This window comes from Erpetoichthys calabaricus, chromosome 8, assembly GCF_900747795.2.
Source record: "Erpetoichthys calabaricus chromosome 8, fErpCal1.3, whole genome shotgun sequence".
Taxonomy (NCBI): Eukaryota; Metazoa; Chordata; class Cladistia; order Polypteriformes; family Polypteridae; genus Erpetoichthys; species Erpetoichthys calabaricus.
This window is the reverse complement of record NC_041401.2, coordinates 86,640,178-86,784,356: the sequence shown is the minus strand read 5'-3', so window position 1 is coordinate 86,784,356 and position 144,179 is coordinate 86,640,178. Positions and strand designations below refer to the sequence as shown.

Genomic DNA, 144,179 nt, shown 5'->3' with positions numbered 1-144,179 from the left:
CATGAACTAGCTAGTGCTGCGGCACCGTGTCCTCACATGTTTAATTATTAACAATACAGATTATTTAAATGAAGTTAAAGTTTTATCTGTATACTATAAGCAACATATTTTGCTGCATTTCATCTTAAAAATATTGTCATCATACATGCTTTATAAAATGGCGCAGGTTGTGCAATATTATAACTGTAGTGCAAGTTTACAGTGGGGTAATTGTACTTATAAGTACAGACAGTTCTACAAGGAGCACTTGATTGAGTGCGTTTATAGTTCTTGGGATGAAACGGTTTCTGAAACGCGAGGTCCGTACATGAAAGGCTTTGACGCGTTTTGCTGTGGCTGAGGCAGCGTGTGCTTGAAACTGTATAACGGTAATTCTCTTTCCGATCAGCTGCTGCTGTGATTACCCATTCAGATACAGCGATATAAATACTCCGAGTGGTGCAGTGAGTAATATGGAAAAAGATGATCCACTGTGGCAACCCTTAACGGGAGCAGCTGAAAGAAGAAGAAGAAGAAGAAGATGTGAGAGTAACAACGCTAAAGCAGTTATGGTATTTGGAATACTCTGGCTATTCCCTGGACCATTATATTTCTACAGGTCAATTACAATCAGATGCATTACACTAATAAACAATATGCAGTTAGTTTCAGTGTATTTATAAAGCCGTATCAGGAATGTGGATCTAAGAAAGAAAGGTTGACCACACAGCAACAGTAGCACTGCTTTGACGCTGGGTACCGCCAGTCTGCAAAACCGAGCGGAGAAATTGCGTACGCCAGGGTATGAGGTACCGTGGAAATGTGCGTGGCTTTACCCCAAGTTTAGGTTTTATACATCGATTTGAGCGTGATAATGTTCGTACGCAAGATTTCTATGCGTATGCACCGTTTATACAGGAGGCCCCAGGTCAGCGTCGGGAACATCTGACATACACCGGGTCTAGCTCCTGACTAAGACCACTCCTTGGCTGGATGTTGGTTGCCAGGATGTTGTGGGGGTGGCCCAGGTGCCTTCACAGAGTTTCTTCACAGTACTGCGGAGGGGGAAGGGAAAAGAGAGAATATTGTTAGCAGCAGAGCCCCCTCTCACCTAAATGTACTGCATACATCACTAGAATCCAGAAGGTGATCCTCAGACCTCCATGCACAACACTATCCATCCATTTTCCCACCCCAAGAGCATGGTCATAGGGTGATGGGGAGAATCACATTTCTTGCAATCAAAAGCTAGAAGGGTTCGTTCATCCATTCTAAATGCAACTGATGCAATTATATGGTCACAAGGGATTATAGCATATACAGTGCCTATAAAAAGTGTTCGTCCCCTTGAAAGTTTTCATATATGGTTATGCAACGTTGCATAACATTGGATTTTATTTGGTTTCTTTGACAATGATCAGCAGAAAATGACTCTCTAATGTTGAAGTGAGAAGAATTCTTTACAAGTTAGTCTAAATTAGGTTATCAATTTTTTCTGCATTTTGCATTTATTTATTAAGCATTCACCCCTTTAATATGACACCTAAATTACTGGTGCAGCCAATCATAAAAGTCACATAAGTAGCTAAATGGAGATAACGTCTGTCTGTACAAATTTAACCAAAAAGTATTTAAGAAAAAAAATTCAGTTTTTCAAATAAATATTCCCAACACTGGACTGGCAGGTCCAGTCCTCTTAAACCTCTTTACCTTATCCCAGAGATACCTTGTCCACTGCTAATCTCTCTCACACACATGCACACTCGGAGTTTACACATGTCTAGGGGTAATAGTGACTTCGATCGGCTGTTGGGTAGCATTTGTGGCAGCAGAGGAGTCGAGTACATTCTGTCAGCACATAAAATGCCTGAAGAAGTAAGATTTGTTGTGTTATAATAGTGACAGTTCTTCAGCAATGACTAGTAACAGCATTACCGATTATAGTTCTAGGGACAGTAAAGCATAAATAGTAAATGCTGACGCTATTTCCAAATGTGCGTGCATTTTAGCTGCAATTGTGAGTGAGCTAACACACAGGCACAGAACTTCATCCTGCACCTCACACTGAAACGAAATTTCAGGGTGCTCATATGGTCCAATGTACATTATAACAAGCTGTTGGCTTACGCTACACTTATTGTATATAATATCTTAAATGCTTAATGTTGAAATGTACTGATTAACAAAAGCTTTATATAAAAAGCCTAATGGACAGCAGATCTGGAGTTTAAACAAAAAACACACAACATACCTTACCGGTCATGCCACACAGTAGTGAGAATTCATCCATCCATCCATTTTCCAACCCGCTGAATCCGAACACAGGGTCATGGGGGTCTGCTGGAGCCAATCCCAGCCAACACAGGGCACAAGGCAGGAACCAATCCTGGGCAGGGTGCCAACCCACTGCAGGTAGTGAGAATTCCTTTTTAAAAATAAAATCCTTCTCTATACTTTATATACTTGAGCAGAATGTGTTTGTCAACAAACTATAAACTTCCTCTCTTAAAACAGGTAATTGATGGATCACACTCTCTATTGTTGAAATATTTATTTCAAAGAGGTTACCCTGCTCTGATGGCTATCAAGGAGAATTCTAAACTGCCATTAAATACTCGCTCTCTCATAATCTCACATTTGTTTTCTTCAATGGTGGTTTTTTCAGTTCTCCACAGACCTATCACATACTTGTTTGTAGTTCTTGTGTAGAACATATTCAAGTTTGGGAGAGTCCTAAGCTTTAAAATGACATACTGTATTACTTTTTTCCATGATTCTCTCAGAATGCCTACAGGGAGCCCAGAACAATGATTTAATCCCAGAGCCCCCTTTCCTCCTATGCATAACAGTGCTATCCAAGTTCTGTAGCAATAAGAAAGGTTTTAAGTAAAGACCTTACGTTCAGTCCAAAATTACTATAGAGCCATAATAATTAATGCTACTACCTAAACAAGCTGGAATGAGCAGCAGTCATATGACAATATGCTATAGAGGACCGTGCACCAAGAAAGTCCAGGAAGTTAAAGCTTCAAAACAGAAGTTCTCATTGCCATGTCCAGGGCTGTCTTAGCAGCATCATAGGCCCCTGGGCAAAGTATTGTGCTGAGGCCCCTGTTTTGATAGGCAAACAAACATTCATAGGGATCAGAAACATTGTGGTGCCCCATGCTCCTGAGGCCCCCGGCCAGTGCCCATGATGCCCGTCTGTTAAAATTTATGTCACTCCTATTTATGTCACTCCTTAAACTTTTGTTAAATGTCAGTTGTGACAGCACTGCAATAATGTTTAAGTTATATAGTTACAAAGATAACAGTTCTGTATTATTCTTATATCCAGATTTTTAATTGTGCAATTGTCTCAAGGTACCTCTGTAAGATATTTACTAGTATTGAATATTGTGCATATTCAATTTGGCAATACTTTGGTCTATTGTATTAAAAAAAAGTTTTTACATTCACTTGTGAATTTATTTTGGGGTGTGCATTTATTAGGGCGCACCATGGTGAAATGGGTAAACATTCATAGAAACACAAGTGGTTAATACCTTGTGTCTGTGGACATGCTGGTCGTTGTCTTTTTAAGACACTAATGTACCCAGCAGTATAAAATGACCAAGGAAAGGTCTGTAGCCAGCTGTACGGAGAGATTAGAGGCCAACTCCAGCAGGCCCGGCCTTAGGCATAGGCGAAGTAGGCGACCGCCTAGGGCCCCGGCGTCCGGGGGGCCCCGGATCGACTCCTTGGTCTAATTTTCACGCATTTCACAGAGCTTCCAGGGGGCCCCTGGACCCCCCTTTCGCCTAGGGCCCCATAATACCTAAGACCGGGCCTGACTCCAGTGTTTGTCTTCCAGTCAGGGAGGAACTATAAAGCCATCTGTCTGAAGAATTCACTTTATATTTACAAAAAAAAAACCCACAAATACTAGGGAGCTCTGCCCCTTGCTTGCCAACCCCCAGGGGTGGGGTAATAGGGGGGTGCTGCTCTGCCGCTCGTGTATGGGGAACTGGATGTACAATTTAAACAGATTGTAACAATTCCCATGAAAATAACATATGCATAAAATAGACCTAACTATTTTACATTACAGTGAGTAATTAACCATAGTAAAAAAATAGTAAAACTTAATTGAAAGAAAAAATTGTGTTTCATGTTGCATTAGAGGTATTTGTTGCGTTATACGTTTTTGTTCTGTTTGGCGTTGAAATTAACACGAAAATACACTTTTACTGTAATACTTAAGTAAAAATAATATTTGGAATTAACTTTTCGTCAATATCGCATAGAATTTTGATTCTGTGTTTGGACTTGCATCGTGACAACACAATGTATAACTGCCCATGAGTGAATATTGTTTCTTTCTCTCTGATAACTAAACCGACTTTTTCAAATGTTTGTCCCTGTGATTTGTTAATTGTCATAGCAAAAGCTATTCCAACGGGAAACTAAACGTTTTAATACAAATGGCATATCAAGATCTCCTTTGGTGTCTAATTTTGTCACCTGTTAAAATTTGAAATGTCAGAATTGTTTGATAGTTTTGGAATACAACTAATCTTGTCCTATTGTATAGCCCTTCACTCATACATAAATTACGAAATAACATTACGATACATTCTTCTTTCAATAGTAATTCGGCCGGTGGAAGACCGGACGGTGTTAACGGTTGTAGATATTCTACAGGATATTTTAAGTTGATGTTTTCATCTTCCACATAATCCCCTCCAACTGTTGTTTCAGCATAGTCTATTGATATGCATTTAACCAATTTGCTGTGTAACCGACAATTTTCACATTAATTCGTTTGACTTCATCATTTCTCGGTGCTAGGATACTCATTTCTTCTGTTGATAACCCTTTGGGATGAAATTCTTCAATAAGATTTGGACATAATAAGTCTTTTATTGTGAACTTAAGGTGAGGGAAACGTAAACATTTATAAGAGCTGAGAGTGCTGGAACTGTGTCTGACAAAAGCTTTCACACGAATGAGAGGGCCATGGGTGTGGGCCGTTAACTGTAAATGGTTGAGAGGAGTGTAGGATTTAAAAAAAAAAAAAAAAATCTCTTGGTAATAGTCTTGTCTCATCTCAAGATTTTTTTTTTATAATAGAGAGATATCGCACCAATTTATTTATTTGAATGGCTTTATTTTCAAATGACACTTAACTTTCTTTATATTTTTAAAATGCTTCCATACTTGAGGTATTCTGTTATCGGTTGCAAATTTATCTTTTACATGCATTGATGCTTGTCACGTTCTCTTTTGCTCGTTTTGATAATTTCATGTTTGAAGTGTATTAATTTTGTTGCTAAACAAGCTATTTTGATACAGTTGCATGAAATATACTTGAGTACTTTTTTCCGTTACACACAAGTTCATCTGTATCCCATTCAATTTTATACCTTTAAGAGCCATTTTCTTTTAATTGTACAATTTTTTTTAAGTAAACAAAGACGGTGCAACTTAAAGTCAATAGCTATTTTAATCAAATGCCGGACATTTGCTACAGTAGCATAAGGCTCCATATAGGGTTCGACAGTTTGTCAATCCTGACTCCAGACCAAAATGCTAAAATGTGGGCCGGTGTAAAATTGCATGTCTGATGAGAAAACTAAAAGTGTGAAACCAGCAATAGAAAATGAGTTTCCACTGGTGAGTGCAACAATCACAGTACCTTTTGTAATGTAAGGCACATTCGCACCAACCCACATAATATTCTTATGTTATCCATGGTCTAACACATTTAATTTACATACAATATATGTATTGCTGCCCAGGCTTTACAGAAAATCAAACAAAAATATGTTTTTGGAAGTGGTATTAAAAAAAAAAACAAAAAAAAACCCAACACACACTACACTATATACACTGTACAACAATACCTCTAAATTAAAATTGGCTGTTTCAATGTCCTGCAAGCCAAAAAGACACCTGCCCAGTTAAGTAAACGCTGAAAACTTGACTTTAAGGTGTGACAGACACCTTAAAACAAAAAAGTTTACAATCATTACACTTCAAGGTCTTTGGGGCTGGGCCTGAGGAGCGTGTCTCTCCGCGTTGAATCACAAATGTAATATAATAATCCAGTAATAATAATGACGACTTTCAAACTGGCATAGCCTAGGAGACAGATGTCGTAAAGTAATGTAAAGTTATGTTGCCACTTAAGGGCTAAATTAGAGGAATAAATGTTCATTATATTAGAATTTCAAATGCATATCTACATTTAGACTTGCAATGTTCATTACCCTGTTAATCTGTAATTTGTTTATAAAGTTAAGCATTCAAGATCTGAGAGGAGATGTGAGAGGAAGCAAGATTGGTATTGTTTTGATTTGGCCCCGCTATGTGCTAGCAGCTACAACAAGAACAACAACAACAACAACATTTATTTATATAGCACATTTTAATAGACAAGATGTAGCTCAAAGTGCTTTACAGGATGAAGGAAGATATATATATGGTTGAAATAGTTTACTGTCAAATAATGCAGAGTACGCGACACGTGTTTCGCCCTAATTCTGGGCTCATCAGGCGTACACACTCTACTGCACTCCCTCTCGGGAATCGAACCTCGGATGTTAGCGCTAGAGGCGAAGCCCCTAACGTTGCGCCACGGCGTGTGGTTTGTTTATTTGACAACATGTAGATCGGGGTAATTACATTCACAGCATTCGTAGTCTGAATCACAATCTGATTGTATGGGGGGTTACCTACCAGGTAACGCTTGTGGTGGTAGCCGACTTGCTGACCAACCACAAGCGTTACCTGGTAGGTAACCACCCATACAATCAGATTGTGATTCAGACTACTAATGCTGTGAAAAAAAAAATATATTATATATATATATATATATATAATAGGCAATACTAATTAACATAGAATAAAAAGTCCAAAAAAGGCTTCAGAGAATCCAATGCTTTTGAAACAAATCTGCCTCCATCCAGTCCTTTTTGTTTCTAAAAAGGAGTCCAGCCAGCTTAGAAAAGATACCTTGTTACAGTAATATTAAATGCTAAACATGGCAACACCATTGTACTGGTTTTAATGTATTGCTAAATAATACCACCTTTTATTTATCTAGTGCCTTGCCCATGCTAAAGTTTTAGTTCCAAGTAAAGCAGCTCTCAAATGGACTTATGTTAAAATTTGCACTAAACTCCCAAGTGTTGTACATCATCATCAATGTTGTGAGGATTATGTTCTTCTCATTCATTAGAACTGCATTTTTGCCATCGCGAATTATATTTAGCACAGCTCATATATTTGCCAAATTTGAATTTCAGTGTCCCTTCTGATTTGGCATAAGCAAACCAAGATGTGATGGTCATGGATATCCTCGTGTTCATGCATCATTGCATGCAGTTTCACTTTGTGTTTAATGCATTCTCCATGCAAAATGCTGGTCTATCAGGAACATGCATGCGCAGCCAACCACCCACGTAGTGATGTTACAAAGTTTGTGTTTACAGGTTTTCATTTTACCGGGGTGCTCTGCGATTTACGGTGGACAGTACATTTTGTGAAAATGAACCTAAAAATGTCACTGGTTTGTTGAATCTTCAGTCATTTTGTCATGCACACTATATGTTCGGTTACCAATAATCACCAATTCATTACTTAAGACCACTGCAAAAAGATTTTTAAAAGATAATTCGTTAAAGTAAATTTATTAATCCACTTTTCATGTTATACGTGGTCCCTTACTCATAAGCATATTTCCTGGGAGAAAAAAATGGGAAATTTTACCTCTGTCATACAAGCAATTGAAACTGTGTGAATCAATAAATGCCTTTAAAAGCCCTATCAGACAGTCTTCTACAGCATTTGAATATACTGTGCTCCTCCATCCCTTCCATCAGAGGAGACATTCATTACCACAGCACATCCATTCTGTAGAAATGTGTGCCCCCTGTGAGCTGCTCGCAAAGCAAACACTGAATAGCTAAAATTGCCTTTAAAGTCATTATTATTAATTTCTTGTTTAATGTGCCCCTCCACTAAATGGTACACTCTTTTCCACAGTTGAACCTTTGCATTAGAAATGTACTCCATCTTTATTTGCAAATATGTAAAATCGATTTTAAGATTGCAGATACTTTTCTACATCATTTCCTTCTCCACTATGCTACTCCATCTCATCCACTGGATGGTACACTCATTTCCACAGTTAAACCTTTCTCATACAAAAGGCGGTTTTGTTTGGAAAATTAACTCTATAGAGCTAACATTCAGCATTCATTATATCTTCTCCACTGTTGTCCTTTGTCCCGTTAACGGGTTCTTGTCAAAATATACAAATAATAGAGGGGGGTTACCAGGCCCGGTCTTAGGTATTATGGGGCCCTAGGCAAAAGGGGAGTCCAGGGGCCCCCTGAGGGGGGCGGAGCCCCCCAGGAAGCTCTGTGAAATGCATGAAAATTAGACCAAGGAGTCGATCCGGGGCCCCCCGGACTCCGGGGCCCTAGGCAGTCGCCTACTTCGCCTATGCCTAAGGCCGGGCCTGATTGGGACAAATAATGCTGTAGTATATTTAAGTATATATGACAATTGCTCACTCGGACAATTTGATTTGGGGGCCCCCAAGAAGGCGGGGGCCCTAAGCTATAGCTTGTGTAGCTTATACGTAAATCCTGCACTGGGGGTTACACCAACTAATCCATGCACAATAGGTTTTTCTTTCTCTCCCACACAAGAGACCCTATAGAGACTTTTTTTTTTTTTTTTAGCATGCCAGGAACAAATACTATAATTGGTAAAATCATACATGGGGATGTACAACGTAGGACGATATTTTGTGCAATATGAATTGCAAGTTGTAAGACTTTTCATAAAGATGTTTACCTTTAATTAAACCATGCAGCCTTAGACAGCGAAGTTATTTCAACTGTTGTTTTTTTCTGTGTCGTTGCCTTAATTTTTTGCCCCCAGTCCTGCTGACGATTAGTCATGCAGTTGTTCACTGCTACTAATATATATTTATTTTAAAAGTGCATGAAGAAAAGGGAGCTACAAATGTTGTATTCTTCTCTCAAAACAGCTACTTGCTTCCCTGGTTGCACATGTAGCGTATAGTTATTTCTTTACATGGTTTTGTGTTTTTTCTTAATTTGTATTTCACAAGTTCTGTTTTGAACATTTTTCATTATGATACTTGATGTCTTGGTGTTAAATTATTCCGTACGAAAATCGCTGCTAGAGATAGTATACGGCACTGTCCACTGGCGCCTCGGCTGGGTGCTGCACTTTCATGATAATAACTTGTGCTTAGTCCCTGACTTGACATGCTGCTAAGGTCCCCAACATCCTCTTAAGGACAGGTTTCTGGCAAACGGTAACCCATCGTGTTTAAGCAAAGCAGTGCTCCTCTTCATTAAATCCAATTGTCAAGGGGCTCTTTCACAAGGCAGAAAATTGCCCCACAAATGGCTGCCCGCCACTGCATAGAAGCTTCTACTCATTGTCACACGTCAAAGAGTCACATGATGAAAGAGAACCCAATACAAACAATAGGGACAGGTCACGCAACAAAATTAGAAGCTTCCATTATTACACACTGGCCGCATCAAATGCAAAAAAAAGGTACCTGTGATGAAATTGAAGCTCCTGCTACTGATCTTTGGCTACACCAATAGGAATTCCTGGATGGAGGATGATTTAAGGATGGCTGGCCCATACCCCTACAGGTGCCAGGAGATAAGGTGCTAATGGAGGTTGGTTGTCATTTTATATCTTCAGTGTATCCAGCACTATGAAAGGTTCCTGCACTGGTGAAAACACTGAAGACCCGATTGCAATTGAAAATGAATTGGCTAAGTTTAAAGAATTGGGTTGCAACATAACTCTTAAAGTTCACCTGTTGGATTTGCACATGGAATTTTTTTCTGAAAATTTCAGAGTGGTGAGTGAACAGCAGGGTGATAGAATCCATCAAGATATCAAGAACATGGAAAGAAGGTACCAAGGACTTTGGGATTGCGGTAGATGGCAGACTAATGCTGGATGATTCATTGGGATGCACCAGAAAATGTTTACTCACACCCTAATTGAAGCTTTGGATCAAGAAAACTAAGAATTAACAAAAACCATAGGGGTATTTTTCGCACGTGGATTACTTGTTTAGCCGGATGTAATTGTTGATGATTTGACCTGATCCTGGATCTGTCGGTTTTTCGAAACTCTTGCTGGATGTGTTGTCAAAGCGGCACATCCACATCGTCAAACCGTTTTATGTAAACAAGGATTACCTCACACACTTAATCAGTGTCCGTGCATGGGCATATAGAGAGGGTTTTGCGCGATCGGCAAGATCCTTTATTGCTCCCGGAGGAAATTCTTTTCGAAAGCTACCGCTTTAGCCGAGGGGGAATATTGTACCTCAAATTTATTAGGACCTTATATTCGAAGTCAAACTCGGCGAAGTCGGGCTCTCACAACCACACAGACAGTATGCATTGCTTTGAGGTTTTTTGCAAGCGGCACTTTTTTTATATACTATAGGCGATGCGGAAAATCTATCTAAAAGTGCCGTTTGCCAGGCAATTCGTAAAGTCTGTTTAGCTCTGAAATATTTCCTTCGGGTTTTCATAGTGTTTCCTGGACACCTGCGTGTGCAGACAATAAAAGAGGCATTTCATGCCATTGCAGGTAGGTAATACACAGGCAAAAACACCCACAGTTCCATGAAAAATCTCACAATCAGCCTAACATTCTCATTACCCAGGATTTCCAAATGTGATTGGGGCACATGGGACTGATCAGAGTGGAGTTTGATTTGGAAAATGTACCTCTCCTCCTTATAAATAATGAGACAGTGTCTTCATCAAATATTTGACCTTTGTCAATATCTTGTTGGTCAGACACAGGTTCTAGGGATATGACATTCCCTGCAACTGACCCAACAAAAAAGAGCTATATGGAACATACATATGGCACACATTGAGGACAAATATATGCAATGACCATCCTTTACCTGAAATGAAAATGACCACTGCATCCTGCTACTGGTTCTGAGGAGAAGCTTCCCCTGGAATGCCCTCAGAAACAGGGCGATGGGCGTTTTGCTGGAGAGGCAACTCTTCTGCAGGGGTTAGGTCTGGACCGCGTGGACCTCCACCTGTTTTTTGCTTGTCTGCCTTCTTATTAGCTTTAAAATTAATGTTCTTTACATTATATATGATTCTTTATGTCAACAATTCTTTAAATAGTTATATACCAATATTTACCAGTTTGAACTATATTCTTGTACTTCACTTTAACATGTTCCCGTGTTCTCCTTGTGCTCACGTTTGATCTGGAATTATGATATTAAATAATAATTAATCTGACACATAGGAAATGAAACGCTGCTTTCAGTAAGTAGGCTACAATGCACACGCTTTTAAATTTGTCGGCCACTTTTTGCCAGCCGTCTTTTCTGGTTTGGGCTGCTTTTGCAGTGTTACCCCTTGTGCATATTAAATCTTGAAATCCTTCGAGTAACTATCTCCCACACACACACACACAGCTTCTGTGGGAAAAAAAACAAATGCACCCGTTCTTTCGTCATTTTGTTACAGCCTATCAAAGACTTGCTGATCATGTTTTCTAGACTCAATATATATGGGCTTTTCACTCAGCGTGGGCGCGCGTATTCATCTCGGATGATTAGATCCAGCTAGACTAGACTAATCTACTACAGTTGAAAAACCGACTTATCCCGGAGGAGTTTCACCGGCATTAACTCATCCAAGATCAGGCATCTGATCTCGGATGATTTAAGCGACGTACGGAAAATACCCCCCAGAGAAACCAAGAAACCTGTATTGTTGTTTTCATTACATAGGTTTAAAATATTAGATTGACTAAATATTGACATGATGAATGTATTTAGAAGAATATTGTAAACATAAATATATTCTGTAGTTTTAACATTTACATTTTGTAGTTGATGTGATGAAAACATTCAAATTATTATATATATATTTGTGTGTTCATGAATGCAAAAAATTCACAGCTTATTAGGAGTTTAATTGTGCAGATCTGTGCTTTCTGTCATGTATTAAAATTCATGATTACCTGAATCCCTGCACAGCTGTCTACCAAGTGATGAACTTTGAGGTTTGCTTTTTTCTATCTGGGATGACCACTGTGAGGAAAGTATAGAAATTCCATGTAATGCACACCAACACAAATGCAAGCAGGTTCACCTGCATATACAAATGTTCTGCACTTGAAAGTTTGTGCATCATGCGGATGAACCCACCACATTTAAATCAGGATAGGTTTGTCTTCATCATTGCCTTTGTGTTTGTGTGTATTGCTTGAGACTTATTGCAAGGGATTGATCTTAACATTGCATTACACTCTGCACACAGGAGGTCATGATTGAAGACACGCTGAAGGCTCTCCAAAAACTGTCTATGCTGATGCTTTGCACTATTTATTCTATCAAAATGATAATCTTGTAAATAGTAATAAATCTTTCATTATTATTTCATAGAGTCTCCTATGTTGGGGGGGGGGGGAGGTGTCAGACTTTAAGGTTTGCTTTCACTCTTGCTGTACCAAGTGGCTAATTATTATGCATGCATAGGGCACAAGCCACCTTTTCTTACGTTGATGTGGAACTCTAACACTGACCTGCACATTTAGCTACAAGCTACAGTCTGGGGCGGTCCCATCAATGGTGGCTGTTACAACTTGGGAGGACATCACACTGGCCTTGCAAAGCATTTTGATGGGACGCTGGTATTTAAAAAAAAAAATTCCTAAACTGGCCAAATTATCGGTAAATAATTCAATGAACAAAGACAAATGCAGCAAATTTGCTGCAAATAACACTTTGGCGAAATTCGCTGATCAACACTATTAGGCAGAAGCCAACAAAACAGGCAGCCAAGAATACCAGCTACATGCTAACTGCCGAATTTAAATTGCTTATATTATCAAACTTGCAAGTGCTTAAAGATGCTTTGAGTGGGATCATCATTGTCATAGCTGTAAAACAGAAACCTGCAGGCATGAAGGAAGAGGCCTGGTGGGAACAAGATGTGGAGGGTGCTATGGCAAAGTAGTGGTTTGACAATTTCAGAATGTTGAGAGGGACATTTAAATAGGCAAAGTCTGACCCCAAGACTCATACAGGCTTGAAACACAACATTGCAGAAATAACAGGGCTATATTGGCAGGCTTTCTCCATTCCTTTTTCACACATCTCTTGGAAAAAAAAAATCAATTCTATTTTCTTTTGCATTCTATTTAAAACATAGGATTCTAAATGCTACTTTGATTTGATTCTTTAGGTTTTCTTCTTTCCCTTTTGTATATTAACATGAGGGAGATTTGATTAACCATTTGTAGTTGAAAGTACTAGGGTGTTGTACTGTATTAACCATTATGAATGCAGTGAGAAGTCTTGGCTGAAGAAGGGGCCCCAAGTTGCCTTGAAAGCTTGCATATTGTAATCTTTCTAGATAGCCAATAAAATGTGTCATTTTGCTTAACTTCTCACTAGCTGAAGAAAAAAACATATTAGTACTATTACTAATAATGATCTGATCTGTCTGTGGTCCCTGGCTGGTGCATTGAAGTTCTTAGATTTATTTCTTGGAATCAGTTTTTAAAAACATGCACACACATAGAAAAGGCATGACTCTAGAACTTTGTAACAGTCTCCTCAACTCCAATATTATGCTTTTAATACTGTTTATTCTTACCCAGTACTGATTTTCTTTCTTTCCTTTGAAAGCTGGGTGTGGAACTTATCAAGAAAGAAGGTTCTGCATGGTATGTATCCTGATTCAAACAATATTTCTGGGACCTTATTCCACACCTTTGGTGGTAGTTTAAACCCCACAACACATACTTGGTGTCTTGAGCACCTTTGCAGATGGATCTTTGGCAATTGGCACTTCAAATGATTTTCCTTTTAACCAAGCATTTCTCAACCCAGAATGAAAAAAATATGTTTGTTTTTGAGAGGAAGGGGCCCAAAGTGATTGCTTATGTACAGGGCCCAGACTCCTGTGATACACTCGTGTACATACGTTATAAATTACTCTGGTTTGGCGTTTTTTCTGCCTTCCTATAAGGTTATTTAAATTGCTGCTGTTATGTTTCTCTTCAAACTTTACTCTTGGATTATGCTTGTTTCTAAATGTCTTTGTGGTAAATGATTTAGTAGGAAAATTGCAACTTGAGATGCTTTTTTTTTAAGCAGCTTGTGTCCCTAAACAACAAGTTTCTGGCAAGTGATAACCCAAAGCACTTAAGGAAAGCAATGCTATTGTTCAATGATTAGGTGGTAAAGTTTCTGAAATCCAGTTATTTAAGAGCTCTTTAACAAGGCGAGATGAGTCTCAAACGGAAACGTCCATCCAAGCACAGTACTGACCCAGCCATCTTCCTCTACTGGGTGGGGTTTCCCACGACGGCATTGAAGTTTCCACTTGTTGTCTAGCGTCAAAACAGAATGTAACAAAAAGAGAAGCCTCAGTCAATGCACACCGGGCGCGTCACCCGCAAAAAAGATAGAAGAAATCTATGACCTTGCTAGTGCATTCAGAGATAACTGACCCATAAGTCTGCAGGTGCTAGGAGAGACGTTTGGAGCTAAGGACACCTTTCGTTGCGGGCTGTACCAGTACATCCTTCTCTTTTATGTCTTCAGTGAATGCAACAAGCGAGGAAAGGTTCCTGAGCAGGGAAGAGGAAAAAAAAAAAAAAAAAAAAGACACACCACTAAAGACCCGATTCTAGGGGGTGAGGTATGAAGACCAAGTTTCGATCGTTTCAGGTAACATGCCACAATGAATGTGCAAAATGATAATAAATAAAGGCCATAAAGTTAAAAGAGGGAGGAAGGAAGTTGAAGGTGCCTTCAAATGGCACAAAGCAACACAAGCGAAAAGCTCCGTCAGCACTGGCTGTCGCTTCAGGTCAGACGAAAAAGTTTGCCCCCCATAATTAATATGCTTATAAGTTTTTGACTAATGCGTTTTAAATGAGACTTTCTTCATGAAGGTTTCAGATTTGTATGTCAGTAGGTCCGTTGCTTACCCTTTGACTTTTTGTGCTACCTCTATTATAGAACATTTTAAGTCTGTTGAACTATTAGGGGTTCAATAGTAATAAGGAAGTACTGTATGGGTATAGGGGAGCTAGTAGGAAGTAGATTATAATGCTAATATGGTATAACGTGTACTCAGCAACGACCTTCGTAAAAAAATAACCTGTTAAAGTTTCTTTGCATCTGTGTCCGTCTTTCTCCTTTTTGGGAGTGTAATATTATTGCATAGATATAACATCTATTACGGCTGCTGTACACCGATGTCACTTACAGGGGGCGTATTCGCCTTTCATTTTCATTAAGGTTTTTGGTCTAAATACGTTGCGGCCGTGGTAGTTTCCACTAACTGGCTGCATTTTATATGTTCAGGTAACCCCATAAAATCAAATACAGGTGTGGGCAAAAATAGGTTTACAGACAAAAAAAAACAAACATGCAGGCTGTGATTACAATAGCATTACCTCAAAAGAATACCACAATGGAACAGTGCACTTGGGTACAATCTCGTAAGTGCTCAAATAACCTAAAACTGTGGTGCTCAACCTCGTGAGCAGCGTGTGGGTCTTCAAAAGCCAGTTGCGGCTCTCTCAAGTCAATCTATTAAAAAAAATAAATAAAAATAAACAAAAAACAATACTATCAGAATTTATTTCATGATCATTGGCGCACATCAATCTTTTACGCCCCACCTCCTCAACCGTGCTAGTAAAATTAGCACAAAGTACGTAAGAGACACAAATATGAATAGCGGAATATTGGGCATTTAAAGAGGACTGTGAACTCTAGTTATTCTTTGCTTGCCAAGCAGTGCGGGAGAATGGATCGGTCTCGGCCCAGTACATGGGGTGGACAGCTACGGACCGAAAAGCTGGCGAGACTCAAACAGAACCGAACTACTCAGAAAAAAAATGTTCCACACTATATCTAGCAAAGGGCGACAGAGGTATCCGACAAAATTGATATAGTTGGAGAATTGGTGAAGGACTGCATATTGCTTGCCCGTTCAACGCGGTTTCTCGATAAAGAAGACCAGGAACGATAGGAGAAAAAAAAACAAACAAAAAAAACATCCGTCAGATTCTACTGTGACTAGGAGAGCATAGTCAGTTTTTGCATTCCTTTTGAATGCTAAAAAGTTATTAAAGGATATTGTGCTTGTTTTCTAAATCTCAAAGATGTGCAGGTAAGGGTTGTTGGAGAACAAAGTGAAACTGTATTCATCAGCAATGTGCTGTTTTGTACTGTGAAAAATTATCAGCAATGTGGGGTCAGTTTCTTACCTGCTGTTATGGGCTGTGATGATCAGCAATGGGCTGTCCGTTTGGCGATTATGCACTTTGATCAGCACTTGGAAATCATTTAATAATGGTAATGTTGAAACACTGCCAGTAATGTTGAAATTTGCGATTGGAGTGATAATTATACTATTACATCATGGTTTACATTCCAAGCGTTTCAGGGTTTAATGGTTACAGGGAGAAAAGGGACTTTTTGGATTGCAGCTCTTGCAAAAATATTTGTCAATGTGGCTCCTGATAGGACAAGGTTGAGTACCACTGACCTAAAAGATGTGTTTGCCCACCCGTGTATATATATTAAAAAAAAAAAAAAAAAAAAAAGTCAAGGAGTTAAAACTTCTTATCTTAATATCCATCCATCCCAGTTAACGCAGGGCGCCAGCCCTCCGCAGCTATCCTAATAGAAAACGTAAAATACAATGAAAACAAAATTAACCTTAAACTTTACACGAGTCCTATGAACTGATCCTCGTCAACACCTACGGACACTGTGACCCTGAGCAAGTCACTTGATCTGCCTGTGCTCCAATTGGAAACCAAAAGAAACAAATAATAAAATGTAAGTCGCCTTGGAGAAAGCCGTCAATCAAATAATGTAAATAAAGTTTTTTGACAATTCAGCCAGCCATTCAATGCACGACAGAGGACTGTCTTTCTGTAAATGGCATTTTTATTTACTAACACTTCAAAAGATTAAATTCTCTTGTACAAAAAAGCGCGAGAGCGAGAGTAGTATCCCCTAATCATCCGTCACACACCCTTTACTGTAGATTTGACACGGATATCCGCAAATAAAGCAAAAATCTTTAACTTCCAAAGTAAGTTTTTTTTATCTCGATCTTTAGCTTAACTCTGTATAATAAAATTAACAAATACAAAAGCTGAAATTGTGAGGAAGTCGCAATTTTACAGTGGATCATAAAAATACAATGCCCACTACAGACAAGATTTTTAAAGTTGTAGAAAACCGTTTTCCCCACAATGTCCACAAACGAAGTGTATCAACATTTAAAAACCTCTAAAAGAGGGAATCAGATTTTCACATTTGATGGGGATCACGAAAAAAAAAAAACCCTCCAAAACACATTTTAAAGAGGTGTATTTGTCACAATATTTTGTTTTTTTATTCCAAAAATTAGGCAGGTAACCATTTAAAAGCACGCAAAAGTAGAATGTATGACAACGTTGAAAAGGGAATTGCATTTTTACATATTCGTGAAAATAAGATAGGGGTAAAAGATTAGCACAAAGTACTGTTAATTGATAAAGTTTAAAACCTACGTCTATTTCTTTACCATAAATATATGAAATTGTTGAGTCACTTAAAGTATAAACACATTTACACCTATATTCTTGATAAATCGTTACAACATTCCAAATAGCTTCAATTTCAAGGCTTATTTACTTTTAAACAATACGCTGGACAGTGTTTCTAAAAAAGGACAGCGCTATTAGCTTTATTTTAACAGTGACAGTCACAGAATCGATTAGATATGTATTTAAGTTATACTAAATGTATTTTAAATAACCAAAAGGACTTTATTTCCTGAAATACAAAACACCAACACTTCATAGTTGCATATCCAAACAAATGCATTATTCTGAACGCTAAAGCATAAAAACACAATTTGGAGGACCTCCTTCAGTTGTGTAAATGCGATTTCCCCACTAGCATTTTGGTTTAAAAAAAAAAACGCGATATAAAAAGTTAATATTTCACTAAACATTTGGTTTTTATTTATCATTCATTTTGAAAAATCTAATTATTTTAAAATTGATAAGAAATCCCGCCTTTGTATGCCTTATTGGTGCAGAAGACAAACATTGTGCAAAGTAAAATTCTAAAGTTTAACACGTAATAGGAAGAGGGGCACTTTTTTCAGTCCTAGTTCAACTGTGAAAATTCACTCATATTTAACTTTTGTATTTTGATTACTAATACATTTCATTTGAGTTAAGATATGGTCATAAAAAAAAATCCTTTAAATCTTAAAATCCAGAGATATGGACTTGCAAGCGTCACGACTTTGAGGATTTCAGATTCGACTAAAAAAAAAAAAAATAAAAAATAAAAACGTAACAGAGCGAAACCCTAAGTTAGTGACAGTGGAATGCCAGCCCGTTTAACTTTAGATTCCTGCTATCGATTGGGTGCTATTGAAATATATAGTTTGTGCCTGTCGCATGAAGGAGATTGAGAAAGAAAGGAGAAAAACGCCTCATAGTATCGTCAAAAATAGCCTCCAAACTAAAAAAGCGGGTTTTTGTTAAAAATAATGGCGACTTGCATGACCAACCCCAATAACATGGCACAGTGGCAACTCGTTAAAAAAAAAAAAAAGAAAATAGATTGAGTCCTAAAAAATATGCAATTAGCTGATAAGGGGAAAAGGTGCACGTGTTGGCTTTTGCCAGGTCGTGCGCGATTCTTCTTGTGCCAGGATGCGAGGAGTGGACCTGCGTTACACTGACATTAATCTGTTCAGATCTCAGTTTTCTCAAACGGATAACAAGATCACCAGGACTGTTATCTTCGTCGGTTAAAAGGATGGGAAACATCGAATATAGGATCTGCTTCTTAATTCTCCCTTCGGTGCTCAGTGAGTAAAAGGCTTTTTTACTAAAAATGCATAAAATGCCTTGGTTGGTTTATCGTTAGTCAGTTTTTCCTCGGTTAAATAACTTCCTTCATGCTGCATTTCCCCCGCCCCACACCGCTATCCTTGAAATTACGGATGACAAAAACAACACTCGTTAAAACCAGCAGAAATATGGCATATTATACTGTATGTCCATCCATCCATTATCCAACCCGCTATATCCTAACTACAGGGTCACGGGAGTCTACCAACACAGGGCGCAAGGCAGGAAACAAACACTGGACAGGGCGCCAGCCCACCGCAGGGTATATATTTATTATACTATTATACACACTATATAAATAATAGTGTGTATATATACACACGGATTTAAAATATTTCAATTAAAAGTTTGACAAATCAAAAAACACAAATGAAGTGTGGGGAGAGCAATGAGTGACGATAAAGGGAATTACAGTAACAAGTGGAAATTATACACTCACCCCATTTATTATCTTTGCATGTATTTCCATGATTTTTCCTTTATTTTTTATGTTGCATTTATGCACTGGTGTTTGCGATCCAATTGTATACTTGTTCATTATTTTTATAATTTCATTGTTTACGTTGTTTTTCTTGGTTATTTCTTTAAATATATGTATTGTCTTTAATATCCATTTTGTTGCATTACTTTTACTCTATTATTTTATAAGATTAATTTTTTTTTCTACTTTTTATAATTTCTTTTAAGTTAGTTTCAATCATTAACTCTAACCTTGGCACAGTAGTCCTGTGGTCTTGCAGCACTGGAAAGGATGACCAAGTCCCTGTTTCTCTGTGTGCATGCTTTTCCCACTATACTGCGATTTTTCCCCTCCACAGCCAAAGCACATGCAGGTTAAGAGATTTGCTGTTAAAGTTGAGATGTGTGCGTTTGTGTTCACCCTGTGATGGGCCGACAGCCAGTGGAGGTGTTGTTCCTGCTTTTCACCTAATTGGCGAGAGACTCTTCAACTGCTTCACAATCTTGCTCTGGAGAAGTAGGCTAAGAATAGACACTTTTGGGTTATTTATGCCATATTTAGAAATGTTGGAGCTCTTTTTTCAAAAAAAAAACAAAAAAAAAACTGTCCAATTATGGGGTAGTCAAAAATATATTTCTTCTTCTTTCAGCTTCTACATGGCAATATTTAAATTTCATTCAGAAAGAGTGCAGTGCTTGCATTGTTGTTGCATGTAGTAGTACTTTGAGAACTCTCATTACATGTTTATTTGCAACTACCTCCCCATCCATGTATTAATGTTAAGAAGTAATGTAGTAAATGTTTAAAAAGCAACTATTAAAGTAAAAAAAAACCAAAAAAAAAAAAACACTGACTTGTTTGGAAGTTGCAGTGTTGAAACTTGACTCTATAGATTATGAGGTAAGGGCACCATAAAAGTCTGGTCAGTCTCTCTCTCATATACAATTTGTGGCGATTTTAAAAGGACTCATACTGCATAGGGCCAAGTTCAAGCAAATTTTCTTAATCTAATAGTGTTCTGCTAGGTAGCCTACAAAACATTAGAAATCTTTCAAAGCACAAAAAGAACAAACTTTATATGCAAAGAACCCTACTCCAGATGAAAGGGTGCTTTGTCAAGGAATGGCTTTCAGAATCAGTAAAGAACCATCTACAGTAGTGCCATCAGAGAACCATTTTAAGCATAAAAGATGGCTTACTCTTACTTGTGAAAACGTGACCCCCTGACATTTTGGGAATACTCAGATTTTTTCAACTGTATTGCCCTTTTTTTGGTACAAACAAATACCCCTTGAAATAAAGTTTATGAAATAATGGCCTTTGCAAAAAGATGAAAAATTAACAATAAACATTTACTGAGAAGCATTAGTATTAAAGATAAACGTTTTTAGCACGAATATTGACCGATAATCAACTCCGTTGACACCCACTTCTCACTGCTGGTTACTAAAATGTGTTCCAGTCAGTTAGGAGTGGGGCGCTTTCAGCAGCAAGTTTAAAGCGTTTAAAAAGGGAACCAGACTCATAATACAGTATGCGAATGAGCAGACTGCCCACTTTTTTGCGTGTCATTTTAACATTTACGGAGTATTTAAGGACTATGATAGTTGCTACTTGTTTATTTTACTTTAAGCTGTAACCAGGGCAAGTGGGCAATTCGCTACGTCTCCGTTAAAATCTATACTAATAAAAGGCAAAGCCCTCACTGACTCACTCACTGACTGACTGACTCACTCATCACTAATTCTCCAACTTCCCGTGTAGGTGGAAGGCTGAAATTTGGCAGGCTCATTCCTTACAGCTTACTTACAAAAGTTAGGCAGGTTTCATTTCGAAATTCTACGCGTAATGGTCACAACTGGAACATATTTTTTGTCCATACATTGTAATGGAGGAGGCGGAGTCACGTATCGCGTCATCACGCCTCCTACGTAATCACGTGAACTAAAAACAAGGAAGAGATTTACAGCACGAGTCAAATGCGGGAACGAAGGTAAATGACGTTAATTTTTGACTGTCTTTTAATACTGTGTAAGCATACATATTAACACATGTGCAATTAAACGTGTGCATTTACGGGGTGATTTCTCAGGCTTAAAAGCTCGCCTTTTATCAAACGCGGGAACAAAGGTAAATCATGTTCTTCACTGTCTTTTAATACTGTGTAACCATACATATTAACACATGTGCAATTAAACGTGTGCATTTACGGGGTGATTTCTCAGGCTTAAAAGTTCGCCTTTTACTAAAAAGGTAAATGCAAAACTATTTTCAATCAGTTTAATGAAACGCTCCCGTTAAGGATTGCAATAACATATTCGCGAGATAAAAGAACGAAGTAGGGGGAAATGACGGAAGAGCCGCAAACAGCGAAGAGCAAAAAATTAATTAAACAATTGAGAAGGGAGCGAGTGAAGCATTCAAGCATGTTCATAAGGGAAACAAAGCACGGTGTAAAACGTAAGTTTAAATTAAGTTTATAGAAACGCTCCCGCTGCGGATTGCAATAACATATTCGCGAGATAAAAGTTTAATGAGAAGACACGAGGTATAAACGAACCACACGCCGTGGCGCAACGTTAGGGGCAACAGTTTCAACCATTCTATGATCTGCTTCTCGCAACTGAAAGACGGCACATGGCGGATGTTAGCCGACTTGCTGACCGCAACATTAGGGGCTTCAACTCTGGCGCTGACGCCACATCTCAGTGCCAACACTTTCCAGACTCTACTTAAAAGACACGCCCTCCTCACTGGACAGTTAAAAAGACCAATCAAACTAACGATGACATCAAGTATTACCCAATCAAAAGTAGGAAAGGAGGCATCTTCATAAAATGCGTGTGGGATGATTTGCATGAGACGCTGCTTTAAAAAAAATGATAAAAAAAATACGGGAGAAATCCCGTCCAGTATTGATTCAAAACGGGACGCGCAATTTCATTCTCAAATGCGGCACGATTCCGTATTTTAAAGGACGGGTGGCAACCCTACAGTGCCAGGTAACCACCCATACAATCAGATTGTGATTCAGACTAGGAATGCAATGAATGTAATTACCCCGATCTACATACAAGGCGAAAGTCTTGCAACATTCAAAGGTGATGGTTTGGGATAAGTACACCATACAACATAAAAGAGCTTATGAAGCCTTGAACCGAAAAAAGCAACATCTCAGAGATCGTAAAAAAAAAAATAGGAGGTAATGTCGTTTTACTCGCTGTAGATTTTAGTCAAACATTACCAGTTATTCCACGAGGGAGACCAGCAGATGAACTCAACGCGTGTTTAAAATCCATGCTTCTCCCACGCTCGGTTATATGTCGCGTGTTCTCGGGTAGGTACACCAAAAAATGTATACATTTAAGCATGTAATGGACAAACAAAAAATGAGGTATACCCGAGGGCACTGCAGTAGTACTTAATGTAACTTTACTTCTTAAATGTTAATGTTTTACTGTTTAATAATTTATACGCTTCTTATATGTTGTTCAAATTCTTTTATCAAAATACCACTGACAGCGCAATGCACGATAACATGGAGTGAATACACCATACGCATCCGCCCACGGCCGCCCTGGTGTGCGCAGATAGGAGTTGATTCTACAATAAAATAAAATAAACATAAAAAGAGTAATACAATCATCACCCATAAAGCGGATAGTAGACGTGACGTACTATATGTGTACCAGATTTCAAGTCAATAGGTGAAACGGTTTGCGAGCTACAGGTGATTTAAAATCCTGGACAGACACACAAATTGCCACGGTAGCAAATTACAGAAGAAGATTTTACTGTTTAATAATTTATATTTATATGAAATGTGCTTCTTATATATTACTTCATATTCTCATATGATAATGATGTTAATATTTATATTGATTTCTATGTTATTGAAACTGCATGTATGTGTGTATATATATATATATATATATATATATATATATATATATATATATACTAGCAAAATACCCGCGCTTCGCAGCAGAGAAGTAGTGTGTTAAAGAGGTTATGAAAAAAAAAGGAAACATTTTAAAAATAACGTAACATGATTGTCAATGTAATTGTGTTGTCATTGTTATAAGTGTTGCTGTCTTTTATATATATATATATATATATAATATATATAATATACACACACACAAACATTTATATACATATACATATATATACATATCTACATATACACATATCTACATATATATACACACATACATAAACACACACATAAGACTTATTGACTGAAACGGGCTTTCACGAAAACAGTTAGGGCTTTGCTACAGGATACACCCTCCACAAGTTAACCAAGTAAAAATAAAATATATATTTCTGTTTTATTTAAACCTTTTAAGTTCATATGCATAGCCCCATTTGGCTGTTTAATTTTTTTTTTCTTTCTTCAGTAATATTTAATCTCCTTAAAGAAAAAGAACATATCCATTTTACTTTTTTTGTATCTGTGTAGTAATATTTTAGTGTAAAAGAATAACCAGTATTTAAACCTTTTATGTTACATTATACATTTATTTTACACAATGTTGAAAAATTAATAAGAAAGCTACATATTTTGGCAGCTGCTGCTTTCATTTTCAATGAAATGAAAAAAGCTCTCCAAGAGAAAACGTCAATGAAGAAGAAACAGTTTGCACTATCTAAAAAGGAGAAACCCTCATTTATAAAGGTTTGCTGCAGATGACTTAACTGAAAATAAATGAATAGTTCCTATGTGTATAATACATATTTATCTATTTGACTTATGCCTTTATTCCACCAACTTACAACATCTGAAGTACAATTTGTTACATTACTTTTGTTTTTTGCAGCACAGGCAGGTGAAGTGACTTCCTCAGGGTCACACAGTGGTGTCAGTACCAGGATTTGAACTGACAAGCTCCGGGTTTGCTGAAATATTACTGAAGAAAGAAAAAAAACGAAAATGGGCAAATAGGGCTATGCATACAAATGTCCATCCATCCATTATCCAACCTGCCATATCCTAAATACAGGAGCCAATAAGTAGATATGTATATATACAGTATATATATATATATATATATATATATATATATATATATATATATATATATATATATATATATATATATATATATGTGAATGTATGTATGTATATATCTATGTCTATATATATATATATGTAGATATGTAAATTTGTATATGTATACTGTATATATGTTTATGTGGATGTGTATATACGTATGTATATATAGATATGTGTATATGTAGATATGTATATATATATGTTTATGTATATATATGTTTATGTGTGTGTGTGTGCATATTATATATATAAAAGACAGCAACACTCATAACAATGACAACACAATTACATTGACAATCATGTTACGTTATTTTTAAAATGTTTCCTTTTTTTTTCATAACCTCTTTCACACATTACTTCTCCGCTGCGAAGCGCGGGTATTTTGCTAGTTCTCAATATTGGGAAAGCGCTGCGAGTCGTGCTCGAGCAGGTACGTTTGAAAGCTCTACTACGCATGTGCTTGATTCACAAGCCAATTCAGTTTTCACCGGGAACTAAATTTTCACTACAGGGGCAAGGAAGCGCATTTATGTCTTATTTGCAAAGCCGATTAACCGGCATGAAACGAGGCTCAAGTAACCGGAAACTAAGCACGGTATACCTATTTAGTCTTACGTTTTTGCTTATGAGACAAGGTTGGCTTAGAATTAACTAGCAGTGCCTTTCCAAGTGAATGAAAAACCAAAATAAAAATTACTTTTAAATTGTTTCACTCTAACTGGCAGTAATACCCTATATTAATCAAGTTATGCACTAGTGACAATACTGCATACATGCAATTAATAATTTACAGTATGTGGGGGGGGGGGGGGGGGGGGGGGGGGGGGGGGGGGGAAACCACAACGTTAGATTGCCCTAGCACAAATATTAAATTAAACAATGCAGGGTTTGAACAACCCCACCAACAATAAACACAAAACAATCTTAAAGCCACGCCTAAAAGCGGCAGTTGACAAACTAGAAGTAAATTAGTATGTCAATGGCATAAAGAAATTCAAAAACGCTTTTAAAGAATTTACTAAATGAACAGGTAACAAACTTGCTTTTCCATTACCTGCTGATATTCTACTAGCTCTTGTTACCAATTAGTCTCTCCTAAAATCTAATATCGGGTACATGTGGGACTTTGCATCGGCACCCTGACAATACATTAATACCAAGGTCAAACTAGTATGAAATCAGCAATAGTAGTCCCCTGTACAACCTTGCTCCTCAGTGCTCTTGCTGGTAGGGAGATAGTGAGTTGACATCAGTGTAACCCATAGAATGGGTGGGAGGCTTCATTTCCAACTTCCACATTTCTTCAACTTCAAAAACATCCTACCGCTGAGAGGCAATCCAAAATCTGCAGTATTCAAAATCCTTACAGTATGGGATGTCTGGCATTTATCATTCAAGCATAGTATACATTTCACTATTTCCGAGATTTATCTACTGCCAAAGAGCTTACTATCTCATTTCAAGATACCTTTAACCACTTTAAAATCCAGGTTGAGTAGTGCTCAGTGGCTTATATTTTGACCCTGTACACTGAATCCACAAATAAACCAGATCACGTTCATCAAAATCCTCCTTTAAAATTCTTGTTTAGATATTTACTTAACAGATCTGCTGCACCCACCAATCTTGCTCTTCTCAACCACTAGCCCAGACATATGGCTTCATGGTCCATGATCCAGCATTCCACTGGTCCATGCTGGTTCCTTAACATAACCTAAAAGAAAATCTACAGGAAGATTAGGTTCTCTCCCCTACATCAAAAATAGGGATACATGTGTAAATTAATTGGAGTATCAGATGCAAACTACTTGTGGGAGGTACTGTCCAAATCCCCTTTTTCCTCATGAATGAAAGGAATACCAAAAGTAGTTGTTACTAGCTGTTGCAATTGTTAAGGAAACCTTGCTAATAGAAAGAAAACTCCACAATCAAGTCATATACTAGTGATAATATTGTCTAAAAGGACTATGAAAATATATATATGCGAAAGAAACTAAATGTTAAATTTCCCTATCACAATTAAGTTCAATGTACAGAGTTAAAATACTGCATAACATTACAGCAGTAGAAATACCAAGTAATGAGGATTAAAAACATTTAAAGGCTGAGACAAACAAAAGCAGCAATTGATAAACAATTGGTATGTCAACTGCAAAAAACACTTTTAAATGACCACTTTTTGCTGGTTTCATACTTGCCCTTAATTGTTACCAATTAGTCCTTCCTTAATCGAAGAGTTCCATCTCTTAGTTTTGTGATTGCATCAAAAGAAGTGTATTTGGACTACTAATACAACAGTCGCCACCATGCAAAAATAACCACTCCTCTACAGGCCAAGATATTCTCAAAGCTCTAGAAAGGCTGACAGGTCACCAGGCAAACAAATCACTTCAGGTGGCCTCATACCTAGAATTAGAAATGAAATAAAGGGAGGTGGCAAAATACAAGCAAGGTATACACGAGTGGGGAATAATCAACAATTTCTTCCAGCTTTCCTAGGTGTATTTGTCAGTGCATCCTGTGGCAGTGCAGAATTCAAGCCTCCCCACCCAACATAGCTAGGCCCCCATGAAAAAACAGAATTTACTCTAGAACCCCAATACAAAGTTCCCATAATTACAATTTTTAGGATGCTTTGGACATAAAGCTGTGGTATAAAGCACAAGTCAAGTCTGCATTCAGACAGGGCCTAAATTTCTTATCTTTGCCTAAAATCTTGACTGTTCAGGTAAACTTTGCAACTGATCCAATTCAGTCTATCCTGAACATACATTGGATACAAAAAAAATGAATAAAACAATTTGTCAGATGCAAACTAAAACATGATGGCTACTGTGCTACTTCACATTCTTCTGCCCATGATGATAAAGAAGGCAATCAAGAAATCAAGTGGTCACTAGATCATCTAATTAGAAATGGACTACTCCACCCCTAGTTTACGGGGGGAAGGGGACCTCACAAAAATCAAATTCTCCCAATTAAGTCTCAATTAAATTTTAGTATAGGTGTTCTGATTAGTTACTGGGCACAGTATAACATAGCCACAAAGACAATAATCTTTAAAAGAAAGCAGAGTTTAAACACTGAATATGAAATTAGCCAAGGTGTCTGATCCACCATGGTTATGAGAATCCTAACATCACATTACAAGCATAGGGTAGGATTGAAAGTGTTTAGGGAAATAACAAGAACAAAAAAAGCAAGACATAAAATCAATTAAGAAGTTTCTGAAAAAAAACAATTTATCAAGCAGGACAAGACTACTAAAAACAAATACTGTAAACACAATAGGACAAACAATTAAACAAAAACCATAAGTGGTTCTTTCTCTAAAAGGAAATAACCCGAGTACCACATATGGTATACATAGAAAAAATAAAAATAAAATAATGAATTCCAAACTTTAAAAAGTACAGCATCTCAAGACACTTTTAAAAAGAGTTCAAACAAACACTTTACCAAACATTTACTTGGTCCCTTCTTGCAAGGGGCAACAATTTGTCTGAGGGAAAATTAAGAAATTACATATCAACCAAAAAATAAATAATAAAACAAAATACCACCTACCAGATATTTAAAATGACACCAGACATACTCATCTTAATTCTTTTACCTACATCCCACCTGGCCTTAAATACTTACCACAGCACTACTTACCACACCCATGTGTTCTAGTCTCTCCAGGTTACACACTGATCGGAGCTGTTGGCTTTAAACTGAATTCTTTGATTGCGTGATTTTTTTTGTTGAACATACTTCTCTAAAAAAATCAGATATTTGTCAAGAATGAATGGAAAAATGGGAAATGAGCTGCAGTGTGAATGTAGCCACTCAGTTTCAAACATCAAATGCAATGTTGTACATGGCGGCTTAAAAAAATGGTGCAATTGCACAGAACAGCACAGCAGCATTCATGAAAAGGAATAACAATTGGAAACAGCAAATATGACAGTAAAAATTCAACAGGTTAAAGAGACCAAATCAGGAAACTTCACACTGAATGGTAACTAGTAATCCTAAAAATAACTGCAGTAAAAATACATGCAAAAACCCTGAACACAGTAAACCCAGAACTGTACTAACAGGATCCTTAGAAATCCTTGACAGTTTCCTACATTTAACACTTTTGTTCCATCAGTTCATAGAAAACACTAAATGGGTGTTCTTCTGTATTTCAGAACTCTCTGTTGATGTCAGAAACAAGTCTAATGTTTAGAGCAGGGGCGTTGTTAGGGTTTGCATTTTTCAGAAAAAAATGAATAGTCGTCGATCGTCTATCCAATATTTACAATGGGGGGATGACGGGGGTTTTAAATTTTGCATTTGTCTATTCAATATATAAAAGAGCCAAGATGTATGGGTCCCCCTACTGGGTTCTGGATTGCCATCATTGGGTGAAGAAGTTTGTCATGGTCAGTTACCTAAGCTATCCACAGTGCGGCGCAATATCTATCCCAGTTTGTAACTACACACGTTTAATGAGAGGAAACCCTCCTCTGCCCTTACATTTGCAGTCGTTAAACCCAGAAAGCGCCACCCCCAACACATACACATATGCACTCATTTCACCAAATGGGATCCCACTCTTACAATATATAATATCCAATATATAAAATCGAAGGACAAGGGGGAAAGAGGTGGGTGGTTCACCCTTGGGCTTTCACGCAACGACCAACAGTTTAAATAACTACGATAAGCAAAAAGATCACGGGCTTACTGCTATTATTCTTTCACATTTCTAAAAGAGAACGATCAGGGGCTTAAGCCTCCGATGCTCCCTCCTCCCAACACAACTGGGTTGGAGTCTAAATTACACCTGCACTGTGCCTGCCCAATTTGTTGCAGTTCAGAGGGAAACTGCTGTGGTATTATCATATAACAATGGAACATTTGGAAATCCCGGTGTTGAGCTTACTTGTATTCGAATACAGTACTAAATAAACATCTATATTTCTACATGGTTCCGGAGTTGTCAGGTTGCTTGGCCCATCATTACACATAAGCTCGTGTTCGTTTGCAATGGGAAGAGCCGGGCAAGGAGGACAAGCTGTTCTGTAACACTTGCTGCGATGCTGGATCTGGTACAGTAATCTGCTCCATTTATGGCACTGGCCAACTCTCTCTTCCAGTAATGCTTCAAGCATGGATGTCATTGTTGGTAGTTTAGCAATGGCCTGTTGTTCCAGTTGTTTGATATGGGATGTTTAATTGTTTATTGTGATGGATCTGCTTGTTGTCTACTTGTACTAGCTAACTTTTGCAGATTTTCTCAGATTCGCCCGTCTGTTGCTGTAACAGGACACACCAGTTTTCCACTGTTTCGTTTAGGCTTAAAATTGACCAAATATCTTTTTTTCTTCTTAATATATATATTATATATGTCTGTGTGTGACTTTGTGTAGGTCTGATAAGGAGTCTCTTTGGTTCTGGAAGCATTTGGGGACTCCCCCCCCCCCAATTTTCCCGGGCCAGGGTCCACATCTTCAAGATTTGTTAATACTGCTTTGAATCCCTTGATGTGAAAAACGTTCTGTGTAGTAATTCCATTAATGTGCTATTCTCTTTCTAGTGTTAAGTGTAAGATGAAGTCTGTACATATTTAAGCACAGACCTGTAAAAACATACTAAAACAGGATACGCTGTAAACAGTAATATGACAAACGTCTGGCCCAATTAGCCATAAATCGTGTTCATGGTTTACGCTGTCGATCATGAGGTATTGACGACTGCTTGCCAAGTGGAGTAAGGAGAAGCGAATCCTCTTCCTACGCCGGCCGCTCGCTGTCACTGCAGTCTCTGCCTTCAGTGCCTTTGCCTTTCGTGTTTCAGGACACACGCCTGGTATGCCTCCCTCGTCACGTGGTTCGCCTCTAGCGGATCTGTCGGTGGCGTCATCGCGTCGACGAAAGCGGATGAGAAAAAAACACAGCAAGAAGTAGGGGAAAAGCTGTTTGGCTTTACCTGCCTCTAGAAAATAGTGGGTTAAGAAGTGGAGAAGAGGGAAAAGTAGTCCAAAGTATACTATCCGGTAATCGAAGAAGCTGCGAATCTGTCTCTGGAGTGAGGTGCAGAGTCGGGCGGGTGGGACTGAGTGGAGCCCGAGAAGAAAAACAACATGGCGGCACTGGAGTTGGAGTGGGTCCCGGAGACGCTATACAACACTGCCATTTCTGCCGTTGTTGATAACTACAGCCGCTCCCGAAGGGAGATCCGTTCACTTCCAGAAAACATTCAGTTTGACGTCTACTACAAGGTGAGACAAGAGAGCGGATAATCGCTGCATCTCCTCTCGTACTACCGCAGCTGCGCATATAACTCATAATTTCAAATTGTAAAATAATTCATTACAGCCATTACAGGTCGCCAGGCTGTTGCGATACCATGCATATGTTCTTAGGTGGTTCACCTGATTTAAGCTTCTTCTACAGGCAGACGTCAGATTTCGACAATTTCGAATGTTGACAAGAGGTCCGGTTTGGGGGGTTTGTAGGGGTGTACTAGGGCACACCATGACGCAGCGGTCATCATATAACTAACTGCAGTTGTGTTTTTTACTTCACATACCTCAGCTCTTGCTTCTAGCCTTATATGACATCAGTCATTACCTTTCATGAAAGGGTTATATTATACAAGCATGAATTTTGCTTGTATTTTAAGACGGGGAAGGTCACGATGGTCCCGTCAACCTCTCAGTGCACACGATTGATTCAGAATGTCAAATTAATAATCGTAACCGTGATTCTCGAGTTTTTACTGGAGGATGTGCTGTATGATATCGTGGTATTAATACTTTAGGAGTGGAATTCTAATTCTTGGTTTTGTGGACTCTATGGGTGCTGGTGTGTGTTAGAAACAAATTAGAACCGAACCTCAGTGTTAATTGAGTTTCTCATTTAATTAGTTTGCTCCACCTGTGCCTAAATTGATAATTGTACAGATAATATTAATATGAGATCCAATCATCATTTTTTTTGGTTGCTTGCTTGCCCTAATAAAGCATTATGGGAAGCTTGAACCCACTCTGGCAGCATGGAGCACATGGCAGGAACCAACACATCCTTTCATCAATCTGCTGCAAGGCACATGCACTAACACATATACACATACAGATGCTGGAGCAGTTTAGAAGAGGAAAAAACTAAGCAAACACAAAGGCAAATGTCCCTTAAATAGTTATCTGGCAAGGATTTAAACCCAGTTTCTTGCACCTCTGTGATAGTTTTAGTAGACAGACATATGTTTTTAATGTAACCACATATGCATTTTTTCCCCTTCATCTTGACAAATGTAATTATATTTGAGACTTTCATAAATAATTAACTACTTAAGATTCTTAATAGACTGTTGAGATAAAATGGAAAATAATGCAGAAGTTGAAGATTCCCTCGAGTGAAATGCTATTGCCATCCAGCAAGGAGTATCTTGGAATTTCATCCATCTGTCCATCAAGTCCATCATTGAACCCACGTAATTGTGCCTAGGGTAGTCTTGGCCAGAGTCTATCCCAGAGTGCATTTTGCAGGAAGCAGCCATACATGGGGGTCTAGTCTGTCACTTACCAAACTCACACATATAGAAACAGTTGTGGAGAGCATTGTAAGGTCACCAATTACCTTTCATTGACATATGCTGTTCTTGGGCTGATATTTAAATCCAGGGCATATATAGCTGTTAAACAATAGTGCTGTTCACTGTGCTATCCATTTCTGAGCATCATAGCAGCTCTATTGTCAAATAAGGTTAAGTCATGTTTATTGTCATCTGTACATGGTACAATGAAATTTGTATTTGTATGTCTGTTTTTATCCACCCATCCATCCATTATCCAACCCGCTATATCCTAATTACAGGGTCACGGGGGTCTGCAGCTGACAAAAACCCAATACAAAAAATAAATACAGTATAAGGAGCATATTAAGTCTACAACATATATATGCAATTATATAAAAGTATGTATTTGCATATACAGTGGGGTAAAAAAGTATTTAGTCAGCCACCAATTGTGCAAGTTCTCCCACTTAAAAAGATGAGAGAGGCCTGTAATTTTCATCATAGGTATACCTCAACTATGAGAGACAAAATGAGAAAAAAAAATCCAGAAAATCACATTGTCTGATTTTTGAAGAATTTATTTGCAAATTATGGTGGAAAAAATGTATTTGGTCAATAACAAAAGTTCATCTCAATACTTTGTTATATACCCTTTGTTGGCAATGACAGAGGTCAAACGTTTTCTGTAAGTCTTCACAAGGTTTTCACACACTGTTGCTGGTATTTTGGCCCATTCCTCCATGCAGATCTTCTCTAGAGCAGTGATGTTTCGGGGCTGTCGCTGGGCAACACAGACTTTCAACTCCCTCCCAAGATTTTCTATGGGGTTGAGATCTGGAGACTGGCTAGGCCACTCCAGGACCTTGAAATGCTTCTTACGAAGCCACTCCTTCGTTACCCGGGCGGTGTGTTTGGGATCATTGTCATGCTGAAAGACCCAGCCACATTTCATCTTCAATGCCCTTGCTGAAAGAAGGAGGTTTTCACTCAAAATCTGGCGATACATGGCCCCATTCATTCTTTCCTTTACACGGATCAGTCATCCTGGTCCCTTTGCAGAAAAACAGCCCCAAAGCATGATGTTTCCACCCCCATGCTTTGCAGCAGGTATGGTGTTCTTTGGATGCAACTCAGCATTCTTTCTCCTCCAAACACGATGAGTAGAGTTATTACCAAAAAGTTCTATTTTGGTTTCATTCCTCTTCTGGATCATCCAAATGCTCTCTAGCAAACTTCAGACGGGTCTGCACATGTACTGGCTTAAGCAGGGGGATACATCTGGCACTGCAGGATTTGAGTCCCTGGCGGCGTAGTGTGTTACTGATGGTAGCCTTTGTTACTTTGGTCCCAGCTCTCTGCAGGTCATTCACTAGGTCCCCCCGTGTGGTTCTGAGATTTTTGCTCACCATTCTTGTGATCATTTTGAACCCACGGGGTGAGATCTTGCGTGGAGCCCCAGATCGAGGGAGATTATCAGTGGTCTTGTATGTCTTCCATTTTGTAATAATTGCTCCCACAGTTGATTTCTTCACACCAAGCTGCTTACCTATTGCAGATTCAGTCTTCCCAGCCTGGTGCAGGTCTACAATTTTGTTTCTGATGTCCTTTGACAGCTCTTTGGTCTTGGCCATAGTGGAGTTTGGAGTGTGACTGTTTGAGGTTGTGGACAGGTGTCTTTTATATTGATAACGAGTTCAAACAGGTGCCATTAATACAGGTAACAAGTGGAGGACAGAGGAGCCTCTTACAGAAGAGGTTACAGGTCTGTGAGAGCCAGAAATCTTGCTTGTTTGTAGCTGACCAAATACTTATTTTCCACCATAATTTGCAAATAAATTCTTTAAAAATTTTCTGGTTTTTTTTTTTCTCATTTTGTCTCTCATAGTTGAGGTATACCTATGATGAAAATTACAGGCCTCTCTCATCTTTTTAAGTGGGAGAACTTGCACAATTGGTGGCTGACTAAATACTTTTTACCCCACTGTATATATATTTTTTACATGCTGCTTTTTATGTTGCAGTATTTTAAATCTTATGCTTGACTATTCAGCAATCTTATGACTTGTGGGAAAAAATTATCTTTGAATCAATTGGTGTGAGTTCCAATGACCCTATACCATTTGCTAAAAAAAGTGGTGAGAAAAGTGACCATCCAGAGTGGCTGAAGTCTACAATTATCCTGTTTCTTTTTCCAAGTCAGTGAGTGTTGTATATCTCTTGAAGGGAACGGCTGGGTGCTAGTATTATTAGGAACAGCCTTCACCATCTTTTGCAATACTTTATGATCTTGAGCCATGCAGGTTCTATACCAAGATGTGATGCAACCAATGAGAACATATACCACTATGCACCTGTAGAAGTGTATAAGTTTATATAAAAATATGAGGTGTCCTCAGATGTCTGAAGAAGTAGAGGAACTGGTTTAGCTGCAATGTTTTATACACATCCTAGCACCATCCCCTTATGCTTCCTGACATCAATAACCAACCCCTTAGTTTTGCTGATATTAAGGGATAAGTTATTCTCCTTGCACCACTGAGTCAGCAGGTAGACCTGTTCGCTGTAAGCTGGCTCATCATTGTTGGTAATCTGGCCCGCTTCTTCATTATATTTAATAGTGGAGATGGAGCTGTGTCTGGCCTCATAGTCAGATCTGAACAAGGAGTACTTTAGGGGGCTTGGCGCACTACCATGCCAAGTTTTTGTATTGAGCGTCAGCCTGGATGATATGATTCTGCCAGTCCTTACATGCCGAGGTCTGTTGATTATGAAGTTCAAAATCGAATTGCAGAGGGTGAGACTTAAGTCTGCATTGAGGAGTTTGATGGTCAGCTTTAATAGTACAGCAATGTTAAATGTTGAGCTATAGTCTATAAATGGGATTCTAGCATAGCAATTTATATTTTTCACATGTGCCAGGATGTTAGGAGGTACAAGGTATAAAACATTTTATGTGGAAATAAGTTGATCATGATTATCTTGGAATGTTGTCGTTAATGTGTTCCAGCATCAGTCTCTCAATGCACTTCGGCATCATTGAGTGAGTGCTACTGCTATGTAGTTGTTCGGACAGTTCACCTTTGTTTTCTTTGGTTTAAGGATAATTTCTATCCTTTTTGAAACCGACAGGAGCAAAAGGTTCCCTCAGTCTTCTTAAAGATGTCACTGAAGACTTCAACTAATTGGTTGGTACAGCTCTTTAAAATCTGCCCTAAAATTCTGTCTGGGTCAGATGCCTTGTGGATGTTAACTTGAGTCCTCCTTATGTTATGCACAGAAACAAAAAAGGATGAATCGTGTGGTGCTGCATCAAATGGGGGCTTCTTGTTGTTTTGATCAAAAGGGGCATAGAAAACATAAACATAAACGTGATCAGTAAAGGAACATGCAAATAAGACTGAATTAGATTGTACTTTGTAGTCTGTAAATATGTCTAATCCTTGCCAAAGCTTGTCCATATTGTTACAGCTGCCAAATTCTGCCTCTGGTTTACTATAGTACTGACATTTAACCACTTTGATTGCTTTTCTCAGTTCACATCTGCATTTCTTGCATGTTTCCTTGTCTCTCTTTCAAAATGCATTGCTGTTTGCCGTCAGTAAATTCTAGATGTCAGTGGTGATCCACGTTTTCTAAACAGGAAATGTGTGGATTGTTTTCATAGGCACCCCTTTTTTAAAGAATACCTTTCATTAAATTCCTTCATTTCTGTGTACATAATACTCCCACAGAACCAATAATGAGTCTCTAAACATGTCCCAGTCTATGTAGGCAAAGCAGTCTTATGGTTTATCCTGTGGTTCTTTAGTACAGCACTGTACCCCTTTTATTGCCAGTTCCTCATTTTTGAGTCTGTGCTTATAAGCTTTAGCAGAAGTATTGATGGGAGATCAGACTATCCAAGGTGCGGGTGCTGTAGTGGCCACTAAGTGTCATTTATCAGGATTTGATCCAGAGTATTAGTATCCCTTTTAGGGTAAGTGATATCCTGATGATATTTCAATTAAAGATTCCTTAAGTGTTCTTTGTTAAAGTCCCCAGTAACAATAAATAATCCATCAGGATGTAAACACTTGTATTCTGAAGTAATGGTATAAGGATAGTTCAGCTCATTGTTTTTCTTGGCTTGTGAAGAAATATAAATGATGATAAAAAAGCTTAACCTTGATCAATAAGTATTCAATATCAGGAGAGCAATTTTTAGAGACAATTTAAAAATGTGTACACCTCACATTGTTCAAAACACTCACCTCCTTTTTCACTTTTACCCGATAGTTCAGAGTTACCCCCACAAAAGACAATAAAGACATCTGGGTGGTATCTCAGCAGTTAGACATGTTTCCAAAACACATGTCTCTCCATGTAACCAGTCTTACCTGTATGTCATGTAGTTTATTATCCAGTGACTGCATGTTGGCCAGAAAAATGCTGGGAAGTGGAGATTGGTTGCTGTGGTGTTTTGCTCTCACTTGGATGCCTCTCCTTCATCCCTGTTTCCTAGCTGTCTTTGTCCAGGTATTAGTTGATTCATGCCAGATGAGTTGTCTGGGAATAAATGGTGGCAGTGGCTTTATATTTTAGGCTAAATTTCAAATTCAAAATATTTGCTCTGATGATTAAAAGAGTTTGACAATCATTACCAATAGTCACTTTAAATAACTGCACAAACAACAAAAATAACAAAATTATATACAAGGAACACAAATATCTTCAAGGAGAAAAATGCCACTTTGTTACCCCTCTCCAACCCTATCAGTCATGTAGAAATTAATTGGTAAAGTAAATAATAAAGAAATTGGCATGAACAAATCTTCAGTACTCCACTCTGTTCTGTGTGTATGTTTTACGAAAATATGAAATGCAGTATTTGTATACTTCATAAACCAAAATGTGTTTTTTTTTCCTGTGTGAGTATATCTTCAAACTCCCCACTTTTTTGCAGTAAAAGTCACAGTACTCTTATGAACAGAATGTTTTGATATTTGGTTGATTACATGGCTCAGGTTCTGCTTGGAATTTTGAGAATTGTGCCTTTTTTAAAAACATGATGTTGTAATTTAAAGCAAGGAAGCTCTGCTGCACTTTCAAGACAACAAAGACATACTACCATTATTAGCAGTTTTATCGTATTTTCATTTTAGTTCAAAAATAATATTTGGTTTGTGCATGGATGTCAAAGGAGCATAATGTGGTAAATCAGCTGTGAGTTGCACCTGTTTTAACTTGTATGTTCTTGCAGCTAGGAAGTTATCAAATAAGGCTGAATGAGGAAATTGGAAAGAAATGGCTAATAAAACATGGTATACATAAAAGATAAAGAAATGAGAGTCTTTGCATTTCTTCCCTGAATCTAAAGACAAAAATATAGTTTTCCATCTGTTGATTTTCTAACCTCCTTATCTTTTTTTTTAAGGATGCAGGGAGCTAATGCGTCTCACAGTAACACTAGATGCATAGCAGAAACCAACATCGGATGGAGTGCCCATCCATCGCAGGACCCACTCACTCACACTCCCTCACTCACTCATTCAAGGCTAATTTAGAGGTATCATTTAGCATAATGTGCCTTTCTTTAGGATATCGCTGGAAAACGAGTGCCTAAAGGGAAGAGGCATTGATAGCTAACTTGTGGCAAAGAATAGACTCTGGTTTCATGTTAGCTGCTATGCCTTTACCTGTTTCAGTTCTACAATGGTGACTAAATAAGATGCTCTCTATTCTGTGATCATTTCAAAATACAATTTGTGAGCCAGTATTTGCAAATCCCTGCTTTGGTGAGACATTTATTGAGACATTTATTTGGCTCTGCTCATGATAATGCTAGGAAGCACACGGGAGTCCTGCTGGAATGATGCATTATGTAATGCATTAATGGCAATACTGAATCACAGAGAAGCACAGTTATTGTGGTTGCTAAAATTGTCTGCTTAAGTGCTAAAAATAATTTAACAAACCCTAAATTTTCGGAAGGCAGTATTGTGTCCATAAGATTTGTGTAAAAGCAAATGTGTCTTGGTTATTTTCAAGGTAAAAAAACATTGCAGAAGCAGTTGCAATTTTACTTTGGTAATGATTATAGCCCTTAGGTTATTAATTTTCCATTGAAATTTTAATTTTTTTGAGATGTACAAGCACCTATCTGTGCAAGCTACCACTGATTACAAAGATTACAGGCAGTGTGGTGTAGTGGTTAAGGCTATGGACTTCAAACCTTGAGGTTGTGAGTTCAGATCCCACTACTGACACTGTGTGACCATGAGCAAGTCACTTGACCTACCTGTGCTCCAATTGCAAAACCAAAAAAATGTAACCAACCATATCACAAGTATTGTAAGTTGCCTTGGATAAAAGGTGTTAGCCAAAAAGTAAATGTAATTATGACATAATGTATTAAAACTCTATTACTGGACCTTAATGTGTGTATAAGGTCAAATATGCTGAAATGACATGGCTGTCATAGATAGAGAGAGGAACATTTACAGCCTGTGTCTACTATTAATCTTGGGCCAACTGGTAATTTCAGGTGTACCTGTGCAAAATGTAAATTAATTTCTGTCAAAGACAAATGATGGTATTTTTCTTGATACATAATCACTTACTGATTCACAAACCTGTTATTTGTCCGTATTTAGTTTTCTAGCAAAAAATATTACTAAAACTTTACAGGTCAGTTTCTCACCCACATGTTTAGAGGAGTGACTTGCTTTAGAAGTGGTCAATCAAAAACATCCTTTGTACTTAAGCTGAATTGGTCTTCCTGTGAAAATTGGGTACCACAAAATTGTATATCAGATGTCTGAATGGCGTCATTTAGGGTGTTAAAAGAAACAATCCACACATTTTTTTTTATATTATTTTTGTACATATCCCTTGTAGTTTTTAGTCAGTCGAGAAAACTTTTCAGTCTTGTTTTCATGGAACATGGATATAACAAAGTTTCTCTTAGAATGGGACTTAATGGTAACTAATGCTGAACAACAACAAACAATATCAAAAACATCCATGAAAAAAATCTCCCCTGCGTTGAATAATCCACATGTCAGGTCATCTAGTCATATGCTCACAAATTGGAAAACGTACTGTATGTGTTTTCTGCTAAAATATTGTTCAGTAACTGCTGAAAATGAAAGTAGTTCACAAACAGCCAGCCTCTTCACATGAGGTCACACTTTTGAATTAAAAGCAGGACTCTTGACTAATGAATGAGGGAGAGGGGCATATGTCGTATGCAATAGGGCTGTCAAATTAGCCCTAAAATATGGTTCGAATATTCCAATTCAAAATAAGTAAATATTTGCTTATATTCAAATTTAGGTCAAAGATTCCGTTCATTATACATGGACACCAGCTGACTGCTACAAGACCCACATAACATTGTAATAAGTAATATTAATAATGTAGCAGAGTGCTCTGCCAGCACACGTGGCTCCTAAGGGTTTAAGCTCCTTTTCATGTCTTCTTTTATGGCTTGCTGTCCTGACAGGGATCACGAGGAATACAGGTCAGTTAATAAGACTGCAACAGGATGAGAATAGCGAGCAAATTAAAAGAGCAGTCAGGCTGAAGCCAGATTTGATTTATTTTTATTAAAGATGTTTTGCAAACTGCATCATATTGCAGCAATAAAATACAACCGCGTTTGGATAAGTGAACACCCCATTTCAACTGCATTTGTAAATGTGTTACCAGTCTCCTTACAGATCCCATAACACATTAATTAGCTCTCACTTTTGATCAGAAACAGAATCCATCAGTTAAGAAAAAAGATTTACTGATTGCTCGCCTCTTAGTATTTATTAAGTGCAAACTGAGCTGTATTGTTTTGGCAGACTGAATTTTTGGTATTGGTATATATGAGAAATTAAGGAATCCTGTCCTTACTTGATGGGTTAAAGTAGCTGAGATAGCATTATTACTACAACTTGCTATCTAGACTTATTACACCCTAGTCATTCTTTGTCAAATCAACCGATTTTCCAGAAATCCCACACACTTCGGTTTGAAAAAATTCTGAAAAAAATACCAGGTATACACATGTTATCCAGGTGACATCCTGTAAAATTGTTGTGGTATAAGATCAACACTTTACAAGATACAGTCAATTTTGTGAGGGGAGAGGGGTGTCAAATTTGATATGGCTTTGTTTTTCATCAGTTTCACAAGACATAGTCCCAAGAACTAAACCAACTAACAGGCTTGAATTTTACTGGTACCTTTATAAGTGTAGTATGTAACAAAATCAAAATGTTTGTTCCAGATGACAACATTTGGTAAGAGCAAACCTTCAAAAATGTGAAAAATATTTTGAGTCTTTGGCTTTGCCATGTTTAGTCCTTCAGAAAGCATACCTCTAACTAATACAGCCTGCTGAAAATTTTTCCATATTTAGATACCTGCATAGGGCTTTTCAAAAGTTTATAAACAAACAAGAACTGAATCAGGGTTTGACCAGCAAACTGCTCAAATGCGAAAAAATCATTTTGGGTCTAAGTTTCAGACCAGCTTAATTCACTGTGGGAATGTCAGGACATTTTAAAAATTATATTTCCTGTATCCAAATGGTCCATTTTTTCTCAAAAACAAGTCTTACTTTTCTTATGTGAATCCTTCCTTTTTATTTTCCATTCTAAACATGGGTTAATTTCACCATTTGTCAGTAATGATAATCATCAAGTTCTTCATCACTAACAAGGGTATAGGATTAATAGAAAAAAAATCACCAAAGGCACACTAAGCCCAACGCACAAGCAGAAGCTGCTTGATATATCATTAAATGCAATACTAGTTATAATGAAATGTAAACATCTTGATATTGCAGCAGCATAAATGTGACCCATTTTATTTCTATTTCAATTGAAGTGCAGTGTAGGGCATCTTTGTCTTTGAGATCAAGATGGTACTGCCTGGCGCTGACCATTGTAGGTGCAGTAAGCAGTGGAACAACACACTGTAATGGCACCCAACAAATACAAGGGGGCTTTGCCCCCTGCTCGCTTCGCTTGCCTACCCCCGGCGTTTTGAACCCGTGCCCGCTGGGCAGCCGTAGTTTCAGACGCGCATTGTAGGAGTTTGCGTTGTTTTGAATCCGTGCTTGCCCTGCTTCTGCGGTTTGAGACGCGCGTTGTAGGCGTATATCCGTCAGTCGAGCTCGTTCGGTTTGAACCCGTGCCTGCTTTGCCTCAGCAGTTTCAGACGGTGGGTCGCGTTCGGCGTTTTGTACGATCCCAAGCAGCACATTATTCCTAACTTCACTCCGAAGTAGTGCCACGCAGAATATGGCGGTGACGCCTGCGCCTTCACTACGCAGTAGTGCCACTCACAATATGGCGGCAACGCCTGCGCCTTCCGTATTATGTTGGGTTTTACCATGCTGTGTAAAACCGGGTCTGCCTCCGCTGTGTGGTGTGGACGTTTAACTGTTGTTTTTTCTGCTTTTATATTCTGTATCTCGCTGTGCATGTGTTTCGTGCCTAGGTTTTTTTGAAGCTGTTGCATTCCAGTTTTCATCATCTGTAACCTGCTGTCCATGTGTTTGGCCCCGTTCTTTAACCTCTTTATGACGTTTTACTTTGTTTCCTACTCTGTCTTTTATTTCTGACCTCGCTTTATCCTGCTTGCGACATGTCAGACGGTTCGTAGTCTCTGCCGTTTCGCTCTGGGGCGGGGGGGCTTTGTGTGGCGCCTGCGCACGTTCGTAATCTCTCCCGTTTCACTCTGGGGAGGGGGGCTTTGTGTGGCGCCTGCGCACTATGTCTCCTGCGTCCACGGGCAGGTCCCTGCGTCCATATCCGGTTTACCATTCTCGGTTAGTAATATGGATTGTCTCTAGGTTGCCAATGGAAAGACTGTGCAGGTTAGTTTGGATGCATGAACCCTATCAGAATGTCTGATTCCACTTCACTCTTGTCACAAATAACACCAATCCAACATTTTTCATCATACATGCACCCAACATAGCCTCCTATAGGACTCTGGTCTAATGTGAGGGACATATCTGATCCATCAGAAGTGTGATTGTGAAAGAGCTTGATCTCAGCTGCTGCTTCAGTGGTGAATATTTGGGCATTCAGTTGACTGTCTTCACCACACACCCGGCTGACTTTGAATTTGCCATCCTCAGTAGGGATGAAACAGTGGTATTCTCAAGTACCAAGTGCTCTTTTGGCCATTTAGAATCACGTTCTCTGTTCAGAAACATGAGATAGGACATTGTCATTTGATATGAATAAAAGTTTGACATTTTTGATAACTTACTGATTGAAAACACAATGTTTGCCATTATTGGTACATGGCACATTCAGCCTGTGTTTAGGATGGAAAATAAATATGAAAGATACGAAAAGTAGGGCTTGTGCTGTGGGAAAGAAGGGACAATGTAGAATAAATGAAAAGTATCTGAAAAATTATCTTCACATTCCCACATGCCATTAGGGTGCTCTGAAAATGAAAACCAAAATGATTTTTTGAATTTGAGAGGTCTGCTGTTCCAAACCCTGATACGGTTACTTTTCTGTTTATTGCTTTTTCAGGTAGCTTATATAGTTATCTGAATAGGGGAAAAAAAAAAAAAATTCTGTGTTGGTTACAACTATGTGTTTCTGAGGCCTAAATATAGCAAAGCCAAAAACTGAAATTGAATTTTGGTCAATTTTAAAGGGCTGCTTTGACCATGCAGGATCATCTGGACCAAATGTTTTAATTTCGTCACGTACTATACCAGTTAATATACAGTAGTAGCGTGCAAAGTCTGAGCATGCAACCATGGTTTAGTTCTTGAGCTCTATGGACTTGTGAATTTTGATGAAAAAATGAGGCAGGATAAAATCGACACCTCGGTATACTGGCTGAATCTTGGAAAGTATTGATCATACATAAAAAATATGTACAGGGTGTCTCCTGATTAATGTGGGTACACCTGCTAATTTTTCCAGAATTCTTTGAGTCTGAACTACATGGGCCATTGGTTGATTTGATATGCATTGACACACATCTTAAAATTGTACTTCTTGCATAATGGGGTCGGGCAGAAGTAAAACACTTAAGTGTTTTGTTTTTTTTATTATTTTTTTTAAATGTTATTGTCTACCAATTTCAACACACAAACTTTTACTATTGGTGTTAAGAATTTAAATTATTTTTGTCATTTTAAGTTATATTAGAGTATAGTAGTGCATACAGTATATGATCATAGCAATCTCATTGCATTGTTATTTTTACTTTTAAAAATGTTATGTATGTACTATTTATGTGTTCAATGATTACTATATTTTATTTTGGAAATGACAACAAATTACTTTAAAAAGGTTTCTCTGGTGGTGTTTTATGTTTTAGGTTATATTTTCACTGAAATTACAACCTTAGATGCATCTCTCTTTCAAGGAAAATCCTTTGTTAAATGTAGTCTAATTAGTATCAAGTTCTGGACAAATTTTATTTTTCTCATATGTATTGCATCACTACCTTTAGTAGTACTGTACCAATATAATTCTTCATCCAGTGAATAAAAAAGGCAGTTAATTTTAAAATTATTTGTCATAGTAATTTGCATTAAAATTGTGGGTAAAGTTACTTGACACAAGTAAATTTTATATTGAAATGTAAATTTTGATTTGATCACCTTTGGGACCATATTCATTTTAAAATAACTACTTTATGTACCAATACATTAGAAACTTTCATGGGAAGGACTTTTTATTTGTATTGTTAAAGTATATACAGTATTATATTTATTTTTTAACCACTAAGACTTGTAAGTATTTACACTAATGTTATAACAATAAAAAGACATCAATCTTCAGACCGCAGTGTAAATATTCGGTTGAGCAAAATAAGAAAATATTACTGTGATTGAAAACCCATAGTCCCAGTTGCTGACAGTGAGATATCTACAGGAAACTTTTTACACAATATGTCATTTGATTGCACCTGCTCATAATCTCCTATAAAAATACACCAGAATTTAAAGAATGAAGGTGGCATAATGAGTTGTAAATAACTGTTAGACTAATAATTTGGCAATACTGTGATGCAAATCCTTTTAAATGCAGTAGACATCCTTTATTTGAAAGTTGTGTTTCTTTTCAGCTTTATCAACAAGGACGACTTTGCCAACTTGGAGGCGAATTCTGTGAACTTGAAGTTTTTGCAAAAGTTCTTCGGGCTGCTGATAAAAGGTACTTTTTAAATTTGTTTTTATAGTATGACAGGGTTATATGCTTTGTAAAGAACAAGTTATATAAAGTTCCAATTGCAATTTAATCACTGTTCCTGATGTGATTTGGATTTTATGTTTTTTCTTTTTCTGGCTAAATTACTCATTTATATTTTCAATTCAAATAAGTTATGAAAATCATCTGACTTTTTATTTCAGTGGTTTGATGTAAATCTTAATTGAAAGATAGCATCATCAAGATATATCTATACCTAAAACCTTCACTTAATTAAGGAAGCCACATGTTCTTTAGCCCAAGTTTAGACTGGTGATAATTTCAAAATAGACTTGCCTAACTGCAAACATTTGGAAAACAACATTTATTTATAAAGCACATTTTCATACAAGAAGTGTAGATTAAAGTGCTTTATAAGAAATACAAGAGTTACAATTACAAAATAGATCAACGCCTAAATGAATTAAATACCATAAATGAAGAAACAATACATAATAAATGTTAAGAATAAATATAAAAAGAGGTGTCCCTAATAGAATTTAACAGGACAAAGGAGGAAATACTGTATGTGCAAAGCAGATAGTCCTGCTTAATTCTGAAGTAAAAGGTTTGATTAATGCATGAAGTATACTGTAAATAAAAAAAACACCAAAAATGGATATTTATTATTCGTATCAGCATTTGTTGTGTGGAATTTTAGTGTCCTGGTCGTATTTAGTGCATGTAATTTGTCCTTCTATTTTTTTGACCATTGCAGGGCACAGTGTCATGCACATCACAGGCCAGTTTTAAACTATTTGTCAATTTAACATGCACTGTTTTGGCAGTTGGTGGTAAACAAGTAAACCTCTTATGAAGATACAGAGAAAGCTTAAATTCTACACACTAAATGACTTGAATGATAAAAGTTGATTTGGAAAACTAAGTTCTTTGGTGTGTGTCTAATGGTTTTTGCTGATTTTTTTTTCATCCTCATAATGGTCTCCTCTGCTGGCATTCTTCAGTACTTACATTGATTGACAACAGCAATAGGTTCCAAATGAAAATAACTTGCCATGGTTAAAAGACCCTTTAGAATGATAATTATGCATAATTTGATGATGCAATAACACACACCAGCTACGCAGCAAGTTGTCCTGGTTCTTTTATGTATTTAAAATAGGGGACTGGGCACTGTAAGAAATGCTGCGATTCCTATAATATCCACTGTTTTTTTTTTCTATGTAAATACTCTCGATTTAATGCTGAAAGTCTACACTAAAAGCTCATATCCTTATTTTCATTTTAGTTGCGGTTAGCACTGGGCGATAGATATTTAAATGTTATTTTGATTATTTTGGCCCAAAATGTGATGTTCGATATTTCTTGATATGCCTTTAAAGCACTTTGAGGATTGAAGATCGGCACCATGCAGACATTGTATATATAGTTCAAAACCTAGTATAGTCCGTTGCAGTAATATGAGATATTAGGAAACAATTTTTCCCCTCCAAAATGTAATAATTTCATGAATAGTTGTGTCTGTTATCATCTGTGTCTGGCAGACAGCAAACATGGCAATCTTTCTGTTTAACTTTTTGTATATTATTAAAGACAAAGCTCTTGATTCATTACCATGATAATCACATAACATCATGCATGTATATATGCATATTATACATATTGTTTTATTATTTACATCAGTTGTAGTGGTTTCAAATTAAATATTTACATATATGTTTTTTTTCTCACCTGTAACTGTATGATATGTAGAGGTTATCTTTTATGTAAAATTTCACCAACATAGGAAGTACTGAATTTGTGGTCAGGTAACCCATATTTAGCTTCCATTGTTCATAACAGGTTCCTGACTTACCATTTTGCATATGGCAGAGGTTCAGAAAACTTTATAATCTGAGAACACAAATAAGAAAATCTTACCTTACTGAAACCCGGGAAGCGGATCATTATCATAATGATAGAAGAGCCATTCAAAGACAAATAACTGGCCAAAAAAGAGAAAAGTGGAGAGCAGATATATTTTTAATAAAACAATAATTATCTTTCAAAACAAGGGATAGATTATTGAGGTATATTACTGCCAGAATAAATAATTAGTTTAATGTTCAGTAAAGCTGAGAAAAATAATTTATTATATAACAGAAGCAACATCAGTACATGTTGATTTTTGAAAGGACTGTCTGAATGATCACTTAACCCAGTCACTTGATTCATGGCAGTGGATGAGGAATGAAGTACTTAAAAACAATTAATCGATACATTTGCCAATTCAATAAATTGATTTAGAAAAGTAGCTAAATTCTAAAAAATGTGTGCATTGTTTGTATTTTATATGATGATAGGATTAATCTTGACAAATAATTCAGTGAACGGTCCAGTTTAAAATCTTTAGTGCTACTGATGGACGAGTTCAGAATTTTCTACATCTTGTCTCAACCTTTGGGAAATTTTCTGCAGTTGTTATAGTTCCCAGTGGTACAGCAAAATGTTGTTTACACTGCCAGTTGGTTGAAATTTATCAAACCACTTTAAAATAATGTTATGCAAAGCAATTCTTCCTCACTGAGGCACATTAAACTAAATGCAAAATCTTTTTTTCACCTCAGCTACAGATTTGAACTAGATGTATGGCGTAATAACAAACATGCCATAAAACAGTTACCAACAGTCCATAGTCACTGAAACTGCTTTTAGTATATAATACTGTCAATGCACTATATATACCCCCACCCTATTTACTTGCCCTTCATAGCACACCGAAAATTGTCAGTCTTGCGCTACATCCGTTACTTTAATTTTTACATTTCTGACTAGCGCTGCAGTCCCTTCCCCTATGTCATTCTCTCTTCCCTTTCCTTATAACTCATGTAAGTTAGATTAACTGGTTACAAGAAGGGAGATGGTGTAATGGGGAGTATTTTTACTATTTTTGTGCCAAATAAATGAAAAATCCATGTGATGCATCAACGGCATTGTTTTGAATACTAATGATTAAATTGTATTGGATTCAATGAATTCAAAGATCACCAGGACCTTGTTTTAAAAAAATAGTAAAGCAAAATTAATGTGGTATAAGTTGAATATTCTTTATTGTAATTAGTTGCTTATTCAATAGATAAATAAAAAATGCAAACTCAAAATGAAAGTCAAATGACCAGTAATGCACTTTATCTTTTAACTGATACACAGCCATTAAATAATGGCCACAAAAAAAGACAAACTACAAAGACAGCTGTTTCTATTTAAGAGAGCGGACAGTACATGAAATGGATGGAAGGCATTAATGTTTTGTAAATTAACTAGAGGCAGTATAGTGTTGTTGTATATAATGATTGTGGTTCAACATTTCCTCCTTAAAATTCTTTAATCTTTAAAATTCACTTAATTTTAAAATGAAAAGTACCTGCAGGGTTTCCCCTAGAAACTTTGTACAGTAATCCCTCCTCCATCGCGGGGGTTGCGTTCCAGAGCCACCCGCGAAGTAGAAACCATATGTTTATATGGTTATTTTTATATTGTCATGCTTGGGTCACAGATTTGCGCAGAAACACAGGAGGTTGTAGAGAGACAGGAACGTTATTCAAACACTGCAAACAAACATTTGTCTCTTTTTCAAAAGTTTAAACTGTGCTCCATGACAAGACAGAGATGACAGTTCTGTCTCACAATTAAAAGAATGCAAACATATCTTCATCTTCAAAGGAGTGCGTGTCAGGAGCACAGGCTGTCAGAAACAGAGAGCAAAGCAAACAAATCAATAGGGCTGTTTGGCTTAAGTATGCTACCGCGGCACAAAGCTGTTGAAGGCGGCAGCTCACACCCCCTCCGTTAGGAGCAGAGAGAGAGAGAGAGAGATAGAGAGAGAGATAGAGAGAGAGAGAGAGAGAGACAGATAAATAAAAACAAAGAGTGAAAAATCAATACGTGCCCTTTGAGCTTTTAAGTATATGAAGCTCCGTGCAGCATGTCGCTTCACTAAGCAGCTGCACACAGAAGGTAGCAACGTGAAGATAATCTTTCAGCATTTTTAGACGAGCGTCCGTATCGTCTAGGTGTGCGAACAGCCCCCCTGCTCACACCCCCTACGTCAGGATCAGAGAAAGTCAGCGCAAGAGACACAGAGAAAAGTAAGTTGGGTAGCTTCTCAGCCATCTGCCAATAACGTCCCTTGTATGAAATCAACTGGGCAAACCAACTGAGGAAGCATGTACCAGAAATTAAAAGACCCATTGTCCTCAGAAATCCGCGAACCAGCAAAAAATCCGCGATATATATTTAAATATGCTTACATATAAAATCCGCGATAGAGTGAAGCCGCGAAAGGCGAAGCGCGATATAGCGAGGGATCACTGTATTTATAGGCAGCATTGATTACTGATTATGGCACCAATAAATAATATTAAAACAATATTAAAATATTTTATCTTGTGAAATGTGGGTCATAGACTTGCACAAGAGAGAAGGAGGTGAGTCCAGGCTTCCAAGAAAATCGCTTTATTGTTGTAAAGACAGGAACATTCTCAAAGCATTTATTCAAACGGGAGCTGTCGTTTAAGTGCACACAATGCACAAGAAAGAAGAGACAAAGTGAGCAAGACCAGGTCAGTGCCCAGTTCTAAATGATCCCCGCATCAACCATTGGGTGACAGACATGTTAAGCGGTGAGCTAGCAAACTTAAAATTGAAGCGGATAACCACCCCTGCCTGTTTTAACAGAGTTTCAGTGCACAACGCAATTGGAGTGTTGTTGAACGCCTGTTGGGGGGGTTTCAGGGTTGCCAGGATCTCACAATATATATTATGTAATAATACAGTTTTACTACAAAACATACAAAGTTTTCATTGAATTGCAATAGAAATATCTCCACAAAATAGGAGGCATAAAATTTTTTAATTGAGTAACATTTTCTGTTTTACTACGGGAAACAAATGGTAAAAACACTATTGTTTGGTTTGTAGTATAAATGAAATTAATGAGAATTGGGTACAAGGGAGGATTATGTTAATGCCTAAAGATAGTTTAAAATTTAGATGTGTTTTAGATGAAAGGCATGGGACATTTAAGGACTTGCATTTCTAAATTCTTGCCACTCTTCATTTGCCAGAGATCTAACTCTAAGTGAATTGTACTGTATGACTAATTACAAACCTGCTTCCAGGTTTTCAAACTGATGCAAAGCTGTATATTGTGAGTAGTGCAAGCGTAGGGTAACCTTGGTAGCCAGTCAGCAAGGAATGCTAGAACCAGTACAGGAGCACTGCGCAAAAGTAAATGTACAACTCTGTTACGATGTGAACTTGGTTGCCCTTTTGACAATTCATTTCAATTGAAAAAATCAGTTCAATTCGTTTTAAAATTAGATTGAACACTTCTTTTATCTCCCCTCTTGAAGGTTGTGTCTATGGATTACTGGGCATGTCAGATTTCTGGGCAGAATAATTATAAATTTAAAATTGTATGGGTAACACTGACTTGTATAGGAGCATTTCAAAATGATTTTAGTTTTTGTTTATGAAGTGTATACTAATCTTATTTGTCCAAAGAAGTTGTGTTTTGCTTCAATGTTTTATGTCCAAATAAATTGTTTTTGAAAGATGTTCATGCATAGGCATTAAGTTGTTAGTTTTTATACATACATTTTAAGGAAGTAAGCATAAACCTTTAGACGAAAATGTACTTAAGATCATGAAAAAGTCCATTCAGTCAGTTGTTTCTTTTGACTGGTATTGAAAATAAGTATTATATATGTCAAACATTTATTTATTTACAGTATGTCAAAGAGATGACCCTGCACTATGTGCAAATCATCCAATCAGCATATTCTGATGAGTACATTGAGTTAGAGGAGTAAGCAGCTATATGAAGCACATTTGAATTGGCAGAGTTTGCAAGGTGGCATGAGGTACAACTAAAATAATACAGTACTATATCATATTTCCATTCAAGTACACTCAAGATCTGAAGCACATTTCATTACCAGACTAATACAACACTATGAACTTACTGTTTCTACTGTATTGCTCATTTGGAATGTAAAGCTGGCCTCAATGGAGGTGGTGGGATAAAGTACCAAGGGTCCTTTAGTGATACTAAGAATAAAGAAGATAAAGTTCAATACTCCATAGATTTCCTGAAAAAATCTCCAAAGTAGCAAGAACGGTAAAATTATTAATCAAATTAAACACATTTAATGTAGTACAATATTATTGATATAATCCAAATGTTAAAATTCTTAATTCTTTGTTCATGTGAAATGTTATTCTAATTCATTTGAGTCATTGGAAAGTAAGTCAGTTGATGTTAATGATTTAGCAGAAAAGCATTAGAAGACATAAAGATAGATATGTCCTTACTGGTGGATAGACAGGCTGTCTTTTCTGGCTGCTGTTATTCCATTCTTCTTCACTTTCACCATCTGTTCCTCCTAGACCAATCAAGTTTTTGTAATTTAGCAAAGAAATAATCCTAGAATCTCATGGTGCTGTGCCTTATTCTACTCTTCTTTATTTTATCTCATCTCCAACTCTTCCTCCTGGACCAACCAAGTTTTTGTATATTAGGAGAATGTCATGTTCCTGTAGCTTATTCCATTTAATAGTTAAATATTTTATTGAAACAAAAAGTAAATTTAATAATTTGATTTATTTGTAGACATCTCCTTCATCACTGCTTCCAGGCTTTAATGGACCATGGAGTAAAAGTTGCATCAGTATTGGCAAATTCATTTAGCAGACGCTGCTCGTATATAGCGGAGTCAGATGCCCATGTAAAAGAAAAAGCCATCCAATTTGGATTTGTATTGGGTAAGGATTTTTTTTTCTTGAAAACTCAGCTGACTTTTCTTTATTCTTGTATGTGTTCATTACTATTTATTTAAAGACCTAAACATTTGTCTGTGAAATGATCATTTAGAAATCTGAAGATTTTCCAGACAATAGAATTTTTAGGCCTTTTTAAAAGTAAACTACAAATTTGTAGAGTAATTTCTGTTGTCAATTTGTCAGTTTGGCTGTATAGTAAGTTGTGTTGGGTTTGTTGTTGTATTTAATCATTTCGTTCTTTATACAAAGTGGATGTCCCTTCATATTATTATGTTGCATGTTTATGGTACTGTATCTTTAAAGGTATTTCTTTCAAGACCGATGCTTTCAAACCTGCTGCTAATGTCAGTAGGGAGCCATCGAAGTCGGCATAATAATTATACATTGTATTCTGTTTGAAAACCACTCTGGTAAGCGTTCCAGCACGTTGCAAATATACACACAAGCATTTTGGAATCACCAGTTAGCCTTACCAGCACATATTTGGGGATACTGAAAGATTCGAACACTGGATCTGTTCACTACCTTAAGTCTACCATAAAAATTTAAGATATTTAAATATAGCACATGTAAAACAGACCGATATTTGTTTGTATGCTTAGCAAGTACTTGTGGTATAGTATCTGTGTTTCTACTATTATATTTAAAATCAAGATAAAAAAATTTCAGTTAACTCCAAAATTGAAGTTCACTTCATTATTAAATGATTGGACTAGCTTTGATCTATTCAGTTTAAAACAATAAAAGTTGGAAAATTTCTGCATCTTATTTTTGTTTTGTTTCAGGGGGATTTCTTTCAGATGCAGGCTGGTACAGTGATGCCGAAAAAGTGTTTCTGTCTTGTTTACAACTTTGCACACTACATGATGAGGTGCTTCACTGGTATCGTGCTTTAGAATGTTGTGTAAGGTGGGATTTTTTTTATTATGAATCTGCTTGTTCACAAAACTAAAAAACTTGATTGCATACCTGTGTTTTAATCTGTATTTATTTTTGTTGTTACATTCCACAAAAAATTAGATTAGATTTGAATATTAATGGACATATTCTGCTATGATGCATGTTATCTTGTATTAAAATAAAACGAAATCATTTGGTAGGGCTTATACTTAGTATTTGATGAATACATGTTAGGGCTGAACTATTCAAGGGAAATATCTAAATTTGATTGTTCTGACAGATACTGTGATTGTGATTCAATTTGTGATATAATTTTTAAACTCAAGCTTCAGTTCAATATTAACTTTGTAATAGATTTAAAACATGATGGAGCATTACCACTAGGGGTGTGTGATATTGGCAGAAAATGATATCTCTATATTTTCTGGGACTTTGATAATGGTAATTAGATGATATTTTGCATCCTTTAAAAATGTGTTTTTGTATGTGTATTGATCTAGCTTGGCCTTGTTAATAGGATATTAATTTTAGCTTACTAATAAAATTAACGGAAATAACAGTTAAGGAAAACACGTATTATTTATTTAGTTAAAACTGAAGAAAAATAACATCAAAACATTTAAATGACCAAAGTATTACTGAGATCAAACAGTGCAAGTATGAGTAAACCATTTCAAAGTGGCCTATGGGATTTATACAAAAGACCAACAAAACTATTATAATGAGAACATTTTAAACAGACACTTACCTTAATGTAAACAAGATATGAATCCAAAGGGAATAAGATACCGTCTTTTTCCGAAATTAAGACATCCCCCGAAAATAAGCCCTATCGAGATTTTCGGAACTTTTTGTAATATAAGCCCTCCCCCGAAAATAAGCCCTAGTTAAAATAATGTGAAAAAAAGAATTCGTTAAAAAATGCTGTTGATTTATTAAGTATGTTTAGCTTCCCTAATACTCGTATTTCAGAGAAATGTTTGAAATAAAATATTCCGAGAAATTCATTGTTTACCTCTACAGTTCGTTTCAAATTAATTCTTGGAATTTATCTTAAAAATACAACATAAGGCAGCATGAATACATAAATATTGTGTCCGCTCTGCTCTGCTGTGTTGTACTGCGTCGCGCGTATCGCAGAGTATGGTCGAATGAGGTGGGGAGGGGGGCATGCATATGCGGAATGCGACGGAACGCGTCGTTGGCGCACACTATAAATAATTGTTCGTTAAGGCAGCAGTCTACATTGAGCGACAGTGCAGATACAGTGTTTGTTCATTTCAGTCTTGTAAGTCTGATTATTTCCTCATATGTAATTTTATTTTTTATAAAGTGAATAATTTTTAACCGCAGTTAAAATGAGTACAAAACGAAAGAGCTATTCCGTCGAGTACAAAAAGGGAATTGTGGAAGACTCCAGGGGTGTAAATCTTGATTTATGACGATGTTCCAGAAGAAGATGACATGACTGTAATTGAATCAATTTTAATTTCTGTATTCTGTGTAAAATAAATAAATATTGAATAAAAATATATAAATATACTTTTATTTTTGTCCTCCCCCGAAAATAAGCCCTAGTGCGTATTTTGGACCAAAAAAGAAAGTAAGACAGTGTCTTATTTTCGGAAAAAGACGGTACTAATCATAATTAAATTACAGGGCATAAACATTACAGTCCGGATAAACATAAACTGCTCTGCTATAAGGTGAATTGTGCAGCATACAAGCGAGAACAAAATCTTAACATACTGTACCTTTGTGTAAAAATCCAAAGTTCTGCCAAATACTACACTGGGAAAAAACTGTAGCATTTATAAACAACTTCTGTCATATATTGCACAAAGATAAAAAAAACAAACCTGTAACATTTTCAAACAGTTTACTAACTTCAAGGTCTGTCCAGTATTGCACAAAGATATCAGAAAAATAAAATTGCAAAATGCTACTGAGGAAATGTGAAGTTGTTTGACTGAAACAAGATTCAAGAGTTTTATTCATCACACATGCAGTTACACAGGTACAGCATACAGTGAAATGAAAAGCTGGTTCACTCTCAAGATTGTGCAAAACAAAAGCAATGCACAGTAAAAGAAATAATAAAATAAGAAAAGGGTAACAAATTAACTAAGTTAAATATAAATTAAACATCAGTGTCTCCACAGTTTATGGCTTCAGAGCAGCACAGTCACCTGTTACAACATTTCCTCTAGTGCTAAAAGCCCCCTCAGAGGGGCTGTTTGAGGCAGGGTTGCACAGATACATTTTTGCAAGTTTCTCCATTTTGGGGAAATGTACTTCTTGCGTTTTGCACTACTCAAGTGGAATTATATCACTGTCCGCCTCGGATTTCATCAAGTAGCAGTTGTTCTCTGTTTCAATGGCAGTGTGCAAAGACTTGCCTTCCCGTTTTTTTTTTAAATAGCTGCCAAAAGACTTTTTTTTTTCTTTCTTTTTTTCTTATTCACCCAACTGTGGTCGGATAAGATGTATACATCAGTTTGAATAGAACGGTTGAGATTTACAGGCAGACACAGCGTTTCCTTTCCACTTCATTATTGCTTTAACATTGTTGTCATTATTGTACATACTTTATACATGAGTCAGGGCGATTTGAAGCAGGGCAAGGAGGTGAGGATGTGAGTGAGTGTTTAAATAATGAAAGAAAAAAAGTGCTTTGGTATACTAGAGTACCCCCAGCCAAGACGGCTTACGCATATGCTTCTTGAGGAAATAATAATCTGTTCGAACAAATTATGTAATTCATTCAAACCGATTTTTTTTTTTTTTTGGCCTGACACTTAACGGGGCAACATATATCTGCTGACCGTGCACGCCTATGTGCTCGTGTTTTGCACACGCAGTAGTCTATCCTTTTTTGGTTACATGAGACATTGAATTAGGTGGACTCTCAAGGTGTGTTTTTGATTGCCAAATGAGTAACATACTTGATAACTTCAGCATGCATATTGGTAAAACAACAATTAAGATATTATCCCAGACAATACACATTGCACACCCCTAATTACCACATGAGATATCATCAATATATGAACTGCTTTATTTTCTAATTCAAGGATGACATATTTATTACATTTTTTTAATTGAAATAGAACAATCAAACAAAAGAACAATTATCACCAAAGCTGTGATTTATGGCTCAGGAACAACATCTAAATATTGCACAATTTGTAATCAATAGAACATTATTTATTCTCCAAAATTTAGCTTGCACATTAACAAACCACAGAATAATTATCAAAAAAGTGATCACTAAATATAATAGAAATAAAACCTGTTACACAAAATATCTAAATATTGCACATTCAATCAAAACATTTATCTTTTGAACTTTTTTCACATAGGCTGTCACTATAGGATATAGTAAATAATAACTAAAGTGTTAAAATTACTCCATATGACAGACGCCTTATATAATATTTGCTTTTCTGACATCATCTTCTCAACACTCATTGTGGTCCTTAAAGATTCTCACCAGCATGTCAACCTTTGCTGGTTTCAGACATGTTGACACGTGACTATATTTCCCCAAGCACTAAACAGACTCTTTGATGACAAACTCCAGTCGAGTGTTGTGTTTCTTCCTTTCTCCCAGCTCTGACTTGCCTGGATAAAGGAGCCCGGTCCCTTTTATTGAGGACCCAGGAGTACTTCCTGTGCCAGGGCTGCCGCCCAATGGAAGCACTTGTGGGTCACATGGAAGTCTCATAAATTGGGGATCACATCTCCCTACAGCAGCCCTTTGTGGCACCCATGATAGACCAGCAGGGCTGTGTTGCCATACTACTTCTCTCAGCATTCCCTGCTGGTTCCCAAATGAGTGTCGATACGGAGGGCTGCTGCCATCTCATGTCCTGGGGGAATAACGTATCCCCTGTGACGTCTTTTATATCTGATGGGCTGCCTGTCCATCTCTTCTGGGTCTGGCTCATTCCTCTCTCCTGGCTGGGATGCCTATCTGCCTGCTTAGAGCCTCCCATTCAGGCAAGGAACCATCCCTTCCTCTGGTCGGGATGCCCGTCCAACCCATGTGGCACTGACAGTTTGTACATGCTTTTTTTATACTTTACTATAATGGTAAAGGTCGCAAAAACAAACACCAACTTAAAAAAATGGTAACAGTACTCTGCAATTGTAAGAGTAATCAAAATCCCAAGCACCCTATAAAAGGGAAGCACTAACACCAACATCTTGCTTCCAGTCTAATATTAATAGCTAGATGCTTAAATTTAAACCACATACATTGTTTGGCGCGAAAGCACAGTCTTATCCCTCACCCCAGCGCGTGTGCCGTGTAAGGATTTAGGCATCTTTTAATAGATGCTTTTTTGGCTATCTGACCTGACAAGAATCAAGACGAATAATGGCCAGTCAGTTAGTCAGTTGGTTTATTATTTTGGAGGTAGCCACTACACAGTGGCCAATTTCAGTGTACAGTTTAATATCACAGCATTCAGAAAAAAAGCCATTCTGCACCTTTGGATGCATTCAGAAATGTGTGATCCAAATGGTATTGAGTCAGGGTCATATAATCAGTCTACTTTTTCTCCTTCAGTATATTCAGATGCAAAATTATATTTTTACATCACTAAAACTTATGGCAGATATGTCAACCAGACCAAATCTTAAGAAAAGCCTATGCATTTCTGTTGGTGATCACTAGTCAATATGAATTTCTAATTTTAAAAATAGTGAATTCTATTGCACTTTTTTACAAAGAACTGATATAAAAATAAATGAACAGCAGAGATGCTTACAGGATAATCAATGAAGCGCTAGTTAGAAGAGATGATTTGTAACGAGAGGTTAGTGCCACTTTGAGTAAGAGATCTGCTCTGTTGGTTTGAGCTTGTCTGTTGTTCAAACATCACTCAACCGAGTTAACCAAAGAACAGCATTAAGCCGATGCCTGCAAAATAATAATAAAACCAGTCCATAAACACATTGCAGGCTTTAGAATATTAATCGAATGCTACAGACTATATTAATAACACACTAGATATCAGAATAGTGCATCTCCAAGCCAGATAGCATGTATGTATATAGTAAAAGAGATGTACAGTAGATAGATAGATAGATAGATACTTTATTAATCCCAAGGGGAAATTCACATACTCCAGCAGCATATAAAATATATATATACACTAGGGGGCTTCGCCCCCTGCTCGCTTCGCTCATCAACCCCCCTGTTTGGTTTTCCGGATACACACTTTTAAGATTTTTTTTTCTTTGAATTGTTGCTATTTCATTGGTTTCACTTTTATTTCAGAACTTCTGTAAAAACAATATTTGTAATCTTGCGAGTCCCAATATGCTGAATCTTTTTAATGAGGTCAGGATAGGTTTCTCTGTTTGGAATTTCAGCACAGACAAAACGATCTACATCATAAGCAGTTAATATTTTTTTTTTTTACAAAGTAAAAAAAGTAAGTAGAGTTCTGCATTGGACTCCTGTCTGTAAAGTCATGCTATTTTCCCCTCACAGTTCCAAAAGTACGTGGGGTTACCAAGGTGATACCCCAGCTTTTGTCTAGGTTTTTGTACAAGGGCTAGACAGAACGTTTTTGACTCCTGGAGTAAATTTAGGTTTTTAAATAAGCAGACAGATAAATATATATACACATGAACAAAGTAACCAATAAATGCATGTGCGGTAAACTCCGTTTTTGAAATTCTCAAGATTCTTTATTTGTCACATGCATAGTTATACAGGACAACATGCAGTGAAATGCATCCTGATCCGCTTATCAAAAACTGTGCAAAGTTAGAAGAATATCAGTTAGATTAACAAAAAGTCATAGATTGAAAGATAACAGTATAGTAGAACATAATAAATAAGTAAAATTATGTGAATAAAGTAGAATTAAGTCTTAAGGTGCAATAGTGTAGTAATTATTGTTCAAAACCAAAGTTAGACTGGTGCCTAGTTAAATGAGGCAGTTTGTTTGTTTGCGCTACTGCGATCTTTACTTTTTTATATTTTCTAATTTTCCTACTTTCATATCCTTTAACTTTCTCCACATGTGTATAGCGGCAACTTTTTTTTTTTTTTTTTTTTTTGAGCCTTTCTAATTTCCCTGGTTTCATAGTCTCTAACCTGCTCTGCATGTGTTTAGCGCCAACGTTTGTAAATGTCTTTATGAAGTTCTACTTTGTCTTTTACTCACTGTCATTTAATTCTGAGCCGGATTGGATGTGCTTTTTTTTCAATTCCACTTGTTCCGGGCTGATAATTACTTTCCTTATTTTCTGAATTTGCACCTTGATTATTCTTTTTTGCTCTCTTTTCTGTCTAATGCATTTGAGTCTCTTTTCTCCGCGCTGCTTTCTTCTTCGCTTATATGTTGACATTTAATTTATAACGTACTGTCCTTATACACTTTATATGCGCTGAGACCCCTGGATCTGTGTGTGCTCAAATCCTTCACAAGACAGAATGTTTTGCTGCCTATGGTCCTATTTGATAGATTGTAAGTAGGGTGTGTCTTTGGTCTCGCGGGTAGATTGTAAGTAGGGTGTGTTCTTTGGTCTCGCGGGTCTTTAAAATGTCTTCCGAGAAAATCACGTATCGTAGACTTGCTTTTTGCTTTCCAGGACAGGAATTCTTTTTATAATAGATAGATGAGTATAGCAGCAGCTGCACAATACACACCCACACACAGCTAAGTATAGAAATAGATCAAAGTAAAATCTTTCCCCGTTTGGAGCTGCCTTGGTACAACTTGGTTATCATTTTCCATGCCCAGATCATCTACAGTGATCGAATTATTATATTATTCAGCATGACTCTCTTCAGCAACTTTGCTCATACCGTTTGGTACCTGAATTCTGTTGCCTAAATGAGGAACTTCTGTTGAAATATCAGGCAGATAGTTATGTTATTAAGAAATAGGGCTACATCCAGCGCTCACTCAGTTGCTCCTCGGATCCATTGGAAGGTCTTTGCAGTTGCTGCTCCACGGCTCTGGAATGCCCTACCAGAGAACTTGAGAACACAGCAGATTGTAGGCTGTTTTAAAAAACAGCTAAAGACTTTTTTTTATTTAGGAAAGCATATTAACAAGAATGCCACTCTTTATTGTTGTTTGATCTCTGTTTTCATCTTGTTTTGTCTTTGTTAAATATTTTTATGTAGCACTTTGAGATTTACTACTAATGTAAAGTGCCTTTTAAATAAAATTAATTATTATTATTATTATTATTGCCTTACATCTCGCTCGCCCCACTCTACACGCTTAGTCAGTGGGGCAAACCAGCCCCCAGAGTGCCTCAGCCTGCGCTTCCTCACAGAGCCCCAGCTCGTGCTGCCTTCTCCTTCCTGGTGTCTGGTTCGTCTCCCATGTCTGCCTTTTCCCTTCTGTAACCTCCTTCTGTTCTATCTTTCCTTTTTCCTTCCCCCTATCCTGCCGGCCCATAAAATACGTCTCCGTGGACTTGGCGCCTTAATCACACGTCTTAGGAAGCCAATGAAGCAAGTGAGAACGATCGGACCCGCAGGTGTGACTCGCTCCAATTACATCTTCAACTCCCCGTGGTCATGCAATCGCGCCCAAGGAGATGGACACAGCTAACTGGATTTAAAAACTGGCCATACTTTTTTTGAAGCTGCAGACCCACTATACCACAAATAGCATTATAAATGCAAGTTGCAGTTTTATTATTTATGTATATATTGTAGCTTAGCTTGAAGCAAGTTCCATATTAATGCAATTTGCAATATGATGGATCTTGGTAAAGATGTCATCACCAAGTTGCACTTGTTTTATTTTATTTTATTTTATTTTTATTTGGTGAATACTGTGTAATGTACCTGGGCTTTGAAGCCTTGAAGTAAAATATAACAGAACAAGTGCGCTTTTATTCAAAAATATAACTGCAGAAAAAAAAAGCCGCCTTAGTGTGCGACATCGATATTCATTTACTACGACGACCCCGTGGCACAACAATATCAGTTACTGACTGGGAATCAAAAGGTCACGAGTTCGATCCTGCTCGATTCCCTTTTGAGAAGTGAACTGCTCTTATTTTTACTATTTTAGAATAAAAAGATACATTTGATTTCAGTCTGTAACTGCCGGTGTAATTTATGATATTTGTAAAGGTTAGCTTTGTTTTTGTTTTTTTTTTTTATTCACTTTTCTCTCAGTCGCGTTCAGGATCCTTCCCTACCCCATCTGACACTGCTGTTTTTACATAAAGACGCGCTATAGCTCTGCAGTGTATCACGATATATACGACCGCTTGTTTTTTTTCCCCCAATCTTGCCAGACGCCACATGTTGCTGTATGCTGTTTCTTTTGTACTCCAGGACATGCAGAGGAAAGCATAGTAAACAGCAGTAACTTCAGTGCTATATGCAATCATCAGACACTCCCCATCTGACACTGCTGTTTTCACATAAAGACGCGCTATAGCTCACCCAAGGTGCCGCCTTCCTACATTTACGACGTGTACTTGTGTTGCAGTGTACACACCTCTCTGTGCTGTGGTTCCTATTACACTGAACAAGCACCTGTAATTTGCAGTTCTATTCATTATCTCAAAACAAATATATGTGACGTTTTGAAGAAATCATTTTATGACGCGAATAGTACCAATCAGAAAACATCGTCGAAGTAATGCAATATTATTTGAAAACTAACAGCGTCAGATTGGGTGTGATTTATACTGGCGCTGTTACTTAGAGTTGGATCAGAAGCTGAATAAGCTCCTGTTCTGACTCTAAGTAAAAAAGCATGAATTAATCAACAGAAATAACCGCGATTGACATTTTAAACTTAACGATTTACAGTGCATACCAATTTATAAATTTTATGTCCGTTTGAGACTACAAAGGAAAAAAAAAAAACACTTCCTTCCCAGCGGGGAATCGAACTCGGGTCTCTACGGCGTGGCAGGGCTGCCGTGTTCTGAATCAGCAAATCTCAGCGTTACGCCACGGAAAGTGTTGCTACAGCCTTGAACCTTTTGTGAAAGTGTTTGTTTGATGTTTGGCCATCAGGCTTCACACATTCTACAGTTTATGCCTATATTTTGTAACATTTATTACTAAAATATGAAAAAGTTTCTGTTTTAACAATGTGTTTACACAGATTACTGTAGAAATGGAACACACATGAAATGCGTGTGTTCCAAATAACGATCTATTATTTCCACTCTAAAACTCCAGTTCAGTCACTCCCAGATAATCAAACAAGGCATGAGCTGGGAAAACTTAGTGAACGTTTTGCAATAGTGGGGGATGGAATAGCCGGCTTTTTGCTGCTCGTCTTAATCGGCACATTTAGAAGACAAAAGAGAGGTGAGAACGGTTTTAAGGTGGGCTGGATCTACGAGTTTTTTCGTAGACTCTGGTAATTCTAGTGTTAAACCAATTCAGTGGGACAGTAATTCAAATTAAGGCCCTTCTCAAAATGTGATTGAAACAGCAGTTTTAAGGGGATGTGCAGATGATTCTTTCAGTACATTATAACTTTTCTTTCCATTTCAGAAGCTGCTACTTTGTCATTTCCAGTTTTATAATAACTAGAAAAATGGCACGGGGCAGATTTTAATAGTAGCAGGTGCAAACTTAAACAGGTGTTGCATCTTCCATGGCATTTCATATACCTTGTTTTGAGGATAGGAATCAACAGGTCACTGTCTGTTTCTGCCCCAAAATGACTTACATTTTTACTAGGAACTGCTGTCCTAAAAAGTACTACTTGATGCACAAAACCTTTTTCATGATTTCCATGTATTTTAGTTGTTTAGAATATTTCACTGATATATTGGTGTCCAAGGGATAAAGTATTGACATCTGTACATATCATACCACACCACCTGTGGGCCGTTTTTTTTTTTTTGTAGACTAGAATTAAAATTACTGCAAGCATAACATATCTTTAAAAGTTATTTATAGTTACATTTTTACATGGTGTTTACAATAGACTTTAAAAAGTGTAAAGAATTGGCACATTGCATGCTTGAATAATAAATGTGACTAAGTAGTGTTCGATTCATCCTGTTCCCCATAGGTTACTTCATGTACGTAATGGCAACTGTAAGTATCATTTAGGTGAAGAAACCTTTAAGCTTGCACAGTCCTACATGGAAAAACTTGCAAAACATGGACACCAAGCAAATAAGGCTGCCCTCTATGGAGAACTTTGTGCATTGCTGTTTGCTAAAAGCCACTATGATGAGGTATGTCCTTTTATGATGTTTTGCTTGTTTAAACTTTGGATCAATTCACAGTGTTAATACTGACACCAGATTTTTATTCTTAAAGTTGTTTTGATATGGCATAATGTTAGGTTATACCCACCTTATTCAAATCAGAGTCAAAGCAGCTGGCACCTGCCACAGCATCTAAGCCTGGTCAAGATGCCATTCTGCCACAGATCACAATCACATACATGCTTACACTTACCACACAATGGAAGACTTTTCCAGTGATTTTCAGTCATAGACTTCATTTATATAAACTTAGAGAGTCTGAGTGCCCAGTGACTCTGTCCAACTAATCCACTCCTTGTACTGACAAAGCCTTTAGGCATGTTTAATGTGCATGAGAATGGACAATCAATGCATGCTCATCAGGAAATGCAATGCATACATATAATGTAGTGACGAGGAATAAGCAATACAGATGTTTTACACCTCACAAACAGAACACAAGCTTATCTGTCTGATGGTCTCATGTTTTATGTACCATGAGAGAATGGAAAAATTAAGAAAAGGGTCACATTTGTGACTGAACTCACCGTACCTTATAACCATTCGTGCAGCACAGGCTGTCAGGCAGCATATTATTAGCCGTCAAAAAAAGGGTTGAGCACAAGTGTGCTGGATGGTTATTTGTGACGTGCCCAGTGATTTTTGGTCCTGTAAATTAACATAGACAAGTGATGAGATTACCACCTGCAGTTGGCAAGTCTGACATACCTAATGACTAGAAGTTGCGTAATGTGACAATAGCTGAAGAGGGAAGTATCCATATTACTAAACGAGAATGGTAAACCGGTTGGACTCAGGGACATGGGCCGTGGACGCAAAAGACGTAGTGCGCAGGCGCCACACAAAGCCCCCCTCCAAGCACCGGAAAATGAGAAATGATGCGCCACGCCCATAGCAACAGACCCATGCAACAAAGCGCCACGCGAAGGCCATACCACACGAAACAGGACACACACAAAAAAGAGGATTCAGACCCACGACACACAAAGCACCCCTCCACTAACAGAAATAAGAAATGAGGCAACGCGCCCCTAGCACACCAAAAACAAAGGAGTCAGACGCAAGCGCCACATAGCACACGAAACGGTACACACACAAAAGTGAGGATTCACACCCACGACACACAAAGCCCCCCTCCACTAACAGAAATAAAAAATGAGGCAACGAGCCCCTCAAAGAAAACGCACACCAACAAACGACGTCATACATAGACAACAAGAGACCGGACTACAATACATATACAGGCGCGACACCTGATGGGTAATAATACGAAGAAACCCTTCAAGCACCGGAAAATGAGAAATGATGCGCCGCGCCCATAGCAACAGACCCATGCAACAAAGCGCCAGACGAAGCCCATACCACACGAAACAGGACACACACAAAAAAGAGGATTCAGACCCACGACACACAAAGCCCCCCTCCACTAACAGAAATAAAAAATGAGGCAATGCGCCCCTCAAAAAAAACGCACGCAAAGGCTCCATATTAACAGTCAGTGCGATCCTCCTTATTACTTATCCATATTACTAACGATAATGAACAAACAAGTCATGAATTCACGATCACGGGTACAAAACGAAACGGCTCGAGTAACGGGACCATAAACACGAACCCGCATGAAAAAAACAATACACGTCGGCGCGTACAACGCGCTTCTGAAACCAAGGAAGAAAAAATGTCTCGGCTCCAAAAACGCATGTCACTCCTTATTCAAAATACCGGTCCCAATCACAGAAACATCGGTTTCCACTATGAAAATGAACAGTAACAATGCACGTGACATCCGTCTTGCAAAACTATTAATTATAGATGAATGTACAATGGCATCCAGTCACTTACTCAACACCATTGATAAACATCTACAAACGTTAATAAATAATAATATTCCCTTTGGAGGAAAGGTACTTTTATTAGGAGGAGATCTTAGACAGTGCTTACCTATTGCTCCACATGCAATGCGCTCAGCTATTGTTCAGTCCACCTTAAAATACGCGGACAATTGGCATTGCGTTGATGAATAATAATATTCCCTTTGGAGGAAAGGTACTTTTATTAGGAGGAGATTTTAGACAGGGCTTAGCTATTGCTCCACATGCCATGCGCTCAGCTATTGTTCAGTCCACCTTAAAATACGCGGACGACGTCATACATAAACAACAACGGACCGGACTACAATACATATACAGGCGCGACACCTGATTGGTAATAATACGAAGAAACGAACAATCCGCATATTAACAGTGAGTGCGATCCTCCTTATTACTTATCCATATTACTAACAATAAAGAACAAACAAGTCATGAATTCACGATCACGGGTACAGAACGAGACGGCTCGAGTAACGGGACCACAAACACGAACCCGCATCAAAAAAAACAATAAACGTCGGCGCCTACAACGCGCTTCTAAAACCGAGGAAGAAAAAATGTTACGCGGACAATTGGCATTGCTTTCAAAAGATACAGTTGGTACAAAACATGCGATGTCCAGATCCAGAATATAACAATTGGTTATTACAACTGGGACATGGGACACTCACCAATACAGATGGACTTCACCCAGATATTATTACAATTCCTCAAGCCTTTATCTGCGACGACTTAGTTACGGAGATATTTGGAACAGCAATCTCATTAGACCAAATACCTCTTTTAACACAACGGACTATATTATGTCCAAAAAATATTAATGTTGATCACATTAATAACCAGGTCATTGCATTACTTCCTGTAGAGGCACGGCTCTTTCTAAGCTCTGACAAAGTTGACTCTAATGACAACAATGACCATCTTAATTTCCCCTTACAATATTTGAACACTATTAACCCAGCCGGATTACCACAACACAATCTTAACCTTACAATCGGAACAATACTCATGCTATTAAGAAACCTTAACACTAAACAAGGTTTATGCAATGGTACACGTTTAGTCGTCAACACCATGACACACAATGTTATTGAAGCAAAACTTCTTACAGGATCACATGCTAACAATACTGTTCTGAGTCCTACAATTGACCTTACAAGTTCTGACCTTGAATTACCTTTTACACTTAAATGGCGACAGTTCCCCATTAAACCTGCATTTGCCATGACCATCAACAAATCACAAGGCCAAACCATGAACAAAGTTGGCATCTACCTCTCTGACCCCATTTTTGGACATGGACAACTTTATGTGCCCTTCTCACGAGTTCGACGTTCATCTGATGTTAAAGTTAAGGTTATAAATGATCCATGCCAAGAGAAACTCATTCAAGAACATGACACCATCTTTACTACTAATGTTGTGTACAAAGAAATTTTCCGATAAATCTTTACACTGTGCCTTGCAATTTATTCTTGGCTTCCTATATGCGTCATCTACACCTTCACACTATGCTATATCTCATACATACATCACGCTATTTATAATTACCCAACACCAGGGGTTGGCGAGTGAAGCGAGCAGGGGGCGGAGCCCCCTAGTTCTTGAAAAGAACTAGAAAATTCAATGGGCATCATTCCAAACAATGACATTAATGTAAATAAGTAGATTTTTAAAATGAACCTTGTAATTGCTTTTGTAATCTGGCCCATCTTCCAAAACTGATCACTGCCCTGTGGCAAGTTATTGTAGCATGTTAGCAGAGCAGGCAGGTGTTATTATCATTTATTTTAACGAATGAAAAAAACTAATATTGTAAATAAATAGGCGGATTGATTTGTGGGAAGTTCATGTTTTATGTAGATCTGTAATAAACAGTCTTCACCATGTAGGGCATTTCACAAACACTTTCAGGCTACATTAGTGTACACGTTTTGTGGAGATAAACATCTGAGTGTAATATTATACATCCAAGTGCCTTCCTGGGAGATTATGTCATTGCAAAATAACACTAAGTGAAGCAGTAGTACATAATGAGCTAAAGATATAAAAATAAAAGAAATTCATTACTAGAACTCTGTAGTAATTCTGCTTGAATGTTTTGCTTCCTAAACTGGTGGTTTTGTAAGGGGATTCTTCAAAAGTGAGCAATTGATTGTTGTATTTTTACCTGTGCTTCTAAGGAATAGGAGAATTTTAAAAAGCAAAGCAAGTTGTGTGATCTTGTGTTCTATTGAGCGCAGTGTAAACAGATGCATTTTTTGGAGAAGCTTGGTATCTTAATATTGAAGCACTGAAAATGCTTAGTAAGATTTCATCACAATACTGTTTTTTACTACTTCAAAAGTAAGCTGAACAACCAAATACAGGTACTATAATAGTTTTATACCTTTTTTCTGTGAAGGAATGATGGCCCTTAATAGTTATGCTGTGAGTGATACCTTAATGGCATAAATATTTTAATAGCTATATGATGCCATTGAAGAATACCTTTGAACAGGAGTTTTTTTTTACATTTTCTTAAACTGAAAACTATAATTTATGCTGAAAACTGTTTTTTTCCCCCTTGCTTGAAGGCTTATAAATGGTGCATCGAAGCAATGAAGGAGATCACAGTTGGTTTACCAGTGAAGGTGGTAGTGGATGTTTTAAGACAAGCATCAAAGGTAAAGTAAAGAATAACTCAAACATTCAGTATATCTCTGTAGTTAACTTTTATTTTAGTTATTGATTAATCTATTCAATTACCTTAACATTTTTTGAGCTGACAGACTTTGTGGCAAGTGTTTACATAATTATTTTCAGTTAAGGTTTTGGCTGTATTTAGAGCTTATGAAAATTAAAAGGAAATACCTTTCACAGAAGACAGAGTCTAATGGGTAGATGACGGAGATGACTTAAATGATAGTCTTTACAATTAGATACATCTAAATAGATTGTCATTCTGACTTTTTGAACCTAATGTCTTATGAATTGTTTTATGTCTAATGAAGTAATGCTGAAGAGTACAGACAACAGATCAAAGTTATCAAAAGTGACGTACAACATTTCAGAGTTACTTTACTACATTTGAGAGTTACATTTCTTTTGTTTTTCCAATTGGAACACAGGCAGGTGAAGTGACTTGCTCAGTGTCAATGGTGGGATTTGAACCCACAGCCTCAGGGTTTGACGTCCAAAGTCTTGACCAATGTGCCACACTGCCTGTTTAGTGATGAGTGATATATTTTTTTAAATTTAAATATTTAACACTACCTCAGCAAAATGTCTATTAAGTAAAATGGGTACAATGGTAAGTCTGTCTGTTTAAATCCATCCATCCATCCATTTTCCAACCCGCTGAATCCGAACACAGGGTCACGGGGGTCTGCTGGAGCCAATCCCAGCCAACACAGGGCACAAGGCAGGAACAAATCCCGGGCAGGGTGCCAACCCACCGCAGTCTGTTTAAATCACGTTATGCATTTAGAAACTTCTTTTCACCAGATATGCTAGCCCTTCTGTCCCTCTTGTTGCTTTTATTCATCAGACATTCTAGCCCTTACCTCTGTGTTTTTTGTTGCCTTTATTGGACATTCTAGACCTTGCATCTGGTTTTTTTTTTGTGTTTGTTGCTTTTTTATATATATATATGTATATATATATATATATATATATATACACACACAAGTAAATAAATAATAGACACACAGATGTTGTTTTATATGTCAGTGTGTGAGCATGAAATTGGAGGAATGTTAAATGACACTATTGACCATGAGTGTGTTTGCTGTAAATGCATAGTCAAAGATGGGCACTTGTGCCACAGTCACCAGTTAATAAAATTCATGTTTCATCACTATCTCCTCTTGCTCTAAAGATGTTTATATCTAAGAAAAAGATTTTATCATTTAGCATTTTATTTGATTTAACAAATAAGTTTTATGTACTGTATGATAATTTTCTTTGACGTATTTGTTTAGTATCTTTTAAGTTGTGTGTCATTTTGAAAGTATATTGTAACAGATTGAATTTACTTTCTGTTACATCTTGCTCTACTCCTGACAAGCAGTCTAACAGATTGAGTTAAAGAAAAACATTTAGTGGTGATATCGCTACATATAACAAGATCACATTGAGTGAACAGTACATCTATGTTTATTGGAGTGTATTGATTCATAGATTTTATGAAAGGGTTTATATCTTGTTGAATATGTTAGAGCAAAAAACATCTGTAGCAAAAATTGCTGTGCTTGCATGTACAATTACTTTCCTATTTAAAAGTGTAACAAACTAAATTTTTACAGTAAGCACCACTATGATATACTGTACTTATGAGTCATTTTTTTTTTGTATTATCTTAGACAGAGCAGTGACTAGAAGTATGAAATTTTATGGACAAATTAAAGAAATTTTTGCAATATTGTTTGCTACAATACATTTTAATGGCCTAATTTCCCAATTAAATACTTTTAAATTAAAAAAAGAAATTGGTTTCAATATTAGAAAATGGCAAATATACTGGCCCTGTCAATGACAACATAAAATTCCAATCTATTCGAGCAGTGTAAAACCATGTTCAGAATTGCTAAAGTGGCTTCAGTTTTTGTACATACAGTTTTATGTGCCATTTAAGATCAGTTTCAGAAATCAAGACATTAACTTGACATGTAAAAACAAAGAACTGTATCTAACTAAAGAGATAAATCACCTCTCCATTTGTTGCTTGCATTCCCCTGAAATCTCCATGTTTATATATATTCCATTTGACTTCCTGTTCATCAGATTGCATCACACCCACGTTTGTAGACTGATGTCAAACTTTGCCAATTGTAGGACATGCAGCAAAGGTTTATGACCAGTCAGAGGCTAGCATATCAACACTAAAGCCAGCCAGAAGCTGTACTGCTAACAATGCACTCAACCAGGGGATCATTTGCAATTTTCTAGAACCAATCTGAGCACTATACATTCAGTGTCAGTTTCAAGCTGTATTAAAAACTGGTTTTTGAAAGTGAGTTCTTGGTGGTGGTATGCGGTGTCTGTGCATAACATTTTGCTTTCTTACAATTGAAAAGAGAACATGTGGCAGTGATAGTGCTAAAGGTAATACATGAGGTTAAGAGGAGCAGTGCATTTTTATTTATAATGAAATGACGTTTTTGATTTTATTCAGAAATGCTTTTAATTTTTAATGGACTGCCATTTCATCTTTTTAATTCGGATTTAAACTGGTTATCAGTTTGTTTTATTCACTATATTCTGGTTTCTTTTCCAATAAAAATGCTAAAAAAGTCTTTTTTTTCTCTCTCGCTGTTTTTATGTTTGTATTGCGTAGTACTGTTCATAACTTGCATGAGTGGAAAACTGAAATTGTGCTGAATCTGAGCATATAAGGCAGTTTATGATAGAGTGAAATATCACTACAAAAATTCCAAGGTGTGCCTAGGTGGATTGTTGGATCTTAGGTCTCAAAGGGTTAGTTATCTGTTCCATTATTTTAGTGGTAATGTCTTTGTCTGTCTTGCTATTTATACTGTAAGGCTCAAAGTTAAGTGTTGCTGTTATTGAAAGCTGACCAAGAGTAGGTTTGCTTATCTCCGCGGCCTTTGCTCATGCAAATTCTTAATACTGTCTGTATTCTTTTAGGTGTAGAGTTCTCAAATGTTTATTAAAGTGGTTGATGATTTAGCTAATGATCGCTCCTAAGCGAGTTCTTTTTGCAGGTGCCACAGGGGTGCAATGGCTTTTTTTATGATGAGACCCCAGTATCTATAAGTTTTATTATAAAACTTGAGGTGCTATTTATTTTTTATTTATTTATATATATATATATATATATATATATATATATATATATATATATATATATACAGTAAATGTATAAAATATGCTTCACTTTTGAATACAATTTCATGTGGCAAACAAATATTACCAGGATTATGAAGTTATTAAAAAACTTGATTTGAAAAAAATTCAGAGCCTTTCCTTTAATTTGGCAATACTCAAGAGCTTTACAGTTAAAAAAAAAAAAAAAAGTAAAAATCCTGGTTTTGATCCTTGTTACATTGTATATCTTGAAATTGTCTGCACTAGGTCATTATGAGCTGGGGAATTTTTTGGGTACTATTTCTAGATTTCCTTCAACACCCTCACCAGTGCTCCAAGGTACATTAATGTTGGACCCACATGTTATACCACTATACACTTAGGGGAACTATTCACTGGTATATAAAATCTATTTTTAGTAAGCTTTCTTTAATCCAGCAATTTCCTCAGCACTCACTGTTTCTGCTAGTAACAATTGTGAAACTAACCCTTTTGAGTTAAATATAGGTTTGTTTTTTTTGTTTTTTTTTCCTAACATAAGTAGAAGCTGATTTGCAATAGTAAAATTATAAATAAAATCATGGCTTCAAATGCAGTAAGAATCTTTTGTGTTCCTTTTTCAGGCATGTGTAGTCAAACGTGAATTTAGAAAAGCAGAACAGTTAATTAAACATGCAGTCTATTTAGCAAGGTGAGTTACTGTACTTATTTAATCATACCTTTTCAGGACATTTTTCTCCTCTTTCACTGGCATATTGTTTTTGCATTTTATTTTCCAGGGAACATTTTGGAAATAAACACCCAAAATACTCGGATACACTCCTTGACTATGGTTTTTACTTGTTAAATGTGGACAATATATGTCAGTCTGTTGCAATTTATCAGGTCAGTGTTAAGATAATTTATCAATTGATATCTTTATTTCTGTGAAAACTATTACATTTGTTGCTAGTTGTGTGATTTCTCTCTCCTTGCAGACTGCATTGGATATTCGACAGTCAGTGTTTGGAGGAAAAAATATTCATGTAGCAACAGCCCATGAAGACCTGGCTTACTCATCATATGTTCACCAATACAGCTCTGGCAAATTTGACAATGCATTGTGAGCCTTCACTGTGCTTCTTTGTACTACTCAATGTCTGGTAATAGGCTGCTTGTGCATGTTAGTGTAGTTAATCTTGTTTATAATGAAAAATATTTTTATTTCCTTTGAGAAGTTTATACTTTACCCCAGTTTTATTGAAATTTTTACGTTTTAGCCAAGAATTTACTTTGCTTTTGCAATTAAAATATCTTACATTAGAAACTAGTAAGTAGCACTGTTTATGCCTTGGAAGACCAGTAAAAGATTTAATTTGTTTTTCTTTTCTCTAGATTTCATGCTGAACGTGCCATAGACATCATTACTCACATTCTGCCAGAGGATCATCTGCTGCTGGCCTCATCTAAGCGGGTCAAAGGTGTGGGTGGTCTAAAGGAACTCTAATTTAATTAACTTAGAGCATGTAGTTGGTGTGTTCCTTTTCAAGAGTAACACAAATGTCAGTCCTCCTCTGACATATAGCACTTCTACCCAGATCATGTTCCCTTTAAATTAATACATTTGAAATGGCATGAACAAAGTTGTCCATAACAATGAATTCCCTTTTCTGAGATTTTTTTTTGCCTAACCATCATTATATTAAGTCTTAAAGAAATATGTACTTGGAGATTGTCTAAAACAATATCCATAAACATGCTGACTTTTTTCTTTAACATTTATTTCTTAAGCTCTTATTCTTGAAGAAATAGCAATAGACTGCCACAACAAAGAAACTGAACAGAGGCTACTTCAAGAAGCACATGACTTACACCTGTCTTCTCTGCAACTAGCCAAAAAGGCTTTTGGAGAATTTAATGTCCAGACAGCAAAACACTATGGTAATCTTGGCAGACTTTATCAGTCTATGAGGAAATTTAAGGTGAGAGATTTTTGGTTTCCAACCACATTCTCTTTTTATAAATAAAAGTTTAATATATTTTAATAGTGGAATAGTATAGTATAATAATTTCAGACTAAGAAAATTCTTTCATGTGTAAATAAAAGCATGTGCATGAGAGATAGGACTGAACAATTAGAAAACAATGATTACGAAGTTTTGCCTTGATTAACTAAATTTTAAACACTAAATTGGTTGACTAAATTATGCTCTGTCCACATTGTTTTTATTTAAAAATGCAGGCATTTGTCTGCAGTTTTGTCTTTCATCCACACTACCCCTGGGTTTTTAACCCCCCAACAATGAATACTATGAAAAATGCTCTCCAGAGCTGTAAACGTCTGGAAATTTGTTTTGGTTTTTGTAAATGCCGAGCCATTATATGGCCCTTCCTTGATTTGATCCTGCTCATTATACCATTTCATTCCCATGTGCTGATTCTTTCCAAAGCCAGGGTTCCCACGTGTCCTGGAAAACCTGAAAATTTTGAGGGTTATTTTTCAGTCATTGAAATGACCTGGAAACTGATCGAAATGGCCAAATGTTCTGGAAATAATCTTTCTTGTCCTAGAATTTTATTTCTGTTTTCGCTTTTTAATTTTTCTGTTTGAAACAGCTTGCTGTTCGTAAGTCTAGATATGATGACAGCTGAGCTAGGTCGTGGCCTCTGCTGCGCAATGTCTCCACCTACTGAGACATGTATAGGCAATTATATTTGAGTTTTGACCCTCGTTGCGCTAGCTTGTCAGTAGCTGACAGGAGAACAACAGAACATCAGTTCATCACTTGAAATTTCTGCTGAGTGCCTGACTGTAAGTATGACCACAGTGCATATGGTGCAACTGACAGTTTTGTTACTTCATACCGTCTGATGTGGACCCAGGTCGCATATTAAACATGTCAAGTAAATTGGCGATGCTAATTTCTGTTAGCCTGTTAATGGCAATTCCCATTAGGTGTTAGCATAGTGCTAATTGTCTAATGACGGTAATCAGAATCAGAATACTTTATTGATCCCGGAGGAAATTGCTTAATCAATCTAAAATCATTTTGTAGGCCTACGTGGTCCTACTGTTAAGCAAATAAATTCAGTGAACCAAACCTAAAACAGCACAAACACGATAACAGTCTTAAAAAGAATTAGACTAAGAGCTACTGCTTTCATTTAAAACAAATAGGGCTTAGGCTACTTGAAGCCTACATCTAAATGCCTATTCTTGTGTGTTTGTGTAGGTTCGTGTGATATCCTTGCAGCCGAGCAATCGCCACACAATAAATATTACTTGACTTGTGCCGTTTATTTGCACAACTGAACACTCTTAACAGCTCCTGGCTCAACTTCTTATTCTAGCTTGCTTCCATTATTCCACAGAATGTTAGCTCCCTCTAGAGGAATTATATGGGTATGCTTTCACATTAAGTTTACCACAGTTAGCCTACAGAAAATCTGTACTGGATCAGTATTTCTATTTAGCCTACATTTTTGTACATTACTGTATTTAATGTTTTTGACACTAATAGGCAGTGTTGCAGGAAAAATAGTAGCCTATAATGGTTAATTTAGAGAATGTATTTCTAATTACAGAAGTGAGGGAAAGCAGAATCATGTCAAGGAGGTGTACGTTTAAGGAGGAATGGAAGATAAATCCTGAGTTCAGGGACTGGATAGGACATGTGACAGATAATGTACATCAGGCATACTGCAAGATATGCAAGAAAGCTTTTGATGTAGGCAACATGGGCATTTCTGCTGTTAAAAGCCATGCCAAAGGACAGGGACACAAGAAGTTCATGTCAAGTCAAGGCACAGGACCACGCATGACTGATTTCATCAATCAATCTCCCACCCCCCAAAATTCTGAAGCTAGCAGACAGGCAGCAGAATCAGAGAGTCAAGGAAGCAGCGAGGTCCAGCCATCAACTTCTGTAACTCCACCTCAAGCTACACCCACAATCGGAGCTCATTTTTCAAGTGAAGCTGTTTTAGAAGCAGAGATCCGCTGGGTGATTAAAGTGGCCCTTTCCAAATATTCTTTCAATTCCTGTTCAGATATGGGTTCGTTGTTTCACCTGATGTTTCCAGATAGTGAAATTGCCCAAAAATTCTCATGTGGTGCAACAAAAGCAGCGTATCTGATGTGTTTTGGCCTTGCACCATATTTCAGAGACAAGCTAGTGAAAGACATTAGACAGTCCAACTGCTATACCATTTCATTTGATGAATGCCTCAACAAAATAACATAGACCGAGCAGATGGATGTGCTTGTGCGGTACTGGAGTGATAATGGAAGAAAAGGTAGTTGTGCATTATCTGGACTCCCAGTTTCTAGGGCACACACAATCAGAGAAGCTTGTTGAGACCATTAAAGTTTCCCTCTCTCCACTTGATCCAAACAAGCTCCTGCAAATCTCGATGGATGGACCAAGTGTCAACAAAACATTTTTGAGATTATTTGAAGAAGACAGGTCTAAGGAGGCCCCAGATATTAGAAGCTTGATAAACCTAGGAACCTGTGGTCTTCATACAGTTCATGGAAGCTTCCAACAAGACGAGAAGGAAAGTGGATGGAAGATAGGTGACAAACTAAGAGCCCTTTGGCAGCTTTTTCATGACACACCAGCCAGACGGGATGACTTTATTGAAATTACCAAAACATCAACAGTCCCTCTAAAATTCTGTGCTCACAGGTGGGTGGAGGACTTGCCAGTGGCAGAGAGAGCACTTAAGATGTGGCCACATGTTGAAATATTTGTCAACAATTACAAGAAACTGCCAAAGAGTAAAATGCCAACGTCAACATCATACACTGTGGTCAGAGAGGCTGTTGGTGACCCCTTTTTGAGGCAAAATTACAGTTTTTTGCCTATGTGGCAAGGCAGCTGAAACCCTTTCTTGACACTTTCCAGACTGATGCCCCCATGATGCCATTTTTGGCAAAAGACCTTCAGGCCCTTCTGAAGAGTTTGATTTCATGCTTTATGAAGAGGGAGGTACTGGATAACATCAAAACACCTGTCCAAATGCTTAAAATTGATGTACTGGACAAAACACTCCATTTGCCACTGAAAGAGGTGGATCTTGGCTTTGCCACCAAACAAGCTCTTGAGAAAGCCTCAGAGAAGCTGCTTGAAAAACCGCTGCCGGGTCAACAATTCCGGAGAGAATGTGTAGCCTTCCTGTCTGCAACAGCAAAGAAACTGCTAGACAAATGCCCTTTGAATTATGCAGCAGTAAGGCACATGGCATGCCTAGATCCAGTAACTATGATCAGCGATGAAAGGCGTGCCATCTCCATGTTTGAGAAGCTCTTACAGCTGCTTCTTAACGCCAAATGGCATACAGCAGAGGACTGTGACCAAATCCTGAGTGAGTACAAGATGTTCCTCACTGAAATGGTGCAGCACCATAAGGAGGAATTTCAAGGGTATAGAAGTAGCTCCTGTCGGCTGGACACATTCATGGGAAGATTTGCTGGTGACAAAGCAGAGTACGCAATTCTATGGAAATCAATGAAAGACCTGTTCACATTGTCACATGGGCAAGCAGCGGTCGAAAGAGGGTACTCTGTGAATAAGGACATGCTGGTTACAAATCTGAATGGAAGGACTCTGATGTCTCTTCGCCTAATCCAAGATTCTTTGACTGGTGGCTCATTTGATGGAGTATTGCCAAAGCCCCTCTTGCAGCATTGCAGAAATGCCAGGATGCGATATGTCCAATACCTTGATGATGAAAAAAAGAAGAAAAAGGAAACTGAAAATGACAAGCAAAGAGAAGAGCTCCGCTCTGAAATCACAAAAGTGGCAGCAAAGAGACAGAAAATAATCACTAGCATTGAGGCAATGCAAGAAGAAGCAGATGCAATGGCAGAGAAGGCTGAGAGAAAACAGGACTTTACACTGCTCACAAAATCTAATGCCTATCGTAAAAGTGTTGCTGAAAAAAAGAAAGAGGTCATCGGTGTGGATGCAGTTTTATCAGACCTCAAGGAGCAACACCAGCATTGTTTCTAAACCTAGGCCTACACCAGATGCCTTTTTCATAGGTTACACTACAGTGACTTATAGATTGTTTTTTTTCCAACATACTGGAGTTCAGGCTCTTATCCTTTGTTCCTAGTATTCTTTCTAGTTTAACCAAGTTTTCAACTCAGGAATTGATGGCAAGGCTATCATGATTTAAAATGGATGTATTTTGCTTCTTTTCCCACAAAGATAAGTTCTTTATTATAATCTTTGTCGTTGACTTTGGATAGTTTTCCACAATCCAAGAGGCATTTATTTCTTTAAAAGAGTTTTGCAGTTTAAAACAGTGTGTAACAAAAAGAGGTCAAACAACTCCATTATACATCAGTGCATTAATTGGTGTTGCCTTTATGTAATTTAGCATATCGGTGACACTAAGTCCCTGCATAATCAAAGAGAAATTAAAATGGCGTTAAGCCTGCGACTAAAGTGTATGACTGTATGACCAGATCCTGTCATGAATTTCCGGAAAAAGCTCCTGGAAATGTCCTGGAAAATGATTCCTTAAAAAGAGTGGGAAGCACAGCAGAATCTGATTTTCACGGGGCTTCAGTTTTTCACCACATGGTCCTTTCATTAAGTTTGCCACCAATGTACGCATACCTAATGAAGGCGAAGGTCTATGTCGTATGTTTTTTCAGGCATTTCATTATGCACACGGATAGTTTTGTAAATAATGTGAAAGCTCCAGTGTGGACGAAGATTGTTTTTGTTTTAAAACTCTGTTATTATTTTGCACTTGTGGAGTCAGCACCAAATAACAATTATTTTAGAAGCAGGGTTACTTGTATGCTTAACACAAAGCAAACAAAAACCAACACATGTTCAAAGCAATAATGTCTTCATACCTTTTTGCTGGGGAGGGGAGGTGTAAATAAATTTGCTTTCTTGAATACGTTTTAGCTGTCGTGTTAAGTGTTTTGCTAATTGTTTCTCAACAGGAAGCTGAAGAAATGCATATCAAAGCAATCAAAATAAAAGAGCAACTTTTGGGCCAGGAAGATTATGAGGTAGCACTTTCTGTTGGACACCTTGCATCATTATACAATTATGATATGAACCAATATGAAGATGCAGAGAAACTATATCTGAGATCAATAGCAATAGGTGAGTGTACATGTTAGGGTGGGTGTTTGTCTTTAAAGAAGTATAGTAGGCTGTTTTATATTTCTTTAATAGTAGTAATATCCCTTCCCTGTTTGATAAGTGTTTATTTAAAATTTTTACTATGCTTTGAACCATAGCAACAGACAAGTCACAAAGAGGACTCTCTGCACTAATACCATATCGAATGGAGCAAAACTTTAATTTGTGCACGTGAAAGATAAAGTTACCATATTATGTGAAATCATCACCACTACATTTAAGTACAAATTTTCATCTTCTTCTGTCTCTTATTCAGGGTGCTTCCAGTGAAAGTGCATCTCTCTTTTCCATTGCTTTCTGATTTAGGCCAACTTCTCCTTGCACACTGTCTCCTGCTTATCTTTCACAACCACATATTTCCATCTGGTTTTTGGTATCCCTCTCCTTTCTTCCTGGCAACTACATATCCATCATTTAGTACACTGTTTACTTCTGCCTTCACAAGCGTTCAACCCAGCAGAGTCTTATCTTCATCATCTTCTGCCATATCCCCTTCCAGCTTTATAACCCCCACCCTATTGTACTTGTTTTCTATTTGATACAATTTGTTAACCCTGCCCATCCTTTTCAGTCATACATATAGTGGTTCTCTAAGTTTCTGCATTGTACAACATCCATCCATTTTCCAACTCGCTGAATTCGAACACAGGGTCACAGGGGTCTGCTGGAGCCAATCCCAGCCAACACAGGGCATAAGGCAGGAACCAATCCCGGGCAGGGTGCCAACCCACCGCAGGACACACACCAAGCACACACTAGGGCCAATTTAGAATCGCCAATCCACCTAACCTGCATGTCTTTGGACTGTGGGAGGAAACCGGAGCGCCCGGAGGAAACCCACGCAGACACAGGGAGAACATGCAAACTCCACGCAGGGAGGACCCGGGAAGTGAACCCAGGTCCCCAGGTCTCCCAACTGCGAGGCAGCAGTGCTACCCACTGCGCCACCGTGCTGCCCGCATTGTACAACATTGCCTATGTAATTACAATCATGTGCATTTTTCCTTTGATATTTAAAGCTATCATTTCCACAATGTTTTTCATTACACTTTCTCCATTTTTTCCAACCTGCTCTTCTTCTCCACCTTATTTCCTCCATGGTCCCACTATTCCTTAGAATCATTGAACCTACTTACCCGGAGGACTCAACTTTTATGTTGTGTATCCCCAGCTTCATTTTTCCATTCTTTCCCTCTCCACTCTAGTAGAGTTTTTGAACTGACTTTTTTCATCCCATGCCTTTCCACCATACTTGTGTCCCTCAGTTCCATTGAATAACTCAAATTCATCTGCAACAAGCATTGACCATGGAGGAACTGTCTTCTTGCTGATCTCACTGAATGTTAGGATAAATAATAATGGATTTAATGCCAACACTGATGTAGTCCCCCTCTCCCTTTAACCCTTTCACCTAATCCTGCTTCACAAATGATTACTGTACTCACTTCAGCATAAATATTTTGGTGACTTTTGTGTTACTGATGAAAAATGTGAAAACAGCTGCGTGGCACTTCCAAACTTCTGGGTGGGTAGGTAAGGGAGCAATGCAATTCAAAACTGCTGCATGACATGCTTAGAGGAAACACAGACCCTGCTATGCTGTTGTCGCTAGTTTTTTATTAACCACTGTCACTGCTAGACTTCATTGCTCACTGCTTTTTGCTTATTGTCTGTGTACAGTAACCTTTTAATCAAAACATCACGTTGTAGGTGGAGACTGTTGTTTGTTGATCTTTAGTATACAACTGTCCTTCACACAGGAAACAAATTTCTTTTCGTACAGCTGAAAGGATACTATGCAATATATCTTTTTAAAAATTTAGCCATTTAACATTCCATTTAAGAGAGATCAGTGAACAACAAGGGGTATTTAATCTTGTATTCTGTGGAGTCACGTATGCTGAAATCACATGGGTGTGCTATAAATACTTCCAATTATATGTTTTCAAAAGGAAGCAATTGGTTCCTGAAAGGCAGCATTCCATGTTACTCAGACCATACACAGTTCATACAAGAAGGAAACATAGCATATAGAGTGGATTCGGAAAGTATTCAGACCACTTCGCTTTCTGCACACTTAGTTGTGTGGTAGATTTCATTTTAAATGCACAAATTTGCCATTTTTGTCTATAAATTTGCATTTTTTAATTACAAAGTGAAAACATGTTTTCAGCAAGGTTGTTAAAAATCAAAAACTGAAATCTCATTTACATAAGTTTTCAGACCCTTGATTCAGTATTCTGTTGAAGCCACTTTGGCAGTAATTCCAGTTTTGAGTCTTCTTGTATTTGTCTCTGTAAGCTTTCCTTACATGGTTTGGGCCCAGTCTTCCTTTCAGATCCTCTCAAACTCCATTAGAGTGGAAGTGTAGTGTCTGGAAACTGACATCATCAGGTCTCCCCACACATGTTCTTTGAGTTTTAAGCCTGGGCTTCAGCAGGGTCACTCAAGTACAGTCAGAGACTTGTCCCAGAGCCACTCCAGTGATTTTTTTTTTGGCTGTATGGTTTGGGTCATCATGCTGAAAGGTGACCTGTCTCCCCAGTCTGAAGTCATGTAAAGTCTGGAGCAGATTTTCTTTAAGGACCTCTCTGTATTTGGCAGCATTTATTCTTCCCACAATTCTAACTAATATCCTTGTACCTGTCACTGAGAAGCACCACCATGCTTCATTATAGAGATGGTATTTTACAGATGATGCGCAATGCTTGGTCTTTGCCAGACATAGTGCTTGGAGTTCTGCCCAAAGAGTTCAATTTTTGTCTCATCAGTCCAAATAATCTTCTTCCTCATGCTCTTGGTGTTCATCAAACTCCAAGTGGGAATTAGCCACTCTACCAAAAACGCATGATTGCTGGAGGGCTCATGAAATGGTAGTAATTCTTATAGGTTCTCCCATCTCTTGATCTCCTCCCTGTCCAAGGCCTTTCTTGCCTGGTTCCTCAGTTTTTACATACGGTCAGCTTTATTAAGAGTCCTCATAGTTTCATGCATCTTCTTTTTCACAATTATTTAGGCCACAGTGCTTCTGGGAGCACTTATAGCTTAGAAAATGGTGTTATACTACTGCCCTGATCTGTGACTCTCCACATTTTTATTCTGAAGGTCTACAGAGAGGTCTTTGGATTTTTTGGCTTGGTTTTAGTTCTGACCTGCAGTATGAATTGTGGGGCTTTTTATGCACGGGTGTGTGCCTTTCTAGGCTATGTCCAATCGATTCATTTTGCCACAGGTGGACTCCTGTCAAGTTTTAGACAGAACTCGGAGATAATTAAACCAAACAGGATGCTCCTGACCACCATGTAGAATGCCATAGCAAAGGTCCACAAATGGACGAAGTCTAATGCTAGGAAGTACATTGTGAAAATGTTGTTCCACGTACAGTACCAACAGAAAGCCTAAATCACAATAAAATAACCACAAAAACAAAAAACAATTATGCCACAAATGTTTTACTTGGCTTGTATTAAAGAATCGTTCAGGGTATAATCTACATCAAGTTCTGCCAGGAGACCCATATCGAATATCATCAGGGTGAATGTTGCTGTAGCTTTTAGGATGCTTTCTCTCTGTTAGCTAAGGGTGTTCTCAGTTCTCCAGGTGTTGTAACGAGCATAGAAATGTACAAGGTAGAAAGTTATGGAGGGCAAGAATGCTAAAGTCCCACTGTGGTACAGGTCAGCAGTTGTGGTGCTTCAGGATGTCTAGGTTTTAGCAGTTGAGGGGTTTTCAAGTGCCAGGGCGTGGTAACACTTTTTAAAACATTTTTACTTTTTTTTTTTTTTTTTTTTTTGTTTCGGGCAGAGCCTAAGAAATACTGTCTCACTCTCTGGTACAGTATAATAATAAAACAAAAACAAATCATGTATAGTAAAATATAAACTTTAGCACAGTAAAATGAGTAAAAGAGTAGAATTTCATTAGCAGGTTAAAGTACCTCAAAGTACACTGTACAGTAACACACCAACTAGTGACTGAATTTCACTGCTGCCTACAGAAATAAGTGTACAGTGCACATACAGAATACTTGAAAATTATCAGTGTAGTACATTATAGAGTTTTACTATTGCACTGTAATCGGAGATTGACCAGAAATATCTTTCTTAACCAAATGTTTTGTTGTAGTGAAACCTGATGGGATATTACTTATTAGCATTTGCTGTTAAGCAAAACTGAAAATGTTACTTTTTGGTGTAGTAACAATAAACATTTTAATTTAGTTGGCCACCTTGAAGTAATGTTTTTGAATCATATACATGCCTGATGTTTTTTGTATTTTATAGGTAAGAAGTTGTTTGGAGAAGGATACAGTGGCTTGGAATATGACTACAGAGGCCTCATTAAACTGTATAATTCTGTTGGGAACTATGAAAAGGTTTATGAATACCACAATGTTTTGTCAAATTGGAACCGCCTGCGAGACCGTCAGTTTACTGTTGCAGATGCGTTAGAAGATGTAAACACCAGCATGCAGTCAACAGAAGAAGTGGTCCAGTCATTTCTCCTGTCTCAAAGTTGCCTGGAAGGACCAAGCTGCTAAAGTCAGAACTTGTTTAAACAGATTTGCCTCTTATAGCACAAGGGGGACATCTTATACTGTGAAATGCTAATCAGCAGCCCATTTCCCAGCAATCTGGGGAGGAGTTGACAAACAGAGATCCTGGACTGCCAGTTCACATATGGACTGAGCTTTCTTTGTAGATGGCAGCTCTCAGTGATGAATAATGAGCAAGTCTTTTTAACACCAGCAGCTTACTGTTGTAATCACACTCTACTTTCCTATTCATTATCAAAGGAAATGTGTTGTCTTAAAGGATTATTTAACCTATTTCAAGCAAATTTTAAACACAGATTTCATTTGGTCTGTTTTCTGTCCTCTATTTTCTGGGACCATGGCACTTTTAAAATAGTTAAGCAAAACAAAAAATACCAAAAGGGTATGATATACACAGGTTGAGTATGTCTATTTACAGAAGGAGTTTTACTTGAATTCATTGCACCATGGAAACATAAATATATATTGTGATCAACCAGAACAGTATAAAATATAATTGATTTCAAAAACCTACCAATGAAATGTCACCGTTACGTGACACCTTTTCTCCCCAGGATTGCTTTTTAGGAGTGTAGCAAAATAATATTGTATGTTTAAAAAAAAAAAAAAACTTGCTTAGCAATTGTGGACCAGTGTTTCGTGCACATGTTTTTGAAGTGGGGGGATATACAAGTATAAAACTGTACTCATTTCTTTTACAGGTGAACATTTAGAGTTCGTAAATTATCATTTGATTGGACAATGCTAAAGACAAACATCAATGCCAGATAGATGATCCCAGATGCTTTTAGTACCTTTTCATTAACGCCATTCCATACATTAGACACCGGTTAATTATTTTGATCACTTACTTGGTTCATTGATGCAAATTTAATACCAAAACTATTCTATACTCCTCCATTAACAAAATTGGATGTGTCTGTTGCTTAGTCCAGCTTTCAGAAAATATCTGGCTGAAAATCAATGTTAGGTGATAATGGTCTACTATTTTACTGTGGTGTTCCCACCAAAAACACATTTAATTTAACCATGCAGAATAGAAATGTGTACTACAGGGCAAACCGGAGTAATCTGTTAATTAATCTGCTAGGATAAAATGCAGATATTATCCAAAATAAGAAAGGCATGACTGAATGAACAGCGTTTTCTTTATCACCTCTTGAGATCTGTCAGTAACACTTGGAAAAAATTGCACCTATATAAAGGGAAGCTTTGAACACTAAGTTGTATCTTTCCTTACAGGAGACACACTTAAACACACTTAGACAACGGCACTCTAATATTTTAAACAATTTAGCTTTCAGTTAGTATGGAGACCAGCTGTTATTCTCATGTTTATTAGATCCCAGAGTCTGTCTTTATAGCAGAAGGAAAAACTGTAGTAGAGGAAGGGTATTGTGTGGTCCATTTCAAAGTTGAATACATCATTTATTGCAATAGAAGGGATTGCACTTGCTGGACTGAGAATGTTCTTTAGTTTATAACAAAGTGCCAAATCCAATATTGGAGGCGACGTAAATTGCCATTAATGTCCAATATATGTAACTATATCTTAAGAAACCTTAAGTGATAAAAGATGCCATGAAGTATTTGGACACTGCACTTAATGTTTTAGCAGGAGCAGCTCCAGCTGCCTACCAAAGGACTTCACTCATGTCTCATAAGACAACTTTTTGCTTGGTTCTATAAATCCTAGTAGTTATGAGTTAATAGTCATAATTTTCTTGACATAAAATAGCTGAATTGGAAAGGTTTGTTTACTAAGGTCTAATTTTAAAAAGTTTTTTGTTTTTTTAAATAATGGGAACGCACTGAATTCTTAACTACACAATCAAGTTTTTTGGTTTAAGACACTGGATATCAGTCCACAGTAGCAGGTAAATTATATTTATTCTTTTGTGACCAACATTAATGTGTATTGTTTGATAAAACAAGAGGCTGACAATTCTGCTGTGGAAACCTGTGTTCTCATGTATACCTACCTATTCATAAATGTCTTATGCTACAGTTAATCAGCTTTGCAGTATTTGGTTTTTACACCATTGTTCTGTAAATATGTATGTAATTAATACATATAGAAAACCTTTTATGACTAATAACCTACGTTTTGTGATGAAGTTTCCCTCTGATTTGAAATATTAAGTTTGATTTGCATTACACTAAAATTAACATGGTTTTACCGAGAATTCGTTTACAGCAGCACAGTTATGAATTTCCGTAAGACTTCATTATTTTAGTGCTGATTATATCAATATTGTGGTAAAGAAAAACAATAGCACAGCTGTTGCAAGAATATGCAACTGACTAAACATGTTTGGTGCATAGCTGGATTCCTGCAGCTTTTGGTTTCATTACTATAATCTCCCTATCATGTGATTTCTTTTGTTGTCAGCCAATTAGCTTCAACCTATAAATACTGTATTCTTAATATGGTTTACATACTACAGTTCTACATTTGATTAATTTATTGTTTATAATTAAACACCCAAACCCATTCAAAACATCAGCATTTAGGACAGTAAGATTTTTAATTACCAGTTCTTCCATTGAATAACTTAGATACATATAGCAAGATATGCTTGTATTAACCATTTATATTTAGCAGTCTTCTGTGTACATGTACTTCAGGTATGGATTCATGTAATATACAGTAGATACAGTAACTGTGACATCTGCTTTTATATCCATATGCACTTATTTGACTGACGTATTCCAAATTAGCCAGTTTTTTCATTTTTCAGTTAAACAGCCCCGAAGTTATGATGGCTTCTTGTCTTTACCAATTTGCATTTTTTCTGTTCTCAGTGATCTGAATATTCTCATGTTCTTCATATGTTGATTTCCAGCCCAATGTCTTATGTTTGACTCTGGGCTTATTAACAAATCCACAAGTTCTTAGTGAGGATTTAACTACGGTGTTTCTCTGTTCATAAAGTCTGTCATACTCCTAATGTAATATTTTAGGTAGAATTTATTATAGATTTTTTAAGTACAGTCATGTGGCGAGATATGGCTGGCCAAGTTAAGCTGATTCGTGCTTGATAGATGAGGGCCATAGGAAAGCATTAGGGGAGTAATGTTCTGGAAATTACAAAAAACAGTCACAGTAATAAATCTATCATTATAATTAATATTTTACAGGGTTTCATATACTTTCTGACTCCTGGAGAGCCCTTTTAAGGTTTGTGCTGATTGGTGCCACACCACATGGCTAATGTATTCAGCCCACATTGCCTTCCTTTATACTCTTTATGGTTCTGCGACCCAGTTTTGCCTTCAGTTCATGAACGACCCCCTAGCAGCGATTGGAACCCGGCCTCATGGTGGAACTAACCTCATCACGGGCCCCTCTTGGTGAAACAAGCTCACTGAGAAACAGGGAAACATTGCACAGTGCTGCTGATCAGTGTGGCGAGCCACTCGCAAAACCTGAGACGATTGGCAGCAACATGGGTTGCTTCCAAGTGGTTGAGAAACACTGGCTTAGGCGACTCACTCACATACCAGCAACTTACTGACAGCACCATTGGTTGAGAAACGCTCTCTTACATGAACCTATCATGTGGATGTCAAGATTGGTTTGTGCTACACCCTACCTGCAGTTAAAGTATGCACACACCAGGCCCAGAGCCCCAATTTGCAATGCCCTGTACAATTTGTAAGAAGGTGCAGGACTATTTTACCACATACCAGAACCAGTACCTAAAAAGAGAAAGGAAATACATTTATCCTGTGACATTCAAAATTTCTACAGTTAACATAGGGCTGTATGTGGCTTTATTTATTTTATTTATTTATTGGACCATCTTGATTAGATACTCTGTTTATGTGGTGGCACATCAGTAAATCAGCTTATCAGGCTCCACACCCTGTCACAAAGAGTGAGACTAAAGGTAGAACGTCATCTATGCCTGTCAGAGATGCAACTCTGTGGTCTACCAAGTGGGTACCCTACAAGTCTCTGAAGCACACTGAAATTTTATCGATAAAACCATGAATGTGGGGGTAGGAAAGATGCAGCGTTCATGTAGTCTTTCAACCACGTTAATCACATTTTCCTTAATGTACTGTAGATATTTCAGACTCCTTTCTCACTCTTTAAATACAGAGATAAATGGCATGAAGCACGCTTCTTGCCTGTTTTTGAAATTGGTGACCATTACTCCAGCCCGCTCATACGTATGTATAGTGCTTTCCTTTGATACTGAAATTGGCTTTTTTAACCAAGAAACAACAAAAAAGTAACCTTTGCTGCTTTGTTTTTTGGATTAATATCTTCCTCACCTGTGAATTTGCAGAAACATGAAATTAATTTTTACTGAATTTCTCGTGTTTGATGCTGACAAATTGCATCAATTAATTACAGCTAAAAAGGTAATTTTCATTGGTTCTTGTCATCCGATGCTGCTTCTTTCAGTATCCAGTGATAGTTGTCATCATTGATAAATTGAATTTACACTGATACTGCTTTTCCATGGCTGTCCTAGTCACAAATGAAACTACAGGACTTGGTATATCTGAACCGCATTATTAGCAACAGGGCCACTACTTTAAGATCACCACAGATATTCCAGTTATGTATATTTATAATATGAGAGGAAATCACCAAAATAGGTGAATACCATAAAACAGTCCATAATAGGAAAATTTAAAGGTGTTTTTTTATGATTAGTGTTCAGGAAGCAAAATCTTTGTTGATCAGTGTTATTGACACTTGAGTTTCTCTTTATATGATCATCTAGATATTAAGGACTTCTGTCACTTGTCACTCTTGTGTGTGTGTGCACTTGATGAATAAGCCTATATTTAAGCCAAGTATTTCACAAGTCAAGAATTACATGGAAAAAATAGAACCTTCCAACAGCCATGCTGAAGGCCAGGGGGGTATTTTTCGTACGTGGATTACTCGTTTAGCTGGATGTAATTGTTGACGATTTGGCCTTATCCTGGATCTGTTGGTTTTTCGAAACTCTTGCTGGATGCGTTGTCATAAAAACACATCCAACTCCTCAAACCTGCTTGGAGCAGGTTTGTTTGATGTAAACAAGGATTAGCTCACACACAATCAGTGTCCGTGCGTGGAATTCATTTAGTTATGGCTTCGCTGTTCATGAATGAGCGACCAATTGATCTCGGTACGCAAATTATAAGAAGAGAATTTCATATAGAAAGGGTTTTGTACGAACGGCAAGATCCTTTATTGCTCCCGGAGGAAATTCTTTTTGAAAGATACCGCTTTAGCCGAGGGGGAATATTGTAACACAAAAATTTATTAGGACCTTATATTCGAAGTCAAACTCTGCGAACTCGGGTTCTCACAACCACACAGACAGTATGCATTGCTTTGAGGTTTTTTGCAAGCGGCACTTTTTTTATATACTGTAGACGATGCGGAAAATCTAACTAAAAGTGCCGTTTGCCAAGCAATTCATAAAGTCTGTTTGGCTCTGAAATATTTCCTTCGGGTTTTCATTGTGTTTCCTGGACACCTGCGTGTACAGACAAAAGAGGCGTTTCATGCCATTGCAGGTAGGTAATACACAGGCAAAAACACCCACAGTTCCATAAAGAATCTCACAATCAGCCTAACATTCTCATTACTCAGGATTTCCAAATGTGATTGGGGCACATGGGACTGATCAGAGTGGAGTTTGATCAAACATTATTTGAAAAATGTACCTCTCCTCCTGATCAATAATCAGACACAGTGTCTTCATCAAATATTTGACCTTCGTCAGTATCTCCTTGGTCAGACACAAGTTCTAGGGATATGACATTCCCTGCAACTGACCCAGCAAAAAAAGAGGGCTATATGGAACCTACCTATGGCACACATCAATGACAAATACATGCAATGACCATCCTTTACCTGAAATGAAGTGACCACTGCATCCTGCCACTGGTTCCAAGGAGGAGCTTCCCCCTGGAATGCCCTCAGAAACGGCGATGGGCATTTTGCTGGAGAGCCAACTCTTCTGCAGGGGTTAGGTCTGGACCGCGTGGACCTCCACCTGTTTTTTGCTTGTCTGCCTTCTTATTAGCTCTAAAATTAATGTTCTTTACATTATATATGATTCTTTATGTCAACAATTCTTTAAAAAGTTATATACCAATACGAGCTGTATATACCCGGCGTTGCCCGGGGCAGAAGTAACCTAATCGGTCAAACACTTACATATATAAAAAAACCGAACCTAATCGGACAAACAGCTAATCTATATACATAAGCAAACCTAATTGGTCAAACAGTTACATAAATACAAAAGCAAACCTAATCGATCAAACAGCTTCATATATACAGAAGCGAACCTAATTGGTCAAACAGTTATGAATGTGCAGAATGATTTTACAAACATTATGCGTGTTAACAATCATTAAAAAGAAAAGATTGAGGAACTGTTCTTCTATATGTGATGAAGCCACTAATAAGACAGATTTTTTTCAGGACCCAGCTGTTTCATAAGTAAACTACTGCCACCCCAAAGTAATGCCTAATAGTGGTTTTTGGGGTAGCTGTGGAATAAAAAGGGTGTTTTTTAGTCAGTAAGAATCTGACACTACCCTTCAGTACGGGCTGAAGGGTGCCTATGTAAGGTTTTACATCCTTCCCGTATGGAAAAAAAAACATACTAAACTTTTTTTTCATCATTACACATAATCTCAGTCAAATGGAAGTACGCATTCTCAATTTATTTTTATGTAATTTTTACTTTTTCACAAAGCCATCCCATGCCAATTTGTATGAATAAACTTTTGCTAGAGAGTTAGCAAAAGTTTATTCATGCACATATTTTAATACGGATAATCTATCTCTAATCAAGGTTCTCATTTTCATTCTAATTTAAAATAATAATAGATACTCATTTTTTTCTTCTGTTTTAGAAAAACCAATCTATGCCACCTACGTCTTCGTCAAGTCAGCTTCATCCAGCTTCATCACATATAGAAGAAGAGTTCCTCAATCTTTTCTTTTTAATGATTGTTAACACGCATAATCTTTGTAAAATTATTCTGCACATGCATAACTGTTTGACCAATTAGGTTCGCTTCTGTATATATGAAGCTGTTTCATCGATTAGGTTTGCTTTTGTATTTATGTAACTGTTTGACCAATTAGGTTTGCTTATGTATATAGATTAGCTGTTTGTCCGATTAGGTTCGCTTCTGTATATATGAAGCTGTTTGTCCGATTAGGTTCGGTTTTTTTATATATGTAACTGTTTGACCGATTAGGTTTACTTTGGTATATATGTAAGTGTTTGACCGATTAGGTTACTTGTGCCCCGGGCAATGCCGGGTATATACAGCTCGTATTATATATATAATATACACACACACATAAACATTTATATACATATACATACATATCTACATATACACATGTACATATATATACACACACATACATAAACACACACATAAGACTTACTGAGTGAAACGGGCTTTCATTGACAATCATGTTACGTTATTTTTAAAATGTTTCCTTTTTTTTTTCATAACCTCTTTAACACACTCCTTCTCCGCTGCGAAGCGCGGGTATTTTGCTAGTATATATATATATATATATATATATATATATATATATATATATATATACATATACACACATACATGCAGTTTTAATAACACAGAAATCAATATAAACATTAACATCATTATCATATGAGAATATGAAGTAATATATAAGAAGCACATTTCATATAAATATAAATTATTAAACAGTAAAATCTTCTTCTGTAATTTGCTACCGTGGCAATTTGTGTGTCTGTCCAGGATTTTAAATGACCTGTAGCTCGGAAACCGTTGCACCTATACACTTGAAATGTGGTACACATATAGTACGTCACGTCTACTATCCGCTTTATGGGTGATGATTGTTTTAGTCTTTTTATCTTTATTTTATTTTATTGTACAATCAAGTCCTATCTGCGCACAGCAGGGCGGCCGTGGGCGGATGCGTATGGTGTATTCACTCCATGTTATCGTGCATTGCGCTGTCACTGGTATTTTGATAAAAGAATTTGAACAACATATAAGAAGCGTATAAATTATTAAACAGTAAAACATTAACATTTAAGAAGTAAAGTTACATTAAGTACTACTGCTGTGCCTTCGGGTATACCTCATTTTTTGTTTGCCCATTACATGCTTAAATGTATACATTTTTTGGTGCACCTACCGGAGAACACGCGACATATAACCGAGCGTGGGAGAACCATGGATTTTAAACACGCGTTGAGTTGATGTGCTGGTCTCCCTCGTGAAATAACTGGTAATGTTTGACTAAAATCTACAGCGAGTAAAACGACATTAGCTCCTATTTTTTTTTTTACGATCTCTGAGATGTTGCTTTTTTCGGTTCAAGGCTTCATAAGCTCTTTTATGTTGTATCGTGTACTTATCCCAAACCATCATCTTTGAATGTTGCAACACTTTCGCCTTGTATGTAGATCGGGGTAATTACATTCATTGCATTCCTAGTCTGAATCACAATCTGATTGTATGGGTGGTTACCTGGCACTGTAGGGTTGCCACCCGTCCTTTAAAATACGGAATCGTGCCGCGTTTGAGAATGAAATTGCGCGTCCCGTTTTGAATCAATACTGGACGGGATTTATCCCGTATTTTTTTTATCATTTTTTTTTTAAAGCAGCGTCTCATGCAAATCATCCCACACGCATTTTATGAAGATGCCTCCTTTCCTACTTTTGATTGGGTAATACTTGATGTCATCGTTAGTTTGATTGGTGTTTTTAACTGTCCAGTGAGTAGGGCGTGTCTTTCAACGGAATGAAAAAAAGGCCCACCCGACGACCCACCCATTCCATTTTTATATATATAGATTTACCAGTTTGAAGTATATTCTTGTACTTCACTTTAACCTGTTCCCCTTGTGCTCACGTTTGACCTGGAATTATGACATATTAAATATCAATCTGACACATAGGAAATGAAACGCTGCATTCAGTAAGTACAATGCACACTACTTAGCATTTAATTTGTCGGCCACTTTTTGCCAGCCGTCTTTTCTGGTTTGGGCTGCTTTTGCAGTGTTACCCCTTGTGCATATTAAATCTTGAAATTCTTCATGTCCTTCGAATAAAAGGTCTTGCTCCGCTTCTGTGAAAAAAAAAAAATGCGCCCGTTCTTTCATCATTTTGTTACAGCCCATCAAAGACTTGCTGATCATGTTTTCTAGACTCAATATATATGGGCTTTTCAATCAGCTCGGGCGCGCGCATTCATCTCAGATGCTTAGATCCAACTAGACTAATCTAAATCACAGCTGTGTTTGAAAAACCGACTTATCCCGGATGAGTTTCACCGGCATTAACTCATCCAGGATGAGGCATTTGATCTCGGATGATTTAAGCGACGTACGGAAAATACCCCCCTTGTCACAATTTATGATATAATAGAAATGAATCATTTTCTCTCTGTTCTACATGGCCAGGATAATTTTTAATCTCATGTTTCCATCATTACAAACTACATAGGGTAGGTAACATATACAAAAATATAATTTTTGGGTGAAGTATTCATTTAAACTTAAAACTGCAATAAACACAAAATCTTCTCCAAGTGCTTCAGCTATTCAGCAGAAAACGTTTGTGAGACCAGGACCAGACGATGTGAAAAGGCTTAATCAATTAACCTGTTTCCTACCATAGTGGGTAAAGTTGTTTATATTCTTCAGTGCAAATTTGCTAAAAATGACTCCACCTCAGTATGTTGTCGACCAGTATTTACTTTGGAAACTTGAGGGTGAAGTTCAGTTTTTTTGTTTATTTAATGTAATTACTGTAGTTTTTAATTCAGATTAAACTAAACCAGGATGAACTACTGGACACACTTAGCATCAGGGATTCCAAAGGAGACTGGCAGAGGGTGAAGGTGACAGAAGAGGATGCTCTTCATGGGAACCAAGCTCAGTCATGAACCCTGCTTGCCTTTGACAATTAGTCTTAACTACTCTTTTGAAGACTTCCTGAACTTCTAACTTCCCAAGCTCATAATAAAATATGTACAACTTTGTGCGGCCGTCAATGAAACAAGCACATGTTTTAAATCGGGAAACTGGAAAAATGTGCAAAGGTGTGAATTCTTTCACAGTCAAAACCCAATTTTTTTTTTTTTTTTTTTTAAACATAAAGTAAAAATGACAGAGTCATTGAACAAGCCAACAGCTGACTACCTGAATAACATTAACTTGCGTTTAGATTTTAATCAACATAACTAAAAATACACAACATAAACCATTTAAACGTTTAATATTGTAAACCTGTCAAGCAATTATGCAGATTCTCTGCAAATGTGGCACTGGAACAAAGTCTTGACTTCAGTGTCACCGTATTCCCTTGAACTTTAAAGTTCTGATGGGTAGGAACTACAGTACATTCTTGTTGGACATCAGTTATGTTGAGCACTATAATATGGTCAGAGATGTTACAAGCTTTATTTTGAAATATGCTTTTCCAGCTATTTGACGTTTGGTAAACTCAAAAATTGACTCTGTTGTCTGGAAATAAATCTGATGTACGCTGATGCTTTGTTATCTTGTAAGGAACTTGATATGTGTCCAAATGCACCAAATCTGCAAGAAAAAACAAAATGACAAATTTCAACTTAATAAAAGCAAAAGTAACCCTTATGTCATGATATTGTTAGCATAAAACTGTGTGGATCTGGCACACACTGACGTGTAATAGCCACCATTGCTATGCATTAGAACAATGTAGATGAGAACAGGCCATTCAACCCGACAAAGCTCACCAGTCCTATCCACTAATGTGATCCTAACGTCTTACCGTCTACCACACTACTTGGTAGCTTATTCCAAGTGTCTGTAGTTCTCTGTGTAAAGAAAAACTTCCTAATGTTTGTGCGACCTTTACCCTTAACAAGTTTCCAACTGACAGTCTTGATCCACTGTACTAATTCCCTTCATAATTTTGAAAACTTTAATCATGTCTCCTCTTAATCATAAAATGACTCGGCACTTGTAATCTACCCTCACAATTCTTCACCTTCTCATAAGGAGTGTGCTCTCCAGGCCCAGGGACTGCGCCCTAGCTCGGCTGTGGGTTGCTGTACCATTTCTTTACAGTTTTATGTTCATCTGTGCAGCTTTCTTCCTATTTTCCTAATACATGCTGCTCTCTGTAAATCTACTTTGAACCACTGTCAGCATGTGTGACTGGGTTTGCATGTGCCTTATGACAACATGGTGTTTCTCTTAAAGTTATCTTGTGCCTGCTTCTGCCTCAGCAGACTCCTGTTCACATGGACCATGAAGTGCATAAATAGGCTGGCAAAACAGGCGGACATAAGTGATTATTCCTCTTAGGATTTATAATAATAAGGCGGAGTGGTGGCTCTGAAGCTCAAGTTCTACACTGGTATCTTGAAGGGTAGCCAGTTCCGCTACTGTCAGAAGGGATCCTTCTCTGCTGGTTCCTTAAGCAAAGCCCTTAACGTGAAAATTGCACCAGGGCTACTGTACAATGGCTAAGGCTGCACCGTGTCATCCAAAGGTCATGCAAAAAGAAAATTTCCACTTGGGGATTAATACTGAATACCAAAAATATTCAGCAGGAATTAACTGAAACTAGCCAACCCGCGGCGTAGCACGCCGCATAATTATGTATTGATGGGTGATCACTTCCTGAACGACACAGTTGTCAGTACTTGTAGTCACAGTTGAGAAACAATGAACATGTGAAACATCCGTAATGTAATAAGCCACCAAGAAAAGTAAAATTGCAACAATGCTATCTACAAAAGTGAAAACAAATTCGAGCCCCGTGTATTTTCTAACTGCGTTGTGGGGCTGTAGTAGTGTTGCTGCTTTGCGGTAAGGTGACTCTGGAAGATTGTGTGTTCGCTTCCCGGTTCCTTCCTGTGTGGATAGTGCTTTGAATACTGAGAACACCGCTATATCAATGCAACGAAGTATTATTATTCCTATGTGTCCAGCGCGCGTCTGTCTGTCCGTGTGTGTGTGTCACACGCTCTCGCGCTGCACGTGGTCCTGTAGGCAAACGCCGCAAAAATAATATTGATAGCTGAACAGTTCCGGAAAGACACAGTTGTTTAAAAGGAGGGAAAAAAATGAACATTTGCAAAATCCGTTAACAGTGCTTTCAGTAAGTACAATGCACACGCGTTTAATTTCATTCAGCAATTCAGTTCCGAGACAAACATGCCTCTTCTTACCTGGTCCTCCCCCGTCCACCTTCGTTCTCTAAGCTTACACACCCCCTGGTCATGTGTCCGCTTGCAAGGGCAAGTCACGGAGATCCGCCCACCAACATTAAGACCATGGCGTAGTTGAGAAACACTTTTTAAATGTCTTTTAAGCACAGGGGAAACAATGTACATGTGAAACATCCGTAATGTAATAAGCACCAAGAAAAGTAACATGCTATGCTATGCACAGAAGTGAAAACAAATTCAAGCCCGGTGTATTTTCTAACTGCGTTGTGGGGCTGTAGTAGTGTTGCTGCTTTGCGGTAAGGAGACTGGAAGATTGTGTGTTTGCTTCCCGGTTCCTTCCTGTGTGGATAACGCTTTGAATACTGAGAATCAGTATCGGTATATCAGTGTAACGAAGTATTATTATTCCTGTGTCCAGCACGCTTTCTCTCCCGCGTGCGCTGGTGCCTGTATGTGTGTGTGTGTCACACGCTCTCGCTCTCTCTGTCGCTCACTCGCTGCACGTGGTCCTGCAGGCAAACGCCGCAAAAATAATATATCGATTGCTGAACACTTCCGGAAAGACACAGTTGTTTAAAAGGAGGGAAAAAAATGAACATTTGCAAAATCCGTAACGCTCCTTTCAGTAAGTATAATGCACACGCTTTTGTCAGCCAGTTTTTGCCAGCCGACCGTCGTCGCACGGTCATTCAGCGATTCAGTTCCGCTGAAGACATGCCTCTTCTTACCTGGTCCTCCCCCCTCCACCCTCGTTCTCTAAGCTTACGCAACCCCTGGTCATGTGCCCACTCCCAAGAGCAACTCACGGAGCCCCGGCCACCAACTTTAAGACCATTGGATGAAGCAGGTGAGACGCTAATGAAACAGAGGCACAGGGTTTATTGATTTTTAAAGACTGCTTCCTTCATTGTGTTTTGAGAGGGAAACATACAATTGTCCGTGACTTACAATTGGAGGACAGCCGACGCTAATGAAACAGAGGCACAGGGCGTATTGGTTTTTAAAGACTGCTTACTTCATTGTGTTTTAACCTCAGTTGTAAAGGATTGTTTTAAGGATCCCATGGGATACCCCTCGCAAACCCGTTTTACACGCTGCATATGGCGATTGACCTCCGTGAGAAACATGCGTCTATGAACAGTCAACGTGGCTCGGAGGTGCATGTGGCCTCTACGACAGACGAATATAAATGACGCCGTTTTTTCTGTGTCGTCGCGTCCGAGTTGGTGGGCGTGGCTCTGCGAGTTGTCGTCGCATCCAATGGTCTTAGAGTTGGTGGGCGTGGCTCCTTCCTGCGTGCGCCATGGGTGTCTTACTTGTCGGCGGCTTAGTGAACCCACGCCCATTCCGGCGTGCTTTCCATGGTTGGCTACTTGTCTTCTGGCTTAGTGAATTATATATATAGATATTCACTTGAGATGTTCTAAAGCACATGTAATGTCATTCCTGCTCTATTCACAGCTGTCTGTTACCTATTATTAAATTTCCTGTTTAGCAAGTCAAGTTACAGTAATTTTCTAGTGAAACTGTGCCACATGCCACCATGCATATGAACCAAGAGAAGAAAACTCTCCTCGCTGAAGGTGTTAATATTTTTTGAAACACTAAAATGAAGGAAGATCCGACTCAACATGTACAATCCAGCATGAACCCTCAATGGCCACATTTACTCTACTTTTGGATATCTAACATACAAGTATAGGTGATTTTTCCCTCCCACCTAAACAGTGCCCATGGAAATTCTCTTTGTACTGGAAGAAAGCCACATTTGTGAGCAGACCCCTCAAGTTGGACATAATTCCCACTGGCCCACATGCGCATGCTTAGATACGATTTTTAAAGATGAAATGTGTTTTTCCACAATACTGAACATCTAAATAAACACTGGGACTGTAATGAGAAGGCAAGTACTTCTATGGATGACTAGATGAGTGGGATTTGGAAAATCCAAATTGTTTCTTTAAGCAAGTATTTTCACTTTATCCACTGTTTCAATTATATTACAAATAAAATACTATCCTAGTTCAATAATAAAAAATTTTTTAAAAATTTGATAACTAAAAGCTTGGTATGTTCTTTTATGACTGGTTTAGTCCAATGTTACTGTAATGCTGTTGGAAAATTGTGCTTTTACCATATGCTAAATATGACTCATAATATTTTTAATTTCTGTACTTTTATTTTAGAATTATTTAGATAAAGACTCAAGTTGTGGGGTCAGAGCTCATGTGGGAAATGTTCTGTAACTGAAAGGGCAGTCAGGTACAAATGGCCTCATTAGCTCATTGATATTCATGAGGTAATTTTTCAAATTTGGGATTAGATAAAATTCTGGGTGTACGCCACAGACGGGCAAGAATTCTGGGAAAAATCAATATATAATTGTTAAAACAGTGTCATTGTTTATTAGAATGTATACGTTTGCGCTTAAAGAAAGTGACCACTGTGAGTGTGCTGGTAAGAATAAGTGAAGTGGAGGCTTAGGACTTTAAGATTAACATGTTTCATGTTAAATCAGTTCATGTTAAAGTAACTTACCATATATACTAGCGTATAAGTTGGGTCTTGAAACTCGAAAAATCAATCATAAAGTCAGACCCCGACTTATACGCCCGTTCAAAAATACAATTATTATTTTTTTTTTTACATTTTCTTGCGTCCTCCAATCTCGCATCAGTTTCTCAGACACATCAAATTTTGTTGCAGCAGTGCAGTTACCAATTTCTTTTGCCACTTCAACAGCTTAATTTAAAACCAGCTTCAGATTTTCTTCTGATCGAACGCTCCCTCATAGATAAGGGATGCTCTTATGTTAAAGGTGTATGAGAGTGTGAGATACAAAAAAACACAAATCAGTGCAAACGGCGCTTCAGAATAGTTTGGGTATTACCGTGTGGTCACATAGGCACAATACATAGAAAAAAAAGGCAGTGTGCTCAATGGTTACTCTCTCAGGTGGGTATAGCATATCATAATTTTTTTTTTTTTTTTTTGGATGTTCAAACTGTTCTTTATACAGCCTCCAGTTAATACAAAATGTGGCTGCAAGAATTACTACAAGAACAAGAAAATACGAACACAAAATCCTTCTTTTAACATATTAAGCATTAAATGGCCGAGGTCCAGCTTACTTGTCTGAACTTATCATGACTTACAAACCACAGCGCACATTAAGCAATAACAATGGGAGGTCGAGCTTTTAGTTACAGGGCCCCTAAACTGTGGAATGGTCTGCCTGCTACTATAAGAGATGCCCCTTCGGTCTCAGCTTTTAAATCCTGGCTGAAGACTCACTACTTCAGTTTAGCATATCCTGACTAGAGCTGCTGATTAACTGTACAGACTGCATCTCTGTTGTTAGTCATTAGCACTAAAACGTAAGTAACATGATAGTTATAATTGGATACTAACCCTCACCTAATCGGTTTCTCTTCTCGGTACTCAAATGTGGCACTTGGTGCCACGGCCCACCTGCCAAGTTGTTTTGCTTGCCTAAGGTAAAGTCATCCCTGATGGAGGATCACAGGAATCGTGAGAAAGAGGGGTCTTTTCATCGGATTGGCTGGCCCAACATTGTTTCAGCCGTGGAATGGCCAAATGGGGGAGGCAGCTTGATGGATGAGGTCTCCAGGAGTCTAAAAATTATCTAAATCTTATTATGTGATATCATCTACTGTTAAATTCTGCTCCGTACTTCTAAAAATTTTTTTAATTTTTTATTGAGGATTTGTTCTGTTCTGTGTATTGTATTGTATTGACCCCCTTCTTTTGACACCCACTGCACGCCCAACCTACCTGGAAAGGGGTCTCTCTTGAACTGCCTTTCCCAAGGTTTCTTCCATTTTTTTCCCTACTAGGTTTTTTTTGGGAGTTTTTCCTTATCTTCTTAGAGAGTCAAGGCTGGGGGGCTGTCAAGAGGCAGGGCCTGTTAAAGCCCATTGCGGCTCTTCCTGTGTGATTTTGGGCTATACAAAAATAAACTGTACAGTAATCCCTCGCTATATCGCGCTTCGCCTTTCGCGGCTTCACTCTATCGCGGATTTTATATGTAAGCATATTTAAATATATATCGTGGATTTTTTGCTGGTTCGCGGATTTCTGTGGACAATGGGTCTTTTAATTTCTGGTACATGCTTCCTCAGTTGGTTTGTCCAGTTGATTTCATACAAGGGACGCTACCCAACTTACTTTTCTCTCTCTCTCTCTCTCTTGCGCTGACTTTCTCTGATCCTGACGTAGGGGGATTGAGCAGGGGGGCTGTTCGCACACCTAGACGATACGGACGCTCGTCTAAAAATGCTGAAAGATTATCTTCACGTTGCTACCTTCTGTGCAGCTGCTTCGTGAAGCGACATGCTGCACGGTGCTTCGCATACTACTTAAAAGCCAAACAGCCCTATTGATTTGTTTGCTTTCTTCTCCGTTTCCTTTGAAGAGGAAGATATGTTTGCATTCTTTTAATTGTGAGACGGAACTGTCATCTCTGTCTTGTCATGGAGCACAGTTTAAACTTTTGAAAAAGAGACAAATGTTTGTTTGCAGTGTTTGAATAACGTTCCTGTCTGTCTACAACCTCCTGTGTTTCTGCGCAAATCTGTGACCCAAGCATGACAATATAAAAATAACCATATAAACATATGGTTTCTACTTTGCGGATTTTCTTATTTCGCGGGTGGCTCTGGAACGCAACCCCCGCGATGGAGGAGGGATTACTGTATTGCATTGTATTGTATAATCTCTAGGACCAGTAGCGTGAGTTTTCCACATTTGACTTATACAACTGACATTACAAAATACTGGAAATAATACGGTAAAATCAAGCCCCGACTTATCTGCGGGAGAACTTAAACACAAGTATATACGTTAATTAACAGTCAAATAGACCATGGAAACATATCAGTTGTCTGAAATTTCTGATTAATGCAATATCTTACATAAGGCAGTCAACAAATATCTATAAAATCACAAGATATTGAAATAAGCATTAGGAGAATAAGAGAAAGAGAAACAACTGCTGAAGAAGTCAACTTGGTCAGACTTTGTCACCTACAGACCGCCCCCCCACTACTAAGCAATGTGCCTGGTTTAAGAAAACAAAGACTGCAACAACCAAAGTCATAGTCACCTGATATGAACCCCGATTTGAATCATTCAGGTTATATGTTTTCATATCTAACATTTACACCTGGTCTCTCCTTCGAATAAACATAATTAATGATTGAAATAGTTTGAGTATCGCTTTGCTGAAGCTGTCCTGTTGTTTACTGACATTTAGCAATGGCAGATGATTGTTAATGAAACAAACTGCATCCATTTCAATTATAGATATGTTGTAGTAAAACTGTCTAGTAATAAACAGCACTAGATTTTCACATTCAGTTTCTCAAACTGCTTCTTACAATAAAAAGTAATGAAGCTTAGTCCTCTTTTCCTAATAGGCAAAATTTGGACCATATTTATTTAAAAATAACAAGACACACCTTCTTGTTTAGCCACACTCTGTGCCAAATGTGTAATACAACGCCACTTATGTCAGGTAAGTTGAGATTCGCTTAGGATATAAGGAGGGCAGCACTATATTTACATGAAAAACTGAAAAGCTTGTTGTCATATTTGCATTAAACAGCTATATGTTGTATGAAGCTTAACTTGCTTTTTAGTTTCTGTGGAGATTTAAAACTAAATATTTATACCTCAATGGCCAGGCACCATAGCCTGCCAGCAGAAAGAACAACAATTCCAACCCACTGCAGTATATGAGGTAGGTAAAGGGGGTCTGTCAACACTCCTGTGAAAAATGAATATAACCAAACAGGCAGCAGATGGAGTCCAGCAATCACAAACGCACCAAGAGTGGTTTTAAAACCTAAAGTGATAAAGAGTGAAAAAGGACTAATATTAGAATAAGAATACACTGATCAAAAGATGCATTATGGCACATACTCACAAGATTAAACAAACTATGTTAATTATATCATTGATGATTACTATATATAAACTAGACACAGAGCCCGTTTCGATAAAGTAAGATGAAATGGGCACGAGTTTGTGTCAGCAGTGTATGAAGAACTAATGATAAGTGACAAAGAAGTTGTTTTGTAATGATTGTAGTCCACTTTACTCATTACTGTACAGGCTTGTACTGTTAGTTGATGAATTTTCCAGGCCTATAGTATAATATTGAATGATGAATGTTCCAGTACAATATGGAATAGTAATAAGTATAAGCACCACAAACCTGATATAGGTGTATTGAATGAATGCGTAATTAGGCCTCGAGCTGTAGTTGAAATCGCCTTTCAGGCCTCTAGAGCTTTAATCGAAGTCGCCTTTCTCTTTGAATTTTTGCGGCCGTAAATCTACCACCTGCCGCGATGTTGGGGTTGGATGTCAGTCTCGTAAGGTTTTTCGTGCAGCTGCACAGAAGGCGACTGCGCATTCGGATTCGGGCGGACATGAGTAAGTGAGGAGGCAGGCAAATTATGTATTAAGATTAGAAAATAAAAGTGAATTGACAAAATTATCTTTCCAAAGAAAAAAATATCAGAATTCCAAACGCTGCTTGGCGAATCTTCAAAAGGCACTTGATTATGTGTTACGGTTTTACTTACAAGCAAGAACTTACTTCTAAAATCAAGTCACTTAAACATTGTGCTCCAGCTACAAAAAAATTGTATATAATTGTACTGTGTGCTTGTTATATAGAAATCATTTTAAACAAAAAATACTGGACAAATAAGTACATAAGAAATGATACCATTTGCCATAACTCTGTGCACCCACCAGGGGCTGCTCACAAATCTGCTCTTCCACTCGGCACCCATTGAGCTGTGGGTACAGACAAAGACACACCATTCTAAGGCTGAAATGAAACAGCCACCCTATAAAAAATAAAGAAAACATTATCAGAACACATATTGCTGATAAAATAAAAATCTTAACATGTCATTCTATGAATAGTAATGTTTGCAGATCAGTGCACATTACACTAAAAGTAACTTTACACATTAAAAATGTGTCACACAAAAACAAATGTATGAACAATACACACTACTAACCATTACTACACTTTTACTTTGTTTTATGCAAATATATGTATAGAGTACTGTGCAAACACCTTAGGCACTTGTGAAATAAATGCTGTAAACCAGGAATGCTTTTAAAAATAATGCCATGCATAGTTGTTAATAATCAATAAACCTCCTAGAAAGTGACGTGACCAGTAACAAAACAAACTAAATCAGCATTTGGGGTGACCACCCTTTGCCTTAAATACAGCAGCAATTCTCTTTGATTCACTTGCGTTCAGTTTCTGAAGTTACTCACGTTGTAGGTTGCTCCAAGCCTAATGGAGAACTTGCCACAGTTCCACTGTAGGCTTTGGCTGCCTTAACTTTGCTTCTTGTCTGTCCAAACAGTCCCAGTCTGGCTTAATATTGTTAAGATCAGAGCTCTGTGGAGGCTTACCATCTTTTAGAGGAGTTCCTGTTGCTCTTTTGACGCATATTTTAATGTTCTTGGCCCTGTATTTGGTGTCATTGACATGCTGCAGAATGGGACCAATAAGACACCTAACTTCAGATACTGCGTGATGGATAAGAATCTTCCTGTACTTCTCAATCATCAATTTTGATCAAAATGCCAATTTAATTTGTGGAAATGCAGTTTCTGTCACTTCTTCACTGCTAGCAGTGCTGGTCATCTTCCAACTGCAAAGGGAATTAAGTTTCTGTTGCCTGACCACTGCATTTCTAGTCCTCAGCCTTGCCTGACTGTTTTTGTCTTTGTTGATGCAGGATGATCATGTTAAGTTTTGCTATGGTTTAAGAACTCTAGTTGAAACCTGTACATGTACCACAACCTGACCTTTTTAGTATGCATGTCCCCTGTACAGGTTTATTCCCATTACATAGATGTTCCCGTTTCAGTTCTTCACTTTGGTTCAACCTACACATTATGTCGCTGAACATTATCATCTGTTTGTTATTTTTGGATAATCAAGCACTAGGTTATACGCCTACAAAGATTTCTCATTTTTCAACTTGAAAGTTGTCTATTACTATGTTAGTTTCTTTCTTTAAGGACATTAAAAAAAATCTTATTGTATCGTTTCACTTTTTGCAAAAGGAATGTTTGGAACTGTAAGATGTGTCTTTTTCTATTGACAATCCAATCCTAAAGACATAACATGACTGTGTAAGACAAATATGTTTGTCATCTGTCTAGGATGGTCCAAAATTATGGCAATTCCAAACATATGAATAAAGACATAAAACACCCACATTTTTTCAACTAAATTTTGATATAGGGACTTTTTTTTTTTTAACTTACAAAAAGTAGTAAACTAGTTCTGACACAAATGAATACATAGCAGCTGTGACTAACACTGAGGAATAGTACTGCAACACTACAGACTTTGTCACCATTTTGTGTTTTTGTGTGCATGTGTAGCTGTACATACCCAGCAGGATGCACAACTAAGCAGTAATCTCAATCACATGTAAGCCGCTAGACTGACAGGTGGCTTTTTAGCTAGAGCATTAGAACGCACTGCTTGTAATTCCCAGCATCCTAAGTTTGCATCCCAGCTGCGTCGCCTCAATGGGAATAGCTGCAGGGATGAGGTGGTGATACTCCACAATCTCTCAGGAACTACAACACACGTAGCCACACGATAAGTTCCGTCACAGGTAAGGAGCTGCCCGTTTAGCAGAGCAGATGAAGAACATGCAGTTTGTAATCCCCAAAATCCTAAGTACATGTCCCAGATAGGACTGAGCAATATGGCCTAAAAATAAAATCTTGGATTTTTTCACACCTACACTTAATTAACAATTTGAATTGATCTTTTTCTTTGTAAACTCTATAAACATTTATTATTCAAATAATTGTGGTTTTCTTTTTAACAATGAAAGCAAACAAAATGTTTAAGAGTATCACTCACATTATTTGTCTTTGTTTGTTTTTTTTTTGTAGTGGAAGTGGCTTTACAAGTGGAATTGTTCCCTAAATGTTGTTTGGTCCCTGCTTACTACTTGTAGTTGTTAGCATTGGTGTAGTTGTTAGGGTAAAGTTCAAAAGATAAATTTTCCCTATGGGGATCAATAAAGTGTAAACACAAGCAAGTTAACAAATCAGAATAAATAAATAACCTCCTAGAGAAAATAGATAGATAGATAGATAGATACTTTATTAATCCCAGGTCTTATATCCCCAAAATAAAACTATTCTAAACAAAACAAATAGGAAAATAATAATCTTGTGTGAGGTGCTTTTAGTGTCATTTAAAGGTTTAACAGTTTGTTTTTTTTTTTTGGCAAGGAATATAGACCTGTCTACTGCCTCTGACTTGAGGCATTCTCTGTGGCATGTTACAATGCTGCCCCTCACACTGAAGACCCTTTCTGATGGAGCACTTCTATCAGGGATTTAGAGATATTTATTGGCCAGATCACCAAGTTTTTGCAAGTCTGATTGGTGGTGCCTCCACCAATGAAGGTGATTGCCATCTGTGTCTGGAACAATGACACTGCATTTGTTATCTGCTTTTTAGTAGTTGTTGCAGGGCTGCCGCTAGGTTGTGCATTTTGCAGAGCTACATGTCTCTCCCACTTGGCTGCATGCCTCTGATGGAGATCCTGGAATAAGTTTGTTGTACTGCTACCTTTAGTTGCCACAGACTTTACAGTGGTTTACTCGACATCAGACTTTGCATAATCAAACCACTTCCAAATGACAGAGGAGACACTGCCAGTTTTAGACACAATCTCCTCACTTGTTTATGCATGTGCTGCCATCTTGCTACAGTGTTTGTGTGCGAGGGGGTGGAACAGTTTGACCAAGTGTTCTATCATTACCCAGGTTAAAGTGAATCTAGATTTTTATTTTTACACACTGCCCTAACTCAAAATTTCGAATAAATCAATAAAATCAATTTATCGTCAAACTGCTGCTGAAGAATGTGAATTTCCCATCGGGATTAATAAAGTATCTATCTATCTATCTATCTATCTATCTATCTATCTAGTCCCAGACCAGCCATATCAAAATTTGGTTAAGAAGAACAACAGGGATTAAACTTTTTCATAACTTGGGGGTCATCTGTATGTATACATACTTACAGTAATAGAGGACATGAACTCATAATTCTTTACCCAGTCAGGAGGCCCTTATAATGGAGGAGTCCCAGCTGAGAATGTGAGCATTCCCTTTTCTGGTGAGGATAACATTATACTGGAAGAGTGGAAGGAGACTGTTTCCCAGTGCCATGTGCTTCACCAGAATGCTGAGTGGGTGGCAGTAGCCCTCTGATGGATCTGCCATATGCACACCTGCAGGACTGCATGGTAGTTGTGGTCCCTGCTGGGTTTCTTAAGAGATAACAGGGAGAGCTTCAAGGAGAAGGCTTCCTTGCTTTAAGATGGCTCAATTTGACCTTCAGGTCAGTAAGTCAGTCAGTCATTGTCCAACCCGCTATATCCTAACCCAGGGTCACGGGGGTCTGCTGGAGCCAATCCCAGCCAACACAGAGCGCAAGGCAGCAACAAACCCTGGGCAGGGCACCACCCCACTGCAGTGACCTTTAAGTGCTTTATATATATTAAAAAAGAAACAAAACAAAAAAGTCTTTTGAACCCTGGACAGGTTGTAACTGCAGTTATGTCTGAGGGTTTTGGGTCTGAGAACGCCCCTAGTGGTCACAATACAAATATACATTCAAACAATGACACACACACAAATTTTTGTAATAAAATAATCAGTATTTTGTACCTGAAATAGTGCACTCCACAGCATTCCCCTTCCCAGATTATCAATAGCAACATCTAACCAGGCTCCGAATTCTGAAACCTGCCCAAGATAGCGGGCTGCATACCCATCCAAGCCTGTGAAAGGAGTGATGTTGAGTGTTTAGTTTTACCTAATTACTTTAAACATACATTTTTATAAAGTATTCATTTTGTTTTAATAAATTACTGTAATCCGATATATAAAACGCAATAAAACCCAGTGAAAATAAATGTAAAAATCAGTACATTAATAAAAACATTTCATGGAAGATGTATTTGCACAAGAACATTGAACTACAAAGCTTCAATTCATCCAAAACATGATATAGTCATTTACTTTTCACCTGCAAAAGCTACCAACTGGTAACTGAGGGGAGTCAATGAATACACAAAATGAGTACAATGAATATGATGCTTGATTTAAGACTTGATTCTGTGGCTTAGTTAAACTGTGGATAATTCAACAGACTTCAGAACTGTGAAGGTTACTATATACTCCTGAGCAAGTAACTCAACGTACCTGCGCTTTTAACAATTACGTGTATTTTAAATATAAATATTGTTGGATTGATTTCCATTTTCTTTCATTACTAAAGCATACTCTATATTGGTCCATATGAAACAAATTCTATTTACCATCAAGAATTACGAACCATAAGTAACAGGGCAGAAATATTTGGGGATAGCTGAGGAAGCCCCAAGAAGTCAGCAATAATATAATCCTGAAGTACCCTAGAGAAATAGAAAAGCAGAATGTTAGACAGGAAGTTAAAACAGAGAAAATCTGCCTTCTGCTATTGCTTTTAAAGTTATTTATTAATTTAAGTTTATTTATAAATAAAATGTACACCTTTTTAGTAGTGATATTAAATTTTAAAGCTTCATTAATTTATCTGCAGCAGACTGACACTTAACTAGGCAGTTCTTGTTAACACCTGGGGCGACAAACATGCTTCAGGGATAGAAATGCTTAGCCTGTCCAAAGTCAGGATTAAAGAGGAGGGTTTCCAGTCAGTCGAAACTGCACTGGTGTAAACGGAATCATTAGGCCCAGTCAGCCAACAAGAACATTCAAAACTTGTAGTGACTCAGAAAAATGCAAAAGAAAAGACACAAAGCAACTTGAAAACCTGCCAACAGATCCAGTCTCATGGATCCATGATGGTGAGGAGGAAACCAATATGATTCTAGCTCTGAAAATGTTGACATTGGACAAACAAAAGCCAATGGAACCACTCAAGGCTTACATCATATCTTGGGGAATTACATGGGAAATCATCAAATAACTCAGTAGAACCCACTCTACCAACCAAGCCACCAAGTTTAAGAAAGCAGACAGTGCCACAGCAAGCACAACCGTTAACTTATGGGAGAATGGGCCATATATTTTAAAGATCTACTCAATGTCCCAGAGACATGATCACTGGATACAACAGATGAACCAATCCTTCTAAGAGAGAATGACCTCAGCATTGAAATTGGTCCAATAACGTTAGAGGATCAAAGAAAGCAATCAGTAAACTTAAAAACAATATTGCACCTGGCACAGATTACTCAATAACAGCAGAAGCGCTCGAGTATGGAGGACAGTGGGTTGAAGAACAAGTGTGGTGCATATGCAATAAGGTGTACACAACTCATAAAGCACCAAAACAGTGTCTCACAAACATCATCGTACCATTACCACAGAAGGGAAACCACTCAATAATGAGCAACTGTAGGGGCATCACAATTAAATCAGTCGCATCAAAAACTTAAAATCACATGCTGCTAAACAGAATAAGAGAACCAGTCAATACCATTCTACAATAAAATCAGGCAGGCTTTAGAAAAGGTAGAAGTTGCCTCAAACAGATGCACTTTCGATGAGTCTCCTGATGATATGTAAGTGACCAACAACTACCACTATTCCCAAAATTCATTGACTTCAAGAAGTTGTTTGACTCCACAAATAGACAGCAAATGGTTGCCATCCTAAAACACTATGAAATACCAAAAACAGATAGTAGATGCAATCAAGGTTCTATACACCAGCTCTAAAAGTTAAGTACTCGTAGACGGAAACATGTCCCTGGAATTCGAGGTGACAACTGGTGTACTACAAGGCGATACCTTAGTACCATTTTTATTTACCATTATCATAGATTTTATCATGAGCAACACAATTAAACAACAAGCTGAAGAAGGCATAAATGGCTTCACAGGATATCCACGTCAATCATCTTGTCACACAGCAAAGAACATAAACGATCTGGGCTTTGTGAACGACATAGCTCTTTTTGAAGGAGATATCAATAAAGCAGAAAGGCACTTGAACATCACAGCACAGAATGCAATGGGGGTTAGTCTCCACACCAACACATCAAAAGCAGAAGGCATGACTAACCAGGAACCATGTGGTAGAAACAAAGTAGGAAACCAGAAAATCAAATGGGTAGATAACTTCAAATACCTGGGAGCTATGGTCAGATCAACAGAAAAGGATCTTAAAATTAGAAAAGCACAAGTGTGGGGAGCCTTCTGGAAACCGAAGAACATATGGAACTCCTCCTCCATACCAACCAAACAAAAAAAAAAACAACACTTTACAACTTCATGTTTGTCAATACTTTTATATGGATGTGAGAGCTTGGTTATCAACAAACAACAGCAACAAGAAATCAATCAATTCGCCATCAAATGCTATAACTACATGCTCTACATTGAAGCTATCAAAGCTAAGACCACATACAAAACACAGAAATCCTCAACCAAGTTAGGCAAGAATCACTCACTGATACCATACAAAAGCATCAACTAAGATTCACTGGTCATCGTTTAAGAAGAAACCCAATGAAATCTCTACGCTCCAACACATGGGAAATGAAAAAGAAAAGAAAAACTAAATAAGCAGGCTGATCAACAGAGTAGGAAATAAGAAAATTGGTAGAAGACAGATCTGGCAGGTCAAAATACTTGCTCGACGGCATACCCAAGCAGTAGCAGGTGAATGATGATGGACTGACACAGTAGCCTGGATTGATTTCTAATTTGCACACTAATATCCCAAGATTGTCTCTGCCTCCCCATGAAACTACACAGGATAAACAGGTGAATAAATGGATGAATTAAATTTTTATGTAAAAATAAGTAAAAAATATATGCAATTTACTATTGCATGAAATCCATACAAAGCTACTAGTGTGGCATGCACTTGGTGCAAAGAGGGGTGCAGTTATGTAATCACCTTACTCAGGAAGAGTGTGGTGTGGCGTTCTAATCTCCTAAAATGATGTAAATACAGAGACAACCAAACACCCGTTAACAACCAAGTTTAAGAAGCACATGCAGGAAAGTTTTAGAGCTCAGCAGTGTGATTGACTGGATGGTTTTCAAACATGGTGTTGTTCCTGGGGCATAACACACACTTTCATTTGGACAATTTCCATCCATCCATCCATCCTCTTCTGCTTATCTGAGGTCGGGTCGCAGGGGCAGCAGCTTGAGCAGAGATGCCCAGACTTCCCTCTCTCCAGCCACTTCTTCTAGCTCTTCCGGGAGAATCCCAAGGTGTTTCCAGGCCAGCCATGAGACATAGTCCCTCCAGCGTGTCCTGGGTTTTCCCCGGGGCCTCCTCCCGGTTGGACGTGCCCGGAACACCTCACCAGGGAGGCGTCCAGGAGGCATCCTGATCAGATGCCCGAGCCACCTCATCTGACTCCTCTCGATACGGAGGAGCAGCGGCTGTACTCTGAGCCCCTCCCGGATGACTGAGCTTCTCACCCTATCTTTAAGGGAAAGCCCAGACACCCTACGGAGGAAACTCATTTTAGCCGCTTGTATTCGCGATCTCGTTCTTTCGGTCACTACCCATAGCTCATGACCATAGGTGAGGGTAGGAACATAGATCGACTGGTAAATTGAGAGCTTTGCCTTACGGCTCAGGTCCTTTTTCACCACTGCACCGATCCGCCTGTTGATCTCCCATTCCATTCTTCCCTCACTCGTGAACAAGACCCTGAAATACTTGAACTCCTCCACTTGAGGCAGGATCTTGCTCCCAACCCTGAGAGGGCACTCCATCCTTTTCCAGCTGAGGACCATGGTCTCGGATTTGGAGGTGCGGATTCCCATCCCAGCCGCGTCACACTCAGCTGCGAACCGATCCAGAGACAGCTGAAGATCACGGCCTGATGAAGCAAACAGGACAACATCATCTGCAAAAAGCAGTGACCCAATCCTGAGTCCACCAAACCGGACCCCCTCAACACCCTGGCTGTGCCTAGAAATTCTGTCCATAAAAGTTATGAACAGAATCGGTGACAAAGGGAAGCCCTGGCGGAGTCCAACTGTCACTGAAAACGGGTTCGACTTACTGCCTGCAATGCAGACCAAGCTCTGACACCAGTTGTACAGGGACCAAACAGCCCTTATCAGGGGGTCCGGTACCCCATACTTCCGGAGCACCCCCCCACAGGATTCCCCGAGGGACACGGTCGAACGCCTTTTCCAATTCCACAAAACACATGTAGACTGGTTGGGCGAACTCCCATGCACCCTCCAGGACTCTGCTAAGGGTGTAGGGCTGGTCCACTGTTCCGCGACCAGGACGAAAACCACACTGTTCCTCCTGAATCCGAGGTTCGACTATCTGACAGACCCTCCTCTCCAGAACCCCCGAATAGATGACTTTTCCAGGGAGGCTATGGAGTGTGATCCCTCTGTAGTTGGAACACACCCTCCGGTCCCCCTTCTTAAAGATGATGTCCATGATGTCCATGCGATGTTGCAGAGACGTGTCAACCAAGACAGCCCTACAACATCCAGAGCCTTGAGGAACTCCGGGCGTATCTCATCCACCCCCGGGGCCCTGCCACCAAGGAGTTTTTTGACCACCTCGGTGACCTCAGTCCCAGAGATGGGGGAGCCCACCTCCGAGTCCCCAGGCTCTTCTTCCTCATTGGAAGGCATGTTAGTGGGATTGAGGAGGTCTTCGAAGTACTCCCCCCACCGACCCACAACGTCCCGAGTCGAGGTCAGCAGCGCACCATCCCCACCATATACAGTGTTGACACTGCACTGCTTCCCCCTCCTGAGATGTGGACGGTGGACCAGAATCTCCTCGAAGCCATCCAAAAGTCATTCTCCATGGCCTCCCCAAACTCCTCCCATGCCCGAGTTTTTGCCTCAGCAACCACTGAAGCCGCATTCCGCTTGGCCTGCCGGTACCTATTAGCTGCCTCCAGATTCTCACAGGACAAACGGGACCGGTAGGACTCCTTCCTCAGCTTGACAGCATCCCTCACCGCCGGTGTCCACGAACAGGTTTGGGGATTGCCGCCACAACAGGCACCAACCACCTTACAGCCACAGCTCCAGTCAGCCGTCTCAACAATAGAGGCACGGAACATGGCCCATTCGGACTCAATGTCCCCCACCTCCCTCGGGACGTGGTCGAAGTTCTGCCGGAGGTGGGAATTGAAGCTACTTTTGACAGGGGGCTCTGCCAGACGTTCCCAGCAGACCCTCACAACACGTTTGGGCCTACCAGGCCTAACCGGCATCCTCCCCCACCATCGAACCCAAACTCACCACCAGGTGGTGATCAGTTGACAGCTCCGCCCCTCTCTTCACCCAAGTGTCCAAGACATGTGGCCGCAAGTCCGACGACAGACCACAAATTCGATCATCGAACTTAGGCCTAGGGTGTCCTGGTGCCAAGTGCACATACGAACACCCCTATGCTTGAACATGGTGTTCGTTATGGACAATCCGTGACGAGCATAGAAGTCCAATAACAAAACACCACTCGGGTTCAGATCGGGGGGGCCATTCCTCCCAATCACACCCTTCCAGGTCTCAATGTCATTGCCCACATGAGCATTGAAGTCTCCCAGCAGTACGAGGGAGTCCCCAGAAGGTATGCCCTCTAGCACCCCCTCCAGGGACTCCAAAAAGGGTGGGTACTCCTAACTGCTGTTCGGTGCATACGCACAAACAACAGTTAGGATCCGTCCCCCTACCCGAAGGCGGAGGGAGGCTACCCTCTCATCCACTGGGGTAAACCCCAATGTACAGGCTCCAAGTCGGGTGGCAATAAGTATGCCCACACCCGCTCGGAGCCTCTCACCGGGGGCAACTCCAGAGTGGTAGACAGTCCAGCCCCTCTCAAGGAGATTGGTTCCAGAGTCCAAGCTGTGCGTCGAGGTGAGTCTGACTATATCTAGCCGGAACCTCTCAACCTTGCGCACTAGCTCAGGCTCCTTCCCCTTCAGAGAGGTGACATTCCACGTCCCAAGAGCCAGCTTCTGTAGCCGAGGATCGGACCACCAAGGTCCCCGCCTTCGGCCACCACCCAACTGACACTGCACCCGACCTCCTTGGCCCCTCCCATAGGTGGTGAGCCCATGGGAAGATGGACAATTTACTGCAGTATTAAATTATAACTTTGTATTTTTTTTTGCTGAATTGTCAAAAAAATTAGAGTTTCTGAAGAGAGTTTACATTGTTAATAAAATCAATGAAAGTATCCTTTAATCAAGTTTCTGAACTAATCTGAACTTCCTGGTGACAGCTCCCACTCAAGTGTGTTATTTTAGATTGTCACAAACTTATTACTGTATGACAGCAAATTACTAAGTGTAATGTTTACCATATACAGCAAACATTCATATACTAACAAAATGAAGGATGGCACAGTGAATAATAAGAATTAGAATCCCTTTTGTTCGCCAGCACTTAATATACAAAAATTTGACTTGGTAGATTTGGACCTGCTTATAACGGAACATAACATTACATACAAATAACATAAATAGCATAAATTATAAAGAAAAACTTCAAACAAAATTGCAGAATCGTACAATTATAAAGGAGATGTGCAAATGATGATGTGTAAAAGTGTGTGTGTGTATAGTGTGTATGCATGTGCACACACATACACAGACCATACACTGTAAACACACACACTTTCATAAAGTATATGGCAGAACGCCATGAATATACAAAGAAGATCGCTACTGACCCCCTGCCTTTTGGATTGGATGTGCGGATTAGCCTAGATGATATAGCTATCGATTTTTAGCGTATCATTTGTTATACTCTTAAATATGAACAAAGTTGGCAAAAATGTGCTGAAAGTGCCATGACAAATAATGAGGCTTCTGTGGATAATCTGTCCACGACCGCCCAGCTGTAGTTTTACAGGTCCGCGTGTTAGATTGTCAATACGAGGCCGCGAGAGAGAGTGGCGGACAACTTGTAAGATACGTAAAGTATGCAAATTTTCAGTATTACGTAAGTACAATTAGAACAAAGTAGAGCTCATTCAACTACTCCCGAAGATTTTAGTCTAAACATTCACATTTCTTACCGATTATATTTGGTACATACAGGAATACTTCCGACCTCATACTCACTCAAACCCAAACACACGCGATATTTAAGGGCGTTGCCACTGAGACGACCAATCCGCTAGGCGCCTGGCTGTATGACGTCACGCCTGTTTATAGTCAGTTTGTTGATGCTGAAGTGTTGATGGTGACGGCTTGAAAGTAAAAGCCGTCACAGTGACTGTTGTTGATAGACGCACATTAATTCTTATATTTATTAACAGTAACGACAAAAAAACGAAACTCTTTTGATTTCATCTGCTGAATTTTTTCTTCTAACTAATTTTATTTAGAAGTCCGTCATTGCCTTCAATTAGATGACAATTTGTTTCTCCGCTAGTGAGTCCCTGCTCTTGGCTTAAAACAGGAAAATTTTACAACTCTTCATTTCCTCCTTACCTTGAACTGGATAATGCAATTTTGAATATATTTGCGTTTTGAAAAAATCAGTAAAGCAGTGTGTGTTTTGCAGTATGGTCTGAATTAATGTAACTTTCTAAAACTCACTTCCTCCAGTTCAGGCTTGGGACAGTGGGATGCTGGAGTCTGTCCAGGCAGCAGTGCAGGAAACAGTTCTGGACATACTGCCATTGGATCGCAGGGCCTCTCCTACACGCACACAAACAGGGCCTGCATAAATTATTAATTTACCTTTGATGCTTTTTGGGACAGCAGAGAAAACCTGGAAAACCCAGGGGAAACTCCCTGCAGGCATGGGCAGACGGTGCAAATTCCACATAGATAACAATTGCAGGAGAAATTCAAATTTAGGATGCTAATCCATGAGGCTAACTAATGTGCCACATTGCTGTCCAGTCCAATATTGAATTGGTCCCCCAAATCCTAAAATTTTCATTTAGAAAGCCAGGTTATAGAAAGACTAAGGCATTACGGTGTACGCTAATGATTCCCAAGTTCAGTTGTTGGGGCCCACTGTGGTTTTTGTTACAGCCAGTTTTATATTCAGTTAGTCCCATGATTAGCTTCTTCTTCTTTACTTATTCTACATTCAGAAAACTGTTGTGAATTACAGTTATCAAAAAAATTGAAATGTTGTTTTTGCCATTGCTTTAAATGCATAACCTTCTATTTTTCAGTTTCCTACTAATTTGACTTTTTTCATAGTTTGCTCCCTTAATTTTATCCTAATGATAACAATTGATGAGAGGGGTGGACACCAGGCCAAATGGCACATCATGCTAAAGAGGCAGCATCTACTTGATTGTCATGATCACTAGTAAATAGCAGCTTAAATAATTTGAGCACATGATAAAGTGGAATAAAAATGATGATGATGATGAAAATCTTAAAATGCAAGACAAAAAGAGTAAATTATCTTGAGGATGGACAGTTGTAATTTCTGAACATCAAAACAAAGAAACTGGCAAATAACTTTTTGAATTAAGGTAGGAGTCCAATTAGAAGCAGAAGCTGTTTGGGGGCTAAAAACTGCAGCCATAGGGGTCCCCCCAGGACTAAACTTGAGAATGACAGCTATTGAGCCATGGCACCTTGTATTGCCAGGAAACCACAATAAGTAAAAAGAAATAGTTAGATTTCAATGTTTATTGCACAGTTTAAGATTAAACCTCTCAGTATATCTAGTACACTACAGAAATAGTGGCTATTGTTTTATCCTTACAGGTGGATTGAAGAAGCCCATACAGAAGAGTGGTAATATTTTTGGACTCATTAGCAACCCTGGTGAGTGTTAAGTCTGGTTGTTCACCACTGATATAATACATAAATTAATAAGGTGCTGCTTCAATTGAATCTTTGTATCATTTATATCATGTCTGCTTTTGTGGATTCAAGTTAAGGAATGTTGTTAAGTTGTAGATTTCTTGTTTAAAACAAGGAAAGTTATTAGAGAACTTCCAACTGGCATAGGAGACGTTAAGAACAGTCCTTACGGATGACACTGCAGTTGTGACCCGCTGGGCTGGCTACTTGGACCAGTTGTTTCAAGCTGATTCTCCACCTAGGACACTGGATATCTCTGTGTCCACAATTCTTGAAGCTGATCTACCAATTAGCTGTGAACCACCCAATCTCACTGAGGTTGCACAAGTGGTGAACCAACTGAAGGTAGGGAAGGCTGCAGGGATCTGTGGTATCCAGGGTGAACTTCTCCAGGCTGGTGGTAAGGCCGTCCTCCTGGCATTGCAAGCAATCTTTGCTTCCATTTGGCAGATGGGAATCATCCAAACTGACTGAAAAACAGGACTTGTTGTCCCTGTCTGGAAAGGGAAGGGTGATCGCCTGGATTGTGGCAACTACAGGGGAATAACGCTGCTCTTGGTGCCAGGTAAGGTCCTTGCTAGGGTCATCCTCAATACGATTTGTGATCACTTGCTCACCTACCAGTGACCAGAGCAGTCTGGTTTTATGCCCAAGAAGTCTACATTTGACTGCGTCCTGGCACTAAGGGTTCTAATGGAGTGCAAACGCAAATATCAGCAGAGTTTCTTTGCAGCCTTTGTCAATTTTTATAAAGCATTCGACTCAGTTGATTGAGCTGCCCTGTGGGACATCCTGAGAATTTGCAGGGTCCCCTCATGGTTGCTGGATATCATAACCAGCCTTTATTTACACTGGTACTAGAAGTGCTCTGCAGAGTGGAAGCAGAACCTCTGTGATTTTTCCCAGTTTATTCTGAGGTTTGTCAGGGTTGTGTTCTTGCTCCTACTCTGTTCAATGCAAGCATGGACTGGGTATTGGGCATGGTGGTGGGGTCCAGAGGCTATGGGGAATCTGTTGGTAAAGAAAGATTCACTGATCCTGACTTTGCTGACGATGCTGTGATCTTCACAGAGGCTCTGATCGGGGCGCTCGAGAGACTGAGCGAGGAGTCCAAGTGTTTGGACTTGTGACTGTCCTGGATAAAAACCAAGATCCAGGCCTTTAATGACCTCTTAGGCACAGCCATCAACAGTGTGTCTATCTGCGAAGAGAGTGTTGACCAGGTGTTATGTGGGCGACCCCTTGGCCTGGTCCAGCCACTCGGGTCCCCAACAATGAGGATATTACGAGCTGGATCACCCTCGGGGAAATGTGCCACATGGCTGTAGTGCTGTAACTGACGCTCCTTCACAATACAGGTAATGTGCCTCATTCGGGACTCCATGAGCAACCACTCATTCGACACAAAGTCAAACCAACGGTACCCAAGGAGTTTCCGGAGAGACACAGTACCAAAGGAGTCCAGTCTTCGTCTCAGGTCACTGGATAGCATCCATGTTTCACAACCATATAGCAAGACAGGATGCACCAGGACTTTAAAGACTTGGACCTTCATCCTTTTGCATAGATATCGGGACCACAACACAGCGACCTCATGACCCCCCATGCTCTCCCAATCCGTCTCAGTGACCTCATGACCCCCCATGCTCTTCCAATCCATCTACTGACTTCATAGGAAGAGTCACCAGAGACATGAATGTCACTGCCAAGGTAAGTAAACCTCTTGACATTCACTCTGTCACCAACACTTTAATAATGACTCATTCTAACCCTGCAGTTATATGTTGTGGCTTCAACCATGTGACTTTGGATGGAACTAAGGCAAATTGCATCAGTTTGTGTATTGTTCCACTCAAACAAATAACAAGCTGGACCTGCTCTATTCAAATGTTAAAAATGCTTTAATGTGTAAACTACTGGCTCCTTTGGGCAGATCTGACCTATTATTAGGCCAGCTACAAACCTGCTATTCGAGAGCAACCATTTATAACCACCATAGTGAAGAAGTGGAGCCTGGAGGCTGAAATGGCTCTGAATGACACATGGGGATGATATTGAGGGACTCGGTCACTGCATCACAGCTTAAATTAACTTTTGTGTCAACACTGTGGTATCCTCAAACACAGTATGTTGCTTTGTAAACAACAATTCCTTGATTACTAAGAAGCTAAAAGGTCTCTTGAATGAGAAAAAGAGAGCATTCAAATCCAGTGACAAAGAGGCTTTAAAGGATTCCTAACAAATGCTGAAGAAAAAGCTGAGTGAAGGAAAGGAAGTTTACAAAGCTAAAATTCACAACACACTCATTGAGAATAACATGGAAGATGTCTGGAAAGGATTGGCATAGTTACCGGACTCAAGCAATCCAGGGCTCAGGTGCTAGAAGGGGATGTGGAAAAAGCTAATGTCCTAAACCACTTTTTAAATAGATTTTCCCTCCTTCTGCCACCTTCTTCCAATGACCAGTCCCCCCCACACCATCCCTACTATATCAACAACTCCTACCACATCAACTGGAATGACCATCAGTATGGACCATCCATAACTGACGCACAAGTAAGAGACAACTGAGGAAGCTACATACAAGAAATACTGCAGGACCACATGGAGTCAGTCCTTGAGTTCTTAAGGCCTGTGCTGACCAACTTTGTGGTATACTTTGTCACTTGCTCAATCTGTCAATAAGGCTCCGGAAAGTGCTACTGCTTTGAAAAGCATCCTGCATTGTCCTGGTACCAAGAAAGAAAGCAGGCACCTCTTCACTTATTGACTACAGACAAATAAATAGTCCTGGGCTATGTGAGTCCTCTTGTGGTACATCACCTGGACCCACTGCAGTTTGCCTATTGGACAAAGATTGGAGTGGAGGATGTAATTATCTGTCTTTTCCACAAGGCTTATTCTCACCTGAAAAAAGCTGTCAGTACCACGAGGATTATGTTTTTTGACTTCTCCATTGCCTTCAATACAATCCAGCTATCCCTGTTATGGTGTAAACTCAAGAGATATGCAGATGGATGAGCCTATGGGGTCCTGAATCATGGACTATCTGTTGGGCAGATCACAGTTTGTGAGACTCAAGGACTGTGACTCTGATATGGGTGTGAGCAACAGTGGAGCATCACAAGGAACAGTCCTGTCTCCTTTTATCTTCACTTTGTAAACATCCAACTGTGAATATAATACCAGGTCATGTTGCATGCAGAAATTCTCAGATGATTCTGCACTTATGCAGTGTATTGATAAGGGAGATGAGAAAGACTATAGGAGCAGGCAGAAAAGTTTGTTTCTTGGTGCAGAAGTAGTTGTCTGCAACTTTACATCAGCAAAACCAAGGAACTGGTTATTGCCTTTCGCGGCACCAAACAGCCTCAATGTCTGGTCAGGGAGTGGATGTTGAGGTGGTCTATTCCTACAGATTCTCCCCCTGCTCGCTTCACTCGCCAACCCCCCCAGGCCACTTTGCGTCTCTGCCACCTGCATATGTGGATTTCACTTTCACCAAACAACAAATCTTTTAATTATCGTGGATACGCCTCTTCATTGGGAAGAAACACTATTTTTCCCTGATGGCAACACGAATTAGACAATCTACAAGTCTCCGACTTAAAGTTTAAATCCAAACAATATATTCGATCTCTTCTCGCTGTTCTGTTATTTCACCGAGTAATAATTCATTTGTTTGCGCTAATGCAATCTCTAACCTGCTCTGCATGTGTATCGCACCAACATTTTTGAATTCTTTACGACATTCTACTTTGTTATCTACTCTTTTTCTTTTATTTCCATCCCCAGGCGTGTTTAAATCTCTTGGCACAAAGTCTTGTCTTGCGGGACATGAAAGCATCTCTCTGAAAAAGTCATGTCTCACCCCAGGAATTTTTATTATAATAGAGAGATGTTTAATTTCTACCACTATATATATTTGTTTATTTAAAGAGCTTCAGTAAAAAGCCAAACTTCCAGCTTCAACCAGTAAATAAACTGTAATGAAAATCATGTTGGCCTGACTTTTATATATGTTTTAACTGCCAAAAATTACACATGATTGGCTTTGATAGGGTTAAATCAAATTATGATACTTTCCTACTTAATTTGCAATGAAGGATATACTGTACAGTATATTCATCTAAAAACTTGAAGTGATCTAAAGCTGCATTCACACACATAATCAAATATCAGTTTGCCCTCTTCATAGGCTGTCTTGGTCATTATTAATGTAACACAAGAATCTTTATTCTTCTCTAAGTGCCTCTGTTATTGAGAAACTCTCTCTACTTCTCTACTACATTATGCTCCTATTTGCCCACTAAGGTCCTCTGATTCTGGCAGTCTTGTTGTGCCCCATGTTACCATGCACTCTACGGATGACAGGGCCTCCTGCTGTATAGCGCCCAGACTTTAGAATGATCTCCCTAAATTAATTAGATCACCTGACTCCATTCATTCTTTTAAAAAAAAAACAACTTAAAACTCATCTGTCCAGGAAGGATTTTAATGTAACCTAATATTCTGCCCCTTCTTTCAGTTTACCTCTCTTTCAGATGCTACATATATTACAAATTATGTTATTTGTTCAGGCTTTTCTTTTAGTATTGAACTTAATATTTTACTTTGGTTTATTGTCTTTTATTCTGTGTAATGCTTCGTATATTCTGTACTTACCTATTGCAGTGTTCTATGAAGACAATATTAGTATCCAATGTTACATATACCCTGCTGTTCTTTCTGAGACTCTGTGAAGTGGTTTGAGCATGGAAAAGGTGCCATATAAATAAAAATGGAATATTATTTTTATTATTACTTCTCTCAAAATCTCTGCTTGCTCAGGTGGTCTCATACATGGACTCAACATTCACCAAAATGGCTAGAGACTGCAATATTGTATTGTGAAGTGCTTGAGCTGAACAATGTATTTATTTTTTTATCCACATGTGCAGGAAACACTTCCAATCCATGCCTCTAGATAAATTATTCAATAACACATTATTTTACAGTATGTCTATTAACTGAGACTGAGTACCCAACAGTTTTTCTGAGGCAAGAAAAAAAGTAACAGGCCAGGAAATGTGGAGAGAGAAACACATTTTCATGAGCTGAATGAGGCTGATGCCAAAAAACCGGAGAACCCAATCATCAATACCCAATACACAAACCAAAACCGTTTTCAAAAGATTCATGCAAAATTCCTGACTACTAAATTTGATTTGACCTAACCATGCCACAAGGTCTGGTCAGGCTGGGGAGCATGCACTGGTACAGCAAGTTGCCATGCCCACCATATGACAAAACAGCTTGGTACCCCGGTTGGCAACCCTCCAGGCCAGGGGTTGGCAACCTTTTTAAAGCAAATAGACATTTAATCCTAAATATTTGACTCAAGATTTACAAAGAGACACAATGGGTAGAGTAAGGGGTTTCAGATACAATTTTTAAATATGATATGGATATATATGCATTTAACACAAAAAACAAAACTTCAAGTACTTATAGGAAATAAAGAAAAACAATTTAATGTAATGTGTGGCTAAAGCCGCCTTTTCTCTTTCTGGGTTTTCTAGTTCCATTTATAAAGATATACATTTTGAAGACCACAAATCTTTCCTTTTCAAGTTTGTTAGTTGTAGTTCAAACTGAGCTCTGTTAACTGTTGGAAAAGTTGAAGAATTTATTCAGTTGGCATTTGCCACAAGTGGTTTTGTCAAGAATGAAAAAGTGGACTTTTCATCTCTGAAATCTTTGAAGTGACCAGTAAATGAATCATACATTTTTGTAATAGTTGCCAGAAAGAACTTGCTATCAATGACACTTCCAGTAGTTTCCAGATGTTTAAGTTTTGAAAAGAAACAGATTTCCACTTTCCAAGTCTTCCTCAAACAAACATAGTTTGGTTGAAGAGGGTAACAAAGCCTTTATTTTTACCTGTCATTACTGGGTGCTCCATCTGTAGCGATAGATACCAGTTTATGGATGTCAATTTCCCTAATAGTCAAAAGTTCCAAAATTGCTGCAGAGACATCTTCACCTCGAGTTTGTCCTTTAAGAGGAATCAAAGCCAGTAATTCTTCATGGATACCTTTATTGCAAACATACTGTCCCAGAAGGCTAATTTGTGCGACTTTGTCACAACTCGTCACATGCCAAAGAAAATACAGATGCAGATTTTGTATCATTAATTTATTGATATGTCACATTCTTACCCATCTTAATGATTCTGTCGTGAACAGAATTTTGCAGATAGTGGAGTGTCTTTAATTTTTAAATAATATCTTCTTTATTTTTGAAGTCAGAGTAGAGATGTTTGGCCAAATTTTAAAAGCACCTTTTTACATATTTTCCACCTGTGAAAGGATTCTATGCTTTGCAATCTAACGAGAAACAGCAAAACTTGCTGATGTGTTGAATATTTTTCTTTAATTCTGTCACATCTTTCTATTATACAAAAATTCTTGGAAGGCTTGGAAGGAGACAAGACGTGATTTCTCGGAGACACTTTAACGTACCGTGAGACAAGGCAGTGGGACAGCTGCTGTATAGGCTTTTAAATGTTCGAAGCACTGCATGACATGCAGATCACGCAGCACGGCAGGAGCAGCAGCAGCAAGCCAGAAGCTGGTCGAGCAAAGAGGAGGTAAAAAAAAATGTATATGTTTCCCATTGTATCACCGTTTAAGGGGGGGTTTTGGAGGAGTGACCGGATCTCCTTAGCGTGCGTTGACCCCCCATCTTCATAACGCAAGCGGCAGAGACGTGAAGTTGCTGGCGCAAAGCGTGCCGGGGGGGGGGGGGGGGTTGGCGGAGGGGCTTGGACGAGTGAAGCAAGCAGTGGACAAAGTCCCCTAGTATAGCTAAAGAAATATCTAAATGAAAAACAATAATATTAACCCATACATAAAATATTTATCTTCACAAAAGTATTATCAAATAATATGAGAATGCGTCTATCATTCAAGGAAGAGCCACATGTGGCTTGCGAGCTTTAGGTTATCAACCCCTGCCCCTGCCAGATACATGGTCCAGTCCCACCCAGTGGCGTAGCCAGAGTTCATGTCGCTCGGGGAATTTGCTGCCCTCCAACATATCTGAATATGTTAACCTATTTAAATAGAAAATTAAAATGACGTATAGAGAAAAATTAAGATAAATTTTGCATAGATTTATTCATATATAGAGAAAAAGCAATAATTTTTCACATATAATTATTTATAAGCATCAACTAGACAAGAATATGGTATAGACGCACTGATAAGCCGTTTTCTAATTATTAGTTTAATATAATTACGCTGCGAAAGCCAGAACCAGTGTAGTGAACAAGTGATAGGTGACGATGTTTTCTGCGCAGAGCAAGAACTCATTCGGATTGATAACGAAACAAAATTATAAATTGTAAAGTAGTTGTTTATCTTCCTAGAAATTATTATCGGTGTAATGTTTATGTATATTTTTGTTATTGCCTCATACATTTCAACTGCTGTGCCTGATGCTGTCACAGAAGGACAGCCTGAAATTTATTTTTGAAGCATTTATGGATAAAAATCAGAGAATTTTACTTTTTTCATTCATGAGTCATATTTTTCCGAACCCTGCTGCTTACACAGGAATTGTACTGAGCCTTTTGGCCAATAATGCCGCCCCCGGCGGACCACCCCCTCCACCCGCCCTAGCTACGCCACTGGTCCCACCCTCCGGAAATGACCATCTATCTGTCATGGCCAGGTCTTGGGCACCAGTAAGTTTACTTATACTGACCTCTATACCATTGTGGAAATTATATACAGAACTGTGTTCTGCATTTCAAAAAAACCCTAAATCATGACAATAATCTAGGAGGACACAAATAGGAGCAGCACTTTAATGAAGGGAATTAAGAGGAAATATCCTAGAAGCTTATCCACTTGAGTCATCTTCTTACGCAGTCACTTTAATAATAGTGAGCCCTGTATCTTATATGACATGCAGTAGCATCAGCATATGAGACTGCGTATCAGTCAACCAATCATTTATATTTAAATTCTATGTTCTCCTTCTGTAACGTAATCTGGCACTTAATATATGCTTTAGTACCATTACTTGCTTAACGCTAATCGAACAACTGAAGATGTGGCCCTCAAAGATGGCACCATACTGTATGTTGCTCCCTTATCAAAATTTGTTTTTATTTCCATTTTTGTTTACTGTATTTCCAATGCAAAAAATATACATGCGGTTATATATCGTAACATTTAAAAAGAGAATGAAACTCTTACAGTTTCTATATTCAATAACTCAGCTGACAACTGGTGATGCAAACAAGTGCCTTCTTCTTCACTAAACTATCTTACAGAAAAGACACTACTCAGTTAATCAGCAAACAAGACTTTGTACAGCAGCAGCCTAATAGAACGCATGATTCCACACACATAAATCATTTCAAAATAGTAGTGTTCTGTACTGTTAGGAAATTAAGCAATAGAAAAAGAACGAATACTAAGGATGGGGAAATGAATCATAGTCAAAAAACAGAAAAAGAGTCATTACCGAAAAGCCAAAGTAAGAATCTGAGTGCAGAAAAACAGAATGTTAATGAAGATCGTGGTCAAAAGATATTCTACACCAGAACATCAAAATAAGAGATTCACAAAAAAATTGTTTAGAATTTTAGTATTTATCCAAATGATAGAAAGTGAGTGGAGCATCATGCCAGAATTTAAACTGTTATGATGAGCGCAAATGCATCAACCAGTAAGTAAAACATTCAGTCCTAGCAACACAATCTATGAAATGACAGGACCCATAACCACAACAAACATGGTGCTTTGAAGATAAAGAAAAAAATTAATAAACCCTGCAAGTAATACTCTAAATTATTAATAATAAATTATTATCACGCATGGGCAACACGGTGGCGCAGTGGGTAGCGCTGCTGCCTCGCAGTTAGGAGACCCGGGTTCACTTTCCGGGTCCTCCCTGCGTGGAGTTTGCATGTTCTCTCCGTGTCTGCGTGGGTTTCCTCCAGGTACTCTGGTTTCCTCCCACAGTCCAAAGACATGCAGGTTAGGTGGATTGCCGATTCTAAATTGTCCCTAGTGTGTGCTTGGTGTGTGTGTGTGTGTGCACCCTGCCCAGGGTTTGTTTCCTTCTTTGCACCCTGTGTTGGCTGGGATTGACTCCAGCAGACCTCTGTGACCCTGTAGTTAGGATATAGCGGGTTGGATAATGGATGGATGGAATTATCACACATAGATCATTGGTCTTTACTAAATCAAGAAAATAATGTTCTGTATTGTCCCATTCACAACAAGTAGCTGCCTCTTACAATACATTATGTAACTTGGAAGTGTTATAATAGCTGGGCGAACTAAACAAAAATGTTCTTTATGAGTTGCAGAGGTCAAGTACCTACTGAAAAGTGAAACATAACCAAGGATGGATAAAAATAATACTGTAAGTAATTGCATCAACTTTGTAATGTAAGCAGAGCATGGAGACTTTAAAGTCGATTTAAAGTTATGTACTGTAGTTTCTCATTTTGCATCCTGACTTATAACTTACTCAAAACCCAAAAGCATCACATCAAAGGGTAAATAAATAGAATCAAAATCAGATTTATTGGCCAAGTATGCACAAATACAAGGAATTTGACTCCGTTTTTGGTGACTCTCCAATTATAAGTTATATCAGCATACACACAACAGTTAATCAAACGCCTCAGATAAAAAAAAACCCAGAAAATGTAAATATATATATATATATTGTAATAAACAAGAATATCCAACAACCAGAAAGAGTTGGGGACCGTCCCCATATAATGTCCAATGGACAATGAATGAAAAAAAGGCAAAAATATGATCAAAGTACTTTACAGTAATTAACAATGGTACATGACAAAGATGGCGTTTTTATACAGTGAGAAAATGGCTGTCGGAAGTGAGTTGGCAGGAGATGACGTCATAACTGTCAGATGGAAGTGACGGAAGTGAGGTGATGCTGGAAATGACGTCATGGTGAGGGCACTGGAAGTGACGTCATCATCGGGAGTCAGAAGCGGAAGTGACGTTTGGAAGCCATCTTGGGAACCCGGAAATGTGGAAGGTGAGTTATTTTTCTTCATTTTGTCTGACGAAAGAGAGAGAGAGGCATTAGTACCACATATCAACCCCTTCTCTCTTGATATTTCACTCACCTCAGGGCTTGTTGACTGCCTCCTAAGCGCACATGTGTGACAATATATATGCATACAAAGTGCACAGTGCAACTCAGTGCAAGAAATGCTGAAATAAACACTGGACAAAAAATAAACAAGTATTAACAATATGTGAACAGTATTGTAAGAACCTGGGAGGCCTATGGATGAAATTATCCATTTGTGAGCTTGATAGCCTGTTTGAAAAAACTGTTCTTATATCTGTTTGTTTTACAATAGTAAATACTGTATAATAATAAATAAGTGAAATTACTGTTTTTTAAATATCTCTTAATGTATGATGTGTCTTATATGCACAAAAGAAGTTTGCATCTTGCAATACTTAATTATTGCCCATTCAAAATGTTTTATGGTGTGTGTTTGAATAACTGCCATATTCCACATAAGCTATTTGAGTCAATGTGCTGAAATGTATCTTCTTCTACATGTATAATTTACCAACAGGTTGTATAGAAAGGGAAGTTGACTGGTGTTTCCTATGCTTTGATTGATGCTTTGTTTCTGAATTGATTTATGGCTCAAGATGAAAGCTGCCTCCATCACTTTTTAATACTTCCTCACTATTTCTTTACAACAACTCACAAGCTCAGTTATTCCCTAATGATTGTAACAAGCAGGTAGATGCTGCCTTTCAGCATTCAGTGCCATTTGCCCTTGTGTCCATACCTCTCATTGTTTATTGTTATTGTTAGGATAAAATTAAGGAAGCAAACTATGCAAAAAGGGAATATACATTTAATTTGAGTTTAGTTTTTAGTAGTATCTAGATTTGCATCCTGACTATAATTGCTCAAAAATCAAATTAAATGTTAACATTATACAAAGTTATTGTCTGTTTTTACCTGCATTTTTATTACTCTTTAATATAGTTTTTTGTATCAGTATACTGTTGCTGGAGTATGTGAATTTCCCCTTGGGATTAATAAAGTATCTATCTAGTTATAGTAACTGTTACTTTACGAGGCATTTCCCATGGTCATAACAATAGGGAGATGATTCTTCTGAAAGCATAGTTGAAAGTGCTGCTGTGGATCATTCATTGTTAAAAAAATGCCCATAATCAGGCTTAACTTTAATTTATCATCTTGGTACTGCTTATGTTTGTGGTGAAACCTCGCAAAATTACAAAATACCTTTATGAACGCCATTTTGCAGCCCAGGGTGCCATATAATCATGATGTCATTAATTCTCTGGGAGTGGGTGTAGGACAATTCATGCTTTTCATGTCCTACTCTGGGGTAGGACAAATTCTTATCCTAGTCAGACTTTTTAGTGCAATGTCTACGTGTAATTCTGAAACGCTTGATAAATGTGGGAAAAGGACTTTGACTTGGCCACTCCAAGAGATTAATATTGTTGTTTTTATGCTATTCCTGTATGTTATGATCAATGGCTTTCATAAATTTACTATTGGTTTCCCTGGATGAATATTTAATAAGTACTGTATATAGCCGCTTAGGGGGTTTGCAAATCAAGGATTCTGAATATGATGATTGTTTTTTGTTTCAAGGTATTCTGACCTAGTCATAAATTTTTATCCTTACTTCAAGATCACATTTTGTATTATTTTAGATGGCACCATTTTCTTTACTTAGATTCCTGGTTACCATGGCAAATTTTCCTAGAAGGCACCAGGACTGTGCCTGCTGTCACTGTCCTGCTCCACTGACAGACTGAGAAGATCATTCCTCCCCCAAACTATGCGACTCTTCAATTCCACCAGAGGGGGTAAACGTTGAACATTATTCAAGTTATTGTCTGTTTTTTTATCTGCATTTTTTATTACTCTTTAATTTAATATTTTTGCTGCTGGAATATGTGAATTTCCCCCTGGGATTAATAAAGTATCTATCTATCTATCTATCTATCTATCTATCTATCTATCTATCTATCTATCTATCTATCTATCTATCTATCTATCTATCTATCTATCTATCTATCTATCTATCTATCTATCTATCTATCTATCTATCTATCTATCTATCTATCTATCTATCTATCTATCTATCTATCTATCTATCTATCTATCTATCTATCTATCTATCTATATGTAACATTCCCCAAGTGACCATAATAATGGTCTGTGTGAGCATCCCACAAGTATCTGAGATCTGAATAAAAACAGTGTTGGTGTGTTACTCTGTCCTTTTTAGCTAAACAATTTCCTGATATTTGACTTTGCTTCTATTTCCTTAAGACCTTTCAGGTTGCCTTGTATTTTGAACTTGATGGTAGATCATTTAGTATTTTTTGGTAAAAAAGCCCAGCACAAACTTTCAGCTGTACCTCATCTCCTGACCTCTTTCATAAAAAAATCTTCACCATGCTGAGTTGAGTCAGCACACTGTGTAGCTTTGGCTTTATGCTTTGGGTTGTCATCATGCTGAAAAACAAATCCTTTCTCACGGCAGATACATCTTGGAAACTTATCAGGTTTTCCTCCAGGATTCCCCTGTATTTTGCTGCATTCATTATACCCTCTACTTATAGTCTGATAAAAAATACTTCAACATTCTTCCAGCTGACTTCAGAGACTCCCATGTGCTTTCTGGCAAACTCTAGCTGAGATGTCTAGTGTATTTTTTTTAACAGTGGCTTCCTCTAGTCAACTCTCCCATAAAGCTGCGATTGATGAAGCACCCAGGTAACAGCCGTTTGCGCAGTCTCTCCAATCTCAGTCACGGTAGCTTGCTCAAGCACAATTGCTCTCTTACTGGTCTTCTTCTGGCATGATCACTCAGGTTTTGTAGAAGGCCTGTTTTTAGCAGATTTACAGCTGTGCCATACTCTTTCTATTTCTTAATGTTTGGTTTAACTGGACTCCAAGGGATATTTTCCTGTCTCCGTCCCCCGATTTCTGCTTTTAATGGAGTTATTAAGAGTGTTTGTTTGTCTTGATTGTGTAGGTTAAGTCATGATACTGACTCACCATATGTTGGCCCTTCCAGATAAGATGCATTTATACTACAATCAACTGAAACCCCTTGACTGTAAACAGATCATCTCCATTAAGCTAATCATAATAATAATAATAATTCTTTACATTTATATGACTTAAAAAGCCAATTGGTTGCACTGGTGATTATTTAGGTGTGTCATATTAAATGGGGTGAATATTTGTTAGATCAATTAATTTCCATCCATCCATCATCCAACCCGCTATATTCTAAGTACAGGGTCACGGGGGTCTGCTGGAGCCAATCCCAGCCAACACAGGACGCAAGGCAGGAAACAAACCCAGGGCAGGGCGCCAGCCCACCGCAGGGCGCGCGCGCACACACACACACACACACACACACACACACACACACACACACACACACACACACACACCAAGCACACACTAGAGACAATTTAGAATCGCCAATGCACCTAATCTGCATGTCTTTGGACATCAATTAATTTGTGTTTCATATTTCTAATTAATTAAGACCACTTTACAGAGATCTGCTTTTACTTTGACATAAAAGAGTCTTTTTCTGCTCATCAATGTCAAAGAAGTCAAAATTAAATCCACTGCAATTTAATGTTGCATAACAAAAAATGTGAAAACTTCCACAGGGGTGAATATGTGTTCCTTAGTGATTGGAGCACTTCCAGTTATTTAACATTATATAATCTTTGCTTATTTACTTTAACTTGGCTCTGAGATACATAGTTACCATAAGCATATGCTTTTCCTGATGGTTTTACCTTTTACATAACTCACATTACACAATGAAGAACAGAAAGTCACTAAAAATTAAGATAATTATACATCCTATGAAGTTCTAATGTTCAGTTTTAAAATGAAATTAAATACAAACCATTTTAGCATTAATTTACACATGTCAGATGCAGAGGATAGGAAGAGATAGAAAAAGATGATCCGCTGCGGCAACCCTTTGTGGCGGGCAGCTGGGCGCCATACCCAGCCGGGATGCCTGGAAGGACCGGGAGAGGGATTATACCTCCCCCGGGCCACGAGAGGACAGCCTCCCTGGTTGCTATGAGGGTCACAGGAACCGAGCTGGGAAGCTCAGCCCTATAGGGGCCTATGGCCCGTGGATCCTAGAGCCCTGGAAGCCAGCACTTCCACCACACCAGGAAGTACCAGCAGAGGTTCATCATGGGGCACCTGGAGCATATCCGGGTGAGTACAAAAGAGGCCACCTTCCAACAGTCGAGGAGCGAGAATCAGGAGGAAGAGGACAAGGATTCGGAGGAAAGCGGCACAAAGAAGACCATTGAAAGGCCAGAGAGATAAAGGGTGTTTGGTGCTGGAGCACTATATGCTGTGTGGGACTTATGAACTTGTAAATATTGTAAATAAACCGTGTGTGGTGGACGTAAGAACGGTGTCTGTCTGTTTGTGGTCGGGCTGGCTCTCACACCTTAAAGGGAGCAGCCAAAAGAAGAAGAAACATATTTGTAACTAGCTTTAAATAATTATAAACTAGTCTAAATAGGAGCACATTCATAATATATGTTTGCTCCTTTCTGAATCATTACAATGATTATTTTTATTTTATTAATTGGTGTTTTGTTTGTTTGTGCATTGCTGTTTTGTTAGAAATTTACATGTGTTGGCCATGTTGTTGTTAATATCAGCACCTGTTGCCTGTCATATTACCTGTTCACACTGTATGACATCATCACGTGGGCACTATTTAAGATAAAAGTTCATTAAAGACAATGGCCAGGCTGCTCCCTTGCCCCTGGTCCCTATCCTGATTTGCTTCTCCCTTTCTCCCCGTCCATGGCCCTGAATTGGATGACATCTAGATAATACTTCAAGACTTAATGATCCTCTTAGACCAAAACTGATAAGTTTCCAAATAATTACAGCTAATTTCTGAAACAATATTTAGATAGAAGATCATTTTTCAAATCAAAGGTAGTTACAATGAAAAGGAACACAACATTGTTTAAGAATATGACGCATATTTTATTTTAGAATAACTGAAACTGTGGTAGATATGGAGGAAAACAAAACTGGGGACTTATGAGTTTACATGGCTAACAGCCTTAAATATTTGTGTCTCATTCTAAATACTATTTGAAATTAACCAATGAAAGTGAATTCAGCTGCTGTATTTTTTTCAGGACAGTAGTTTACCTGGCACATAAGAAATTGAATTCACATAATATTAGTGGCACTGATCATGTGAATTTCTTTACAATTAAAATAAGGAGGATAAGATGAAACTCACAGTATCAAGATCAACTATTTTTGGATAAAGGCATGTTATTCCTTGCACACCTCACATTACTAATTTTAGGTTAATGACACAGCAGACTATTCTACTTCTAATTTAGAAAATATAACCTATAATTTGTCTCAGCACAGTTCCCTCTAAAATTGTTTCAGAAAAACTCAGTTACCTTTAAAAAAAATACATTTTTGATACCTTTTTAATAAAAAAACAAGGGGTCTAACCAAAAGTTGATGCAAAGCATTTTAGTAGCATTCTTGATACTAAAACTGTATGTAGTTTTATGAAAGTGATGACCACCATCTCATGGTGCCCAAGAAACAAAAAATTCAGTATCAGTGAAGGGAAAGGATGTTGAAAAAACTACTGTTCTGTAGAGGCTCATTCAGAGTGCCATGAAAGAACTCTGCCAACATATTAAAAATATCCCAAATTTAAAATAGATTAAAAAAAAATCCAAGTTTGTTAAACTTAGACAGAAGTGTTGTGCCCTGGCTAAAGCATCTGGCACACATTCTGTGTGTTTTGTTTCCTTCATCAAAATTGTCCACTATCAATATTCAACAGTTACGACCTACTGGGACACATTAAGCTTGGTTAATTTTCAAGAAAGCACATTTATTTTGCTTTTCTACTCATTACCTTATCTCCTCCTCACTAAAACTACATGGAAATATAACATATTAACACTTCATGCTGTTTTAAATATGCATTTGCATTTCCTTATAAAAAACAGACTGTTTACTCCAAGCCCTTCACTGTTTAGTATAATAACTAACAGTAGTAAAAAATACAGTTTGCAAGATGAACAGTAAACTTGAAAAATAAACCTAGACTTATCCAAAAGTTAAATACCATTATAAAGAATTTTGTTGAGCTTTCCAGTGAGCTATAGATAAGCTATATAGCTTCTTAAGAAAAAACTCTAAATTATAATTTGTATTGTAACTGTGGTGAAGAAAAGTGCCTGTATCTCAAATGTATTTTTTTTAAATAAACAATATATTTCTAAGCTCTATTTTTATAAAAATCAAAAATGGTGATGTAAATGTGTTGCAGATGACACTGATATTTGCCGTGTGTTTAAGGATGAAGCCAACTGAGGTCAGTGTTTGTTTTCCAAACAATCTTCTTATGCAGTTATGCATCTGGGCCTTCCCCTTCCTTTTCTACAACTCAAAACTCATCTGTTCAGGAAGGCTTTTAGCTCTACTTGACTTTATTACCTTTCTCTCAGTTTACTTCTCTGTCAAGATGCCAATGTAACCTGTATGTGTGTGCTAGACCATCAATTATGTTGTCTGTTTTTTTTCAGAATTTACTGTCTTAATCTTCTTTATTTATTTATCTGGTTTGTACAATGCTATATACTGTATATTCTGCCGTTCTTTATTATATTCTGTAAGTGCCTTGAGCATGGGAAAGGCGCTATATAAATAAAATGTATTATTATTATTATTATTCTATCCTGGTTAATTCCAGTTTGCTCTCTTCTCTCAAAACAGCATTAGATACATATCTTCAGTTTTTCAGCAATCTGACACATTGAAAATAGTCTTCATTCTGCCAAAAAATAACAGACTGACATGCTTTTTGAGATATCGTTGATCTCAGAATTGAACTTTAGGAATATTATACCATGCAACCCAAGTGAACAAAATAACAGGTTTCAGCAGTGCCAGTGCTATTAGAAAGGTTTTTCTAATAACAAATTAGTATTTAAAATGAATAAGCTAAGGGAATTTACCATTAGGACACTGAAGGAAGGGCTAATGAAAGGGGGGTTTGAAGTAATATGTGAATAATAATTAAAAATCTGTTATTTCAAGCAGTAAAAGCTATTAGAAACATTAGTAAGGTCTTATCTGTATTTTAAAATCAATTTAATGGTAGCTTGATAAACAAATGTACGGTATTAATTTCTGCACAAAAATGAACATTTCTAGATATGTACAAACTTTTTATTGGAATATTAATATATATATATATATATATATATATATATATATATATACTAGCAAAATACCCGCGCTTCGCAGCGGAGAAGTAGTGTGTTAAAGAGGTTATGTAAACATATATATACATATACATATATACACATATCTACATATATATATACACATACATATACACATATACATAAACACACACATATACATCCATCCATCCTCTTCATATATACATATATACATACATACATACATAGTGCGTAATAACACGGGCTGTGATTGTTACATGGGAGGGAGACGACAAATCACAGCTTCCCGCTTTCTAATCGGGCCTGTGATTGGTGCTTTGACTGATGCCTAGATCCCACAGTATGTCCCCTTAGGAGAGGCGTTAGGCAAGTGTAATTGAATAGTGGTGCTGCAAGTTTAGCTTTACACCTGTTTTTAAGGCTTATTGACTGAAAGGGGCTTTCATGAAAAAACTTAGGGCTTTGCTACAGGATACACCCTCCACAAGTTAAGGAAGTAAAAATAAAGGTATATATTTCTGTTTTATTTAAACCTTTTAAGTTTGTATGCGGGCGGCATGGTGGTGCAGTGAAAGGTGCCAGTTAGGAGACCCGGGTTCGCTTCCCTGCGTGGAGTTTGAATGTTCTCCCCGTGTCTGTCTGGGTTTCCTCCGGGTACTCCGGTTTCCTCCCACAGTCCAAAGACATGCAGGTTAGGTGCATTGGCGATTCTAAATTGTCCCTGGTGTGTGGGTGTGTGCGCCCTGCGGTGGGCTGGCACCTTGCCCGGGGTTTGTTTCCTGCCTTGTGCCCTGTGTTGGCAGGGATTGGCTCCTGTATTTAGGATATAGCGGGTTGGATAATGGATGGATGGACATCTGTATGCATAGCCCTATTTGCCCGTTTTCGTTTTTTTTCTTTCTTCAGTAATATTTCAGCAAACCCGGAGCTTGTCAGTTCAAATCCTGGTACTGACACCACTGTGTGACCCTGAGGAAGTCACTTCACCTGCCTGTGCTGCAAAAAACAAAAGTAATGTAACAAATTGTACCTCAGATGTTGCAAGTTGCTGGAATAAAGGCATAAGTAAAATAGATAAATATGTATTATACACATAGGAACTATTCATTTATTTTCAGTTAAGTCATCTGCAGCAAACCTTTATAAATGAGGGTTTCTCCTTTTTAGATAGTGCAAACTGTTTCTTCTTCATTGACGTTTTCTCTTGGAGAGCTTTTTTCATTTCATTGAAAATGAAAGCAGCAGCTGCCAAAATATGTAGCTTTCTTATTAATTTTTCAACATTGTGTAAAATAAATTTATAAAGTAACATAAAAGGTTTAAATACTGGTTATCCTTTTACACTAAAATATTACTAAAGAGATACAAAAAAAGTAAAATGCATATGTTCTTTTTCTTTAAGGAGATTAAATATTACTGAAGAAAGAAAAAAAAAACTAAAACAGCCAAATGGGGCTATGCATATGAACTTAAAAGGTTTAAATAAAACAGAAATATATATTTTATTTTTACTTCCTTAACATGTGGAGGGTGTATCCTGTAGCAAAGCCCTAACTTTTTTCGTGAAAGCCCGTTTCAGTCAATAAGTCTTAAAAACAGGTGTAAAGATATTGACAATAAGCTACGCAAACCCACCAAGACATGGAATCATTTAAATCAAGTATCATTACATCTTCCTTTCTTAAAGAGAAGTAAGGCAGTACTTATAAGCTTACATATTTATATATAGACATACATACATATATATATATATATATATATATATATATATATATATATATATCCGAAGCCGTGCAAGCACACTCTTGAGAATGCAACGTATAGTTGTACAGAAGAAAAGCAATCTTGCCTCAAATGAATGGCAACCTTTTGTAGGTCTATGAACTTAATTTAAACTTTAGGTTTACACGGTGCTTTCTTTCCGAAGTACCTGCACTCATGAATATGTCTGTATGTGTCAGTCGGTCAAATCCACGCGCTTTGCACCGGCGAAGTACCACTTTTAAATTTTTATTAAGAAGAAAATAAAACCTTTTTAAATTGAGGGAAAATATACTAATAACAGTTTGTTAAGGATCTGTTTTTTTGTGAAGCTGCCTTTACTCGAGTGATCACTTCGACCTGACTTGGTGGCCAACTATAAGCGTTACCTGGTAGGTAACCACCCATACAATCAGATTGTGAATCAGACTACGAATGCCGTGAATGTAATTACACACTTACTGCACTTGCTTACGGTAATCGAACCTCGGACGTCAGCGCTAGAGGGGCTTAGCAGCGGTGAAGTATTGCTTTTAAATTTTAATTAAGAACAAAAGAAAACCTCAGAGGTTCGATTCCCGTAAGGGAGTGAAGTGAGTGTCCGGTTACCTACCAGGTAACGCTTATGGTTGGACAGCAAGTGACGTAACATCAGCCACGGTGCCTTCAGTTGTGAGAAGCAGATCATAGAATGATTGAAAATAGTTTTGCATTTACCTTTTTAGTAAAAGGCGAGCTTTTAAGCCTGAGAAATCACCCCATAAATGCACACGTTTAATTGCACATGTGTTAATATGTATGGTTACACAGTATTAAAAGACAGTGAAGAACATGATTTACCTTTGTTCCCGCGTTTGATAAAAGGCGAGCTTTTAAGCCTGAGAAATCACCCCGTAAATGCACACGTTTAATTGCACATGTGTTAATATGTATGCTTACACAGTATTAAAAGACACTCAAAAATTAACGTCATTTACCATCAGCCACGGTGCCTTCAGTTGTGAGAAGCAGATCATAGAATGATTGAAAATAGTTTTGCATTTACCTTTTTAGTAAAAGGCGAGCTTTTAAGCCTGAGAAATCACCCCGTAAATGCACACGTTTAATTGCACATGTGTTAATATGTATGGTTACACAGTATTAAAAGACAGTGAAGAACATGATTTACCTTTGTTCCCGCGTTTGATAAAAGGCGAGCTTTTAAGCCTGAGAAATCACCCCGTAAATGCACACGTTTAATTGCACATGTGTTAATATGTATGCTTACACAGTATTAAAAGACACTCAAAAATTAACGTCATTTACCTTCGTTCCCGCGTTTGACTCGTGCTGTAAATCTCTTCCTTGTTTTTAGTTCACGTGATTACGTAGGAGGCGTGATGACGCGATACGTGACTCCGCCTCCTCCATTAGAGTATATGGACAAAAAACATGTTCCAGTAATGACCATTACGCGTAGAATTTCGAAATGAAACCTGCCTAACTTTTGTAAGTAAGCTGTAAGGAATAAGCCTGCCAAATTTCAGCCTTCCACCTACACGGGAAGTTGGAGAATTAGTGATGAGTCAGTCAGTCAGTCAGTCAGTCAGTCAGTGAGGGCTTTGCCTTTTATTAATATGTATAGATATATATATATATATATATATATATATATATATATTATTTAAAAAATCCTGGGAGGAAAAGACAAGACGTAGTAAGACACTTAAAAGACCTGCGAGACGCAAACAGATTGGCCACGGATCATCTCACGGGGACCTTAAACATGAGACTATGTGCCAAGAGATTGACCCAGGACCGTCTCGTGGGGACATAGAACATGAGATTCTTGCAAGGCATGCCCTACTTACAACCAATATCAAATATGACCACGGGCAGCAAAACACTCAGTTGTGTAAAGGCTCTGAGCACACACAGAATTAAAAGACAAAGAGTAAAAGACAAAGTAGAACTTCATAAAGACATTCAAAAACATTGGCATTATACACATGCAGAGCAGGTTAGAGATTATGAAAGCAGTGGAATTCGAAAGGCTCAAAAAAAAACGTTGGCGTGATACAAATGCACAGAAAGTTAAAGATATGAAAGCAGGAAAATTAAACAGTATAAAAAAAGAAAGTAAAGATCACAGGTGCGCAAACAAACAGAAATTATTACTTGAAAAAAGGGAAAATAATCACCATGGACCAGGTGTCACTGAAAAAAAAGCAGGACAAAGCAAGGTCAGAAATAAAACACAAAGAGTAGAAAATAAAGTAAAACGTCATAAAGAAGTTAAAAAATATGGGGGCCAAACACATGCAGAGAAGGTTATAGATAATGAAAACAGTGGAATTCAAAAGACTCAAAAAAAAACCTAGGCGCAAAACAAATGCAGTGCGAGATACAGAATATGAAAGCAGAAAAAAACAAAAGCGTCAAAACAAAGAAAGTAAACATCGCATTAGTGCAAACAAAGAGAAAATATTACTCGGAGAAATAACAAAAAGGCGAATAGAGATCGAACATATGGACATAGGTGATATGTTAGAAATATGTAAATATTGTAAGGCTTTGAAGTTTAAGTCAGAGAATTTCAAAAACGGGGTTTACCTCACATGCATTTATTGGTTACTTTGCAAAAAAAAAAAAAGATTAACAGCTGATGATGTGGATCGGTTTGTCTGTGCTGAAATTCCAAACAGAGAAACCTATCCTGAATTATGGTACAAAGTCATTAAATACATGTCTCACGGACCTCATTTAAAAGATTCAGCATTTTGGGATGCAAAAGATTCCAAATACAGTGGAACCTCGGTTCATGACCATAATTCGTTCCAAAACTCTGGTCGTAACCCGATTTGGTCATGAACTGAAGTAATTTCCCCCATAGGATTGTATGTAAATACAATTAATCCGTTCCAGACCGTACGAACTGTATGTAAATATATATATTTTTTAAGTTAGCACAAATAGAGTTAATTATACCATAGAATGCACAGCGTAATAGTAAACTAATGTAAAAACATTGAATAACACTGAGAAAACCTTGAACAACAGAGAAAACTAACACTGCAATAGTTTGCGCTATAACGCTACGAACCACTCGCTAAAAACACTTTTTTTTAATGAGTTTTAAGCACAGGGAAAAAAAATGAACATTTGAAAAATCCGTAATTTAATAAACCACCAAGAAAAGTAACATTGCAACAATGCACGCTACGAACCGATCGCTGTAAACAAAAGTAAAAACAAAAACAAGCCCAGTGCATTCTTTAACTGCCTTCCTACCTTAAGCGTCCAGCCCTCTCTCTCTCTTGTGCACGCGCCTGTGTGTGTGTCTCTCTCGCGCACCTGTGTGTGTGTCTCTTGTATGTGTGTCTCTCTCTCGCGTGCCTGTCTGTGTGTGTGTATGTCTCTCTCTCTCTCGTGTGTGTGTGACTCTCTATCGCGCACACGCGCGTGTATCTCTCTCTCGCGCGCCTGTGTGTGCGTGTATCTCTCTCGCGCGCCTGTGCGTGCATGCATGCGTGTCTCTCTCTCGTGCGCTTGTGTGTGTGTGTGCGTGTCTCTCTCTCTCTCTTGCTCGCTCATTGCACAGGAAATGCACAGGGAGAGACTGAACACATACAAACCGAAAGGGAAACTGGCTTGTTCATATACCGAGTGTGTGGTCGTGAACAGATGCAAAAGTTTGGCGAACTTGTTGGTCGTAAACCGATTTGTACGTGTTCCACGACGTTTGTGAACCGAGGTTCCACATATTGTTTTTAAAGAAGTTCTGAAATAAAAGTGAAACTGATGAAATAGCAACAATTCAAAGAAAAAGAAAATCTTAAGTGTATCCAGAAAACCAAACACGGGGGTTGGCAAACAAAGCGAGCAGAGGGCCAAGCCCCCTAGTGTGTGTATATATTGTATATATATATATATATATATATATATATATATATATATATATATATATATATATATATACAGTGGAACCTCTAGATACGAGTTTAATTCGTTCCAGCACTGAGCTTGTATAGCGAATTTCTCGTATCTAGAACAAACTTCCCCATTGAAAATAATGGAAATCCAGTTAATCCGTTCCGCACCCCAAATATATTAACATAAAAATCAATTTTCCTAACAAATAACACTGATAAATTATATATACTGTAGTCTACCTTTAATAAATAACACTGGTAAATAATATAACTGATTATTAAAAGAATCAAAACAGGTGTCCAATGTGCAGTAGAGCATTCAATAAATCTTTAAATAAATAATCCTTAAAACAGTTGTGAAGTGGAGGTTTAAAATACACAAGAATAACAATCCTTTAACACGAGGTTAAAACGTCAAAAGGATGCAGTCTTTAAAAAACAGATGACAATCCCCGGTGCTTCTTCTCTGTTAGCGTCTCACCTGCGGGCTCTGCATCAGGTGAGACTCTCTTAATGCAGCGGACCTTGTCTACACCATCCTGCTTCAGCTGTTTGGCTCGCCTGTTCAGCTCACTGTTCAGCTACACGCGAGCCTGCACTCGCTCGCTCGCTCTCCCGCACCGCCCGCCTGCCTGCCTGCCTGCCTTCTCTCTCTCTCTCTCTCTTTTATTTTACTTCTTCTCCCCCTTAACCGGCTCGCGCTTCTCTATATATGCGGGGAGGACATGGCAGCTGCAGCCCATCAGCCACAGGAACAATCATGGATGTGGGCAGTTTCCCACCTGTGCACTTAAGTGAGAAACGCAGACACCGCAGATCGCGGCTCGCAACTGCTACCACGCCCCCTCACTAAGCCGCGAGCTATACCCACAGCCTGGCTCGTGGCTCGTTACGCGAGCCAATGCTCGCATTTAGATCTGAATTTTTCGCTCATACTTTCCTCGTATTTTGAATTTCTCGTATACAGAGGTGATCGTATCTCGAGGTTCCACTGTATATATATATATATATATATATATATATATATATATGAGAAGAAGATTAGCCCGGCTACAGACAGACACTAAGACACAACAATGTTCAAAAGCACACACTTTTTATTCACAGTTCTTCTGCACACACAACACAGTGCACCAATCAGCCACAATGCCCAGTCCTGTCCTTTTCTTCTCTTATCTGCCCGCCTCCACTCCTCTCCCACAAGCTCTGTCCACTGTCTCCCGACTCCAGCTCCCTGAACGGAGTGAGGCAGCCTCTTTTATACTGCACCCAGAAGTGTTCCAGGTGCTCCTTGATCAACTTCTGGCACACCGGAAGTGCTGCATGCCATGGCTCCGGAGCTTCCAGGTACCCTTGCTGGTGGCCACAGGCCACAGCAGGGTTGAGCTTCAAAGCCCCCGATGCAACCCGGGGGGCTTCCCTCTTGTGTCTTGTGTGGGGACGTACTGCTGGTGACATGTCCTCTCCTGAAGAGAGCGGTCCCCAGCTGTCTATCACTATATATATATATATATATATATATATTAGTGCTGTCAAGCGATCAAAAAGTTTAATCATGATTAATCTCACATTTATTCTTTTTTTAATGTGGAAATTTTACCACAAAGATTTTTAAGTGCAATCAGACCATATTAAGAAGAATGGACACAATATAAGGGCATATAAATGTACTTCACATATTCAGGTAACTAGAACAAGAGGAAAAAAGAAAACTTCAACTGTGAGGAGGCTTTATTCACTCATACTCTAGGGCTGTGTGATGCTGAACATAGAAAACAAACACATAGAAAACAAACAATTTGTCTTATATTGCAAAACAGATGATGGTGAAGATTTGCTTGAACTTTATTATATAGGCTGGGTCATCCTCTGAACTCTCATGCACCCGAGACAGATGGCACAAAGTGGGCAGCACCACTGAACATGAAACAAACTTCTCTCCTCCAAGGAGTTCAGTAAAGTATCTGCCAAAATCAATTCAATATCAATTAAATTGTGAGGGCCTTGTATGCATTTGAATTCACTTATACATAAAAAACAATACCAAAACAGCTGTAAGATAGACTAGAGGATTACATAGAGGTAGTCATACTTAACTATAACTGGACTTTATGAGGTCTGCACAGTGCGACAGTTTTTTTTAATCGAATTTGCAATTAAAAAACATTCTTTGTGGATGTACTGTAATGTAATATCACAACATTCACAGGAGAGCATAGGCAACGAATAGAGGATGGCAAGACCCTCTCCCAGTCCAACTTAAACTCTGCGTTACTACTGTTGCGTCATGTGAGGAGGCGGCCCCTGCCACTAAATGTCTCATTATCTGACACAAAAAACGTACCAGTTTAACGCACAGTGACTAAAATATTCCCCAGTCTTTTTTTATGATCAATCCAATGTTTTGCAGGTACTGATAAGCATCGGGAGAAATGTTGGCAGGCACAATGCTGAACATTACTGAAAACCCGATTTTAAAATGGAACAACGTATAAGCATAGCTTTTCAGAAAACAAAGTAAATAAAAAACCCACATGGCATGTCATCATCTGTGACCGCTGCTAATGACACACAAAAAAATAAAAATTAATGAGGAGGTTCTTAAAATCAAAGTAAACATTGCATACTGTATCGCAAAAGACGAACATCCCCTCACAAAATTTGGCCCACTCATATTTACTACATTAAAATGGCATAAATATCAATCCAACTTATGCCAAACCATATGCTAGAGGACTGGTCAAATATCCAACAGTATGAAAAAAGAACTTGCCTCTAAAGTAAGAGACTCCACACTCCCACTATATGTATTTAATGACCGATGGAGACTCACATTTTTCAATGAAAGCGTGCGAGATTGCTAACTGTAGGGCTCGAGTAATGCCTCCAGCTTCTGAAGTTTCTCCAGCTCAGCATTTGATGGCATGACCACGTTCGTTTTATGTAGGGCTAGTGCATCTCTTAGTGGTTGTGCATTTCTTTGCACACGCCTCACCATCTCCAGAGTGGAGTTTCATCTAGTCGGCCCGTCTTGTACGAGTGTCTCAGTCTTCAGGCCATGCGCGACTTGCTGTTTCTCAAGTTCTGCAGTATTTGATGGACTGTGCTTGAAGTGCCCCACCACCTTTCAGCATTTGGAAAGTACACCGTCAAATGCACTATTCTGCAGAGACACTGTGACAGAACGTTGAATGCTGTGCGCGATGCATGGCAAATGTTTGAAAGGCAGCTGTCTCACCGCTGAAATTAAATTTTGTGCAGTATCTGTACTGAGTGTGCTTACTTTATTCTCAACGCTCCACTGCTTTGCTAAATCCATAAAATGTTTGGCACATGTTTCGATATGATGTCTCTCCGATGTTTTCATGACCGTCAAAGCATGTGAATGCAGTTTCCACTGTTCGTTGATATAATGAGCTGTAACCCCGAGGTAGCTATGATTTCCAAGTGATGTCCAGTAGTTATCAGTGAGGGCGACCGTCTCCGTGATCTCCAACTCTTTAGCTAGTTTTGCCCTCTCTGAATCACACAGCTCATTTATACTAGTTACGACTGTGGCTTTCGAGGGTAATTCATAAGTTGGGTCGTTGGACGCGATCCAAATTATGTCGCGCAGACCTTCGTCCTACAGTATATAAAGTGGCCTGCATGCTGTGGCTACCCATTTAGCAATTGCTACCATTAATTTGCTGGAGGTCGACACGTCCATTGGTTTCTGCCAGACACTGTCAAGCGTGGTCTGTCACATAATTCCCGTGCTAATGCTATTAGTGTAAAATGAATGCTTGGCTTGCCGTGAAATTGTAGGCTGCTTGTACTCCGGTGATAACTAAACTCGGCTTGACAGTAACTACACACAACCTTAGTTTTATCGAGTGAGCCGTCGGGCAGGTTTTGAAACTGAACTTCCCATTTAATGGACCTTTTTCCATAGTTCAACAATTAGGAATATGGAGTGACTTCTACGAGAAATAACTTGAAGGCTAGAGCGGCACGCATTCAGTTTGCAGGTTTAGCTTGAACTACGGAAAATTCGGAGGGTCAATAAGAACCTGCGTTAATGGCACTAATTTTTTTAACGGCGTTAAAGTTAGAGTGCGTTAACGCGTTAACTCTGACAGCCCTTTATATATATATAGTGTTATGCTAAATTTTTGTTCTTATGATTGGCTGATCAACAACCTTTCAATTTGTGAGTAGATACCACTGGTGCAAGTACTAATGGTCCTGTACAACTTCCAGAATGGAGGAGTGAGAAAAGCAACTATGTACGTTGCCCTAGATTTTTAATAATACTGTTTGTCTTTATAAGACACTGAGTGTTGAGAATGTCCCAATGTGAAGCTTTATTTGTATACACATCATTTCTCTTTGCTTATAGTTGCCATAGAACTCGACTGTGCCAATACCAGAAGTACTGGGTACAAGACAGAAAACAACCATGATCATCTTGTCAGTCCATTCATTGCAAGTCACACTCACGTGCATATACAAAGCCTCACAATGGGCCAACTTTAAGCTGTCAATTGTCTTAACACACACAACTTTGTGAAATGAGAAGAAACCAGAGTATCAAAAAAAGAAACTTACAAAACCTTGGGAAGATATAGAAGGAAATGCAATATAGGTGGTATTTCATTAAAGTGAGGGCTCTGTAGCTGTAAGGCCAGTCTTTAAACCATTTCACCACCTGGCTATGAAACACACCATATTAAATTAAACTATGGATGATGGACTCAAACTGAACTGTACAGCCCTCTCAACTCTTCCCAATTAAAAGATACTTTCTGGGAATAAGTATAATAATCCATTTTCACAGTATGGTGCTCACCTCATTCCTTACACTGTGCAACTGGTTGTCATCTTGAGTGTGTTACATTCTAGTACAGGGGTCCTTAATTACGGTCCTGGAGGGCCGCAGAGGCTGCAGGTTTTTGCTCCAACCCAATTGCTTAATAAGAAGCACTTATTGCTCAAGTGACACTTCTGCTTCACTTTAGTTGTCTTGCTCGTTATGATTTTGAACCCTTATTGCTTATTTTAGTCTTAAACACCAATAGTTTTGGTTTTCAATTGCTCCTTATCCATATTACTAACCGAGAATGGTAAACTGGAAGGCACGGACCCAGGTACACGGTGATGGACGCAGGAGACATAGTACGCAGGCGCCTACAGCACACAGAAAAGAGGATTCTGCACTGCACCCCAGAGTCAAACGTAAGACACTACGGGGTCCGCAAAGGTCCACAAAGATAGTACGGAAGGCGCGAGAAAGTACGAAAGGCGCATGCGCCTACAACGCGCTTCTGAACTAAACGTCCATACTACACAGCATGGGCCGGGTAATAAGAATAAACGAACTCTCCGTATTAAACGTTCGGCATCCTCACACGTCCAAACCATATAGCATATGTGAATCACATTACAGTGATGCATTATTAACAGTACAACCACAGAAAACGCTCCGTATTAACAGTAAGTGCAATTGTCCATATTACTAACGGTAGACAATGGATAACTAATGGAGTCACGGTCACGGCTCCAAAACGATCCAGCTCAACTAACTGAGCTACAAAAATGAGCCCGCATAGATAAAATCATTAAACGTGGGCGCCTACAACGCGCGTCTGAAACCTTCGAAGCAAAACTGTCTCGGCTCCAAAACCAAACAGCTCAACTAACGGAGCTACAAACACGAGCCCACATGGACAAATACAATGAACATAGACGCCTACAACGCGCATCTGAAACTGCGGAAGCAAAGCAGGCACGGGTTCAAAACGAAACACCACAACTGACGGAGATACACACACGAGCCCGCCTGGATAAAATCAATGAACGCAGGCGCCTACAACGCGCGTCTGAAATGCCGCAAGTAAAGCAGGCACAGCTCCAAAATGAAACAGCTCGACTAACGGGGCTACAAACACGAGCCCGCCTGTATAAAAACAATGAACGCAGGCGCCTACAACGCACTTCTCAAACAACGCAACCAAAGAAGTCACAGCTCCAAAATGAAACATCTCAACTGACAGACATACAGAAACGAGCCCGCCTGAATACAATTAATGAACGCAGGCGCCTACAATGCGACTCTCAAACAGCAGAGGCAATACATAAACGGCAAAGAAAGGAATGACAAACAGCCGCTAAACAATTCCGCCAATTAGCTGACAACGCTTTCTGTAATGAGTCCACTATTAATGAACATTCATTAGGATTAATGAATATCATTTGCTGTCATTGTCATTCACTTAACTTCCCTGAAGAAACAACTGGCACTACAACTAATGAGTTTACACGTTGTTGTCAAAAAGGTCAGGTTAGACTGCCTCCTTTAGATGACTTTCCTGAATATCTACGGAAGCTTCTAACTAACAATGTACCCGAAAGTAAAAACTTTATGGACTGCATTGGATCCTACAATAGTTCATTTCCTTTTGCATCTACCGGGGTAAATATCAGGCCACCAGCTGGCAATGGCAGACCCTTCCTGAAAACAAGCAATACACAGAGCTGATAATGAGAAACGTCGCTGAAGTCATAAACGGTCACCCATTAGCTAATTCTAGAAAAGTACTTACAGGATCACATTCTGACAATACTGTTTTGATTCCTACAGTTGACGTTCCAAGTTCTTACCTGGAATTACCTTTTACACTTAAACAACGCCAATTTCCCATTAAACCTGCATTTGCCATGACGATCAACAAATCCCAAGGACAAACCATGGACAGAGTTGGCATATACCTCTCTGAGCCTGTACTTGGACATGGACAACTTTATGTAGCCTTCTCAAGAGTTCGGCGTTCATCTGACATTAAAGTTAAAGTTGTAGATACTCCATACCAAGGAAAACTCATTCAAGGACAACACACCATCTTTACTACAAATGTTGTGTATAAAGAAATATTCCAATATATCTTTCTAATGTGCCATGCTATGGGTTCTTTACTTCCTTTGTTCGTCATCTACACCTTTACACTCCAATATATCTCATACATACATCAATGTATTTCGGGTTACCCAACACCAGGGGTTGGCGAGCAAAGTGAGCTGGGGGCGAAGCCACCTAGTTAGCAATAACATGCAAATGACAAAAGAAACCAGCATTTCTCCATTTGGCTTGTTTCCATTTACACCTGTGTGTATTTATTATGCACTATTGGGTTAAATTAAATACTTGTGAAGAGAAAAAGTGAAGGACTGGGAATTACTCATCCATCTTAGCCTTCAAATCATTTGGATGATATCCTTAGAAAGAGGAAGAAAATCTAGGATATGAGAATTACCTGACAGAGTTAAAGCACTAACAAGCCAAGAAATTAAACTATTGGCAAGAATTGCTTTCTAATTAAGCAAGCGGGTTAGAACAAAAACCTGCAGCCAATGTGGCCCTCCAGGACTGTGAATGAGGACCCCTGTTCTAGTAGAAACTGTAGTCAGTGCAGAATAGCCTGACAGATCACGTGTAAACTCTAC

At 38.3% G+C, this 144,179-nt stretch overlaps 2 protein-coding genes across 3 annotated transcripts; one reads left to right on the top strand and one right to left on the bottom strand.

Annotated features, from left to right (window-relative positions):
• The first annotated feature begins 30,347 nt into the window (after positions 1–30,347).
• Positions 30,348–83,564, top strand: appbp2 (amyloid beta precursor protein (cytoplasmic tail) binding protein 2). The gene is made up of 13 exons (XM_028807045.2): positions 30,348–30,744; positions 44,127–44,215; positions 50,862–51,013; positions 51,817–51,940; positions 61,966–62,134; positions 66,615–66,704; positions 70,470–70,537; positions 70,626–70,731; positions 70,824–70,948; positions 71,221–71,306; positions 71,617–71,807; positions 76,793–76,958; positions 81,281–83,564. The coding sequence occupies exons 1-13, from the start codon at positions 30,607–30,609 to the stop codon at positions 81,535–81,537; spliced, it is 1,761 nt and encodes a 586-aa protein (XP_028662878.1). The 5' UTR covers positions 30,348–30,606; the 3' UTR covers positions 81,538–83,564.
• Positions 83,565–91,783: 8,219 nt separating this feature from the next.
• si:ch1073-145m9.1 (CDP-diacylglycerol--inositol 3-phosphatidyltransferase) lies at positions 91,784–112,004 on the bottom strand. 2 transcript variants are annotated; one of them, XM_028807044.2, is made up of 6 exons: positions 111,907–112,003; positions 105,192–105,287; positions 104,539–104,651; positions 100,526–100,649; positions 99,462–99,634; positions 91,784–92,146 (listed from the first exon to the last, which is right to left on the bottom strand). In XM_028807044.2, the coding sequence occupies exons 1-6, from the start codon at positions 111,944–111,946 to the stop codon at positions 92,105–92,107; spliced, it is 588 nt and encodes a 195-aa protein (XP_028662877.1). In that variant the 5' UTR covers positions 111,947–112,003; the 3' UTR covers positions 91,784–92,104. The 2 variants fall into 2 exon arrangements, with proteins under 2 accessions (XP_028662877.1, XP_051786768.1); XM_051930808.1 differs by lacking the exon at positions 91,784–92,146 and having other exon boundaries at positions 99,484–99,634; positions 100,552–100,649; positions 111,907–112,004.
• Positions 112,005–144,179: the final 32,175 nt, after the last annotated feature.

Coding starts and splice junctions, on each gene's coding strand:
- appbp2 (XM_028807045.2), top strand. CDS start 30,607: ATGGCGGCACTGGAGTTGGAGTGGGTCCCGGAGACGCTATACAACACT. Junction 51,941..61,965: donor GCTTTAGAATGTTGTGTAAG/GTGGGATTTTTT, acceptor TGTTCCCCATAG/GTTACTTCATGTACGTAATG. Junction 70,949..71,220: donor GGCAAATTTGACAATGCATT/GTGAGCCTTCAC, acceptor TCTTTTCTCTAG/ATTTCATGCTGAACGTGCCA.
- si:ch1073-145m9.1 (XM_028807044.2), bottom strand. CDS start 111,946: ATGAGGTCGGAAGTATTCCTGTATGTACCAAATATAATCG. Junction 104,652..105,191: donor ATGGTTCGTAATTCTTGATG/GTAAATAGAATT, acceptor CTCCTTTCACAG/GCTTGGATGGGTATGCAGCC. Junction 99,635..100,525: donor GCACAGAGTTATGGCAAATG/GTATCATTTCTT, acceptor TTATCACTTTAG/GTTTTAAAACCACTCTTGGT.